This window comes from Cydia fagiglandana, chromosome Z (assembly GCF_963556715.1).
Source record: "Cydia fagiglandana chromosome Z, ilCydFagi1.1, whole genome shotgun sequence".
Taxonomy (NCBI): domain Eukaryota; kingdom Metazoa; phylum Arthropoda; class Insecta; order Lepidoptera; family Tortricidae; genus Cydia; species Cydia fagiglandana.
Window position 1 is genome coordinate 25,854,963 of NC_085959.1, and position 144,179 is coordinate 25,999,141.

At 36.5% G+C, this 144,179-nt stretch overlaps 4 protein-coding genes and 1 pseudogene across 4 annotated transcripts; 4 read left to right on the forward strand and 1 right to left on the reverse strand.

Moving 5' to 3' along the window:
• The first annotated feature begins 39,866 nt into the window (after nt 1-39,866).
• LOC134678809 (uncharacterized) lies at nt 39,867-42,031 on the forward strand. The gene is made up of 2 exons (XM_063537511.1): nt 39,867-40,345; nt 41,194-42,031. Exons 1-2 carry the CDS (start codon nt 39,941-39,943, stop codon nt 41,698-41,700), a joined length of 912 nt encoding a protein of 303 aa, XP_063393581.1. The 5' UTR covers nt 39,867-39,940; the 3' UTR covers nt 41,701-42,031.
• Nucleotides 40,342-44,777, reverse strand: LOC134678802 (uncharacterized). Its single transcript, XM_063537499.1, has 3 exons — nt 44,397-44,777; nt 43,918-44,230; nt 40,342-41,151 (listed from the first exon to the last, which is right to left on the reverse strand). Exons 1-3 carry the CDS (start codon nt 44,759-44,761, stop codon nt 40,366-40,368), a joined length of 1,464 nt encoding a protein of 487 aa, XP_063393569.1. The 5' UTR covers nt 44,762-44,777; the 3' UTR covers nt 40,342-40,365.
• A 9,836-nt stretch (nt 44,778-54,613) lies between these two features.
• LOC134678815 (uncharacterized) lies at nt 54,614-68,342 on the forward strand. The gene is made up of 8 exons (XM_063537519.1): nt 54,614-54,678; nt 54,775-54,850; nt 56,934-57,084; nt 57,859-58,004; nt 62,175-62,235; nt 62,312-62,414; nt 63,964-64,059; nt 68,201-68,342. Exons 2-8 carry the CDS (start codon nt 54,775-54,777, stop codon nt 68,330-68,332), a joined length of 765 nt encoding a protein of 254 aa, XP_063393589.1. The 5' UTR covers nt 54,614-54,678; the 3' UTR covers nt 68,333-68,342.
• Nucleotides 68,343-68,378: 36 nt separating this feature from the next.
• LOC134679122 (uncharacterized) lies at nt 68,379-93,835 on the forward strand. The gene is made up of 7 exons (XM_063537964.1): nt 68,379-68,419; nt 69,002-69,185; nt 69,396-69,482; nt 90,010-90,595; nt 92,618-92,953; nt 93,433-93,699; nt 93,789-93,835. The coding sequence occupies exons 1-7, from the start codon at nt 68,379-68,381 to the stop codon at nt 93,833-93,835; spliced, it is 1,548 nt and encodes a 515-aa protein (XP_063394034.1).
• Nucleotides 93,836-119,199: 25,364 nt separating this feature from the next.
• On the forward strand, nt 119,200-122,379 carry LOC134679138 (uncharacterized; annotated as a pseudogene).
• The last annotated feature ends 21,800 nt before the right edge of the window (nt 122,380-144,179 follow it).

Consider the following 144,179-nt stretch of genomic DNA (forward strand, 5'->3'; position numbering starts at 1 on the left):
GTGATACTACTGTAACTAATAAAGATTTATGTTTAGTTACCTACTATTTTCGCGTAAACTAGACAATTTTTATATCTTTAGTTATTAAGGCCCAAAATAATTATTTTCACTTATTATAAATAAATCCTCCTGTTATGAAGTATCAAATATTGTTATTTGTATATGTATAACTCTTAAGTTAAAAACAATAAAATCTGTTACTACCTACTGTCGAAATGATTATTTTTTGCGGGATTAAGTAATACACTGCTAGTGTTCAATAAGGCCCATAATAGGACTTTTAAGGTATATTTTCCAAGAGTATCGTAATATTTTTATAACTATTTTGGTATAATGAAGAAACTTAAATAAATGAGAAACCTATTTGAGTGAGTTTTTCATACTTCATATCCTGTTTATTAAAAAAAAACCATTTTAATTTAAGGTGGGCTCTATATAGCATATACGGCCCACACGGAATATACAATAAGGTAAGTGGCCTCACTTACCTTATTGTATATTCAGGATGTATACCGTGTAATATTGAGCAGTTGGTTTATAATATACATATTATGATATTGACCTTGAATAGGACAGGACATGACAATAGGAACCAGAAATAGGTATAGTTGGTCAAACCATTTGTCAGTAAATAAAAACAAAAAACTATATTCATCCTTTTCTTTTGGGTGCTAGTACTAGTGTAAGTCAAAGATAGTATGATGATTCTCTCTGTCTATGTTTGAAATGAGACATTCCTTTGACAAACTATGTATAGTAAAAAATAGTTGTGAATATCTTGTACATTTTTATTACAATATTAGTCAAGATAATGAAATATAGCTGGTCAAGCAAATCTTGTCACAAAAAAAAGGCGCGAAACACAAATTTTCTATGGGACGATATCCCTTCGCGCCTACATTTTTCAAATTTGCCGCCTCTTTCTACTGCCAAGATCTGATTGACCAGCTGTAGGTATTTTTACGTAATAAGATATTTTAATTTCACGTAATGTCCGCATCTAATTTATATATGTGCACGGTAAACAAACAAATGAATGATAAGAAAAGACAGACAGTGTTACTGAGCGGGAGGTGGGGCGAGGGGCGAAGTATAGGTAGGCTATGATAGGCTCTCGAGCGCCGCGCCGGCGACTGACGGACCAGCGCGGCGTATGTATGAATTTCGCGCCTTTTTAACTAGATTTTACTATTACAATGCAAGCTACACGCAGAAATTTCTTACTTTCCATAATATGGCTGCGTATATTATTTTATAGTAATAGACTTATTTTTACAGACTCTAATTCAATATTGGATCTTATAGGACATATTAATATACGCATATTAATTCTAGAGCATATATCTTATTCTTCTAGCTTTTTAGCGTGCCTATTAACTTAAAAAATGAGATATGTTGTTGTGGATTTATTAAACTTTAATTCAATATCGACAAAATAATAAGCTAATTTGTAGTTTGACAAAGAAGCACGTTAAAAAAATTTCTAATAATTTTACATTATAAAGCGTCATACATATTATAAACAATGGAACTTAAACATTGCACTTTAATTCAATATTAAAAAATCATTACTAAAAATATATAAATACCTAATTTATATCTAACGCTCGTTCTAACTTTTCATCATATATTGCAAATATGCTTAAAAATATGTCCCATATCAGATAAGTATCACTTTTTCAACTTTAGAATTATCAAAACTTATAGTGCAAAAATCCGGTCCCACTATTGAGCTAATATATGAGCCATAATATTGTGAAGTCGTAACTGCCCACGCACTTCAAATATTTTTTTTTTACAAAAAACTCGAGCAGGATTTTTTTTATTTTTTTCTGGGTATATGTGAATAAAAATGAATACAGTAAACTGAATTCCACCTTCGTATCTTTTGTTCATTTAAATGCACATTGGGTTTTTGATTGATGTTATAAGTATTATAATACATTTTTTTAAATCAACTTTAAGGCACGTAATCGCGATAACGTAGCCTATGACTATTATTATTCGTCTTAAATGGTTATATAATAAGCAACGTAAGTCAAGAATAATCAGAATTTTATTTAGGTTAGCCACTTTTTTATGTATGTTAACATTAATATTTGACACTGAAATGCTTTATAACACGGTCTGAAAAATTGTTAATAAACTTCCTTAACATAAAATTTAATATCCTTCTTATTTATATAAGTATAAGTTATTGTATGTTTGCTGTATTTCAGTATCACTTTCTTCGAAACTTTATTTTTCACTAAGACTGTAAATATTTGGTTCATCACCAGAAAGTTGGTATTCAGGATCACGAATTTTATTATCTGATGGCAAAATGTTTTCCAGCTCGTATTCAACAAGTAAATCATTATGCAGACCTAAAAATAAACTATCAAAAAAGAACCTTCAGTTGTAGGTTATATAATTGCGCAAGTACAACACTATCTATGAATATCTTTCAAACGTCAGCTGTCAAAATGGTCGCCACTGAACCGACCATTCACGACCTCTAGGTAAATTCCAATTTTGCACGAAAATTTAAAACTGACATCTGATTAACTTTTATGTACAGCGTATTGCACACTGGGCGTTTAGCTCTGAATTTAATTTCTAAAGTCTGGGCAGTTATGCTGAGTGTCACTTTGTACAATGTATTGCACATTGGGCGGCACGAGGATAATAGTATCTGAAATTAACTGTTTTGTTTCAGAAAGGTTGTCATAATTAGTAATGTGTTGGTCACAGGTGGAAATAACTAGGGTATCTATGTGTTTATCAGTATATGACGTTATGTTAGGTGATATATGGGGAGCTATATTGAATTTTCTTTGCCTAGAATCAAGTTGCTTTACAATAGGGATAATATGAGCGGTAATAATAGTCACAATATTTTTGTACGGAATTGGCAGTTGTATTGTACCAATAGAGTATACAACTGAGCCTTCAACTTTATGGTCGTAATTTATGGTAAAATTGTGGGATAACTGGGATAAAATAATTTTATGAAAATTATTTCCAAGAATAGTTAAAGCACTGCCACTGTCTAAGAGGCCGCATAAAAGTTAAATTATTTGTCTGGATGTTGACATAAGGTCGTTCATCGTATGGATCATCAGTGAAAAGTGCTGATGTAGTTTTAGATGATGACATAAATAATTTAATGGTATCTAACCATTGGTTCCATTCTGTAGCAGTAGTTTTATTTAACGATAAATTTATAGACGTAACATCTGTAGGAACTAATCTAGAACTGTAATATGGGCTCTTGTTTCTATGGATGATATCTATTTATTGTTTTTCTGAAAGGGGTTCATGTAATTTGGAAAAGAGGGCTTCCATGCCTGAAAATTACATTATTATTCGTTCATGTTGTTTTTGTTTACGGGAATGTATATTTTGTAGTAAGTTGTGGTCATGGTCATGTAATTCGAAATCTTTTAAGAAGTGGGTTTTAAATGTTTTCCAATCTGTAAGAAACTAAGAAAGCTGCCTGCGCGAGGGTCACCTGTGGCCTGCCTTAGGCGTTTGAGGTTCAGCCTTCAAAGAGGTTGCTAACGCGTAAATTGACGTAGTTGAGTTTGCTCAGAGCAAAAAAAGGTCAACCACGGCGTTGCATGAACAAGAGATTTCCTTTAGCAGGATTGGTCCTTAGGACCCAAGGATGGATTTAAGAAGTGGAGCCACCCAGATTTTTGATGCAGTTGGGGGGGGGGGGGGGGGGTTAAGCGTCTGCGACGTTTGAGGTTAATAATTCTTTAAGTTTAGGTTCTAAGTCAAGTTTAGTATCATTTTCAACTAAATCAAAGATGTACGTAGACATAGATTTCATCGAAATCGGTTCAGCGTTTATTGATTTCCCATACAATCCTACACCTTACCTTTCATTTTTAAGGTATTTTTTTTTGGAATAAAAACTATCTTATGTTCTTCCCTGGGACTCAAACGATCTCTATACCAAATTTTATTTAAATAGGTTCAGTGGTTATTGAATCCCCATACAAATTTCCTCCTCACTTTTCACACCCTTAAGGGATGATTATTGAGATTAAAAGTATGCTATGTTATCCTGGGACTCAAACTATCTCTGTACCAAATTTTAACTAAATTGGTTCAGCAGTTTAAGCGTGAAGAGGAATTTTTAAAAAAGTATTTTTTTCATATTTTATGTGTTTTTACTTCGGAATGGTGTCATTATGATATCAGAAATGAATTCGGCATCCCCGATTTATACGGAAACGATACCAAACTTAACCTAGTAGTTTAAATGATACAGATATCAAGATCAAGTTGAGAGCCCCCCCCCCTAAAAATTTACATCAAAAATCTCGGTGACTCCACTTCTTGAATCCATCCCTAGGTCCTAAGGACCAATCCTGCCAAAGGAAATCTCTTGTTCATGCAACGCCGTATATTAGCTCCAGCGCCACCTGCTAACGGTTGTGACATGTTAAATTTTTGTTTGACATTTTGACAATAATTCGCATATTTTTACATAGTTGTCAATAATTTCTGAAGATAATTCAGTGGTAATATAGAAAGACGTTCTGTTATGTAAATGAAATAAGAAAACTGCTATTCTATCCCGCTTCGCTTGGTTGGTGGTCGCAAGCTGCAGCTGAGAAGAAACTGTTGTTAGGCATCTGCTAATTTCGGTTATATCCTGTTCAAGATCATATGGGCTGGAGAGATTCGAACAAATCTGGTGTGAGGAGCTGTCTAAAATCATCAGCCTGCGCGGAGGCTGAGAACTGAACGTTCCTGAGTTTAGCTCATAGATAAGTTCTGGTTTATTTAATAGTGCTGGATTCATTGTTTATTAAAGTTGGCCCCTATCACAAAGAGAATAACTGATGTTGTTATCAATATAAATAAAATATGTAGTTATTAAACTTTGTTTTTTATTGAATTGGAAGGAAAAATAAGAAGATAGAAGTTTATTGTGATACCAGGCTTAAGTGTATACTATTTATTTAATTGGGTGAAGGATAAGCTATTGGATTTTCTTCAACAATACTGCCGTAAATCAGTATTGGCTCGCACTTCAGTGACTCCAAGGAGTTTTAAAAACACTTAGGATTGAAACCGATTTGTGAGATTTCAGTGGAAATCTTTGATTGTGTAATTGTATTATGAGATATATGTTTGTGTTATCACTATGTTAAGAGTTTTGTAACGTGGCACGACAAAAAGCATTGGACGCTAGCATAAAAGGGAATACAAAATAAGATATGGTAGATGGATGATAATGTACTCGGTTCTTTAAGAAATATTTAGAGGTTGGGTTTTTAGATAAACGGTCGAGGGCTTGATAAAAGGGTTGGTTAAATATATACAAAAAAAGTATATTAGGCCGAGATTGAACCGAAATATGGTGGAAATTAAACGCAGGATCCAGGACGACGGTGGGTATTAACAATATGTGCCTTGATGATGATGTAGATGTCTGGAGGCACTGCACAGCATTTATAAATTATCTTTGACTAAATATTATAATTAGAATTACTATATCAGTGACTTTTGGCCGTATTTACATAGGAACTTAGGAAGTACATACAATCTGTAAAAAATATGTTTATCGATCGAAGTATTGGATCTAACTGAAAATAAAAATCAGGGAATGGAATTTGAAGAAGGATTTGAATTTAAAAACAAATTTAGAATTTGGATGTGCCAGTAACAATAGCAAAGGTGGTAGTGTAACGTTTCGTTACGCGCGCCGTTACACTAATATCTTCTTATTCTTCATTGAACACAAACAAAATATCTATTCACTGTTAAGTTTTAAGTTTAACTTTCAGCAATTATACCGATTTCAGTTGACATTGTGTCACTTACAAACAGATTGAAATGAGATACATAACCGTTAATCGCCAAAATCGACGACACCGACCAAATACTACCAAATCTTTGAATGCAGTTTTGTTTTTTTTTTAAATAAAGGAATGTCTCCTTTAAGTAAAATGAGTCAGCTTAAGGATTTAAGGTAGTTTCACTCCAGGGCCCGACTTATCTTTCCACACTGTATACTGAGTTTAGTCCTTTACTTGTCTACACAGTTAGTTGCACTAACGCGTTGAGGTTGCACATAGACTAGGAATCCTCTAGACCGAGTTTAGAGCAATTATTTCATGCAACCGATGGTGCCAAAAATGCGGGGGTGCGCGGGACGAGGTGAGCCGAAGTCCCGTGCCGTGATCGTTCAAAGACATGGACGTCACACAAAGACACTTTCGACTCGAACATGGAGTAAAATTACCGTATGCGTGGCAGAGGGGGTAGCGCGACTATGCTCAGTCTGGAGAATGTTTTGTCTGTGAGTCTGCACTAGATAGAAAAACATGTTTTTTTTAAATAATTATACTAGCTTTTACCCGCGACTCCGTCTGCGTGAAATTAGTACTATACCATACAAACTTTTGCTTGTTATGATGGACGATGGGGGCTGGATGAGGGCATAGAGTTAATGTCAATGTGTCACGCGTAAATACTAGTAAACTGGTGGGTCATGGAATCCAAGTTATTTTTTACCAAGCGAAACTACGTCCGCAGTATTCTAGGTCCGTGGGTGTAAGTGATATAATTTTATAAAAATCGGTATTTATTTATTGGGTTCCTGGGATATTTTGGTCAAAATAAAAGTCAGTAAACGTCGCTATCTTCCGGACAGTTGGTGTTTGATACCCTTGACCAGTCAATTTACGAAATTACTCCTAAGATTACATCTTAACATAGTTGCACTCCGATTTATATTCCAACATCCTTTAGATCGAAATACTGCGAACAAATTTTCGATGGCATCTTGATTAATTTTGTTAGTTTTTTGTTATGTGTACATAATAGTCAATGTTAAAATAAAATATACTTCTTGAATTATTAACAAAAATAAAAGTATTAACAAAATAATTAAACTAAACATTAAAATTAAAACTAAACTCTAACAACTATATATAGAGCTAGCTCGGCGCCGGAAGGTAGGGTGCCCAGAAGGCTGGTGGCATTGCCACGCTGAATGGCAATGCCAATTCGCTGGGCAAGGAAGACCGGTGTGAAGTTAGCAGCCAAAGTTAGCAGCCGCCGATAACCCAACCAAATTAAGAAGTCAAAATTTTTAATGTAAAAAATGTCATAGAAAACCACTAAAAGAGCACCTGATACATGTAATTACAAAGTAAACAGACCGAACAAGACTACAAGTGATGAAAAACTAAAATATGTACATTTTCGTCACAGAACTCATGCTATCTGTAATATCGCCTAATAAAACGGCAAGCTAGCTCTAGAGGTTTTTAAAACCGGTTCCATGCAGCATGCAGCAAAAGCTGCTGGGATCTATAAGTGATACTCGACCATAAACTTGGAGAAAAGGGGAGACCAAGGCAAACTGAACCCAAAATATTCTAAATAGTTGCAGTATTCAAAGATTTTTACCATGAAGGACGGCAAGCAAGGGATTTTCGACCTATGTGACAGATAGCTACTGTCATAACCTACAAACGATTGTGCGTCGCAAGTTGATACTCGATCGATAAGACTAGTCAATTAACAGAAAATTATAAAATTAAGATTTTCTTACTTAAGTGGCTGCTGAGAGCTACAAGTGCTGAAACGGCAAGCAAGAGATTTTTGAAACCTGAACTATAAAGCTAGATAATCATGCTAAAGAACTGCTGAGAGCTTTAAGTGATACTCGACCGCAAACATTGTGAAAAGGGGATACCAAAGCGAAATGTACCCAAAATATTCTGAAAAGTTGCAGTTTTCAAAGATTTGTAGCATGAAGGACGGCAAGCAAGGGATTTTCGACCTATGTGACAGATAGCTACTGTCATAACCTACAAACGATTGAACGTCGCAAGTTGATACTCGATCGATAAGACTAGTCAATTAACAGAAAATTATAAAATTAAGATTTTCTTACTTAAGTGGCTGCTGAGAGCTACAAGTGCTGAAACGGCCAGCAAGAGATTTTTGAAACCTGAACTATACAGCTAGATAATCATGCTAAAGAACTGCTGAGAGCTTTAAGTGATACTCGACCGCAAACATTGTGAAAAGGGGATACCAAAGCGAAATGTACCCAAAATATTCTGAAAAGTGGTAGTTTTCAAAGATTTTTACCATGAAGGACGGCAAGCAAGGGATTTTCGACCTATGTGACAGATAGCTACTGTCATAACCTACAAACGATTGAACGTCGCAAGTTGATACTCGATCGATAAGACTAGTCAATTAACAGAAAATTATAAAATTAAGATTTTCTTACTTAAGTGGCTGCTGAGAGCTACAAGTGCTGAAACGGCCAGCAAGAGATTTTTGAAACCTGAACTATACAGCTAGATAATCATGCTAAAGAACTGCTGAGAGCTTTAAGTGATACTCGACCGCAAACACTGTGAAAAGGGGATACCAAAGCAAAATGTACCCAAAATATTCTGAAAAGTTTCAGTTTTCAAAGATTTTTACCATGAAGGACGGCAAGCAAGGGATTTTCGACCTATGTGACAGATAGCTACTGTCATAACCTTCAAATGATTGTGCATCGCAAATTGATACTCGATCGATAAGACTAGTAAATTTACAGAAATTTATAAAATTAAGATTTTCTTACTTAAGTGGCTGATGAGAGCTACAAGTGCTGAAACGGCCAGCAAGAGATTTTTGAAACCTGAACTATACAGCTAGATAATCATGCTAAAGAACTGCTGAGAGCTTTAAGTGATACTCGACCGCAAACATTGTGAAAAGGGGATACCAAAGCGAAATGTACCCAAAATATTCTGAAAATTGCAGTTTTCAAAGATTTTTACCATGAAGGACGGCAAGCAAGGGATTTTCGACCTATGTGACAGATAGCTACTGTCATAACCTACAAATGATTGTGCATCGCAAATTGATACTCGATCGATAAGACTAGAAAATTTACAGAAATTTACAAAATTAAGATTTTCTTACTTAAGTGGCTGATGAGAGCTACAAGTGCTGAAACGGCCAGCAAGAGATTTTTGAAACCTGAACTATACAGCTAGATAATCATGCTAAATAACTGCTGAGAGCTTTAAGTGATATTCGACCGCAAACATTGTGAAAAGGGGATACCAAAGCGAAATGTACCCAAAATATTCTGAAAATTGCAGTTTTCAAAGATTTTTACCATGAAGGACGGCAAGCAAGGGATTTTCGACCTATGTGACATATAGCTACTGTCATAACCTACAAACGATTGTACGTCGCAAGTTGATACTCGATCGATAAGACTAGTCAATTAACAGAAAATTATAAAATTAAGATTTTCTTACTTAAGTGGCTGCTGAGAGCTACAAGTGCTGAAACGGCCAGCAAGAGATTTTTGAAACCTGAACTATACAGCTAGATAATCATGCTAAATAACTGCTGAGAGCTTTAAGTGATACTCGACCGCAAACATTGTGAAAAGGGGATACCAAAGCGAAATGTACCCAAAATATTCTGAAAAGTTTCAGTTTTCAAAGATTTTTACCATGAAGGACGGCAAGCAAGGGATTTTCGACCTATGTGACAGATAGATACTGTCATAACCTTCAAATGATTGTGCATCGCAAATTGATACTCAATCGATAAGACTAGTAAATTTACAGAAAATTATAAAATTAAGATTTTCTTACTTAAGTGGCTGCTGAGAGCTACAAGTGCTGAAACGGCCAGCAAGAGATTTTTGAAACCTGAACTATACAGCTAGATAATCATGCTAAATAACTGCTGAGAGCTTTAAGTGATACTCGACCGCAAACATTGTGAAAAGGGGATACCAAAGCGAAATGTACCCAAAATATTCTGAAAAGTTTCAGTTTTCAAAGATTTTTACCATGAAGGACGGCAAGCAAGGGATTTTCGACCTATGTGACAGATAGCTACTGTCATAACCTACAAACGATTGTGCGTCGCAAGTTGATACTCGATCGATAAGACTAGTAAATTTACAGAAATTTATAAAATTAAGATTTTCTTACTTAAGTGGCTGATGAGAGCTACAAGTGCTGAAACGGCCAGCAAGAGATTTTTGAAACCTGAACTATACAGCTAGATAATCACGCTAAAGGACTGCTGAGAGCTTTAAGTGATACTCGACCGCAAACATTGTGAAAAGGGGATACCAAAGCGAAATGTACCCAAAATATTCTGAAAATTGCAGTTTTCAAAGATTTTTACCATGAAGGACGGCAAGCAAGGGATTTTCGACCTATGTGACAGATAGCTACTGTCATAACCTACAAATGATTGTGCATCGCAAATTGATACTCGATCGATAAGACTAGAAAATTTACAGAAATTTACAAAATTAAGATTTTCTTACTTAAGTGGCTGATGAGAGCTACAAGTGCTGAAACGGCAAGCAAGAGATTTTTGAAACCTGAACTATACAGCTAGATAATCACGCTAAAGAACTGCTGAGAGCTTTAAGTGATACTCGACCGCAAACATTGTGAAAAGGGGATACCAAAGCGAAATGTACCCAAAATATTCTGAAAAGTTGCAGTTTTCAAAGATTTTTACCATGAAGGACGGCAAGCAAGGGATTTTTGACCTATGTGACAGATAGCTACTGTCATAACCTACAAACGATTGTGCGTCGCAAGTTGATACTCGATCGATAAGACTAGTCAATTAACAGAAAATTATAAAATTAAGATTTTCTTGCTTAAGTGGCTGATGAGAGCTACAAGTGCTGAAACGGCAAGCAAGAGATTTTTGAAACCTGAACTATATAGCTAGATAATCATGCTAAAGAACTGCTGAGAGCTTTAAGTGATACTCGACCGCAAACATTGTGAAAAGGGGATACCAAAGCGATATGTACCCAAAATATTCTGAAAAGTTGCAGTTTTCAAAGATTTGTAGCATGAAGGACGGCAAGCAAGGGATTTTCGACCTATGTGACAGATATCTACTGTCATAACCTACAAACGATTGTACGTCGCAAGTTGATACTCGATCGATAAGACTAGTCAATTAACAGAAAATTATAAAATTAAGATTTTCTTACTTAAGTGGCTGCTGAGAGCTACAAGTGCTGAAACGGCCAGCAAGAGATTTTTGAAACCTGAACTATACAGCTAGATAATCATGCTAAATAACTGCTGAGAGCTTTAAGTGATACTCGACCGCAAACATTGTGAAAAGGGGATACCAAAGCGAAATGTACCCAAAATATTCTGAAAAGTTTCAGTTTTCAAAGATTTTTACCATGAAGGACGGCAAGCAAGGGATTTTCGACCTATGTGACAGATAGCTACTGTCATAACCTTCAAATGATTGTGCATCGCAAATTGATACTCGATCGATAAGACTAGTAAATTTACAGAAATTTATAAAATTAAGATTTTCTTACTTAAGTGGCTGATGAGAGCTACAAGTGCTGAAACGGCCAGCAAGAGATTTTTGAAACCTGAACTATACAGCTAGATAATCATGCTAAAGAACTGCTGAGAGCTTTAAGTGAAACTCGACCGCAAACATTGTGAAAAGGGGATACCAAAGCGAAATGTACCCAAAATATTCTGAAAATTGCAGTTTTCAAAGATTTTTACCATGAAGGACGACAAGCAAGGGATTTTCGACCTATGTGACAGATAGCTACTGTCATAACCTACAAATGATTGAACGTCGCAAGTTGATACTCGATCGATAAGACTAGTCAATTAACAGAAAATTATAAAATTAAGATTTTCTTACTTAAGTGGCTGCTGAGAGCTACAAGTGCTGAAACGGCCAGCAAGAGATTTTTGAAACCTGAACTATACAGCTAGATAATCATGCTAAAGAACTGCTGAGAGCTTTAAGTGATACTCGACCGCAAACACTGTGAAAAGGGGATACCAAAGCGAAATGTACCCAAAATATTCTGAAAAGTTTCAGTTTTCAAAGATTTTTACCATGAAGGACGGCAAGCAAGGGATTTTCGACCTATGTGACAGATAGCTACTGTCATAACCTTCAAATGATTGTGCATCGCAAATTGATACTCGATCGATAAGACTAGTAAATTTACAGAAATTTATAAAATTAAGATTTTCTTACTTAAGTGGCTGATGAGAGCTACAAGTGCTGAAACGGCCAGCAAGAGATTTTTGAAACCTGAACTATACAGCTAGATAATCATGCTAAAGAACTGCTGAGAGCTTTAAGTGATACTCGACCGCAAACATTGTGAAAAGGGGATACCAAAGCGAAATGTACCCAAAATATTCTGAAAATTGCAGTTTTCAAAGATTTTTACCATGAAGGACGGCAAGCAAGGGATTTTCGACCTATGTGACAGATAGCTACTGTCATAACCTACAAATGATTGTGCATCGCAAATTGATACTCGATCGATAAGACTAGAAAATTTACAGAAATTTACAAAATTAAGATTTTCTTACTTAAGTGGCTGATGAGAGCTACAAGTGCTGAAACGGCCAGCAAGAGATTTTTGAAACCTGAACTATACAGCTAGATAATCATGCTAAATAACTGCTGAGAGCTTTAAGTGATACTCGACCGCAAACATTGTGAAAAGGGGATACCAAAGCGAAATGTACCCAAAATATTCTGAAAATTGCAGTTTTCAAAGATTTTTACCATGAAGGACGGCAAGCAAGGGATTTTCGACCTATGTGACATATAGCTACTGTCATAACCTACAAACGATTGTACGTCGCAAGTTGATACTCGATCGATAAGACTAGTCAATTAACAGAAAATTATAAAATTAAGATTTTCTTACTTAAGTGGCTGCTGAGAGCTACAAGTGCTGAAACGGCCAGCAAGAGATTTTTGAAACCTGAACTATACAGCTAGATAATCATGCTAAATAACTGCTGAGAGCTTTAAGTGATACTCGACCGCAAACATTGTGAAAAGGGGATACCAAAGCGAAATGTACCCAAAATATTCTGAAAAGTTTCAGTTTTCAAAGATTTTTACCATGAAGGACGGCAAGCAAGGGATTTTCGACCTATGTGACAGATAGCTACTGTCATAACCTTCAAATGATTGTGCATCGCAAATTGATACTCAATCGATAAGACTAGTAAATTTACAGAAAATTATAAAATTAAGATTTTCTTACTTAAGTGGCTGCTGAGAGCTACAAGTGCTGAAACGGCCAGCAAGAGATTTTTGAAACCTGAACTATACAGCTAGATAATCATGCTAAATAACTGCTGAGAGCTTTAAGTGATACTCGACCGCAAACATTGTGAAAAGGGGATACCAAAGCGAAATGTACCCAAAATATTCTGAAAAGTTTCAGTTTTCAAAGATTTTTACCATGAAGGACGGCAAGCAAGGGATTTTCGACCTATGTGACAGATAGCTACTGTCATAACCTACAAACGATTGTGCGTCGCAAGTTGATACTCGATCGATAAGACTAGTAAATTTACAGAAATTTATAAAATTAAGATTTTCTTACTTAAGTGGCTGATGAGAGCTACAAGTGCTGAAACGGCCAGCAAGAGATTTTTGAAACCTGAACTATACAGCTAGATAATCACGCTAAAGGACTGCTGAGAGCTTTAAGTGATACTCGACCGCAAACATTGTGAAAAGGGGATACCAAAGCGAAATGTACCCAAAATATTCTGAAAATTGCAGTTTTCAAAGATTTTTACCATGAAGGACGGCAAGCAAGGGATTTTCGACCTATGTGACAGATAGCTACTGTCATAACCTACAAATGATTGTGCATCGCAAATTGATACTCGATCGATAAGACTAGAAAATTTACAGAAATTTACAAAATTAAGATTTTCTTACTTAAGTGGCTGATGAGAGCTACAAGTGCTGAAACGGCAAGCAAGAGATTTTTGAAACCTGAACTATACAGCTAGATAATCACGCTAAAGAACTGCTGAGAGCTTTAAGTGATACTCGACCGCAAACATTGTGAAAAGGGGATACCAAAGCGAAATGTACCCAAAATATTCTGAAAAGTTGCAGTTTTCAAAGATTTTTACCATGAAGGACGGCAAGCAAGGGATTTTTGACCTATGTGACAGATAGCTACTGTCATAACCTACAAACGATTGTGCGTCGCAAGTTGATACTCGATCGATAAGACTAGTCAATTAACAGAAAATTATAAAATTAAGATTTTCTTGCTTAAGTGGCTGATGAGAGCTACAAGTGCTGAAACGGCAAGCAAGAGATTTTTGAAACCTGAACTATATAGCTAGATAATCATGCTAAAGAACTGCTGAGAGCTTTAAGTGATACTCGACCGCAAACATTGTGAAAAGGGGATACCAAAGCGATATGTACCCAAAATATTCTGAAAAGTTGCAGTTTTCAAAGATTTGTAGCATGAAGGACGGCAAGCAAGGGATTTTCGACCTATGTGACAGATATCTACTGTCATAACCTACAAACGATTGTACGTCGCAAGTTGATACTCGATCGATAAGACTAGTCAATTAACAGAAAATTATAAAATTAAGATTTTCTTACTTAAGTGGCTGCTGAGAGCTACAAGTGCTGAAACGGCCAGCAAGAGATTTTTGAAACCTGAACTATACAGCTAGATAATCATGCTAAATAACTGCTGAGAGCTTTAAGTGATACTCGACCGCAAACATTGTGAAAAGGGGATACCAAAGCGAAATGTACCCAAAATATTCTGAAAAGTTTCAGTTTTCAAAGATTTTTACCATGAAGGACGGCAAGCAAGGGATTTTCGACCTATGTGACAGATAGCTACTGTCATAACCTTCAAATGATTGTGCATCGCAAATTGATACTCGATCGATAAGACTAGTAAATTTACAGAAATTTATAAAATTAAGATTTTCTTACTTAAGTGGCTGATGAGAGCTACAAGTGCTGAAACGGCCAGCAAGAGATTTTTGAAACCTGAACTATACAGCTAGATAATCATGCTAAATAACTGCTGAGAGCTTTAAGTGATACTCGACCGCAAACATTGTGAAAAGGGGATACCAAAGCGAAATGTACCCAAAATATTCTGAAAAGTTTCAGTTTTCAAAGATTTTTACCATGAAGGACGGCAAGCAAGGGATTTTCGACCTATGTGACAGATAGCTACTGTCATAACCTACAAATGATTGTGCATCGCAAATTGATACTCGATCGATAAGACTAGTAAATTTACAGAAATTTACAAAATTAAGATTTTCTTACTTAAGTGGCTGATGAGAGCTACAAGTGCTGAAACGGCCAGCAAGAGATTTTTGAAACCTGAACTATACAGCTAGATAATCATGCTAAATAACTGCTGAGAGCTTTAAGTGATACTCGACCGCAAACATTGTGAAAAGGGGATACCAAAGCGAAATGTACCCAAAATATTCTGAAAATTGCAGTTTTCAAAGATTTTTACCATGAAGGACGGCAAGCAAGGGATTTTCGACCTATGTGACAGGTAGCTACTGTCATAACCTACAAACGATTGTGCGTCGCAAGTTGATACTCGATCGATAAGACTAGTCAATTAACAGAAAATTATAAAATTAAGGTTTTCTTACTTAAGTGGCTGCTGAGAGCTACAAGTGCTGAAACGGCCAGCAAGAGATTTTTGAAACCTGAACTATACAGCTAGATAATCATGCTAAATAACTGTTGAGAGCTTTAAGTGATACTCGACCGCAAACATTGTGAAAAGGGGATACCAAAGCGAAATGTACCCAAAATATTCTGAAAATTGCAGTTTTCAAAGATTTTTACCATGAAGGACGGCAAGCAAGGGATTTTCGACCTATGTGACAGATAGCTACTATCATAACCTACAAATGATTGTGCATCGCAAATTGATACTCGATCGATAAGACTAGTAAATTTACAGAAATTTACAAAATTAAGATTTTCTTACTTAAGTGGCTGATGAGAGCTACAAGTGCTGAAACGGCCAGCAAGAGATTTTTGAAACCTGAACTATACAGCTAGATAATCACGCTAAAGAACTGCTGAGAGCTTTAAGTGAAACTCGACCGTAAACATTGTGAAAAGGGGATACCAAAGCGAAATGTACCCAAAATATTCTGAAAATTGCAGTTTTCAAAGATTTTTACCATGAAGGACGGCAAGCAAGGGATTTTCGACCTATGTGACAGATAGCTACTATCATAACCTACAAATGATTGTGCATCGCAAATTGATACTCGATCGATAAGACTAGTAAATTTACAGAAATTTACAAAATTAAGATTTTCTTACTTAAGTGGCTGATGAGAGCTACAAGTGCTGAAACGGCCAGCAAGAGATTTTTGAAACCTGAACTATACAGCTAGATAATCACGCTAAAGAACTGCTCAGAGCTTTAAGTGATACTCGACCGCAAACATTGTGAAAAGGGGATACCAAAGGGAAATGTACCCAAAATATTCTGAAAAGTTGCAGTTTTCAAAGATTTGTAGCATGAAGGACGGCAAGCAAGGGATTTTCGACCTATGTGACAGATAGCTACTGTCATAACCTACAAACGATTGTACGTCGCAAGTTGATACTCGATCGATAAGACTAGTCAATTAACTGAAAATTATAAAATTAAGATTTTCTTACTTAAGTGGCTGATGAGAGCTACAAGTGCTGAAACGGCCAGCAAGAGATTTTTGAAACCTGAACTATACAGCTAGATAATCATGCTAAATAACTGCTGAGAGCTTTATGTGATACTCTACCGCAAACAGTGTGAAAAGGGGATACCAAAGCGAAATGTACCCAAAATATTCTGAAAAGTTGCAGTTTTCAAAGATTTTTACCATGAAGGACGGCAAGCAAGGGATTTTCGACCTATGTGACAGATAGCTACTGTCATAACCTACAAACGATTGTGCGTCGCAAGTTGATACTCGATCGATAAGACTAGTCAATTAACAGAAAATTATAAAATTAAGATTTTCTTACTTAAGTGGCTGCTGAGAGCTACAAGTGCTGAAACGGCCAGCAAGAGATTTTTGAAACCTGAACTATACAGCTAGATAATCATGCTAAAGAACTGCTGAGAGCTTTAAGTGATACTCGACCGCAAACATTGTGAAAAGGGGATACCAAAGCGAAATGTACCCAAAATATTCTGATAAGTTGCAGTTTTCAAAGATTTTTACCATGAAGGACGGAAGGCAAGGGATTTTCGACCTATGTGACAGATAGCTACTGTCATAACCTACAAACGATTGTGCGTCGCAAGTTGATACTCGATCGATAAGACTAGTAAATTTACAGAAATTTATAAAATTAAGATTTTCTTACTTAAGTGGCTGATGAGAGCTACAAGTGCTGAAACGGCCAGCAAGAGATTTTTGAAACCTGAACTATACAGCTAGATAATCACGCTAAAGAACTGCTGAGAGCTTTAAGTGATACTCGACCGCAAACATTGTGAAAAGGGGATACCAAAGCGAAATGTACCCAAAATATTCTGAAAAGTTGCAGTTTTCAAAGATTTGTAGCATGAAGGACGGCAAGCAAGGGATTTTCGACCTATGTGACAGATAGCTACTGTCATAACCTACAAACGATTGTACGTCGCAAGTTGATACTCGATCGATAAGACTAGTCAATTAACAGAAAATTATAAAATTAAGATTCTCTTACTTAAGTGGCTGCTGAGAGCTACAAGTGCTGAAACGGCCAGCAAGAGATTTTTGAAACCTGAACTATACAGCTAGATAATCATGCTAAATAACTGCTGAGAGCTTTAAGTGATACTCGACCGCAAACATTGTGAAAAGGGGATACCAAAGCGAAATGTACCCAAAATATTCTGAAAAGTTTCAGTTTTCAAAGATTTTTACAATGAAGGACGGCAAGCAAGGGATTTTCGACCTATGTGACAGATAGCTACTGTCATAACCTTCAAATGATTGTGCATCGCAAATTGATACTCGATCGATAAGACTAGTAAATTTACAGAAATTTATAAAATTAAGATTTTCTTACTTAAGTGGCTGATGAGAGCTACAAGTGCTGAAACGGCCAGCAAGAGATTTTTGAAACCTGAACTATACAGCTAGATAATCATGCTAAATAACTGCTGAGAGCTTTAAGTGATACTCGACCGCAAACATTGTGAAAAGGGGATACCAAAGCGAAATGTACCCAAAATATTCTGAAAAGTTTCAGTTTTCAAAGATTTTTACCATGAAGGACGGCAAGCAAGGGATTTTCGACCTATGTGACAGATAGCTACTGTCATAACCTTCAAATGATTGTGCATCGCAAATTGATACTCGATCGATAAGACTAGTCAATTAACAGAAAATTATAAAATTAAGATTTTCTTACTTAAGTGGCTGCTGAGAGCTACAAGTGCTGAAACGGCCAGCAAGAGATTTTTGAAACCTGAACTATACAGCTAGATAATCATGCTAAAGAACTGCTGAGAGCTTTAAGTGATACTCGACCGCAAACATTGTGAAAAGGGGATACCAAAGCGAAATGTACCCAAAATATTCTGAAAATTGCAGTTTTCAAAGATTTTTACCATGAAGGACGGCAAGCAAGGGATTTTCGACCTATGTGACAGATAGCTACTGTCATAACCTACAAACGATTGAACGTCGCAAGTTGATACTCGATCGATAAGACTAGTCAATTAACAGAAAATTATAAAATTAAGATTTTCTTACTTAAGTGGCTGCTGAGAGCTACAAGTGCTGAAACGGCCAGCAAGAGATTTTTGAAACCTGAACTATACAGCTAGATAATCACGCTAAAGAACTGCTGAGAGCTTTAAGTGATACTCGACCGCAAACATTGTGAAAAGGGGATACCAAAGCGAAATGTACCCAAAATATTTTGAAAAGTTGCAGTTTTCAAAGATTTTTACCATGAAGGACGGCAAGCAAGGGATTTTCGACCTATGTGACAGATAGCTACTGTCATAACCTACAAACGATTGTGCGTCGCAAGTTGATACTCGATCGATAAGACTAGTCAATTAACAGAAAATTATAAAATTAAGATTTTCTTGCTTAAGTGGCTGATGAGAGCTACAAGTGCTGAAACGGCAAGCAAGAGATTTTTGAAACCTGAACTATATAGCTAGATAATCATGCTAAAGAACTGCTGAGAGCTTTAAGTGATACTCGACCGCAAACATTGTGAAAAGGGGATACCAAAGCGAAATGTACCCAAAATATTCTGAAAAGTTGCAGTTTTCAAAGATTTGTAGCATGAAGGACGGCAAGCAAGGGATTTTCGACCTATGTGACAGATAGCTACTGTCATAACCTACAAACGATTGTGCGTCGCAAGTTGATACTCGATCGATAAGACTAGTCAATTAACAGAAAATTAAGATTTTCTTACTTAAGTGGCTGATGAGAGCTACAAGTGCTGAAACGGCCAGCAAGAGATTTTTGAAACCTGAACTATACAGCTAGATAATCATGCTAAAGAGCTGCTCAGAGCTTTAAGTGATACTCGACCGCAAACATTGTGAAAAGGGGATACCAAAGGGAAATGTACCCAAAATATTCTGATAAGTTGCAGTTTTCAAAGATTTGTAGCATGAAGGACGGCAAGCAAGGGATTTTCGACCTATGTGACAGATAGCTACTGTCATAACCTACAAACGATTGTACGTCGCAAGTTGATACTCGATCGATAAGACTAGTCAATTAACTGAAAATTATAAAATTAAGATTTTCTTACTTAAGTGGCTGATGAGAGCTACAAGTGCTGAAACGGCCAGCAAGAGATTTTTGAAACCTGAACTATACAGCTAGATAATCATGCTTAAGAACTGCTGAGAGCTTTATGTGATACTCTACCGCAAACAGTGTGAAAAGGGGATACCAAAGCGAAATGTACCCAAAATATTCTGAAAAGTTGCAGTTTTCAAAGATTTTTACCATGAAGGACGGCAAGCAAGGGATTTTCGACCTATGTGACAGATAGCTACTGTCATAACCTACAAACGATTGTGCGTCGCAAGTTGATACTCGATCGATAAGACTAGTCAATTAACAGAAAATTATAAAATTAAGATTTTCTTACTTAAGTGGCTGCTGAGAGCTACAAGTGCTGAAACGGCCAGCAAGAGATTTTTGAAACCTGAACTATACAGCTAGATAATCATGCTAAATAACTGCTGAGAGATTTAAGTTATACTCGACCGCAAACATTGTGAAAAGGGGATACCAAAGCGAAATGTACCCAAAATATTCTGATAAGTTGCAGTTTTCAAAGATTTTTACCATGAAGGACGGCAAGCAAGGGATTTTCGACCTATGTGACAGATAGCTACTGTCATAACCTACAAACGATTGTGCGTCGCAAGTTGATACTCGATCGATAAGACTAGAAAATTTACAGAAATTTACAAAATTAAGATTTTCTTACTTAAGTGGCTGATGAGAGCTACAAGTGCTGAAACGGCCAGCAAGAGATTTTTGAAACCTGAACTATACAGCTAGATAATCACGCTAAAGAACTGCTGAGAGCTTTAAGTGATACTCGACCGCAAACATTGTGAAAAGGGGATACCAAAGCGAAATGTACCCAAAATATTCTGAAAAGTTGCAGTTTTCAAAGATTTGTAGCATGAAGGACGGCAAGCAAGGGATTTTCGACCTATGTGACAGATAGCTACTGTCATAACCTACAAACGATTGTACGTCGCAAGTTGATACTCGATCGATAAGACTAGTCAATTAACAGAAAATTATAAAATTAAGATTTTCTTACTTAAGTGGCTGCTGAGAGCTACAAGTGCTGAAACGGCCAGCAAGAGATTTTTGAAACCTGAACTATACAGCTAGATAATCATGCTAAATAACTGCTGAGAGCTTTAAGTGATACTCGACCGCAAACATTGTGAAAAGGGGATACCAAAGCGAAATGTACCCAAAATATTCTGAAAAGTTTCAGTTTTCAAAGATTTTTACCATGAAGGACGGCAAGCAAGGGATTTTCGACCTATGTGACAGATAGCTACTGTCATAACCTACAAACGATTGTACGTCGCAAGTTGATACTCGATCGATAAGACTAGTCAATTAACAGAAAATTATAAAATTAAGATTTTCTTACTTAAGTGGCTGCTGAGAGCTACAAGTGCTGAAACGGCCAGCAAGAGATTTTTGAAACCTGAACTATACAGCTAGATAATCATGCTAAAGAACTGCTGAGAGCTTTAAGTGATACTCGACCGCAAACATTGTGAAAAGGGGATACCAAAGCGAAATGTACCCAAAATATTCTGAAAATTGCAGTTTTCAAAGATTTTTACCATGACGGACGGCAAGCAAGGGATTTTCGACCTATGTGACAGATAGCTACTGTCATAACCTACAGACATAAACTATCAAATAACACTATTTCTAGAGTGATACCTACTCGACGGCATATTAACGGTGCATAGGGAATTAGTAAGAAAATCAGGTTTTATATGAACATTTACATTCAATGAAATTTTTCTGCATCTTAGACGGCAGGCGAGTAATCCACAGTGATGTGAAAAATACTTTATAAAAAGTATTTAAATACAAAATACAAATACTTCCTTGATAATACTATTTCAAATGCAAAATACAAAATAGTTTTTGAATTTGTATTTAAATACAAAATACGAAACAGGTATTTTCAAAATACTTTTTTAAAATACAAATACTTTGCGATAAAAGGTACTCTGAGTAGTGAATACCTAGTCTGAATTAAAAAGTATTACTCGGAATTTCCGAATTGAAAAGACTGTCTTTATTCTTTGAAATCAATCCTCTATCTAAAGTGCAAATTTTGAGTTGTTTGCTCATATGGGGCATTCATTCTACTTAAAGTTGTCCGCTGCACTTTTTTTCAAAATTGGGATTTTTTATGTTATTTCTACTCAGAATCATGAGTTCTTTTGATCCTAATAGGAGAAAAAAAGTGTCCCAAGATTTCCATACATTTTTCGATCTTTCCATTCCGAAACCGCCATACAAAGTCTATGAAAAAATGGTAACAGAATGGGAAAAAACCTTGGGACCCTTTTTTCCTCCTATAAGGATAGAAAGAGCTCGTGATTCTGAGTAGAAATAACATAAAAAATGTCAATTTTGAAAAAAAAAATGTAGGGGACAACTTTAAATAAAATGGCCCATATTAACCGGTAGGATGTAGGTATGGATGATGGTTTTTAACAGCCAACTTTTAAAGCATTAATTTGTAATGTTTTACAGCTAATTAGCCAGTTAAATGCCTTTCGTTAGTGTGATGAAAACGTCTCGTTTGTGTTTCACCAGGGCAGAAAAGTTTGTTCTCCTCTCGTGCCTTGAAACCCTCGCAACACTCAAGATTCCACTTTTTTAACCACTCGCTACGCTTGTGGTCATGTCCGACGTTACTAAACAGATTCAACAGTTCCATGTTAAAGGAATGAGAGAGTTGCCACAGTTACATTACCTACCTACTATAAAGTATTTTGTATTTTGAAAATAGAAAATAGGTCCCAAAAACTATTTCAAAAAAAATACAAAATAGTTTTCTTGAAAAGGTATTTAAATACAAAATACAAAATAGGTATTTTGCATTTTGTATTTGCATTTTAAATACAAGTATTTCAAATAAGTCACATCTCTGGTAATCCACACCCACTGCATCGTGGAGTGCATTACATAAGCTATCAAATAACACTATTTCTAGAGTGATTCTCGACGGCGTATTAACGGTGCATATTCAATTACTTTTTCTATGAATAATTGCGTTAATTCAAGATTTGCAGCATCTTACACGGCAGGCGAGTAAACCACGCCCACTGTTTTCGATATATAAACGCAATTTGATAGACAGTTGTACATTTCTACTTTTAGTATGGAAATCAGTCACATAATTTTATTACGAAAATTGTCAGTGCTGCAGCAGTAACTTTGCAACAGAGTAATGCTGCTGCAGTCGTCATAGCTTAGAAAGTTATTAATAACGCGAGCGAAGCGAGCACGAAAATTGTTCGATATAAAAACGCAATTTGATATACAGTTGTAGATTTTTTCTTTTAGTATGGAAATCAGTCACATAGTTTTATCACGAACATTGACAGTGCTGCAGCAGTAACGTTGCAACAGAGTAATGCTGCTGCAATCGTCATATCTTAGAAAGTGACTGAAAACGCGAGCGAAGCGAGCACGAAAATATTTCGATATATGTATAAACGCAATTTGATAGACAGTTCAGTTGTACATTTCTACTTTTAGTATGGAAATCAGTCACATCATTTTATCACGAAAATTGACAGTGCTGCAGCAGTAACGTTGCAACAGAGTAATGCTACTGCAGTCGCCATCCGAATGTCACCTATATCATATCTTATAATGTTATTGAAAACGAGAGCGAAGCGAGCGCGAAAATTTTTTGTTTTAAAAAATGCAATTTGACTTAAAAAGTTATTGAAAACGCGAGCGAAGCGAGCGCGAAAATTGTTCGATATAAAAACGCAACTTGATAGACAGTCGGAGTACATTTTTAATTTGGCAAAATCTTTCCTCGGTGGCTTATTCATGTCACAACATATTAAATTCAGCGCCATCTGTTAGTTTACCAGGGTACTCAATAGTGGTAGCACATATTTGAAAAAAGTTTGCCCCTCCTTCCTAAGTAGCGCTATAAGATCCAGGGGCAAACTTAAGTCAATCGAGTTTTGTGGCTACCCCCCCTTTTAGGGGTTCAATTTTTATATCCTATAACCTGGCCGGGAATTATCTCGACAGATTAGTTAAGTTTTCATCAAAATCCACGTTTTCACGTGATGCTCGTTCAAATAAACAGACAAACAGATAAACAGACAAAAATTCTAAAAAGTTTTGGAACGTGTTCTGTTATCGATTCTAAGTATCCCCAGCCAACTTTTTTTCAAATATCTTCCATGTACAGACTTTCGACCGTCTTCAGCTTTATTATATGTATAGATAGATAGATAGATTATTATATTTTTTTGACAGTCCTTTATGCTAACATAACATTTTTTTTTTCTATTTTTTATATCTGATTTTGCTTTTGTCATTGATTTTCTTTGATTTATTAAGTATGGTGCAGTGGTGCAACATTCTTTTTTTTTTTTTTTGTCTGTCCCTTCGCTAACATAACATTCTTTTGCGTTTTATTTTTTTAAATCAAATTTTGTTTTATTTCATTTTTTTTACGTTTCTTTATTATAACGACACATTAGTTTAGTAGTTTGTACATCATATCGTTCTCGCTATCCTAAACTCTAACATATTGTTTTTTACATATTTATTTTAATCTGATTTTGTTTTTTTTTCATTTATTTTCTTTGATTTACTTTACGTTTTTTATTGTAACGATACATTTGGTTTAGTTGTGATTTATTGTAATGACATGCGTCTCACAAGTTTTTCATTCCTTTTTTGTTTTGTACATCATACTTTTTTCGTTGTCCTAAACGCTAATTTTTTTTAATACTATATTTAGGTATTTATTTTTTATCTTTCATTTATTTCAATCTGTTTCTCTTGCTTGCCGTTTCAGTACTTGTAGCTCTCATCAGCCACTTAAGTAAGAAAATCTTAATTTTATAATTTTCTGTTAATTGACTAGTCTTATCGATCGAGTATCAACTTGCGACGCACAATCGTTTGTAGGTTATGACAGTAGCTATCTGTCACATAGGTCGAAAATCCCTTGCCTGCCGTCCTTCATGCTACAAATCTTTGAAAACTGCAACTTTTCAGAATATTTTGGGTACATTTCGCTTTGGTATCCCCTTTTCAAAATGTTTGCGGTCGAGTATCACTTAAAGCTCTCAGCAGTTATTTAGCATGATTATCTAGCTGTATAGTTCAGGTTTCAAAAATCTCTTGCTGGCCGTTTCAGCACTTGTAGCTCTCAGCAGCCACTTAAGTAAGAAAATCTTAATTTTATAATTTTCTGTTAATTGACTAGTCTTATCGATCGAGTATCAACTTGCGACGTTCAATCGTTTGTAGGTTATGACAGTAGCTATCTGTCACATAGGTCGAAAATCCCTTGCTTGCCGTCCTTCATGGTAAAAATCTTTGAAAACTGCAACTTTTCAGAATATTTTGGGTACATTTCGCTTTGGTATCCCCTTTTCACAATGTTTGCGGTCGAGTATCACTTAAAGCTCTCAGCAGTTATTTAGCATGATTATCTAGCTGTATAGTTCAGGTTTCAAAAACATCTTGCTGGCCGTTTCAGCACTTGTAGCTCTCAGCAGCCACTTAAGTAAGAAAATCTTAATTTTATAATTTTCTGTTAATTGACTAGTCTTATCGATCGAGTATCAACTTGCGACGCACAATCGTTTGTAGGTTATGACAGTAGCTATCTGTCACATAGGTCGAAAATCCCTTGCTTGCCGTCCTTCATGGTAAAAATATTTGAAAACTGCAACTTTTCAGAATATTTTGGGTACATTTCGCTTTGGTATCCCCTTTTCACACTGTTTGCGGTAGAGTATCACATAAAGCTCTCAGCAGTTCTTTAGCATGATTATCTAGCTGTATAGTTCAGGTTTCAAAAATCTCTTGCTGGCCGTTTCAGCACTTGTAGCTCTCATCAGCCACTCAAGTAAGAAAATCTTAATTTTATAATTTTCTGTTAATTGACTAGTCTTATCGATCGAGTATCAACTTGCGACGTTCAATCGTTTGTAGGTTATGACAGTAGCTATCTGTCACATAGGTCGAAAATCCCTTGCTTGCCGTCCTTCATGGTAAAAATCTTTGAAAACTGCAACTTTTCAGAATATTTTGGGTACATTTCGCTTTGGTATCCCCTTTTCACAATGTTTGCGGTCGAGTATCACTTAAAGCTCTCAGCAGTTATTTAGCATGATTATCTAGCTGTATAGTTCAGGTTTCAAAAATCTCTTGCTGGCCGTTTCAGCACTTGTAGCTCTCATCAGCCACTTAAGTAAGAAAATCTTAATTTTATAATTTTCTGTTAATTGACTAGTCTTATCGATCGAGTATCAACTTGCGACGCACAATCGTTTGTAGGTTATGACAGTAGCTATCTGTCACATAGGTCGAAAATCCCTTGCTTGCCGTCCTTCATGGTAAAAATCTTTGAAAACTACCACTTTTCAGAATATTTTGGGTACATTTCGCTTTGGTATCCCCTTTTCACAATGTTTGCGGTCGAGTATCACTTAAAGCTCTCAGCAGTTCTTTAGCATGATTATCTAGCTGTATAGTTCAGGTTTCAAAAATCTCCTGCTGGCCGTTTCAGCACTTGTAGCTCTCATCAGCCACTTAAGCAAGAAAATCTTAATTTTATAATTTTCTGTTAATTGACTAGTCTTATCGATCGAGTATCAACTTGCGACGCACAATCGTTTGTAGGTTATGACAGTAGCTATCTGTCACATAGGTCGAAAATCCCTTGCTTGCCGTCCTTCATGGTAAAAATCTTTGAAAACTGCAACTTTTCAGAATATTTTGGGTACATTTCGCTTTGGTATCCCCTTTTCACAATGTTTGCGGTCGAGTATCACTTAAAGCTCTCAGCAGTTCTTTAGCATGATTATCTAGCTGTATAGTTCAGGTTTCAAAAATCTCCTGCTGGCCGTTTCAGCACTTGTAGCTCTCATCAGCCACTTAAGTAAGAAAATCTTAATTTTATAATTTTCTGTTAATTGACTAGTCTTATCGATCGAGTATCAACTTGCGACGCACAATCGTTTGTAGGTTATGACAGTAGCTATCTGTCACATAGGTCGAAAATCCCTTGCTTGCCGTCCTTCATGGTAAAAATCTTTGAAAACTGAAACTTTTCAGAATATTTTGGGTACATTTCGCTTTGGTATCCCCTTTTCACACTGTTTGCGGTAGAGTATCACATAAAGCTCTCAGCAGTTCTTTAGCATGATTATCTAGCTGTATAGTTCAGGTTTCAAAAATCTCTTGCTGGCCGTTTCAGCACTTGTAGCTCTCATCAGCCACTTAAGTAAGAAAATCTTAATATTATAATTTTCTGTTAATTGACTAGTCTTATCGATCGAGTATCAACTTGCGACGTTCAATCCTTTGTAGGTTATGACAGTAGCTATCTGTCACATAGGTCGAAAATCCCTTGCTTGCCGTCCTTCATGGTAAAAATCTTTGAAAACTGCAACTTTTCAGAATATTTTGGGTACATTTCGCTTTGGTATCCCCTTTTCACAATGTTTGCGGTCGAGTATCACTTAAAGCTCTCAGCAGTTATTTAGCATGATTATCTAGCTGTATAGTTCAGGTTTCAAAAATCTCTTGCTGGCCGTTTCAGCACTTGTAGCTCTCAGCAGCCACTTAAGTAAGAAAATCTTAATTTTATAATTTTCTGTTAATTGACTAGTCTTATCGATCGAGTATCAACTTGCGACGCACAATCGTTTGTAGGTTATGACAGTAGCTATCTGTCACATAGGTCGAAAATCCCTTGCTTGCCGTCCTTCATGCTACAAATCTTTGAAAACTGCAACTTTTCAGAATATTTTGGGTACATTTCGCTTTGGTATCCCCTTTTCACAATGTTTGCGGTCGAGTATCACTTAAAGCTCTCAGCAGTTCCTTAGCGTGATTATCTAGCTATATAGTTCAGGTTTCAAAAATCTCTTGCTGGCCGTTTCAGCACTTGTAGCTCTCATCAGCCACTTAAGTAAGAAAATCTTAATTTTATAATTTTCTGTTAATTGACTAGTCTTATCGATCGAGTATCAACTTGCGACGCACAATCGTTTGTAGGTTATGACAGTAGCTATCTGTCACATAGGTCGAAAATCCCTTGCTTGCCGTCCTTCATGGTAAAAATCTATGAAAACTACCACTTTTCAGAATATTTTGGTTACATTTCGCTTTGGTATCCCCTTTTCACAATGTTTGCGGTCGAGTATCACTTAAAGCTCTCAGCAGTTCTTTAGCATGATTATCTAGCTGTATAGTTCAGGTTTCAAAAATCTCCTGCTGGCCGTTTCAGCACTTGTAGCTCTCATCAGCCACTTAAGTAAGAAAATCTTAATTTTATAATTTTCTGTTAATTGACTAGTCTTATCGATCGAGTATCAACTTGCGACGCACAATCGTTTGTAGGTTATGACAGTAGCTATCTGTCACATAGGTCGAAAATCCCTTGCTTGCCGTCCTTCATGGTAAAAATCTTTGAAAACTGCAACTTTTCAGAATATTTTGGGTACATTTCGCTTTGGTATCCCCTTTTCACACTGTTTGCGGTAGAGTATCACATAAAGCTCTCAGCAGTTCTTTAGCATGATTATCTAGCTGTATAGTTCAGGTTTCAAAAATCTCTTGCTGGCCGTTTCAGCACTTGTAGCTCTCATCAGCCACTCAAGTAAGAAAATCTTAATTTTATAATTTTCTGTTAATTGACTAGTCTTATCGATCGAGTATCAACTTGCGACGTTCAATCGTTTGTAGGTTATGACAGTAGCTATCTGTCACATAGGTCGAAAATCCCTTGCTTGCCGTCCTTCATGGTAAAAATCTTTGAAAACTGCAACTTTTCAGAATATTTTGGGTACATTTCGCTTTGGTATCCCCTTTTCACAATGTTTGCGGTCGAGTATCACTTAAAGCTCTCAGCAGTTATTTAGCATGATTATCTAGCTGTATAGTTCAGGTTTCAAAAATCTCTTGCTGGCCGTTTCAGCACTTGTAGCTCTCAGCAGCCACTTAAGTAAGAAAACCTTAATTTTATAATTTTCTGTTAATTGACTAGTCTTATCGATCGAGTATCAACTTGCGACGCACAATCGTTTGTAGGTTATGACAGTAGCTATCTGTCACATAGGTCGAAAATCCCTTGCTTGCCGTCCTTCATGGTAAAAATCTTTGAAAACTGCAACTTTTCAGAATATTTTGGGTACATTTCGCTTTGGTATCCCCTTTTCACAATGTTTGCGGTCGAGTATCACTTAAAGCTCTCAGCAGTTATTTAGCATGATTATCTAGCTGTATAGTTCAGGTTTCAAAAATCTCTTGCTGGCCGTTTCAGCACTTGTAGCTCTCAGCAGCCACTTAAGTAAGAAAACCTTAATTTTATAATTTTCTGTTAATTGACTAGTCTTATCGATCGAGTATCAACTTGCGACGCACAATCGTTTGTAGGTTATGACAGTAGCTATCTGTCACATAGGTCGAAAATCCCTTGCTTGCCGTCCTTCATGGTAAAAATCTTTGAAAACTGCAACTTTTCAGAATATTTTGGGTACATTTCGCTTTGGTATCCCCTTTTCACAATGTTTGCGGTCGAGTATCACTTAAAGCTCTCAGCAGTTATTTAGCATGATTATCTAGCTGTATAGTTCAGGTTTCAAAAATCTCTTGCTGGCCGTTTCAGCACTTGTAGCTCTCAGCAGCCACTTAAGTAAGAAAATCTTAATTTTATAATTTTCTGTTAATTGACTAGTCTTATCGATCGAGTATCAACTTGCGACGCACAATCGTTTGTAGGTTATGACAGTAGCTATCTGTCACATAGGTCGAAAATCCCTTGCTTGCCGTCCTTCATGCTACAAATCTTTGAAAACTGCAACTTTTCAGAATATTTTGGGTACATTTCGCTTTGGTATCCCCTTTTCACAATGTTTGCGGTCGAGTATCACTTAAAGCTCTCAGCAGTTCCTTAGCGTGATTATCTAGCTATATAGTTCAGGTTTCAAAAATCTCTTGCTGGCCGTTTCAGCACTTGTAGCTCTCATCAGCCACTTAAGTAAGAAAATCTTAATTTTATAATTTTCTGTTAATTGACTAGTCTTATCGATCGAGTATCAACTTGCGACGCACAATCGTTTGTAGGTTATGACAGTAGCTATCTGTCACATAGGTCGAAAATCCCTTGCTTGCCGTCCTTCATGGTAAAAATCTATGAAAACTACCACTTTTCAGAATATTTTGGTTACATTTCGCTTTGGTATCCCCTTTTCACAATGTTTGCGGTCGAGTATCACTTAAAGCTCTCAGCAGTTCTTTAGCATGATTATCTAGCTGTATAGTTCAGGTTTCAAAAATCTCCTGCTGGCCGTTTCAGCACTTGTAGCTCTCATCAGCCACTTAAGTAAGAAAATCTTAATTTTATAATTTTCTGTTAATTGACTAGTCTTATCGATCGAGTATCAACTTGCGACGCACAATCGTTTGTAGGTTATGACAGTAGCTATCTGTCACATAGGTCGAAAATCCCTTGCCTGCCGTCCTTCATGCTACAAATCTTTGAAAACTGGAACTTTTCAGAATATTTTGGGTACATTTCGCTTTGGTATCCCCTTTTCACAATGTTTGCGGTCGAGTATCACTTAAAGCTCTCAGCAGTTCTTTAGCATGATTATCTAGCTGTATAGTTCAGGTTTCAAAAATCTCTTGCTGGCCGTTTCAGCACTTGTAGCTCTCAGCAGCCACTTAAGTAAGAAAATCTTAATTTTATAATTTTCTGTTAATTGACTAGTCTTATCGATCGAGTATCAACTTGCGACGCACAATCGTTTGTAGGTTATGACAGTAGCTATCTGTCACATAGGTCGAAAATCCCTTGCTTGCCGTCCTTCATGGTAAAAATCTTTGAAAACTGCAACTTTTCAGAATATTTTGGGTACATTTCGCTTTGGTATCCCCTTTTCACAATGTTTGCGGTCGAGTATCACTTAAAGCTCTCAGCAGTTCTTTAGCATGATTATCTAGCTGTATAGTTCAGGTTTCAAAAATCTCTTGCTGGCCGTTTCAGCACTTGTAGCTCTCAGCAGCCACTTAAGTAAGAAAATCTTAATTTTATAATTTTCTGTTAATTGACTAGTCTTATCGATCGAGTATCAACTTGCGACGCACAATCGTTTGTAGGTTATGACAGTAGCTATCTGTCACATAGGTCGAAAATCCCTTGCTTGCCGTCCTTCATGGTAAAAATCTTTGAATACTGGAACTATTTAGAATATTTTGGGTTCAGTTTGCCTTGGTCTCCCCTTTTCTCCAAGTTTATGGTCGAGTATCACTTATAGATCCCAGCAGCTTTTGCTGCATGCTGCATGGAACCGGTTTTAAAAACCTCTAGAGCTAGCTTGCCGTTTTATTAGGCGATATTACAGATAGCATGAGTTCTGTGACGAAAATGTACATATTTTAGTTTTTCATCACTTGTGGTCTTGTTCGGTATGGTTACTTTGTAATTACATGTATCAGGTGCTCTTTTAGTGGTTTTCTATGACATTTTTTACATTAAAAATTTTGACTTCTTAATTTGGTTGGGTTATCGGCGGCTGCTAACTTTGGCTGCTAACTTCACACCGGTGCAAGGAAGCACCCAGCCCTTTGGTCACCCGTAGCATCATTAAGACGCTTCGCCAGCTCCCTAAATATATTGTGTGCCCCGGGTCGCCAAGGCCCGAGGGTTTCCACTCCACCCGGCTCAAACATGCAACCAGAATCAATGGCGCGCATATTTGCGCTGTTCGAGGTGCTCGGCCGTTGCGACTTGGTCGAGGTCCCCGGGAGGTGGGACTGCGCCAGTGTCGACGCACGTGGCGTCCCATACTAGGGGCTGGCCCAGCCTCCAGGAAACCAGAGTCATGCCGTCGGGCCGTTTGCCGTCGTCCCTGGTCAGGCCTGTGGGTTCTAGGACGGCTGGTGCTCCGGCACTGGTAAAGGCTTAGTTAGTTATTATATAAAAATAATTAAAGGTTCTTGGATCATTTCATCACTAAGCATTAAAACAGCACTTGACAGCACCGTTGCTTCAAACAAGGTCTATTTTAGTACTTGTCCGATTTTGATTCTTTTTTAAACGATATCTTTATGAATTTTGTTTTTCCCATCTCTAATTGCCTGCCGTGCTAAAGTCATTTCCTTTGTGGAGGCACTGTTAACATTTGGTTCAAATTTTAATCGGCTGTTTATAACTTTAGACCATCAAATATGTTATTAACCGTTTCTATAAACTACGGTTTCTCTTTAGTTCACCTGTTTCTTTAGCTGTCTTGATTGCTGCCGCCATCGTGTGACAAAAAATTTGTGTCGCAAGCGAAACATTCATCTACTGAAATGCATTTGGATTTAGATGTTAATCTGTGATTTCTAATATGAGTACTTAGGTTACTACTTTTGTTCGACTTTTTGTCTATTTCAAGTCTGTTCAATATCTTTGAAGGACATTGTTGTGTCACCGTCACGTCCGCCGTCCGTTCTTATTAAGCGTAAATTTTGATAGCATGTGGTAGGTATATTAAAATACCTTACATTTTTCTTCCACCATCAAAAAGAGAAGGTTTTTCAAGGGTAGTACTTAAACATTAGAATATTTTATATTTATAGTCACGTGATCACAAATAAGTAATGACCTTTTTTAATTTGAAATTAATAAATTAAAGGAATGCTCTAAAAGTAAAATGTATTATAAATAAAAAAACAATAAGTCTGACACAATTAGTAATAAAAAGATTATTGCCTAACAACCATCATTATGAGATAATAATGAGGTTTTATTACTTTCCCGCAACAATGTGAGTCAATTATTTTTCTCAATAGACAAGCCTTGGTCTTGGCAATGGTTTTGTAAACATGTCTGCCAGTTGGTCCGTTGTGGATATCCTTTCCACGGTTAATTGTCCATCGAGAACCTTTTCCCTTTCTAAGAAGTGTGTAATCTGTATGTTTGGTTCTTTTCTGGAACTCAGGATCATAGGCAAGGTGAACCCCAGCCTCGTTATCAACGAAGAGTGTCGGATTCTCCTTGATCTGTGTTAGTTTGCTGAATATTCTTTGAAGCCAAATTAATTCCTCACTGGCCGCAACGATCTCAGCTTCGGTTGTGGAGATTGAGACAGATGGTTGTCTTTGGCTCAGCCACGAAACAGCTTCTCCTACGTATAAACAGGTGACACTCGATCTTCCTGTTGTCTGATCTCCTTCGTGGTCAGCATCACTATTAAAGTGAATTTAACTCTTCTTCTTCTTTAGGTGATGGATGAGGCTAAATAATGATTCAGTTACACTTACTACATCCCCTTAAATGAATCATTACTAAATACCCCCTCAATTTTGAATACACTTTGTTTCTAGAATCCTTGATCCTCAAGTTTTCTTTCAATAAGCACATATTTCTATATTATAATATAAAGTTTACACATCCTACATACATATACTATAGAAGAAAAACCCCGACATTTATTCGAGCGTATACATCCTACATATATATACTGAACACCATTTACCAGTACACAATGAAACAAACTCATTATTTTTTCAAACTAATTAAAGAATATGTGCGAAAATTGTGACAGTAAAATATCATGGAAATTGATAATAACTTGTCTATCGTATAGCAAAATATAAGATACTTAACTTTAGAAACGGCTGAGATAGGGGCTGTCCATAAATTACGTCATCGTTTTTTGACCATTTTTGAATTTTTGACCCCCCCCCATCATCCAAAAATCATGCTTCGAATGACCCCGTTTCCTCCTACGTCATGCCACCATCATCCGATGTCCAGACCCCCTCCCCCCTAATTTGAAATGACGTAATTTATGAATAGCCCCTAACGGCCTAACCCACTTTTCAATCTCAAAGGAGGGAACCCAAATTTCATGCACCCATCATGGCACTAAAATGACAGTATGGAAGTTGTGACTTGACTACTCGAATATTAGAGAATACTTGCGAAGAACTATACAAAATGGAAAACATTCTTCCACAAATTACCGCCTTCATTGGTGAACTAGATAAGTTTATCCATCAGCGTTTTGACAAAGTCGAATAAAGCGGATTTTAGTTATGTACGTTTCTGGATCCCAGATTTAAAATGGCTACCTTCAAGGACCAGAGCGAGGCATTAAAAACCAAAAGAAGGGTACAGGATAAGGTTCAAGAAATTATAGCTAGGCAGCGTCAGGTAGAACCTGCCGACCCTCTCGCTCCCACCAGCACGAAGGCTCTGTCGGCCTGGAATGTCTTTGACAAATTTATGTGCGACAAAATAGCATCACAACAAGGCACACCTTTATCAAAAGCCATCAAAGAAGTCCAGATGTACACTGAAGATGACATTTTATTGCGTGTGGACAGCCAGGGCAACAAAAACTGCCCTAGAAAATGGTGGCAGGCGCATCGCCATACATACCCGAACATGGCGCAAATTTACAGAACTAACTGTAATATTGTGGCGACATCCGTTCCTTGCGAACGATTATTTAGCAAGACCGGCCTCATAATTTCTGACAGGCGGTCCAGTATAAAGTTCACCAGCTGATGTTCCTAAATGTTAATTTAGATGAGAATAGATTTAATATATAAAAGTCCAAATATGTTTAAAATTGTAAATACGAAGAACTGTAAATATGTACATATGATAAATTGATTATGTATACAGGGTGTTACTGACCATGGGGCTTTAAATTCAGGGCTCGATTCTACTCGCTAAACTGAGCTACTTTTATTATGGCACCAACCCCGAAATCCCGAAAATATTTTTTTCTTTTTCATACTTTTTGGCTGATTAGATGTCGACGTTTTCTATGGAAAAGGCAAAAAATTTTCCCCGATTTTAGGGTTGGTCCCATAGTAAAAGTAATTCAGTTTAGCGTGTAAAATCAAGTCCTGGAATTAAAGCCCCATGGTCAAACACATACTGTATACAATCAACTTTTAAGTACGCCTGTAATGTAGAAAGCATGCAGTCAGTCCTGAGCCTGAACAAAGTACGAAGGGAAGTTGATTGTATAATTTTGTTTTAAAAATTAGTACGTACGTTTTTTACTTCAATGCGATTTCGTTTCGTTTCGTTCGACACACACTGGGAATCCAGTTATTTTAGAAGCTGTTTTTGATAACAGTTACGTGATTAAAAAAAAACGGTTACGTAAAAATGTACAGTTCGCGCGAACACGTTAGTTTTCTCTCCTGTGGGCAATAGTTAACAGCTTGTGGGCATGTAAGTAATGATTTTATCATAGATCTCTAAATAAAAGGAGGACCTTTTCACGTGGATAAGGGTTAAATAAGAAAATTTACCTTTATAGCCCTTAACTCTTATGTATGTCTACAGGAAAGACGCGAACACAGAATGTTTTTGACCCCCCTAGCGATTACTTTCTATTCAGTAATTTGAAGAAACATTTAAGGGGAAAGCGATTCGGAAGTGATACATTCCTACAATGCTTTTTTCTGGTTTGGACTTGATATGGTACCAGTGTATGTTGGAAAAATGCATATAGCAGCAGCCCCGATGTGATGAAGGCGGAACTGTTGCTGGAATTTTGTTTTTGTACCTCCAAGGTGTAACGTGTGTCCTACGCATTTAAAAGAGGGAAATTGGAAGGAGCTGTCTACAGATTCGCATAATATGAGTCAGTTTAACGAAGAGTATGCTACGGACATTGTTCACATTTTTAAGGCAGTAATACTCTCGATAAACTGTTCGGTACAGAATGTTGTATTTTAACTTAACAAATGTTAAGTACTGGTAAATACATTTATTACATCGTTCGTACTTTTCTTACTTCAACCTATAAATGAATTTATCCTATTTATGTAATATGTTTGTTACAGGTCACGCAAATAATTCTAGGAAAAGAGCACTCTTCTCAACCTAAAAGGTGGAAATAAGAGTTATTGCCAGAATGGTCAATGAACTGCCACTGTCTAGCAAGCCAGAGAAGGGAATGTCATCAATAGTGAATGTCAACAATGGTCTGTCATTAAATTGTTCTTCTTCGTAGAGAATTGAAGAATTTTTACAGACAGTAAAGAAGTTACTGTAGAGCGCCACAGGAGGTCTTTGGGGATTTTATTATAATCACTGGAAGGCACTTTAGATTGTTAACATCTTGTTTATTTCGCACTACATTGTCTACACTCAATAGCTCACATTATCACTAAAACACTAATCTTCGTTGACATTTTTCAAATTTTATCCATTATCCACTCTCATCTCAACTTCGAGTTTTTCTTTTGTTATCTCATAGATCAGATCTCTTACGAACAGTAGTTACTTACAAAATTCTGCTGCTGCTATAAATTCTGCTTCTGTACTGCTTAATGCAACTACTGATTGTTTTCTTGCCACTGGTCCACCATTCAGCCAAATCACAAAACCAGAAGTGCTGCGTCTAGTGTCTGGATCTCCCGCAAAATCCAATTTTTTTTTTAAAAATAGCCTTGACCATATTTCTTTAGGCAACCCTTTTTATTTATGTTCTGGAACATATTTTCTTTCATATTTTCATAGTTTCATCCGTCAGACAGATTGGTGAAGGTCGATCATAGAATCGGGATCGTGGGATCTTAGACCATTATTTCGATTACGATTACTTTCAACTCGATTTTCAACTAGTTCAGTATCCACAGGTTCTTCATTCCCATCATAGTATTCTTCATTACTTTCTTCTTCTTCTACTTCTTGGTTTGTTTCACTTTCATTTCTTTCAACTTCATTTGTTTCATTGTCATTTGTTTCGATTTCATTTCTTTCAACTTCGTTTGTTTCATCTTCGTTTGTTTCACCTTCATTTGTTTCATCTTCATTTGTTTCGCCTTCATTTGTTTCGTCTTCACTTGTTTCACTACTCAATCTTCTCAAATGAATATCGCCTTCTCGAACACTCTCCATATTTCTACTTCTCATTTTATTTCTTAACATTTCACCTTCTCGATCTTCATTATTGTTGATCTTGATTTTCTTCCTGTCTATTCACTTCTTTATTTTGTGTTGTGCCTTCCCTAACAGTCTCTTGAACCTCTTCATCTATCTTCCAAAGACCTCTAATGCTTTCTTCATTTTCTTCATTTTGATATATACCTTGCTCGTCTTCATTTATTCTTACATCTCTTGCTCTTACAATTGTTTTCGTTTCATCCACCCATATTTTGTAACCATTTCTGATATAGCCAATCAGAATTCCTTTATTACATCTAATGTCTAACTTTCGTACACCAGAGTTTAATTTATAAAAGGCTGTTGAACCAAATCTTCGTATATGCGATACGTTTGGTTTGACGCCGAACCACATCTCAGCTGGAGTTTTGTCTTTACCTTCGGTGGGAATTCTATTTATTAGGAAGCTGGCAGTTATGAGTGCTTCGCCCCATAGGTAGTTTGGAACACGGCCATCGAATATTATTGCTCTAGTTCTTTCCAACAGGGTTCTATTCAGTCTCTCCGCTTTCCCATTCAGTTGCGGCGTGTAGGGTATTGTTAAATCTAGAATTATTCCTTTAGAGTTGCACCAAGACATTAGATTATTGTTCGAGTATTCGCGTCCATTATCGCATCTTATTTTTCTAACTTTTGTATTGAAATGATTTTCCGCTAAAGTCACAAACTGTTTTATTTTATCAAATGCTTCACTTAAAAGTAATTAAAATAAACGACACAAAAATGTGTAAAGTCATCTAGGAAAGTGATAAAATATTTTTTAATACAGTTGCTCAAAAAGTGCTACTTTACGTAGCTGTTTAGCGTGCGGAAAGTTGGTTATCTCGAACTAGTGCTTTTTACTTTTCCATTTTTTTTTAAATTTATACTTGTTCCAATTCACGACTACTTATTGATGAGTGTTAATATTAGTTCCCTTTAAACGTCGTAATCAGCATAAAAACCTACCGTTAATGTAAGAATACGAAAAATATTACATATTTCATATTTAATTACTTACCTCTTCATCATTATAACACGTTTATTTTTTAACATTCAATATTGAAAATTCCGTTCTTAATAAGTTGACTGAATGGAACGGAATAGCTGCCAAACGCCCATAGATATAATATACTTAAAGACGACGTCTAACCGAGCTGTCACTGTTACCACTTTTGTTTAGTGTACGATTAACCATGTTTTTCTTATTTTTTCGCAACTGTATTAAAAAACGTCGTTCGATACACGTGCGGAAATGTCATTCTTCACTCGTCCCGAGTCTTGCCATATCTCGGTACTCGTGAGGTAATGACATACCTTCCGCACTAGCATCGAAATGTACTATTTTGTTATCCCAAGTGGGAGTTTCTATTGGACCGCAAACATCCGTATGAATAATTTCCAAAGGGAATTTAGCTTTAATTCTGTTATTTTTAAAAGGTTTTCTAGTCATTTTCGCTTTAACACATATTTCGCAAAAAACCGGGCAAGTGCGAGTCGGACTCGCGCACGAAGGGTTCCGTACAATAATGCAAAAAAAAAAAGCAAAAAACAAACGGTCACCCATCCAAGTACTGTCCACTCCCGACGTTGCTAAACTTTGGTCAAAAATAACGTATGTTGTATGGGAGCCCCATTTAAATCTTTATTTTATTCTGTTTTTATTAGTATTTGTTGTTATAGCGGCAACAGAAATACATCATCTGTGAAAATTTCACCTGTCTAGACAGTCAGTCACGGTTCGTGAGATACAGCCTGGTGACAGACGGAGGGACGGACAGCGAAGTCTTAGTAATAGGGTCCCGTTTTACCCTTTGGGTACGGAACCCTAAAAATGTTCTTGATTTGCCCCCCCAATTTTAATACCGTTTACCAATTTAGCTAGACGCGGCACATCCGATACGTGACCGAGCCGGCGATGCCAGATATCGACATTCTCGGAGAACAATACCTCACGAACGTTATTAGCAGAAAATTCTGTTTCATAGAGACCGTTTCTAGTTTTATAACCAGTAAGAATAATATTATTATGTTTCTTTACAGATACCTTATTTCCAGCGAAGAGTACAGATGCTCCGTGATCAGTGATTGAACTTACAGATATCAGGTTTCTACAAATTGCAGGAACATATAGTACATCTTCCAGTTCAAAGCCATTTGTCTTAACTGTACCCATGGCTTGAGCGACGAGGTTCTCTGCATTGGCACATCTTATATCTACATTTATAATTTCTGTAAAATTTATAATGTTATTATTGTAAAACATGTGTGAGGACGCACCTGAATCAATTATAGCTTTAGTGCTAGTTGTGTGTTTTATTTGTTCACTCACCAGGCTTAAAGTGCGACAAAATCTTTCAATGTGTCCCTTCCTATTACATTTCCTACATATTTTTGTAGAAAAACATTCACTGGAAGTGTGTCCACTTTTGTTGCAAATGGTGCACTTTTTATTAACGCAGCATCTCGCAATATGACCTGGTTGGTTACAGTTGAAGCACTTCTTTTCATTACTTTTCATGGCTTCTCCTATTTGTGGGTGTATTTCAGAAGCACTAGTTTCATATAGCTTAAGTTCTTTTTGAGCACGTTCAATAAGAGTGTGTATGGTTTGGTCAGATTTTGGAGTTACCTCCCATACAGTTCTAAAGTAATTTAAATTGGCTGGTAAAATTGTTAAAATCTTTTGTATAAGCATGTCATCATTTATTTTATTTGTGGTAGACTGTAGTTCAAAACACATATTTTTAAGTTTGCTAATATCCTGAAGTATATCTCCGCTGAATTTATAGTTATAGAATTCAATTACCTTAAGGTGGCTGTCTCTTTCCACTTTGTAATTGAAGACAACATCTAACTTATCAAAAATATCCTTTGTAGTTGAGCAATTAATAACATAATGTAAGATATTCTCATCAATTGATTTTAAAATAAAATATTTTGCCTTTGCTGCTTTACCTGTATCTGCACTATCTTCTCCAACTCCTTTGGCATCCAGAAATAATTTTGCCAGTTTTCGCCAGGTCGAATATGTTGAGGTTGATTTCAATTTATTTAAACTGTCCAGGTTCTTCATGATTTAAAATTACTGAACGGCGAGATCGTCATCCATCGGTGTTTGACATCACTACGATAACCGACAATGTCACATCACTAGAGGTGGTCGTCCATCTTAAGCGCCCTCCAGACTATGCGCGTGAATCGCGGGCGAAGCCGCGAACGCAAGTGTGGCGCCGATTTCGCAGATTGTTCACGCCTTCGCGGATTGTTCTCCGTTTTTTGTCGGTATTTCGGCCCGCGTCAAAGGAGACGCGAAGCGCGAACTTGCAAGACTCCACATTACACACTATTTTATTGGCTATCTGTTGACATTGACAAGATAAATTGTCATAACCTTCTATATATGGCGGCTAATTGGTTTGATAGTATCCTGTGCGTTTTAATAAAAATGGAAAAAGATGTTCAAATTCAAAATATTCAATGGAACAACCAGATAGAGCTGTTGTTTATACAGCTCTACCAGGCTGAGCCCATTTTATGGGATGTGTCATTAAGAGACTATAAAAATAAATTACGCACATACGACGCGTGGTCGCGAATAAGCGATATATTGGAAATACCTGTAGATAAACTTCAACAAAAGCGTAATTCCCTATTATCGAGCTACAGGGCCTACAAACTTAAAGTGAAAAAGTCGATTAAGTCCGGGGCCGGTGCGGACGAAATATACAAGCCATCTTGGTTCGCGTACGAAGTTCTGGACAGCTTTTTAAGGGATAAGGATACCCCAAAGAAAACAATAACGACGGTAAGATAATCATGTTTATTTTAACGAATACAATAAGTAGTAAACTCGTCTCTGATTTGTGTGGCGTTAAGAGGAGATCGGCGTGGTATTTGCCGCATATTGCGAACGGCACACGTCGTATCGGTTTCGTTTCTCCATGAGCCTGGTTGGATGAGAACGTCGTTCCGGTCATATTGATCAATTGAACCTGGAGGCGTGTAGATATGCGACGATGTCCTGCTACGCCTCAAGTAATTGTGTAACAATATGCAAGTTAATGTAACAATGCTAGCTTTCTCTGGTTGCAATTGTATAGGTTTTTTGAAAACCCGAAATTTGGTAACCAGTATACCAAAAGCGTTCTCTACTGTAACACGAGCACTTGACAATCGTTGGTTGAATATGCGTCGTGGATTTCCCCGCTCAAGGTTTCCGGGATACGGTTTCATTACATTCTCCGAAAGAGCAAATGCTGCATCAGCCAAGAACACATAAGGCACATGTTTATTTAATCCGGGCAATGGATGTGGTGGTGGCAGATTCAGTTGGTTGTCGCAAATCTTTTCCCACAACATGCAGTTTCTAAATACGCCACCATCACTGATTCGACCTTGGCAGCCGATGTCAGCAAAAGTAAAATTGCACTGACTGTCTACTAGTGCCAGGAGGACAATACTGAACGTTCTCTTGTAATTAAAATATTCAGATGCCGAGTTAATTGGGCATTGCAAAGCAACATGCTTGCCATCTAGAGCCCCGATGGCCCGAGGAAATTTCAATGAATAGCCTTTTGAAATTTCTAGCCATTCCTCGGGGCATGAAGGAAGCTGCAAAAAAATAACATTAATAATATTAATTTATTTTTCTAGGAGGACAAAGAAAATGTGAATAAAGAAAATGAAGAAGAAAATCTTGAAAAATCACCACCAGCTCAATCTCAAACTATCAGAAGAAAACAAAATCCGCCGGAGCTTCTGCATGCAGGCCGTATGGTAGAAGAAGCCCTGAGTACCTTTAACACAACTATGAAGCATTGTGTTAAAGATACTCAGGATCCAGACGACTGTGATTTATATGGTCAACTTTTGGCCAAAAAGTTGAGAGCACTTAGTATTGAGGACAGGTTGAGAATGATGCATACAATAGATGGTATGTTCTTGACCTGTCCTCAAATAAGACAAGTTAACCCATGGTCATCATCATCACAAGCTACAGCTACTTCCACAATGCCCCCCTCATATTCTAATCCTTTCACTATAATTTCCAACAACACACTCCCTTCCAGGCCTCAAAAGGATGTATCAATAGATAAACCTTTCAAGCCTATAATAATTAAATCTAGTAAAATCATTCGTCCTCATACAAACCCATTCTAAATATTAAAGTCCCCCAGTATTAATCTAATATCAATATTGAACTTACAGTACCGGCCAATTATATATATATCACCTCCATGTTTTTTCAGTGGAACCTTTTTTAAATTTGTAAGTGATTTCCACCTCACTACTGTAAGTAGGTAGTCTAGTAGCATAGAGTAATATAAGTAAAGAAAGAGTGGTAACTCCATACATCAGTTTTCTTATCAAAACGCGAATTATTTCGTAGTCGACATCTAGTGTCAAGTAGCAGAATTTATCAGTACTGCTAGTTGACAATAGATGCCGCGGCGAACGAAAACTAATAGTACATTTTTCGTCAGTAGCGACACTTGTCATCTGGTATCAAGTAGCGGTACTGATAGTTCCGTTACTTGACGTTAGATGTCGATTACGAAATAACTCGCGTTTAGGCAAAAAAACTGATGTATGGAGTTACCACTCTTTCTTTACTTTAATATATATTACTCTATGCAAGTAGTAGTCCTTTGTGCGAGCGATGAGAAAAATTGGTCTCATGTTATGGTTTTTCATCGTTTTTTTTTATAGAGTAGGTAACTTATTTTTTTTGTTAGAGGATATTTAATAATATGTTGTCTCCTATTGTAATTCACAGTGTTTCCAAAGAGAATAGAGTGTATAGAGAGTTAAAATATTGTCATAGTAAATTTTGTAGTCACAGTCAATTTACTGCCATCTTTACACAGATGATTAAAACTTTTAGAACGCCATTTGACTTTAATCCTCATTCTTGAAAGAATGAGGATCACAGTCAAGTAGCATCCTACAAGTTTTAATCATCTGTGTAAAGATAACTTGACTGTGGCTACAAAATTTACTATGACAATATGCCTCTATTTTAATTTTTTTGGTATTTAATTGCCACTGCAATCATCATATATTTATATAGCATTTACTCTATACATCTTGGCCGGTACTGTATAATGTTTGTTGTTATTTTAGTGGTTATTAATGAAAATATAATTACCAGTAGTTACCACCAACTCATTTTGGTGGTAACTAGTAGCTTAGAAGATCATAATCATTTATTTGTTGCAAATCATGGTATTAAGTAGATCTTAATACAACAGGGAAGGTTCATCTTTATAGTTTATCCTATGAATAGCTGCCCAGAGGCCTATAAAAATGTCTCCCATTCTATTCTAAATTGAATGTTTACCATGACAGTTAAAAATTACATTTGTCATGGCAAGTATTTCACTCTGGGCCGCTACAGGTGTATTTAGATGTTTCTGAAATGGTTACTGTTTTTTTATTTCTGCTTCATTTCTTGAAATATATTTTGTATGTTGTTGAAAGTTATTCCCTTTCTCGCCTGTTATTTGCAGAGACCGGAATTTTCGTGGCACTTGAACTGTCATTCCAATATAGGTACATATATAAATACAATACAGAACACAATATATATTAAAAGATTAAAAGTAGAGGTAAACAATAAGCAGTCTAATCGCTAAAGCGCAATCTCTTCCAGGTAACTTATTAGTTTAGTTCAATTTCCAGTGTTTATTTGATTTCATGTTTAAATTCTGTTTAAGCACTAACAACTGTCCTATTAGTTTCTCTAAAAAATAAAATACATGGTCACATTAATCCAAATTTATTTTTTATTGTATATTTCTATTTTACATTACTCAAAAGTTATTTGGAAGAAATTGCTCTTCTGCCTGCCTCTTCTTCTGCTTCTTATTGCCTGGTATGTAGTTATTTACATCTGCATTTAATCTTCTTTAATAGGTATGTTGTGTTCTATATTGTATTATATGTATAATGGATGTCTATAAATGAGAAGTCACTGTAACAATTAAAAAATACCACAAATATTCTGGTCTTTGGTCATTTGTTAAATTATTAGGCCAAAAATATGTGCAGTATTCTAACCCTTGTAAGGCTCTTATGTACATATTCATTGCAATACTTTTGTGAACTACTATTATTAAGTACCATTTCCTTTGTTTCATTGCTTTTTAAAACAAATTAATTTAATTCCAAATTACCTACTTATAGTTTGTGCGGAAAGAGAAGAGTTGTGGAATGTATGGGAACCAATACAAACTACGAGTCTTCTCTTTCCGCACAGACTATAGAATAAGGTCCACATAAAAAATTTAAAAAATGTATGGTGGGCCTTACAAGGCTTAAGTTTATAGGTAATATTAATAAATATTCATAATTAAACATTTATAATTTTTATTTCACCTTAATTTCATCCTTTAAAGCTTCATTCAAAGCCATGCAAACTTCTGGTATAATTTCTGATATCAACTGAGGTGATATTTTGAATAAGAAATGTAGACTCTGGTAGTCATCGCCGGTGGCCAAATAACGAAGTGTTACTGCGAGACGTATGCGGGCTGGAATGGATTTTCTCAGGTGGGTGTCTTGTTTCGATATTTGGCTCGAAATTTTGTTAAGTAAATATTCGAAATCCATTACAGACATGCGGGTAAACTTTTTGAACTCTCCGGACGGTTCGGCTACCAGTTCACCCAATTGCTTTTCCATACATGCACTGGAACAAAACACAGAAATATGAATGCAACAAAGCTCCAGTTTTAACAGAGTTAATCAGCGAACCCTGGGCTCTAAACCAAGAGCTGACGATGCAACGAGAGAAACAGAAAAACTATTGAAATGCATCTTCTATCTTGTTTAAAATCGGTCGAAAATGTACTTACTTTGATCTATTTCGATGGATACTTGTCATCCACCATCTTCTTCTTCTGCTTTTCCTTTTTCTCTTTTTTGTACATTTTATAAATTGATAATTATAATATGATACAGCGCATAACAACAGCGATGCTGCCGTAGCTACAAATTCGTCCATCTTCAAGCCGGGTGCGAATTTGATCAACCAAATCACTTGACAGTTCCAAGTTTGAATCAGCCTTCTTGCTTTGCCGCAAACCAGATCAGCTGACGCTTCGGCGCCATCTTGCCGCGAACTAGACTGCGAAATCGCCGTGAAGTGTGCGAGTGTGGAGACATACGTCAACGTCGCGGTATGTTCGCTCCGCGACGTCGCGCCGCGATTCGCGCACATAGTCTGGAGGGGGCTTTAGATTGTTTTTACGCGAGAGCGTCCTCGCATATTATTTTCAGATCTATACTCTCATATATGTGATTCCCTAATAAATATTGTTAAAAGTGGTGTCTGGTGTTTTTACTCTTACAGCTTCAGAAGTGCGATGTGAACTTTTCGCCTACTGCGATATAATTTGTCGGAAATTGGCAATACAAAATTAACCGGGCGTAGTCCTTTCTTGTTTCATTGTTATTGAACGTTATCGTTATATAAAATAATGAAACTGATTGTAATGAGTAAACGCATCAACACCACTCATCAGTTAGGGATTAAAATATACAAGGTCTTACCGTCCAAGACCTACAAGGATAACCTAACTAACCTACTAAACCACTGTCGGCTGCCGACGTACTGTACCTTTGCCTTTTGTTGTGTTTACTTTCAGATATCTATTTCAGTTTACTGTCCATCATAAATGAACATGTCTGGCTAAAAAAAAAATACATATGGACAGTGTAATAAAGCTGATTCCATGATGATGATGAATATGTATTACAATATTCACAGCAGAAGATTACAAGACATAGGCTGACAGTATGGTATGAATAAAAGAAATCCTTGGGATTACAAAGTAAGAATTAAAGTTAACTCAGGTAAGAAGTCGTTGATCCAACAGATAAGAATGTTCCCTGGAACGTTCCCCGGAATGGCCCCGGCCTTAGTGGTAAATATTCACTGCTTCTCTTATATGTTGTGTTATTTTTGTGATTCATGTGCTTTCAGATACATAACATAATGTGATTATATACACATGACATATTAACACAATGCTATGATCATTTTCTAATGGTTGTGTGCGGTGAGAAACCCATTCAAGTAAAAGTCATACAAAACAAGTTTGGTAATATAAATTTAGCCTTGATTGATACTATGTGTATGGTGATATTATGCTTTCACAGTTAACAATGAGTGCTACTTAATACTTTCCCTTTACAGTCAAATTAAAATAGATTCCAAGTTTTCAAAGACACAAACCGGTAAGGAAAGTGAATTGTTGTTTCACATATGTGTGTGTGTAAAACATGCTTATTGCAACTGAAATAATGCTTTGTTAGTATGTTTTTGAGTTGTGTAATTTCCAGAAATTTGACAGCAATGATTCTTGAAGTGAATTACCATACCGTTGAAGGCATTAGAGCGCCTATCAGCTCAGATCTCTATAATGAACCCAAATCGACATGGATAATATTTCAAAGTTAGTTGGTTATGGATGCCAGTTATATTATGTTCAAGTAATTCATTATATGCAGAAAATGTTGATAAGTGACTAATCTCTGATGTCATGGAAAATGAGGTATTTATTTAGAAATAAAATGATTGTTCATGTTTTACATGGATACTAATGGTTAGTATGTGTTACATGGACAGGGTTGGTAAAATGCGCTTTGTGAATAAGCAAAAGGAATTATTGGCATCTATTTGTAGCTGGTTAGTATTGTCTGTGACAGGTTTAGTCACTCCATGTTTCCGGAGCCTCCTCGGGCTGAATATTTTAAAAAAGATGTTCCATATCTCATATAACCTCATACATCCTTGCAATTCATATTAAGTTGGAGACATACTGCTATAGTAAAAGGCAGTATCTCAGTAAAAATGGCAAGGAAAGTAACAAGGATAATTTCTGTCTGTCTGTACATATTATTTTATTAATTATGAATAAAATGTTTATCCAACCGTTGTGATTGTTTTGTTCATAGGGATGTTGGTTTATGTTTGCATTGCAAATATTTTTCACAAAATGTCATGTTATAAAATGTACCAAAGACATATATTTAAACAGACTTACCAAACTAATGAAAATTTTATTGGCATTACATTGTCAAGCGTTTGAGTTATTGACAAAGATAATCATTTGTGTTCTAGCAGTATTTTTCAGATGCATTTCCTTATAACAAAACTTGATTGCTGATGACAATTATGTCATAGTATTAACTATCCTTAAGAGGCTAGTTGTTTTTGGTTTCTGCAGTGTAGGCCTTAAGAGGCGGTCCATTGCTGATGACAATTATGTCATAGTATTAACTATCCTTAAGAGGCTAGTTGTTTTTGGTTTCTGCAGTGTAGGCCTTAAGAGGCGGTCCATTGCTGATGACAATACTATCCTTAAGAGGCTAGTTGTTTTTGGTTTCTGCAGTGTAGGCCTTAAGAGTGCTATTACATTTCGGGGTTGAGCGAGTTTAGGTATTTTACGCGCTGCGGCAGGCCGTGCGAGCTCAGTATTCCGATCCCTTCTACCACACTCGCACTACAATGATGGATTAAACATTCTTGATCCTTCGCGAAGCATAATGAAATCAACCATGACAACACTAACTGTACTTAACTTATAAAGTCCTAAAACTGTTATTTGGTAAGTACGAAAATACTAAATGCAGTGCAAATGTACATAGGGGCTGTTCATAAATTACGTCATATATTTTTGACCCCCCCATCCCTCAAATCATCCAAAAATCATGCTTCGGATGACTCTGTTTCCTCCTACGTCATGCTACCATCATCCGATGTCCAGACCCCCTCCCCCCCTCCTCCCATTTGAAACGACGTACTTTATGAATAGCCCCATACTCGTACTTATGAACGTATATTACTCGAAAGAAATTATAGGTACTCGCTTATTTACAAGAAACAAGTTACAAGAAACTGAAGATACACAGGGTCTGATGATGGAGCTGGAAGGTGGCCACGGGTACCAGTCTATCATGTAACTAAACCACTTCGTGTTTGGGCTCGTTTGATTCGTCTCAACAAGATCTTTGACACTGAAGACACACAGGGTCTGATGATGGAGCTGGAAGGTGGCCACGGGTACCAGTCTCTCATGTAACTAAACCATTTCGTGTTTGGGCTCGTTTGATTCGTTTCAACAAGATCTTTGACACAAGACAGTACTCAGGGTCTGATGATGGAGCTGGAAGGTGGTCACCATTACCAATCAACCATACAACTAAACCACATCGTGTTTAGGCTCGTTTTATTCATCTCAACAAGATCTTTGACACTATATAGGTGATACTCAGAGTCTGATGATGGAGCCGGAAGGTGGTCACCGGTACCAATCAACCATGCAACTAAACCACTTCGTGTTTGGGCTCGTTCGATTCGTCTCAACAAGATCTTTGACACAAGATAGTACTCAGGGTCTGATGATGGAGCCGGAAGGTGGTCACCGGTACCAATCAACCATGCAACTAAACCACTTCGTGTTTAGGCTCGTTTGATTAGTCTCAACAAGATCTTTGACACTAGGTGATACTCAGAGTCTGATGATGGAGCTGGAAGGTGGCGACGGGTACCAGTCTATCACATAACTGAACCACTTCGTGTTTGGTTTATCACCTAGTGTCAAAGATCTTGTTGAGACGAATCAAACGAGCCTAAACACGAAGTGGTTTAGTTGCATGGTTGATTGGTACCGGGACCACCTTCCAGCTCCATCATCAGACCCTGAGTAGTATCTTGTGTCAAAGATCTTGTTGCGACGAATCAAACGAGCCCAAACACGAAGTGGTTCAGTTACATGGTAGACTGGTACCCGTGGCCACAGTCCAGCTCCATCATCAGACCCTGAGTACTAACTTGTGTCCAAGGTCTTGTTGAGACGAATCAAACGAGCCCAAACATGAAGTGGTTCAGTTACATGATAGCAGTGTTGGCAAAAAATCAATTCGAATTGACGATTGACGATTGAGAATTGACCGATCAATTCGAATTGACGATTGACGAAACTAATTCTAAATCTACTGATTGAAGATTGACGATTACTAATCGTTAATTCGAATTGATCGGTCAATCCTCAATCGTCAATTCGGATTGACGATTACTTTGTATGTACCTACCTAATGTCCTTTTTATTTAGGCCATTTTTGTGAAACTGACCAAATGCGTTCAAAAGCGGTGTCTGAGTTTACCAAAGGTTCCGAAACATGTTTCCGACGGGTATATGAAGGATGTCCTTTTTGGAACATTTTCGGGACTTTCCTTGAAATTAACTGATAGCGTTCAAAATCGACATCTGAGGTGCCAAAAGGTTTCGAAACTTGTTTCCGAGGGAAATATTGAGAGATGTCCTTTTTTGGGACATTTCTAGAAATTACCCGATTGCGTTTAAAATCGATATCTGAGGTAAACAGAGGTTTCTAAACATTTTTTCAACTGCAATATTGAAAGGTGTCCTGTTTTGGGACATTTTAGTGACATTCATTTTTTGACGACCGGTCTGGCCTAGTGGGTAGTGACCCTGCCTGCGAAGCCGATGGTCCTGGGTTCGAATCCCAGTAAGGGCATTTATTTGTATGATGATACAGATATTTGTTCCTGAGTCATGGGTGTTTTCTATGTATTTAAGTATTTGTATATTATATATATCGTTGTCTGAGTACCCACAATACAAGCCTTCTTGAGCTTACTGTGGGACTTAGTCAATCTGTGTAAGAATGTCCTATAATATTTATTTATTTATTTATTTATTCTTTGAAAGTGACTGATTGCATTCAAAATCGATATCTGAGGTGCAAAATATGATTTCAACGGCAATATTTAGACTCTACACTTTAGCCGCGTACTTACTTTACTACCTGCATTACGCCACCCTGCTGAAAAAAGGTCATTTTTCGGTATTGCCGTCAGAAACATGTTTCGAAACCTTTGGGCACCTCAGATATCGATTTTGAACGCAATCGGTTAATTGGAAGAAATGTCCCATAAATGTCCAGAAAAAAAAGGAAACTCCGTCTGTATTGCCGTCGGAAACATGTTACGGAAGCTTTGGAAATCTCAGATATCATTTTAAAGTGCCAACGATCAATTTAAAAAAATGTCCCGAAATGGAAGGGACATCCTTCAATACTGACGTCAGAAACATTTTTCGGGACCTATGGTCGACATCGATTACGAATATGAACGTAATTGGCCAATTTCGAAAAATGTCCCTAAAAGGGACATCAGTCAATACTGACATCAGGAACACGTTTTCGAACCTCTGGGAACCTCAGATATCGACTTTAAGTCCAGTAAGTAAGGCCCTAAAAAGGACACCTTTGAAAACTAATCTTAGGGAAGGGAAAGGGACCCTTTCTTATCTTAGGGAAGGGGAAGGGGTTAATCTAGTTTGAGAATTGATTTAATCCGAATTGAGGATTGATGCGTTAATTCCAATTGATTCAATCGGATTGACGCGTCAATCAGAATTAAATAAATTCGAATTGATCAATTCGGATTGACGCGTCAATTCGATTGATCAATCCGGATTGATTTAGTTCAGATTGATGCCAACACTGCATGATAGACAGGTACCCGTCGCCACCTTCGAGCTCCATCATCAGATCCTGAGTACTATCTTGTGTCAAAGATCTTGTTGAGATGAATAAAATGTGCCTAAACACGAAGTGGTTCAGTTACATAATAGACTGGTACCCGTGGCCACCTTTCAGCTCCATAATCAAACCTTGTGTATCTTCAGTGTCAAAGATCTTGTTGAGACTAATCATGGACTAGTTGCATGGTTGATTAGTACCGGTGACCACATTCCGGCTCCATCATCAGACCCTGAGTACTATCTTGTGTCAAAGATCTTGTTGAGACGAATAAAACGAGCCTAAACACGAAGTGGTTTAGTTGCATGGTTGATTGGTACTGGTGACCACCTTCCGGCTCCATCATCAGACCCTGAGTACTATCTTAAGTCAAAGATCTTGTTGAGCCCAATCAAACGAGCCCAAACACGAAGTGGTTTAGTTGCATGGTTGATTGGTACCGATGACCACCTTTCGGGTCCATCATCAGACCCTGAGTACTATTTTGTGTCAAAGATCTTGTTAAGACGAATAAAACGAGCCTAAACACGAAGTGGTTTAGTTGCATGGTTGATTGGTACCGGTGACCACCTTCCGGCTCCATCATCAGACCCTGAGTACTATCTTGTGTCAAAGATCTTGTTGAGACGAATCGAACGAGCCCAAACACGAAGTGGTTTAGTTGCATGGTTGATTGGTACCGGTGACCACCTTCCGGCTCCATCATCAGACCCTGAGTACTATCTTGTGTCAAAGATCTTGTTGAGACGAATAAAACGAGCCTAAACACGAAGTGGTTTAGTTGCATGGTTGATTGGTACCGGTGACCACCTTCCGGCTCCATCATCAGACCCTGAGTACTATTTTGAGTCAAATAAATACATATAGAATGTCAGGTCGTTTCAAATATTTTTAATCCTGTCCGGTAGTTTATTAAACTGTACCATTATAAATTATAATACTATAAAAACAGTGCTAGGATCAAAGTCTCTCGTTGCGGTTTACACGCACACATTATAGCGTTTTACACGGCGCCCGCCGCACACAATGATAAAAAACCTCGTTGTCGCCGTTGAAAATGTGCGGAGCCGACCGACACACGTCCTGCCTGTACAAGCTCTGCCGCGGCACTGAGCTGGCGAGCGCGCGTCATCGGTAATATAGAGTAGTTTTCAAAAAATTGCCAAAAAATTATAGTAGAATTTCATAAACACTAATGTATACCAACAGTATAAGCAAACGTTGCAGATTGCTTGAGTATGAAAATCACTTCGATATTAAGTAGATTTTCGTAGAAATTGACACTTGTTTCGGAGAGAAAATTGAGTTCGTTTTACTTTGATTTTCTCTTTCTCAAAGGTATGTAGGAAAAATATCGTTTGATATGCCTAAAGTACAGGGTATTAGTAATACAAAATAGCCAGGTTTAGCAGAGTAAACTTCTCAACATTTCCAAATAAGAGCTTGCCGTTCAGTGCTTCACGCGGTTTTTCGGAAACGACCATCAGAAAAAAATTCATTACTAATTTAATAAGTCCTTTTTCTAATATTTACAACGATATTTAAAAAGATAAGAAGACGTTTTTACTGGAACAAGTACTCATTGTTTCTAATAATGAGCACAAAGTCCTGAATTTCGTCGACTAGTATCATCAATTTTGCATTATTTCGACTTTTCTTGTAAGAGCGCTCTTAAGAGGCGGTCCATTGCTTATAACATAGTACTATTCTTAAGATGCTAGTTTGTTCCTGGTATCTGCAGTGTAGGCCTTAAGAGGCGGTCCATTGTATGTGATATGATGTGAGATTATCCTTAAGAGGACCATTATTTCTACTACCGATAACTGTTTTATCTATATCGTACTATTTGTTGTTGACCTTGAGAGGTTGGCTTGAGACTTTGTTTACAAAAGGATATTTTTATGACCTTAAGACTGATGATCTCAAGGTTACCTTGAAAGGCTTGCTTGCACTAATACCTTCTAGAGATCGCTGGCGCAGTTCCGGATCCAGTAGAAGTTGAGGTAGTGCCTGTTCAAAATGTCCAGTAGAACGAGTGCGTGCAATGGGCTCCGTGACAGCCTTATCGTGAAGGGCTGACTTCTACGGTCGTTGCCCCTACAAGGGCAGTGGTATTCTAGCCTGCATGTGGTATTTTAACACGGTAATGCTTTCTTTTGTCTAATAATCAAATTTGTAGATAACTGCCATTAGTCACGATGCTAGAAAGCGGTGACATGAAGTACATACCTACTTGATTACGTCGCCATTAAGGGTGATTATGTAATTTATCAACAAAATTGCTAAAGAGCGCTCATGAGTTCTGTCCAATCAGAACTGCATCTTTCTCATGTATTTACAGAAGTAGACCTTTTGACTGTGATGGTTATTACGGTATAATTTTATGGCTATCAAGCCGGACCTGTGATCAAAGGGTCTAACTGTGCCATTTGCGCATTAATATATCGTCGAAATCTTATCATGATTATTTGAACAACATTGTGGTATGCTAATGTCAAAGCCTGGCGATGGCGCTAGGGTGAATTATAACGCCTTGGCTATATTAAGTAACTGAGGCTTTTCACATGTATGTTACAGAGTTTCGTGAATAAGAGTTTGTACTGTTTACATGTGCTGTATCGGGGGGCACCTATGCACATGCATGAGACGTGTCCCACGTTAGCCTCCCACCAGTTGAGGAGCCAACTCAACGGAGGAGCCAACCAGTAATGAACTGGTGGAGGCTACCGCCACCTGGTGAAGGCCCAGCTTGCTGCGACTGCGTTGGCTGCGGCAGTCTTCAGTGGCGGCCTTGATAACAGTGACCTGACGGGACGTAGGTCGGGTCAGAAGATGGCCGAGCTGAACGGCGAGATCGTCATCCATCGGTGTTTGACATCACTACGATAACCGACAATGTCACATCACTAGAGGTGGTCGTCCATCTTAGATTGTTTTTACGCGAGAGCGTCCTCGCATATTATTTTCAGATCTATACTCTCATATATGTGATTCCCTAATAAATATTGTTAAAAGTGGTGTCTGGTGTTTTTACTCTTACATTACGTACGGTTTAGTTGAACGTCAGTCTGGTTGCTGGCCTTATTTTGTAAACAACTCCGTTGCTATGCTTAACTCGTCAAATATTTTTGTACGAAAGCTGAATCGTTTTCCTGAAACACTAAAACACAATTTATATCCTATTTCCTGGGACCATGACCTGTAGAGCGCCACAGGAGGTCTTTGGGGATTTTATTATAATCACTGGAAGGCACTTTAGATTGTTAACATCTTGTTTATTTATTTAATTGTATTCACAACATACTTATGACTTATCATTACGGATGATGGAAGTAGAGTGATTGACAGTTCTCAAGTTTGAATTTGAACATACTTCAAACTTGAGCTTTCTATATTCAAAGAGAATGTCTCAAGCCAGTGTCGATTGCTATATACAGCCTCTACAAACCAACAGTTACGAATATAGTACAGCCAGATTTTCCAATCAGTTGAATTAAAGTAATTGGCTTTATCTAAGTCGTGCTAAGTTCGTTTTTTGGAGAAGAATTGTTTGTAGGATTGCATTTAGGGCAATCAGGGGTTGTGTTGTTTACAAGTGCTACTTAAGGGAATGTCCATTGCTACGGCATCGGACTGATCGGACACAGAAAAGATTAGAAGCAAATTTATTATTAATGCTATTTACTTTTTGTGGAAAGTTATACCTTAGATTCAACTTAGATTAAAGACCTAGCTCTTTAATCTAAGTTGAATGCAGGTTTGGAATTAAAATTAGAGCAAAATTTAGAGCTTGATGGAGTAGGAATGTAGTTGAACTCCGAAGGCAGTATGTTTCTAGGGAGAAGTGTTGAGCAAACGTTGTGCATATGGCGTCGGCAAATTGTAAGAATCCGCCGTTTACAAGCGGCGTCGGCATATTACCAACGTTTCGCCGTGCAACGTTTAACAAGCTGCATGAAAAGAACTTTCCAAAAACACACAAGTCAAATTTTATTAAGAGGGGCTACAGTCTGTAGGTACAGTTGTTTGAAGGGTCCTGGAGTCGCCGGTTTTGGAAATTCATTTTCAGTTTTGTCATAAATAATAAAGTACAGTTGTACATTATTTTTAAAGTTTATATTCAGTATTTAGTATATTTATTGCATCATCATGTTGTTTTTACAAAGTGTTCAGGTATTTCATTTCTGGATCCTACATGAACCCTGTTAGGGCATAGCAATCTTATAACTATATCTTATAATACATTGATTGAAAATATACACCTACATACCTAGTCTTTTAGTCCTATTGACTTCGAGTTTTAGCCGTGGGACCAAAGATAATATAATCACTACAGCAAAAAATGCCTATTTGAAAATTTACCCTAAAGATAAAACACGAATGAAAAGAATATTGAAATATATAATACAAAACAAAGCGTACAATGCTTTGTTATCGCATTGGATTAATCTTCCCACAAGAGTTCTCGATTACTAATCGAGCACTCGGATTTATCAAATACATGTCCACTACCTTTGCGGCGACACCTGTGATTGATTGATCATTATAATTTGTAATTTAAAGGTGAAATTAATATTATTAATGCTACAAAACTGTGACGGTTTGTTTATATCACTTTTTTATTTCCTACAATGTGCTTTATATTTTGGACTTTTTTAGATGAAATATATGAGTTTAATTTTGTTGACGACATTAATAGGCGTTTCAACTACATCCTTGGTGGAAGATTTTGCGGGTAAGTAATCTTGATTCTAAGTAAGTATGGACACATATTTACGCGGCCGCAATTTGGTTTGGTTAATTGAACCGTTTTGAAGTAATGGTCATGTACCTACATAAAATTTTGGAAGTATAATAATTACAATTATAAAACCTATTTCGAACAAAAAAAGTACCTACAACAAAAATTTAAATTAAATATTTTTTTAATATTAAATGAGCAATTCTCGTAGGTACATATGTTTATAGAAATATATATTTATTTATTTATATATATTAAGAAAAATAGTAATATCCGCGTTTTTTTAAAGTCCTATCTTCTAGGACGTTTTAAAAACCCTTTTTAAACAAGTAACAAATTATAACCCAATTTAAAATAAATGAAATGCCATAGAAACAAAGCACATTTCTGGCACTGCATGCGCTACTAAACCCCCATCATGCACATCGCACGTAGCGAATAAGTACTTACATAACTTGTATTTCTATTGACGCAACAATAATAAATACAGGGTGTACCTAATCGTCAAGTGTAGCCAGGCATTCCGTAATAAAAGCAGAAATATACCAAACGTTTACTTCAAACCCTCCCATATATTCAGTACGATGACTCACCTCTCAAAGAAAGTCGGTGTGGTAAGAAATAAAAGTGCTTCGGATTCATTATTTGCGATAATAAACTGTAATAAAATAATAAAATTACCGTTTATGAAATAATAAATCTAACATTTATTTTCACGTGCGAGTAGTTCGAAAAATGGAATCTTGAGCGTCGCGAGGGTGTCAAAACACGAGGGTTAAAAAAAGTTGCCCCGAGAGAAATACAAAAATTTTCACGAAACCAACCCGAAGCAAATATTAAATGTAAAATATCAAACAAAAACAAGCCAAATCAAATCCAAATGAATGTTATTAAATATTTATCATCCAAAATCATCATTTAAAAGTCAATTCTACCAGCAAACAAGAAAACAACTCTAAATTTGCATTTGATTACTTTGCCTCACATGTGAATAAAATGCAACATTGCTATCAGTTTTTGAAGTGCAAAGTAAGCCTTTCCGTGCCGATGTGGTAAAAAAAAATTCTCCACACTTGAAACAAAATCAAATATTTTTAAATACACGGAAAACATCCATGACTCAGGGTTCGTGCTCATCACACAAATAAATGCCCTTACCAGGATATGAACCCGGGACCATCGGCAGTGTCACTATGTGAATAAAATGCAACTTTGTTATTATTTTTTTAAGTGCAAATTGAAACCGAACTGGTGTGGTGATAAAATTGTTTTCACCACACCAACTGAGAAAGCTTTACTTTGCACTTTAAAAACTGATAGCAAAGTTGCGTTTTATTCACATGTGAGGCAAAGTAATCAAATGCAAATTTTGAGTTGTTTTCTTATGTTTGCTGGTAGAATTGACTTTTAAATGATGATTTTGGATGATAAATATTTGATAACATTCATTTGGGTTTGATTTGGTTTGATTTTGTTTGATATTTTACATTTAATATTTGTTTCGGGTTGGTGTGGTGAAAAAATTTGTGTTTCACTCGGGGGCAAATTTTGTTTAACCCTCGTGCTTTGAAACCCTCGCAACGCTCAAAATTACATTTTTCGAAACACTCGCTACGCTCGTGGTCCAATTTTGGAATCTTTCGCTTGCTCAAGTATCAATATTAGCACGAGCGGCTAAACAACAACTTTGCCCCCTTGTAAAACAAATAACTGTTTATGGTAGTAAGCTCGTAAGTTTCCTTTTCCATGCTTAGAATCACCCAATTATATGTATACTTACCGATATGACGAATTCTTAGTTTACTTTAGATATCTATAGATTTACCGATAGTACTGTTTGCCTATAATTATTATCTAATGATACGGTATATGATTATTTTTGTTTCAATTTTAATTAAAAAATGCGAGCATTAGATTACGTATTGTTATTAAAATGCTAAATGCTGATGTTTGTATGGTCATAAACGAATCTATAAGATGTGGTCGCCTGGATTACAATTTTCGAATTTTAATGTTCACAGAAGCCACTAGCCTCCCCACATGTACCTCTTGTATACTCATATGCGTGTCTTTACAGGTATAAGGAACAGCTTGCTCGAGCAGCAGGTTCTAGAATTACTGGAAACATTTAGGGAGACAATGTTAACCGGCTCTAGTGACATTCCGATATTAGACCCACTGCAAGTAGAAAATTTACACATAGATGAAAATTTAATTGACTTGCCAGGGTAAGTATACCTACTTGTATAATAAACATAGTCACCAACAAACTGCAAGCCTATTATGGATAGCTTTATCCACATTTATCCACGTGATAAAACAACTGTCACTTTTTAACTCTGCGGGATTGAAAGAGACGGACACCGTTTTATCACGCTGTCACGTAGACAAATACGACCATCATATCCGTACTGGTCTTCAAAGTGTTAATGTGTACCTGTACGATGACGTAGGTTCTCCTGTTTTAGGGTTCCGTAGGTAAGTACCCAAAGGGTAAAATACGGGACTCTATTTCTAAGACTTTGCTGTACGTCTGTCTGTCCGTTTGTCCATCTGTCCGTCTGTCTGTCACCTTGCTGTACCTCATGCAACGTGATAGCTAGGCAGTTGAAATTTTCACAGATAATGTATTTCTGTTGCCACTATAACAACAAATTTTAAAAACAGAATAAAATAAATATTTAAGTGGGGCTCTGATACAACAAACGTGTTTATTTGCCGTTTTTGCGTAATGGTACGGAACCTTTCGTTCGCGAGTATGACTTGCACTTGACTGGTTTTATTAAATTCGGGATATGAATCAGATTTCTTTCATTTCTGGCGTTTCTAAACTTTCTAATGCCATCCATCAATCCTGTTTCCAAAATCCGTGAATTATCGTAATTTGTTTAGAAGTTACGGAAGGCCTCCTAAGATCAGTATCGTATAGGTAACTGCCCTCACTAATCCATTAAAATATATTGTATTGCATTATACATTCTAAACTCTACATTTCTTTTCAGGGCACACTTAACGGTTAAGGATTTTGTACTGCATTACCTTAGTACTTTTGTCGTGGATCATTTAAGAATTTCAATAAGCGGTCTAATTCCATTGCGATATTCAGTGCAGTTTGAAGGACACATTCCGATTATAATCGCCGACATTGGTAATTCACTATTTTCACTAATCGTGTAATTTATGTTGTGGGACGAAAACGAGGGCATTACTCCTGGGGCCTATTTCATAGCAAATATTTGGTGTTAACTGTAAACAGCCTTGTATAAAAAATAGTTAATCGGTTGAATAATACGTTGGAGACTAATATTTAGGGTACAGTCAGCATCAAAGTAGTAATATATATATATATCGTTAGTTATTCTACAATAAATATGGTGCTACTTTACCGCACTAGTGCGATAATTAGCACACTATGTAACTATGTCGAAAATTTAAAGGGCCATATGGCCTGCAAAATATTGTTGTTGTAAAGATGTAAAGTGTTATTTTAAACGTCATTATTCTATGACATTATGACTTTTTGACGTATAAAAAATAACACTTGCTCTGCGTGTGCTATCAAAATCGTTGCAAACATCTCTTGGTGAAGTTTAATTTACCTATCGTTAAATATTTGCACCTTAAAAAACTTATAACAATCGTTATTATTTTAAGTCGGTTATAAAGGTGGTTATGTCTTAATGATGTCTTGTGAAGAAATAATTACATAGCTATTAATATACCGAGTTATCGATACAGTCATATGAACATTTTGGCAAGCCTAGCTAGCGTAAAGTAGGGTAGGTAACAGTTTGTTTTTACACTAAATATTCTTAATTATTTTTTTTAAATAAAAATCATTATTGAAAAATATGATAAAATATTAGCACACAACGGATTAAAATTTATAATTTACTGTTTATAAACCGGCTTCTTACATTTTTTATGCAGTTTTTTTTTCAAATATATCGTTAAGAAAATTTCACTCGGGATGTTACCGACGCGCGAGTATTGTGTTACCACAATACTTGCTTTTAGCGTATTCTATTTATTTATAATATATTTTTATCATTCTCAATAACAAGACACTATTTTTTGACATGTTTATTTACTATCGCTACCATGACAACGTCAAATATATTCTAACATATAAGTAAGGTGTGTAAAAAGGTATGTAGCAGGTCTTGAAAAGTATAGTCCGCAACACGGAATATCATAATCACTCTACAAAACACTATCTTCACTGCGTTACTTCATTAATAATATTCTTCCCGATTTTTCAATTTAAAAGTTACGATGATACGGTTTTTGCTATCCGCGGCCGTTGTGAAACTCAAAAATGGTCACGTTTTCTCATTTGTAATCTGCTTCTTTAGCACTCATGGGATGTTCATAATACGTGATGGCTTCCCTTTCGCACGCTTCAGCTGTATTTAAGCGTTAGCGAAAATGACAGATCTGTGGTATTAGAACGAATTATAGAGGGTATGTGTAGATAAAAATATAGATTTTTATAAATAGATTTTGCAAAAAAAGATGTAATATCCAATTTGCCCCACCATACTAGAGGAGTTGTATGAAAACTTGTAGGTGAGGGTCAAAATAATTCCCACAAAGACGGGGTTTGATTTTTTTAGTTCTTTATGTGTATCTTTATGACATACTAAAAATATATCAAAATATATGCATGCAAAACGCATTTATTGACATTTGAAATTTGAAAAATCATAAAAAATATTAAAAATCGTGTGTGGTATCAAATGACAGGAAATTACACGCTAAAAAAGATTGTGAGGTTGATATTACAAAATGAAAAAAAAAAACAAAGTGGTGGCTTAAAAACTGATTTTTTTTTTCAATGTTAAACTTATTTCTACACTGAAAAATAAACTAAACTATTATAGTTTTACAGATCAAAATACATTGTGTAAAAGAAAAGAATATTTAATTCATGAATACTTATTTTAAATTATATTTGAAAAATATAGGCTCTATGTTAATTTTAAAAGTTTTATCAATAAACTGAACTTCAAAGGAGGTGCTTGGCAGAATATTAAAAACAAAAAACGATTGTAGACTGGTCATATTTTTGTAAAAATCGATTTCGACTGGCAAATCATATTACTTTTTGGAAACCGGGTTTTTTTACCCTAATTAGACCCCGCTGAATCCGAATTTGCTCGATCGAATTCTTGGCCGGAAGTGAGATATTTGATATTAAAGGTCCCTTTTTCTAGTATGTCGTAAATAACTCTTAAACGGTAGCGAATAGCAAAAATGTTCTTATACATGAGTAATCTGCATAAAATTGCCCAGAAGAAAGATTCAGTACAATTTTTCGCTAGGATCAATATTCAAAGAGATATTAACGCGGGAAAGTTAATTATAATCACTTCTAAGGTCCCTTTTTTAGTTTTTCGTGAATAACTCGTAAACGGTGGCCAATATAAAAAAAATGTTGTTAAATGTTAATAATCTACACAAAATCCTCTATAAAAAGATTCAGTACTCTTTTTGCAGGGATAATTACTTAAAAAGAGAATAAAGAGGGAAAGTTAATTATAATAAATTCTAAGGTTCCTTGTTTTTATTTTTTCGTTAATAATTTGAAAAGTATGACTCATAGCAAAAAAAAAACTTATACATAAATAAAAACGTAAAATTTCCTACAAGAAACATGTAGAACACTTTTCGCTAGGATCAATATTTGAAACGATATTAAAGGAAGAAAGTTCATAACAATCAATTCACAGGTCACTTTATTTTAGTTTTTCGTAAATAATTTGTAAAGTATGACCTATTTTTTTGCTATGGGCCACAGTTTACAAGTTATTTACGAAAAACTAAAAATGGACTTTAAAATTTATTATAATTAACTTACCCGCTGCTTTATTTTTTTAAATATTGATCCTAGCGAAAAGTGTTCTGAATGTTTCTTGTAGGAAATTTTATATTTAATATTCATGTAGAAGCTTTTTTTTGCTATGAGTCATACTTTTCAAATTATTGACGAAAAAGTATAAATAAGGAACCTTTGAATTTATTATAATTAACTTTCCCTCTTTATTATCTTTTTAAGTAATTATCCCTGCGAAAAGTGTACTGAATCTTTTTTATAGAGGATTTTGTGTAGATTATTAACATTTAACTACATTTTTTTTATATTCGCCACCGTTTACGAGTTATTTACGAAAAACTAAAAGAGGGATCTTAGAAGTGATTATAATTAACTTTCCCGCGTTAATATCTCTTTGAATATTGATCCTAGCGAAAAATTGTACTGAATCTTTCTTCTGGGCAATTTTATGCAGATTACTCATGTATAAGAAGATTTTTGCTATGCGCCACCGTTTAAGAGTTATTTACGACATACTAATATCAAATATCTCACTTCCGGCCAAGAATTCGATCGAGCAAATTCGGATTCAGCGGGGTCTAATTAGGGTAAAAAACCCGGTTTCCAAAAAGTAATATGATTTGCCAGTCGAAATCGATTTTTACAAAAATATGACCAGTCTACAATCGTTTTTTGTTTTTTATATTCTGCCAAGCACCTCCTTTGAAGTGCGTTCAGTTTATTGATAAAACTTTTAAAATTAATATAGAGCCTATATTTTTCATATTAGGTATATTAATATAATTTAAAATAAGTATTCATGGATTAAATATTCTTTTCCTTTACACAATGTATTTTGATGTGTAAAACTATAATAGTTTAGTTTAGTTTTCAGTGTAGAAAATAATTTTCAACATTGAAAAAAAATTCAGTTTTTAAGCCACCACTTTGTTTTTTATTTTTAATTTGTAAAATCAACCTCACAATCTTTTTTAGCGTGTAATTTCCTGTCATTTGATACCACACACGATTTTTAATATTTTTTTTGATTTTTCAAATTTCAAATGTCAATAAATGCGTTTTGCATGCATACATTTTGATATATTTTTAGTATGTCATAAAGATACACACAAAGAACTAAAAACATCAAACCCCGTCTTTGTGGGAATTATTTTGACCCCAAAGGCTATATCCTCTCTACTACCAATGCATTGTGCATTGATAAGACGCCCTAAAATTGTAGCACTGTTAAAGTCGGACGAAGAAAAGTCTGCAGCGGATTTGATAGGCCACGCAGTTTAAGCGTTATTTATACGTCATAATTTCATAGAAGTTTGACGTTTAAAATAACACGTGCACTGCTTGGCCTATCAAATCCGCTGCAGACTTTTCTTGGACTGACTCCTATTATGTTTTGCACAGTTTTTATCATTTTTATACGCGTATTATTTTTCGGTTACCTTATTATTGTAAGCATAATCAATTGCAAATGGTAATTTTCAGATGAGTACGATCTTTATATTACAGCGATGGATTATGAAATATTTGGTAAAGGAGACGGCAAGTAAGTTGTCTGATGTAAGATGTACGTAATTAAACATTAACTATAACGATTCCTTTCATTATATTTTAACTTTCAGAGTCGAGGTGATTGAACCGAAAGTTTCGGGTTCCTTTACGATTGCAGTTTTGAGCACGACGATAACAGATATGGTCGTTGACTTTGGCTTAAGCAAGTTTGAGGTAACGGCTCTAACGATTTCAATGAAATTTGCTATATTGTGGGGGTTTTGGGGGCGATAAATCGATCTAGCTAGGTGTTATCTCGGAAAAACGCACATTTTTGAGTTGTTGTAAGTATGTTTTCCGACCAAAGCTCGGTCTCCCAGATATTATACGTAAAAACAAAAACGCTCGATTTTCAAATTTAAGTGACAACCGATTTAAAGATACATCACCTCGACCGGTTGTCGCAGTAGTTTCAGAGCAAATTACATATGGCAGATGCACTGCACAGACAGACAAATATCCTACACACTACTTTTTTCGTTAGGGAAATACGGAACTGTAAAAATAATAAAATTGTTTGCTAAACTGTGAAATAGGTGTCCGTCCATAAAATGTGACGATTATATTGATAAAGTTATAAACTTTGATAGACAATGTTCGTAAAGCGTAAAATTAGTGGATGTTTGCGGCACACAATATTTACCTAATCGTATAACATTTATTTCATGCAGTATAGGTTCATTTTCTTTTTACTAGGTACTTATGTGGTACGGAACCATAAAAACGATATTTTATTAAAAAAAACCGTAACGTAACTCAAAATACTTAAAATTCTTAACACAACCTAAATGAATCAAACAAGATGTAACTCCTTTATCGTAATAATTTACGAGGGCTAGTCCGAAAGTTGTTAGCTGCTCCGGCTCTATTCGTGCGATTTGAATAATATTTATATTTACCATTGTGAGGGATCTTTCAGTACTTTTTGAGGCGGTGTAAAATCAAATTTAATAAAACGCTTTTTTTATATTTGAATGTGACGTGTGTGCTATCAAATTCATTTTATAGATAGTATTTGTTTAAAAAAGGTAATTTTTTTTAGATGTTGCTTATTGCGAATTTGGATCGTCATTCTACGTCTAAAATGTTTTGATTGAATAAAAAAGACTTAATAGGTGTCGTCAATAAGTCATTACATTAAAAGTTGAAATTTCGGAGAGATTAAAACAAAATAGGAGCCCCGCTTGCGGGGGTCCGTCTAGTTAAGTTGTGAAGGAAATGTTTTTATGGAAAGAAACAGTGCGGTGTTTTTCATAATTTTGATGTGCAGCACCACGCGTGGTAAATTAAAGAACTAATTCGACCAAAATGCCGCGATTGCAGCGGCAAATAACAAACTGCGCTGTTAATGTCGTAATCGTACTTTACATAATGCCGGACTGTTAATCGACATTTTTCAAACGGCGTTGTCATTTTACAAACGTGAAGCCGTTTGTAAAAGGCGGATTCTTACAATTCGCCTGCGACATATACATATATATATATGTCGCAGGCAAATTGTAAGAATCCGACGCCGTTATGTATACAGGCATATCGATTGTATATGGAATATAGCAGAAGGGACCGAATAATGAATCCAGGGTAAATTTTTAGTCCGATAGGTAGGTACCTAAATATTTACGTCGCACATGAGTTGAGTCTTCAGCAGCTAACAACTTTTGGACCTGCCCTCGTAAATGATTACTATTACTTAATTGAAATAAATGGTATCAATTGGTTTCAGCCTCAACTGACTGGACTATTCCACCACGAAGGCGCTAACAACTTCGCTAACGCTTTTCTCGCCAACTTGGTTCCGGAAATTATTGTCTTCTACAAAGTAAGTAAACGAGGCATTCATTATTAAACTACAAATAGGGACACAAAACTGAGAGGGTTAGAAGAAACAAAAGCTTCGGACTTATTTCCATTCGCATTTTTTTGTGCGTGGAGCATCTGTAGGTACACCAAGATTTATGTTTTCTGCCGGATGGCTCCATATTTTGAGTTAACAACCCGATTCAAATATTAAAACTAGTTTCAACGGGTTACGCAAGTATTACAAAGTCGAAAAAACGCTAGACTGTGGACTTGTCGAATACACATGTCATGCGCTCGACCAATAAAGGCGCATCAGTCGGTGCTCCGTGAAGAAGATCCTCGAAAATTAGATCGAAACTCGTCAAGAGTTTTTTGACTTAATACCTAATACATGAGTAACCGTTGAAAATTATTTAATGTGTTCGAGTCTCACGGGAGTTTTAAGGTGGTTCGCCTAGGTTACTCAAAACTTAACTCTCGCTAGATGGCACCACTTTTGCAAAATTTCAGATTTTATTTTTTTGTGAAATGGTCTTGGTATTTGTATACTTAAAAGTATGTTTCGCGCACTCTTTAAGTAAATATTGAACTATTAAAATAAACATTGAATACTTCATTGTGCAAAAACCACCTTTTTAATTCGACGGAGTGTTGCTGTCACGCTTTTTCCTACTATTACTCACACATGCAAACAGTGTTTCCGTGATCCTTGTAGTAGACAATTTCACACAACGTAAGTATGTTGCAATAGCGTAACGGTATGTTCGTGGAAATACGTGCAAGAGGATTGGGGTTCAAGACTGGTGCGAGTAGGTAATTTCTTTTTGTTTCTCCTTTGTGTTATCTTACCTTTAAACGAGCAATTATTAGATATATAATTATTTATATATTTGGATGGTATCAGAAACGGCTCTAACGATTTCGATGAAATTTGCTATAAGGGGTTTGATCTCTTAGCTAGGTCTATGAGAAAACGCGCATTTTTGAGTTTTTATGTTTTGTAAGCTTTGGTCGGTCTCCCAGATATTCAATCTCCGCTTGGCAACTAATCCCAGAATTGGCATGCGCACTAGTTTTTACGAAAGCGACTGCCCTGACCTTCCAACCCAGAGAGTAAACTTATTTGGATTAGTCCGGTTTCCTCACATTGTTTTCTTTCACCGAAAAATAGGCATCGGTGTATAAATAGGTATCAAATGCTATTTCGTACAAAAGTTCGAAAAATCATTGGTACGAGCCGGGGTTAGAACCCGCGACCTCCGAATTGCTTTCCGCTAGGCCAGCAGCGCTTCCCCCACATACTCAGTGTTATCAGGTTTTTTAAAAATCAAAAACGATTACTTATGAAAGCAGAAGAATATAAATGATCGTATTAGATTTATAATTGTTACATATTTGCCGTAACTTATTTTTAAAATGTGTTTTTCAATTAAAAGACACGTCGATTAGATTGTTTACCTTATTTCTAATGCTAAAAAAAACAAACTATAGTAATACAGTGCCAACCACTTAAATAGCCTCACCTATATATTGTGAGTATTATAATTATACGTGATAATTTTTATCAATATATCTTAAATTTGAATTGTACGCCCTGACGTTTATCGAGCGACACATTCACAAGTCCGAACTTGTCTGCGCGCGAAACGTCGTGGACGCAAGAGCTAATACGGGTCGTCCACATGAATAGCCTCAGTGTAACATAATTGTCCAAACCGTGCATTTATGTTTCGCTTTCAAATTTATTTTATTATGATTAGATAATACAGAAGGCATTCTATTAAGTACCTGCAGTAACGCGATAAACACAATGTTTTTGTGACTATAGGACGTGGCAAAAACTTACAAGTTTAGAAATTGAAAAGGTTAATTTTTATTTAACTTATAAATTATCCCATCGTGAGATAGCTAAAAAAATAGGTCGCAGCCCTAAAGTAATTAATAATTATGTTAAAAATAAGGAAAATTACGGCCACCAGTATAAAGGACGCATAAAATTTGCCACTATGGATCGTGAACGTCGACTTATTTTACGCTCTGCTTCAAATTCCACCAAGACCGCCAGGCAGATAGCTAGTGAAATAAATACTAGAATATCTCTCTCTACAGTTCCACGAATTATTAGAACATCATCCCACCTCAAACGAAAAAAATCATGAGTAAACCTCCTTTGCGCGAACAACATGTGGCGGATCGACTGTCTTTTGCCAAAAAATACATATGCTGGAAAACCGAGTGGCGAAATGTGATTTTTAGTGATGAGAAAAAGTTTAATCTAGATGGTCCAGATGGATTTAAATATTATTTTCATGACCTAAGGAAAGATCCGAAAGTACTATCACGTCATCACTCAACTCTCGGATCGGTGATGGTTTGGGGAGCAATTTCTTACTATGGTACTGTTGATTTAATTATGGTAGATGGAAGACTAAATGCTGAAAAGTATTTAAATTTATTAAAAGAAACAAAAAGTAAGATCAGAAAAGTAATAAGTAGAAAAAAAAATTTTTTTCAGCATGATAATGCTCCCATACACACGTCAGCCATAGTTACAAAGTCGTTTGAAGAAAACCAGATTGAAGTTCTAGATTGGCCATCCTTGTCTCCTGATCTGAACATCATGGAGAATGCCTGGGGTTGGCTGTCTCGGCAAGTTTATTACAACGGAAGACAGTTTAGTAATAAAGAAGAACTGATTCAAGATATTTACACTTTTTGGGATTCTGTGGACGTTAATTACATACATTCTTTATATGAATCACTACCTAATCACATTTTCGAATTAATAAGGTCTAATGGAAGGTATACAAAATAATAAACGAAAGAGTTTTAATAACTAAAAAGTATCCTTTAGCATGTGAGGCTATTCAAGTGGAAGGGCCAATTATTTGTTTGACGTTATTTCTTAAAACTTTGATTAGATAACAATAAATATTTTATTTACTATTACAAGGCTTCTTGTTTTATTTCATATTTAATGTTTAATGTATATCTCCTTTTTATATTACTATGAGAAATATTAATTTTGGTGAGTGAGGCTATTCAAGTGGCTGGCACTGTAATTGTGTTTTTCATTCATAGACAAAATCCATTATTTTTAACCACAGGAAATTTTATACACTTCTTTTTAGGGTTCCGTACCCAAAGGGTAAAACGGGACCCTATTACTAAGACTTCGCTGTCCGTCCGTCCGTCCGTCCGTCTGTGACCAGGCTGTATCTCACGAACCGTAATAGCTAGACATTTGAAATTTTCACAGATGATGTATTTCTGTTGCCGCTATAACAACAAATACTAAAAACAGAATAAAATAAAGATTTGAATGGGGCTCCCATACAACAAACGTGATTTTTGACCAAAGTTAAGCAACGTCGGGAGTGGTCAGTACTTGGATGGGTGACCGTTTTTTATTGCTTTTCTTTGTTTTTTTTTTGCATTATGGCACGGAACCCTTCGTGCGCGAGTCCGACTCGCACTTGCCCGGTTTTTATTGCAGTGAGGATGTCCTGATTGTAAAAATCAGAGAGATTAGGTAGAGTATAATTTCTAATTATCTTTGTAAAAATAAAAGAATACGTGTAGCCCATACTTAATAATCGATTTATGATAATAAGAAAAATTAAATAAAAATAAAAAACAATACGAAATTTAGGTGTAACAAAAATACAAAAAGCATACAATGACTGGGGATCGAACCGGGAATCTTCCGTTTGCAAGCAAAAAAGCGACTGTTTGCATAACAAGCCATGATAGTTCTTAGCTAAGCTGACGAACTTCTCGCTTAGGTCAATTAACTACCTGTCAAATATCAGTGTCAACAAAATTGCACTAAACATGACGGCACTCCAAATTCGAGCCGCGGTCAGCCCGGCAACGTCGGAAATGGTATGGCAACGTCGCAAATGTATCTGTACACGACATTTGTGACACACACATACGTAAAATTGATGAAAAGTTAACTATGATTTTTGCATGATTTCTGTATGAAACATTGTTTTCCTGTTAATTTCGCGCAAACGAATATTCGAAAGAAGATAAATGCGCAAATATTTGTGTACTAATAGTGTGTAGTTACTTAATGAGCTTTGATTGAATTTTGTATGAAAAGCGAACCACCTTAAGGTTAAGGATTCTAATATTGACTAATTTGTTTATTACAGGATGAAATTAGAGACTTCATAAGTCCTCTAATACAAGACATTGCAAATCAAATGCTGGAAAACGTAAGCATAGGAGATCTATTTCCGCAATTCCAAAACATTAAGAAGGAGAATGCAGACAGAAGATTGTAAAACTCTTCTTGGTGATCAAGTACGCCTTAGTAAATGTATGGCAAACATGATCTTAGAAATCGGACAGGCCTTAAGTGTTGATACACCGTAAGAAAATACTACATTAAAAATGTTGAGAATAATCTTTGTTTTATTAAGTTACCTAATTTTGTTCGAGTAGGTAGCTCACCAAACGAAAACCAAAAATTTCAAATCGGGGAAAATAGTTCGTGTATAAGCGTATTATGGCATAGTTGTAGGGAATGGGTATTAAATAACATACTAAAAGTTCCGGAGGGTAGGAGTGAAGCTAACGGGTAGAGGAGGTTTAAGGGTCCCTTTATATTAGTTATTCGTAATTATATAATTCTTAAACGTTAGCCCATAGCAAAAAATGTTCTCTTACATACATAAACGACATAATATTGTCTACAAAATAGATATAGGTACATGGTGTTCCTAAAATAGCACGACTAACTGACACTGAAGGTAGACACCCTAAGAGGATCATTCAATCCGAATGATGATGATGAAAAATTATGATCTAAGTAAATAAAGACATCACATAACATTTGTAGGTCAGGCAACGAGTGCTCCCTCCGCCACCGCCCAAGTATAAAAGGCAGGTGAAACTTGCATCTTGAGGTGGTATGGGGCTACAGCTAAAGAAGTCTCTCTCAATGTCTACAGGTACAAGTCATTCTTGAAATCGGCGGTTACCATCAAGGCTGATATCTGCCTTCCTTCCACCAAGGGAGCAGTAAAACAGAATTCCCTCCGAAAATTCCACAAGATCAGCTGTGGCTGGGAAATGACCTGCCCTCTCAGATGTATGGGTGGAAGATTGAGAACAACTGCCTGGTTCCAGTGCATAGTGAGTTAACAGATGAACCGGAGGAAATTCTGAAAATGAATTTCTGCCGATGCAAGAAATGGCACAGGTCAGCACGAAGTGTGTGCAAAAAATGTTCTTAAATGTTTTCCAGAATGCCATAATTGCCAGGGGAACTGCCTGAATGGGGTCCCTCAAGTTGACTAAAAAGATGAAGAAGTACAGGAGGATCCTCTGACCGTTTCCTTACAGGGGATCGATGGAGAAGAGATAGAAAACGAGGACGGGGATGAAGGTCCTTCTCTTCTCACCCCAAGTGAGCAACAACTTAACTCAATGGTACACACCATACTTATGTTTAATTATCCTGCCATCACGGCCTAAATATTACAGACATTCAAGAGCCATCTCGAAAACTATACAAGATAAAACTTGGTTAGTAAATTAATTCAGCTTTAATATTGTAGAAAACATCATGTCGCTAGGACGCATAGTTTCCGAAAATACGCATAGTAAAAAACCGAAAAATGGGACCTTCAAAGTCCTCCTTCCCCCCCGGAACAAGGGCTGGGCGGGGACTTTTGATATGTTCGCCTCCTAACTAGTCCAAACAAAGTTACGGAGTCAAAAATTGTGTTCCTAGCATTTCTCTCTATAACTTCTTATTGCTACTGCTGTCAGGTGTAGTTTTTCTTTTTTTAAATTTTGTCGAATTTTTGTATTTTTTATTTGAAAGTTATATGAGTGAGGTAGATACTACTCGGGTTAAAGGTTAAAAAATCCCATAGAAAATATAGATACTTCGCTAGCCTATATTTTTATAAGCACTATAATATCCCAAGATGTCCTCCTTAATAGTGGATATTACTGCAATGTTCTGCTGCCAGAGTGCAGCACTAGCGCCTGTAGTAAACATACTAGTAAACATGCCTTAAATTGTTTTTTGACAAGTTTTCACCGACAATGAAATATGACATTGATGCATCCAGGCGCGGTTTGTTAACAAGGCCATACCGGGAAACTCAAAATAGAAATTCAGTTATCCGCCTATTTATCGCTTGAATATGTATATGTAAGAGTGATAGAGAGGTTAGATAACAAAATTCGACTTTCCCCTTCGCGGTAGACCCCCAGATTGTGATGGATTGTGGTTGTGGCGCCCCCTACGCAGAGTTTCGGGCAATGTTCCCTATTCAATGCGAATAAATTTGCTTAGCAAGTAACAAACCTACAATTATTAATAATGTAATTTAAAGCTTTTTGGGAAATTAAAATTCTGGTATTTCGCTTTTGATGGTGGCAAATTTCACACAGAAGGTAATGGAGTCACCCAATTATTTTTCTGATTAAACGAAAAACGATTAATTTTGCATAATAATTGCTATAAATTATCTTGCGAGCATACATAGGTAATATGTTTTTTTTATCAAATATCACTATCACTACTAAAAATTACTAGACTAAAAAGTAATACCTGCCATATGATATATTCTTTTCCTTGGCCATTGAATTACAATTGAGGACTGGAATTATGTGTTAGAGGTCATCCAAACATGTAAACCTACCACCATAACTTTTATGAACACCTTTGTAACTGGTAATGTTTAATACAAATAAATGATCTTTATCTTTAAATTCACCGGTTAAGTGCGTCAATGTTATAAATGAATTCAATGGACGATGAAGTCGATGTTTCAAATATTGTTGGTATAAAGGGTCTAGCCGCAATCCCATAGTGAAACTGCCCCTGGCTGAAATGTATACCTTTCTTAGGCGCGTTTATTTGTCTTATTATAAAATATCGTTTTACCAAATTTCAAGCCTAGAGTCCCCTTGGTTTGGCAAAAAAAAAATATTATAAAAAATCGGTTTTATTTTTTTTGTAGCTAAACTAGTGGTTCTATTGTTTTGAAATTTGTATGTTACATGCACCTAATGGTAGTTCATTTTCAAAAAAAAATCAAGATTGTAACTTGTTTATAAAGGCTTAAAAATATATTTTTAATATTTAAAACTTCTTTTTTAATACTTGTGCAATAGTGACAACCTCAATTTTTTGTTATTTAATGCAGAATATACTATTGCATAAAATATATTATTGTTATTTATATTACACAATAAATCATTATATTTCTAACTTATTAAGTACCTATGTACTTTTTTTTTTCACTAACTAATGTAAAAACTATTACATTCGTTACAATCGAACGTTGATAGACTTTATATATCGTTACGTAATTTAAAAAATCCTGTGTGTCATATGCGTCACTATGACGAAACCGGCATGATATTTACGCACCCTGATGATGTATTTATAATGACATTTTTTTTTTAATTTTTTGAAGAGCATTTTCAGTGAGAAATATGAGTCGGAAAATCTCAAGTCTTATCCATGTTCTGTACAATGTTTAAGGCCATTCACTCGAACTGGCACTACCTATTGCGATCTCTGATTATTACCCATAACCCATTTACGATATAACAACATTTGGGTGTTCCTGCAATCGTTTTATAAAAATAAGTTTTAAGTACTTTATTCCAATTTACGAGTACCATACTAAGTACCTACTTTAGGTAAATGAATAATTTATTTATTCGATCTTAAAAAATAATTTTAAAAACTGCTTCATTACCCTCTGTGTGAAATTTGCCACCACTACTCCGCTTAATTTTAATGAACATATGATTATCAGTTATTATTGTAGACTACGACGACAACTGTTGTCCATGTTGTTTATGACCTATATTGAAACAGTTGTTATATACGATTTGCGTGGGATGGCGATCAGATGCCAAGCAGTATTCGTGGCGGCGGTTGTAAGCTTGTGGTTGCTATTAATTAAGCTAATAATGTCCCTCTGTTCATATTGCAATCCTATGTATGGTTTAAAGGAATGTCCAAATTGTAGTAACTGAGAAATATAATGCCTAAAAACCTTAGTCTATTAGGGGTTCATTTGTCGAATATCGTTAGTAGATAAAATTGATTGGTTTTTGTTTTTTTTTTAATATAATAAAATAGGCACGAGTATAATATAATAATAGTAATAGAAGTATAATTAACTTCTATTTGACTATTTCAAGTAGAGGTGCAACAGATATTCGATTACTATCCGGTATCCGACCAGATAAAGGTTGAACACCCCAAAACGTGGGCATATAAAGTAGTCAATAAAACATAATCAAGTACAATATTGAAAAAACTTTTTATTAGATTAGCTTACATGACTATCATACATCTATGATCATACAAATGTGTATTTAATTATGGCTTGAATACGCCATTGCCCTCACATTGCGTCGAATGCTGCTCATCAATGCTTGCACGGCATTGTTAGGGTACTTTTTACCAGCCCAACTCCATGTTTTTTGCAAATCAGCCACAGAATTGATTTGCCCGCCCTTCTTTTTTAATATCCCTTTTATTATGGACCAATATTGCTCGACAGGCCTAAGTTCAGGGCAATTAGGAGGATTGCTGTTTTTAGGTACCACAGCAACACCATTCTGTTTGTACCAGTCTAACACAGCTTTGGCATAGTGGCAGCTTGCTAAATCGGGCCAAAACAATGGAACTTGCGAAGTATGATTTTTCAGAAAGGGTAATAGTCGCTTCTCCAAACATTCTTTCTTGTAAATTTCGCTGTTTACAGTGCCCGTAGTGATAAATGATCGACTTTTTTTACCGCAGCTGCAAATAGCTTGCCAGAGCAAGTACTTCTTTGGAAACTTGGACCTCTTTTTTAACTTACAGTCCTCAGGAGCGTCTTTGCGACTCGTACTAGTATAAAACTCCTGGCCTGGTATCTGTTTGAAGTCAGCTTTTATATACGTTTCGTCGTCCAACACGATGCATTTAAATTTTGTTAAGAAATTGTCGTATAGCTTTCTTGCCCTTCGTTTGGCCGTCAAATTTTGCTGAGCATTGCGGTCTGGTGCAGCTTGAGCTTTGTAAGACCTTAATCCAGCTCTCTTCTTTACTTTTTGCACAAAAGATTGTGACATTTGGACTTTTTTGGCGACATCGCGTGATGAGATCTTCGGATTTGTCTTAAAAAGCTGTAAAACCTTGGCTTCTTTTTTTTTATGTCTTACGCCTTGTTTTCCGCCAGAACCTGACTTCCGATCTATAGTCAATCGTTCTCGGAACTTTTTTAAAACAGAACAAACAGTGGATTGCGGGTATTTCAATAACTTTGCTAGTCCTCTGTAGCTTAGAAGGGGATTTTCTGCGTGTTTGAGCAAAATCGTTTCACGCTGCTGAAGTTCAAGGCTCGCCATCGTGAAAACGAATGATCGAAGTGACATGCTGTCATAATATTTTTTATTCATCATACTATGGAGTTTATAAATATATTACTAAAAAGTTTATATAATATGGAAAAATTAAATTATACGTATAAATAAATGCCCAAGTTTTGGAGTGTTCAACCTTTAGTAGGTCATTATTCGGTATCCGGCCGGATATTAAAATAATGGCCGCATAGGTCGATAGGCTGGATACCTCATAGTCACTTTGCTTGATTTCGGAGTAAACAAATTGGGTTTAAGAAACAATCGATTAGTCATGATGCCTAGAAAAATGTATTCGAAGCGTGTATTAGCACAAAAAATATCAAAAGTTATAAACAAAAAAGGGGGTAGAGTAGATACTCGTATTTTTTATTTCCCCAATATCTCTAAATGTATTAATACTTAAGAAACCAAAACGAATATTATAAAACAGGAGGATATTTCCAATAAAACATTCCATATGTACTTGCAGAACTGTATCACCATTATTTATACTTTTCATTCAACGCCGAACACAGCCCTTCGCACGCATGCTAACAAATGTATTCCTACATATTACAGGACCAGACAGAGCTAAAGTACTGCCATTTTTCCTTGCCTTGACAGGATGTGACACGGTGTCTTCTTTTAATGGTAGAGGTAAAAAGAGTGCATTTGATGCCTGGAATGCCTACCCTGAAGCAACTTAAATAAAAAAGGTTTATTATTTTTTGCTTTTAATTTTTTTCCGCGGTATAACTTTTTTGTTTAAATGCTTTTATTTATAATTTATTGTGCCTATATTCACTCCATTAAATCACCCCTATTTTTACACCCTTAGGGTAAAGATTTATTTATTCAATTTTATATTTGACCAATAAAAAATAATTAGAATCATAATGGGTCGACTCTGTAAAAAGTTATGCGTGGTCATGCATTAAAAATATAGTTATGCGTCGTCGACTCGCCTTACAACCTCCTCCGTTTTTTCGTCGGTTAAAATGTCAATTAGTAAGATTTATAGACCCTCTTAATGACAGTTCTCAAACAATTGATTGACAATTGATAATTCTCAGGCTGTTGAAGAAATTGAAGTAGAGGGTAACTGGATTCCTTTGGATGATAATTTGGGTTACTTACACACGAAAAAGAATTCATTCACGTGTAATACGATTTCGGCGGTACAGGCACCTTGACAATTTTTACAAGGGCTTGAATTTCAAACCTCTTAAAACGGTCATAGTTGCTAATGTGATGTTATGTTACATTCTGACAAAAATTTGAACTCATGAAATATGCGTTCTGTGTCAATATTTTTTACGGAATTTCAGTAATAGTGGTTGGGGATGTAAAAAGTTACCACCTGTTGGCGATAACTGGATATTTCAAGCAAATTTTTGCAATGTTGCACACGTAGCAGGTACACCGCTCTGGGATTTATTTGTACTAACGGAACTTCACGAGGCAATGCGCCAAAGGGACGATGCTGCCTTTGAGACAGCATTAAATAATATGGCTAGTGGAATCGATGACACCTGAAGATGTCAATTAAATTGAAAGTCAATGCTGCACGAATTCGTCGCTTCCAAACACATGTCAAGGTGCAGTCCATTCGTATAGCAGCAACCGTGAAATAGATGATCATAATAATAGAGTTCTGTCAAAGGTGACTACAGAAGGAGCGGTATCCGGGGCCTTAGATAGAGTAAGCGGTGAAACGAATTCCGCTATGAAAGAGAAAGCTTTAGACACAGTGGCCAAGTTACCCACTGCACAAACCTACGGCCTACCTAATAGTATAACCTTAAACATTAATGCAAAATACATGACGACTGTAAACATTGACATGTCAGATGGGCTAGTAAATGGAACCACAGGGATATTGACAGCGATTGATTTTGCAGTCTATGCAACTACCGGCGATAGAAGAGTATTATTTGGCGTTTGGTTATGTTTTGGCGACATAAACATAGGTAAATTAACAAGAATTAAGAGCTTAACATCACTCCTTCGTTACAACACACGGTTTAACAATAATTGGACTCCGATGGATCCAGTCACGTACACTGTAAAAAGGTACAAATCTTCAAACTTGCAAGTTCGTCGTAGTTAATTCCCATTGGTTCTAACTGAAGCTATTAAAATACATAAAAGCCAGAGTTCCACTTTAGAAAAAAATGTTGTACCTATGTACATATAAAACCTGGTCTTTGATAATAATGATAATATTTGGCGATTTCAATGAAGATTATCTGAGCAACAGCAACACAGCAGTATTTAAATTACTAAATGACGCTGGTTATCACTCTTTGTTACCCCCACTAGAGGGGTCTACGCGCGGTGGGTCTCAAAATATTAGGTTTCAAGCTTCCCTTGTGAAGTAAGATTTTATAATTCCTTCTTTAGTCATCAATGTGGGCTCGTTTTTAGACCACAAACTCAATAATACAAAATAGGATCTACCAAAATCCACAATACACTCAATAATAGGATCTACCAAAATCATTTGTTTTTAAGTTCATTGGGCAACTACGGTACCCTACATTGAACATGGCCCGACATGCTCATGGCTAATTTTTTTTAGAAGGATTTACTTTCAAAAATAATCAAATCAATTTCGTTGTTTCATACACCAAGTATATGTAGGTAGGTGTATCTGACATACGTATTTGTACCATACACGGAAAATGTTAATAATAATAATGCCGAATATAATGACGAGTCTCGTGAATGCAAGTAGAGGAATTGCAACGATGATTGCATTGTGGAGACATTTGTGCGACTGCGAACAATTTGCGTGATTATATTTGCAATTTATATTATTCCGCCTCAACACGATATTTTAAATTAACAAATTTGACTACCATAAGATTCGGCGTGAACATTTCACTAAAAGGCCCTATCGTCTTCAGGGAGCCGACTTGAATACTTGAATGAACATTAAGAGAACAAGCTAAAGAAGACTGAGTTTTTATAAGAAAGACTTTTGTACAAAATTCCAGGTAATAAATTTGGTCACTAAGCCACAAATGAATAATACGGTAATTAAGTGGGAGTTCCTGTTAGGAATGCATGGAGACATGTTACCGAAAAGGATTTGATGATGATGTTTTGTTAAAAATAAAAAAGTTACAGGAATTCCAGACGTTTTTTTAAAAAGTAATATTCAAGTAAGTATATAGTCCACGATACCTATGTATCTCATGATATACGTAGGTACCTATTCACAGGATGGTCGCATAGGAAGATTAGCGCCGGAAGTCGCCAGAATCACGCTGAGATATGACCATTTCGTGCCACTCGGTCCTATGTTTTTTCTATTTTTTGTATAAATTTATTTTCTGTGTTTGTGATTACGAATAAATATTTTGTATTTCTATTTCTGCTAATGCTGTGATTTGCGAATGAATCCATTTCGTTTGATTATATTACTAGACAAGAATTCAACCAGCCCGTTCGTTGACACTGGAAAGACCAATGCCAGTCATGATAGTTCCAGAAACTGCCGATGAATTTATGTCAATTTTGTCACTTTCATCCGCTGTTTTAATAGGAAAAATTGAACCACACAACACATTTTGCATGAAAAGTTGGTGAGAAACCAAGTTATTTTTCTGTCGATATTTTTATGTCAGTCAATCTGCAGCCAAATTTTGTATTATGCGCATCAATAGCGTATAACTGCTCCATGAAGAACCGGAAATCGATTATCCTCCTCCCTTGAATTTCAGGATTTATCTGTAACAAAACTAATTATTAATCTTTAAGTCTCTCTCCAAGCTAAACGTGCCTAACAGCAAAATAACAATTTCATTTTATACTTAAGATATATTTTTGTATTTTGTTTTGAAAAAACTAAACCTATTACAACATGAAAGAGGAATAAAATATATGTAGCCTACCTACATATCAATTTCAAAATACTAAGAATCCCTCAATTTAAATCAAATCACGAAAAACATACGAATTAAGAATTTACCTTATTTTCTTCACAGGAAGAAGAAGAACCTTCTATTAGTATTGTATAATCTGACATAAGCGCAGAAGATTACGACCAAGGAAAAGCGTTGGTTCTCAAGAAACTCCGTGACCAAGCTACCAACAGACATGATATAGAACGTGCCACATTATTACAGACTGAACGTGCTTTGTGGCCGGAGCTCCGTCGATGTATATTCTTACGGCATCTACATTTGCAAAGGTTTGCAAAAGAAGGGCTGGTCTGAATTCTGAGCAGCTCCACTGGTTAAGTTAACCAGGTTAACGCTATTCTTTATAGTAATAACTTAAGCAACGTTGCCTCCATTAAACACGGGAAAGACAATGAATCCACAGCACTAGAACAAGTGAGTGCGCAGGAAAACATTGCCATAGAAAAATGTGGTTCAAATACAGTGCTTCTGCAAACACTATAATAACATATAAAAACATGTACTGTTAACTGTTATTCAAAAGGTACTTAAATACACAATACAGTACGTAGCGGCCCCCTTTTTTCAATATCTTTCGTTAAATTTAAATAATCAAGATTATTTAGCTGTGGCGCTAGTGTGCACGTTGAAGGGCTCTTAAATTCTACGAATAAAATTGAAATCGAGTGGTCAATACCAATAGATTCCAAATTTCGATCGCTCCTATTTCAAAAATTAGTATTTCGCCATTTTCTACCGATTTTCGAGTGATGAAATCGAGCGATCGAAATTCAAAAATCGGCCCCTGCTGTCCTGTTATTACAGTGACTTGATGGCGAGTCGATGACATGTCGCTGTTTTGCTGCCAACTCGCGACAGGAATTAAGTCGCGCCTATTTGTCACTTATTATGCTAGTATAAGTTACTCTTGGGCCTACCTACATAAGTGGGTTTGACAGAAATACGAGTATATTAACTTGGCTTTGCGACCAGCGTTCGCAGGCCGTAGTTAAGTCAACCAAAAAGGTTCGCGACAAAGCCCACCAACCGACTAAACTAGTAAAGCAGACTGAATAAGTCGTCCGAATACGTGAGCGTGAGACATCCTAGCAGGGATGCCAAGTTAGTGGTTTTACCACTAAATTTAGGGGGAAATAAACCAGCTAGGGGTTTTTTTAGGGGCTAAATATTTTTAGTAGTTTTTTAGGGTCTTTTTTAGAGTAGAAAACTACGGCAAATTTGAAAAAAGTAGGCGCGAAGGGATATCGTCTCATAGAAAATTTGAATTTAGCGCCTTTTTCCACTGACAAGATTTTCTTGACCATCTATGTATAACGTTCATATGTATGATCATTAAAATGTGGAACCGGTTGAAAATCATAATAATGTTCTAAATTTATTAGTTATATGTATAGTATGTATTAGTTTTGAGGCATCCAATGTGATATAATTCAGAAAGACATCGCTAGTAGTCTTGCTACCTACTGCTGCTGCTGGTAGGACTAGGTACATTTTTCCAATTTAATTTTCGAGTGAAAACGCAGTACGAGTCTACCTACTATAAATGGTAATCTTTATTACCTACGGAAGACTCATTTCTGAAATGGAATTCTGTGGCAAAGCTAAATTTAAGGAGAAATGAAAAAAAAATGAATAAATCGGGACACGATGAGAGTAGATTGGTACGGTACTGAATAAATATTCACTGACGTCTAGAGATTTGAAAAGTCATGATTTAGAATTAGCAGTTATCTATGTTAAAGTATACATAAATTTATTTCAATGGGATAATCGAAGTGAGGTAGATTGAAACCGGTGGGTTCTTTGTTATATTAAAGCCGCTACGGTAAGAACGTTATCTCTTTGAAGTAGGTAGGAAATAATTTTACTTACTCGGGTCGTGGCCATCTATCGCGGTCCTTAATTAAGTCGTATTTTTAAGGACCTTTTTGTAATAAGGAATAAAATCCGCTCAGTAGGTAATTTAAGGTAGGTAAGGTACTCATTAAAATTTAGTAAACGGAGTCTATTATATTGTTATTTATGCGCCTACCTTGTTATCTAATGGCATAACATTAAAATATGGAATAGTAAGAAATATTTTAGGTAAATTACCTTGTTATTTAATCGCATAACATTAAAATATGGAATAGTAAGAGAGGTAAATGTTCTGTTTGGCCCTATAGGTCACTGGTAGAGAATGCCATTTGGCATTATGTCCACCATTTGTACATTGTTGTATATATTTTGTGCAATAAATTTTAAATAAATAAGTTATAAGTAAAAATCTACAATCAGGCTACGCAGCCTACCTAGACGTCCTGACGTCCTCTGGTTTCCGGACCTACCTCTAAGTACCTACCTACTAATAGCACTCCGCACAGTCCGCACTTTAAATACGGACAGCAAACGATCTGATTAATTTTTGCAATTAGCTTTATGCACTTAAAGAACCTATAAGGTGATAATTTTTGTCAGTCTTGATAATATTTTTTATGTAAAATATAGAACGTTGTGTAGCCGATACAAAAACGTGGACCGTACCAGAACATAGGTAAGTAATTAAACTACTTATAGCCAACATGATTGGTCCAGTCGTTTTTGAATTATTGCAAAAAATCTTATTTTCTTAGTAAAAAGTCGTACAAAGCGCTGCATGGCGCTGCAAACCTTATGCTTGTACTTTTATGTACCTACATGAAACTTACTAATAACCCCCGTTTGGCCTATTTTGACAGAATGGTAACTACGAAACCCTACACAACATGGCCCGTCATGTCATTTTGGCCAATTATTTTCGGATCATTTACGAAACTTTATTCATCTATGTTTCAAATTCTGTGGGGTTTATTTTCCAAACCCAATTTGCGTATTCTTGTATAGCCGAAGTTAAAATTTTGTTCAATCATAAAAGTATCCGCTGCCCTTTTCCTAAAAACCTCCACTGGTTGTGGTTTTTTAATAGACAAATTATGTCTGGTACGAAAACCTTTAAAGCACTCATGGCATGGCCTGCTTTACCTTCCCTGAACCAGTTGGTTCTCTTCAAAGTAACATTGAACCATTTCAATTATCTCCGCTCGGCTTAGGCCAAATCCGTTCTTGTCCATTACGCGCAAGCAATTGGTTAGCGTTTGCTCGTACTCTGCACTAATAGCTTTTGGTCTACCCATATTATCTGATTTTGATCACGTATAGTTACCATTAACATGACTCATTATCGTTGCAAGTGCGGGGTACTTTATGGTGAGCACAAGCTTCCAGTTTTGCAGAGGAAACTGAGTTAGAAATAGTGTTTCCAGTGGGCTTTTTAAAACCGCCGAGTTGTATGTACTTATAGGTGGGTAATTATTGTAATTAATTACATTATTTGACTGTGTCTGTGCATAACACAAAGAATACAGACAGCTTTGACCATGATTAAAATACATTGTGAAAGATTTACACACTACCAATTATAAGGTTCCAACTATTGAAGTTGATTTACCTGTAGGTAGTTAATTGTGCAAAAAGAGAGTTAAGTAATTTCGTTTTTGCTTCGAGTGCTCTAATTTTGAGTCCCGAGCAATAGCGCATAGCTTTTATACATTTGACAACAGAAATGAATTTGTTGAAAAATGTATTTTTGGACAAATATACTAGAGGCAAAGTTGACTAGTTTGATCCGACGGTAATTCTAGTCCTAGAGTCACAGTAAACGTTGAAATGACATTATGATTTAAAAGCCCACGTCAAGATCATATTGTCTCACCGTTGCAACAAAATTTCATTTAGCTCACTATTTTTATATTAAGCAGTAAAGTACCTACTCCCTGTTCAGCTGCTGAGGTGAAAAATATATCCCTAAAATGAAAGTATATGTTTATAATCATAATATATATTTATAATCATAAGACATATTTGGCGAATACATGAGTAGTATTCCAAATATCCAATGCGTTCGCAAGGCTGTATCTATAGCTCACAGAACCACAGTTACACACCAGTTTTACGGCGCGGCGTAAGATCAATACCTATATTATTCTGCTCCTAAACATACACTCTCATCTATAGAAATATTCATATCAAACCCTAATTAATCTATGCAATAGTGGGTGGTGGAGTGGAGTAGTGGTGGTATGCATCCTCGAGAGGGACGAGGAATGTTGTAACTAAGTGTTAGTTTAAGGGTTTGTACTAGTTCGTGAGGTAGGTATATTACACTAATCATTTTATAGCTTTTGCTAACTATTTGACACAACGAACTAGAATAACTATAGAAGACTGACCTGGGGGCCGATTTTTGAATTTCGACCACTCGATTTAATATCTCCACTATCGAAATATAATATCTCCACTACTAGGCATTTAAATTCGACTAATAGAGTTGAAATCGAGTGGTCAATACCAATAGAATCCGAATTTCGATCGCCCGTATTTCAAAAATTCGCATTTCGCCGTTTTCCACCGATTTTCGAGTGACGAAATCGAGTGATCGAAATTCAAAAATCGGCCCCTTGAGTTCAAAAATGACCCCACGGCTACTGTGTCGAAAACGAATCGACTGTGCCGGGCGGAATTTGACAGCTTTAATACGAGAGCGGCGTTCTGAGGCATGACATGTTATCCCGTATAAAATAATTAATTCCGAAAGCCAAATAAAATGCCTTCTTGTGCGGTGAAATGGTGCCGCAACAATTCAGTTAAGCATAAGAAAAGGATGGAATTAATTCTTTTTGTAAGTGTAATTCCTGAACATGATACATAATTATTTAAATTAACAGACTGTTGTAGAATAATACGCTAAACCAAATGTCGTAACTCTTGTTTCATAATGACTTAAGCCTTTTTAATACGGGGTGGCAGAATAGCGTTATGCAACATATGTATTATCAAACCGCGTTGAGAAAGGGACTCGAGTGTACCGTTAGCACAAGTGTACTTAATAAATGATTAAATATAATCATAAACCAATCTTTGATATCTTCATAAGTGCAGACCCTTATAGATAATAGAATTAATAGCTAAATATGATTTGCATATTTAATTAAACTCTATTCTCGGTAAATATTGTCATTTGTTTAATAAATAATTTGGCCAAGTCCGAGATAGCTCGAGGCATTTAGTGTTCCGTACGGCTACCATCAGTTTGGCATTGACATAAACGATATCGTGAACGTAATTTACTTCCTATAGGTATATACATCTCTTTCGCACTAATATGTCAGTACGAGCGAGATGCATAGAAAGTAAATTACGTTCACGCCCACGGTAGCGTTTATGTCAATGCCAAACTGATGGTAGCCGTACCGCTCGCATCGTTACATTTTACAGGGGTTGTTTGTCTGTTTTTAGGATACCGTATTCAACTACACACACAGAACAATAGTACAAAGTGTCTAAGTGCGAAGGCCGAAGGCCGAGCTTTAGCAAAATGTCATCGCTTTAGCACAGAGCAATAGTACAAGTGTCTAAATATGAAGGCCAAAGGCCGACCTCCGCGTAGCCCGAAGGCCCGAAGCGTCCAGGATGTCAGTGCTTTAACACAGAACAATAGTACAAGTGTCTAAATGCGGAAGCCGAAGGCCGAGCTCCGCGTAGGGCCGAAGGCCCGAAGCGTCCAGGATGTTAGTACTTAAACACAGAACAATAGTATAAGTATCTAAATGCGAAGGCCGAAGGCCGAGCTCCGCGTAGGCGCGCTCCGAAGTTTAACCACTGACATCTTGCAGGCTTCGGGCCTTCGGCCCTACGCGGAGCTCGGCCTCCGGCCTTCGCATTTAGACACTTGTATTAATTACCTGTGTTTAGAACTGACCTCCTGGATGCTTCGGGCTTTCGGCCCAATGCGACTTCAGCCTTTGGATCTTGCGACTTAGACACTTGTACTTAAAAATACTTGGAAAAGTTACGGGAGGCGCGCGTCTGTCGGACGCTTTGGATCTTCGAATCGCTCCTTCGGCCTTTGCATTTAGTTAGATTCTTGTACTATTGCTTTGTGTTTGAATACCGAAGTCGAGCATCTCGCGAATGCTTGATGTATTACAATAATTTAGAGTAAGGTCAAGCGCGCACCACCATTTTTTGTCCTGCGATAATTTTGTCGCAGAAATGCAACGTATGTGTTTATATGTTAGTGCGCGCATATGCGACAAAAAAATCGCAGCGATTTTAAAATTGTGATTTGTCACATTTCTCCGCGATTGTTCGCGACGCGATTGTCGCAAAGTGATTGCAACATGCGGAGTTGTATGGCCCCGCGCGCACTATGATAATAAAATCGCACCTCGGCCGGACCTCAGTCGGCATTTCGCTCTCCAAACCTCAACATCTCGGCACCTGCATCTCCAATGGAGTCTCAAAATGAGACGCTAGATGTTGACCATTTAATTATGGAAATAGACGGGGATCACCTTTGTGTTATAAATTCTCAAAGTCATACAGCAATCGCATATTAAAGACACGTTTCATGACAAGCGACTGATACGAAATCCATGTTGAGAATGAACAAATCGTCGACTTTTTCATCGCAGTGCGCGCAGTGAATTTTCTGCGATATACTTAAACTAATAACGCATAGACAGATAGTCCCCATACGGCTAACCTGCCAAAAGTGAAGCCGAAACACGATCGATGTGTGCGTGGAACGCTCGTGTTTTACGCTCAGCAAACACACACATATATACAAAATATGTTGCCATCATACATACATCATCATGTTGCCAAATATTCATTTACTTCTCTCAAAGTAGAGGAATTTTAACAACATCCACACTTGGTTATTAATAATTTGGAAATGTGTAGATTCGATTTTGTAGCAAAAGCTTTTTGTTTATTTCGGGATTTGTTGCATTTCTGTACTTTGTGAAATAAGGATTAAATAAATAGCTGATAAGTTTTTACTATTTTTATTTATTTAACAAATGTGCATAAAATAATAAGAATAAATTTAAATAGGACAGAGCATATTCGACTGTGTTTAGTCCATTTCCAATGTTTCCATATTGCGTCATTCCTATCAGTCAGAAAACTGAAACGAACATGACACAAAATAAAAATAAGAAAAAAGTAAATACTTACCTAAATAATTAACTTAATTATAATTTTCTATAATTATACAATGAAATTTAATTGAGCGTATTTATTTTAGAATGTAGACGCCATGTCCCATTTGGAGGAAAAAATATTCACTACACTGGCAACATTTAGAAGAAATGGCGGCTGACGAAAATTTGGATTTTTGTATTTACGATTATGTAAAAATATCACATTAATCTCGATACTTACGCGTCAAATGCAATATCAGGCGGTTTGTTTTTATTATATGATGTGTTGTGACACCCATTCACTGTACAAACAACCATCTTTCCTGTAGTTTTTGAATTTTAAACGGGAGGTGTACACTCATACCGATTTGACTTTGAGTACTGCGAGGGCCGTTCGAATACGATGATACGAGTGTGACGTGACACGTGACGTCGCACTTGAAATGGCTTCACTGGGGGTGTACGAACTAGGAATCTACGCCTTATAAATCTATGGCGATATATTACAGCGCGATTCTAAAATCGTGTCGCAAAAATTAATATCGTGGTGCGCGCTTGGCCTATAATACCTTAAATATATACTCCTTCAATTTTAATTTAGTTTCTAGTTCTATGCCATATATATATAGACTTTAATATTATTTAGAACTGCTAAAAAACAAGATCGGCTTACTTTAAATATTTCGTCAATTTTACCTTTGTTTCTAAAAACTGTGATATTTAACTGTCATATACTATTAATGCCTTCCAAAATTATTTTCTCGTAACAGGACTGAGGGGCTACCGCGAAAACCGAAATTCGCAATTTGCGGGGATCTTTCTCTTTTACTCCAATGAAGGCGTAATTAGAGTGACAGAGAAAAATGCTCGCAATTTGCGAACTTCTATTTTCGCGGTTATAGCCCTGAATCTTGTTGCTCACCGATCCGTTCAAAAATATACATAAGTACTGAATATAATTAATAGTTATTATAATTATACAATTAATACAGAAATGTAATGGTACTTAATGAAAAGAAATATTGTGTATATTGTTTCGACGAATCAGATACTCTCAATAAAATCTATACATGAGGCCAAAGCTGTTCATAAATATTAAATGACTTTATTATCTCTATACGCCTTACTAACTCTATGTGTCCTATTGTGGAAAAAAAAACACAACGACAGTCAAGAACGGAATTCTTAATTTGAATTTTTCAGATTTTTGAGCTGCCTAGTCCATTGGTTGGAAAGCCCGTTCGAAATTGAAACTTATTTGCAATATAATAAGGTCGTATTTTGTAGATCTCTCTCATACTTATAGTAGGCTATTGAGTTAAAATTAAATATCCCACAAAAATAAGCAAGCAGAATTAAACTTTGTGTCAAAGACATAAGTCATAAATTTCAATGTCAAAGTTTTAACTAAGGATGTTTCTCGCCTAATATGAATTGACCAGTGTAAGCATCAGTTAGCTAGCCCTAAGCAACCAAAGGTCAAGCTGCAGTTGAAAAACTAATAAAGATAAAGTTAAGCTGATAATTTTCCCGCCGTCTCCATGCTTCTTTAAGTTGGGTATTGACTGGTCAGCTGCCTGTTAGCTATAGTTTTCGCGAAAATCGCCAGGACAGAGGTGAAAATTTTTGTATGAAAACTTGCAACTTTAAATGCATTTTTTGACGAAACTATTGCAGTCTAAAATGAAGTCAAAATCAGTCCATCGACTCAATTTTTTGCAAGCTTTCTAATGGTACCCGACACGATTCTTACAAATGAAAAAAGTTTCAGCCTACCCCTCTCAACCCCCTAAATTTCCCCCTTTAATAAGAAATAAGCAGTTTTGACTTATTTACAATATGAGTGGTGGTAATTGCTATAACTGTTCCAAATTTTAGGTATCTATGTCAAACGGTCTCTGAGAAAAACGTATTTAACTGATTTGCAAGACCGAAGTGATCCCATAAGTGTTCCGTAAACAAAGTTTTGTACGGAACACTAAAAATAGTATTATCATATTTGACAAATCTGTCACCAGTCACATTATTTCGCTTTATCAAATTGCCGTAGCTTTTCAAATAGTAGATTGTTAACCAAGGGTTGAAATGGTGCCTTTCACCCGAGTTAAACACTCTACTTTTCATATCGAATGCGAGAAAACCAAACAAGACAAGGCAATTCCGCAAAATCGGTAATGGAAGTACCTAATAGACCTACGGCCATGATTTATTTTCCTTAGGACTTACTTGTAATCGGAGACTTTACATGTGTGAAGATTAATAACCCCTAGCGAAAATCATTTAGATTGCAATATTTACGAAAACACACATTTTTTAACAAACTGAAGTAATTTAAACATGATTTGTTCATTATAGTATGAAAATCAGCGGGTTGCCTCTTACTTTTTAATTTTATACTTTTTCGTTCTAAAAGCCGCCACAGACTGCCGGACCGCACCGCGACCTTGGTGCGCCGCACCACGTAATAACATAATAAAAGTATTTTAAATATAAAATAACAATTTAATTACTAATATAAGTAATTTTTATCTTTTATTTTATTTTATTTTCATGAATATAGTGCTAAATAACATTAAAAATCAATGTAATATCATACAAACGTTTAACTGTGGCTGTATAAGATTCTGCCTTTGCTCATTTACGCAAGTGTGAGGTTTAAAAAATATTTTTGGTGTATTCCATTTGGTTCCCGTCTTATGAAATCGAGTAAATAGAATTCAACGAAAGAAATCAAGAATAATTTCTTTTTAACAATTCACATACATAATTTTTTATAAAAAAAAGGATCAACGTGGGATTAGTAAAATTAAACAAATACCAATTGTTCCAGGCGAGGAAATAAAGACACTATTTTTCCATTTTGTTTCCACCCTGTTTTTTGGGACGGGGACGCAGAGGAGTACACCACTTTTCTGCACTAGAGCATAAACGTATCACTTTCTGCGCACCTTTTAGAACAACAACGACTCACTTTCAGAGCATGAGATATGAAAAATACGTTTGTATAGAATATGAATCGCGGTAAAGTATTAAACGGTCGATGCCGAGAAATTGTCTACAATGTACTAACATATTGTACCTTAACCCAATATTAGCTAATCTACTTTAATAAAACTCATCCAGAATTAATTATAAATAAATAAAAATAAATAAATTTGGCCATGTGATCGTCTAGTGAAATTAATACGTTGTGAACCTTAGTACCCTTCGTCTTTTATGTGCAGACTGATTAGATTTGGATTTAAAATACTACCCCTAAAATACCCTATGTAATTGTAAATATTTCTACTGTATTTCTATATTATAACACTATCATATGAAAAAAATTAAATAATAAATTATATTTTTTAGAATTTATCTTCTACCGAGCCCTACCGTGACCAGTTACCATGAACAGTAGTGTAAGCCCTTGTTGTTTGTAATTATATTTTCCTTTTATATCCATTCGCTAATCTAGCTAGCTAAAGGAAAATATGTATATGTAAATGTTGCAAAAATTAATACGTACAAACATACTTTATCTACTGTCACGCCTCGGATGAAGTCGGGTCTCTAAACTAAATAATACCTATTTTATTTTGTTTTGTTTTTAATAGGTATTCCTAAACACTATGTAATATTTACTTTTATCTGCGTTTCGGAACCTATTTTCAGACAAGAAGAAACGCCAAGAAACTTATCTGAATATACTATAAATGTATGGAATACTGAAGCGATCGTCTAATAAACATGACTTTTTAACCCTTAGATACCCAATATAGAAAAGCTCAAATTGTCACTAGTGAACTGCTTCGCCTGTCACTAGCTCCCTATAACAAAATTATTTAGTATGTCCTCAAATAACTTTGTTCCCCTATCTCACCAAATATAAAAATGTATTACCTTTAAATCATATTTAATATACGAGCCTCAGTAACCCATCCATATGCTACTAAAACTAGACTTTAATTTATTCTGTATTTTAAAACAATTAACTCTCTAATGATTTTAACACTGTATGTAACCAAAATACATGTGAAAGAATAAATAATAATAAAGAAAGAAATAATAATTAACCCTAACACCCAAATAATGACTCTACCCTAACTCTACCCCAATTTCACCTATTCTAATGTGTAAGACTAGAAGCGAACCTCTAGTATTACAGGGGGGGGGGGGGGAAGTGAGTGAGAGGGACCCTAATTTAAGCTGTAAACGTTCGGCCGACAAAACCGAAATATTGCAAACCCTAGTGTCTGTGTAATTTGCCTCCCTCCGCAGTATAGGCCGTAGCCAAGGGTACTGACGAATAAGGCGCCCTATTCCAAATATAAAATGTGAATATATAAATATATATAACAAGACCACGCTTCTTCAATTACCAACAGATTTCAGTGAGTAAAGATTACTCTTAATGATCCACACGTGAGATCCTCACATCCCTCTGTCAGACCTTGAAGATAACGTAAGAGGTATAATCGTCACCTGTGTAGGTAAAAAGGTTGACGCCAGGCCCCTCTCGCGACCTGGACCTAACACTCTACTGGATTCCCGGAAAAGCCCGCTTATCACCGCTAGGTTAGGCGTTTCCGGTTGATTGACCGTGCAATCAGACACTAATCTGGCTCTAAAATACAAAAACACCAAAACACACGTAAGTATTTACACTGAACTAGCAATTGAACAGTCTGACAAAAAGCAGCATAGTAGCTACGTAATGTCAAACATTCAACCGTAAAAATAACACCTTTGTTTTAACGTCTACGGGCGAGCCAGAGATCGTGACAATCCGACGGACAAAAATAGAATAAACCGTTCCCAGCTTGGCGTGGGGGTATTTATAACCATAAAAGACATTAACGAAACGCGTTTGACGCATTTGACGCGTTAGGCGCACTTCAAAATAAAAACTTTGTTATTTATTTCCTTTAAACTCGAGTTCCAATCTTGAGTAGTTTTAGCAAAGAGATGTGAATCCCATAAGACAAGCAAAGTCAAAAGAAACCCCTTGCCTCGGAAATCAAGACAAAGCCACTCTCTAACAGATGGCGCCACTCTCTTGATATTCAACAATTCTAATGCACATCAATGTAAAAAACATGGATCAAAACACATGGCGTTCCAAAATTAATAAAAATCATTTATGTCTATATGTAAATATATATGTTTTATTGATATTTTTATACATTTTCATCTTTAGTTTCAATACTGCGTCAACAGATGGCAGCATAATCTTCGTGACTACAAAATTCACCGACAGTAATTCTCTATACACATTCCATTCTCTTTGGATTCAGCGAATCAGTTTTTCTGATTAATGGCCCACTACAAACTTGACTCAGTTAAGTTTTTGTTTGTTGTTTCGAATTTCTCGTGAGAATGTTTTGCTGTTATTTAAAATTAATTTACTGAATGCATATATTATAGTTACTTACATGTATTTATTTTAATTAACATTTGTATATAATAATTGAGGTTTTAAAGTTTATGAAAATAATATAGATCGATTGATCAGCTGTGTCAATCATTATTTATGTTAACTAGATCAGCTAGTGCGTCTAGTTACAATATTTTAATAAAGAAAACGATAAGACGAAGGTTCTTTTGAAAACTTTGATGGCCATCTTAAGCGTAAATGCAATCGTCTCTGAGGTAAGTATTCCAAGAGATACATTGCAGGAAATAATTGGATTACTGAACAATAATACCAAAGTTTTGAATCGTGTGGTGGCCGCGACGGGCGTTGGAAAAAACACAGTAACATTAATAAAAAAAGAAGGCAATGTCGCCAGAGCAAATTCTTGTAAATTGAGCACACCTAAAAAAGGAAAACGAGGGCCAAAATTTATTTTGGACAATTTCGACAAATGTGCCTTGCGAAATATTATAACAAATATGTATCGACAAAAGATTGTTCCAACTGTGCAAAAAATTTTAACTCAAGCTCAATTAGATATAAACTTTCTTGGTCAAAGAACCACATTATTAAATATAATGAAAAACCATTTAGGGTTCCGCTTTAAGAGGTGCACACAGAAACGGTTAGAATTGGTCGAACAACCTCAGATTAAAGCTTGGAGAGCCAGGTATCTAACAAGAATCCGCGAAAATGATGCATTGGGTCCTAATAAAAAACTTGTAGTTTATTTAGATGAGACCTGGATACATTGTCACTACACCGTGAACAAATGTTGGCAATCAATGTCCGAACAGGGCATTCGAAAATATGACAGTGCTGGAAATCGGTGGATTATAATCCACGCAGGTAGCGATGGGCGAGTCGAGTTATCTGATTCGAATAATCCGAATCAACCTACAGATGAGTTGATTCGAATCAAGACTATTGGCAATCCGAATCAACTCGGCCACTAAACTGACTGGTAACTTGTCTTGGTATCCGATCCGCTGACTCGGCGAATGAATCGCCAATTCACCAACTCGCCGAGCCGAGTCAACGCTACGCTCTACGATCCCTGCAATTACCGACCAATCGCCATTACCTCCATGCTCTGTAAAGTCATGGAAAGGGTACTTAACGGCAAACTGCTGGCATACCTCGAAGCAAATGATCTGCTCAGTGACCGTCAATATGGCTTTCGCCGAGGTCGGTCTACTGGGGATCTTTTAGCGTATGTCACGCACTGCTGCGGCGAGGCCATCGAGAGGAACGGTGAAGCGCTTGCTGTTTCACTGGACATCTCGAAGGCCTTTGGCAGGGTTTGGCACGCAAGTCTCCTTAGCAAGCTTCCTGCTTACGGCATCCCTGCTGATTTTTGTAGCTGGCTATCTGATTTCTTGAGTGAACGGTCGATCAGAGTAGTTATTGATGGCTGCTCTTCGGACCTCATGGCCATTGACGCCGGTGTTCCTCAGGGGTCTGTTCTCTCCGCAACCCTTTTCCTGCTCCACATTAACGACATGCTGCAACCCAGCATTGTAGGTTATGCAGATGACAGTACGGTTGTTGAGAGATATTTGGCTAGTGCAAGGGACAGCAGGGAGGATATACGTTCACAGAGAGAGGCCATGGTTGAGCGAATGAACTTGACCCTTAGTCTCGTTTCCCAGTGGGGTGATGACAATCTGGTCACGTTCAATGCCTCCAAAACGCAGGCGTGTCTATTTTCCGCTAAACGGAGTCCATTCGACCTGACTCCTTCTTTCCGGGGTGCATCTGTACCTATTACCGACAGCCTGGAACTCCTCGGCATGGAGCTGAGTTCAGTCCTCGGCTTCGGCAGCTTCATTGAGTCTAAAGCACAAACTGCGGCCAGAAAGCTGGGCGTCCTAAATAAGGTGAGGCGATACTTCACACCTGGACAACTTCTAACACTTTACAAAGCTCAAGTCCGGTCGTGTATGGAGTATTGCAGCCACCTGTGGGATGGCTCAGCTAAATACCAACTCGCCGCTTTGGACTCAGTGGAGCGCAGAGCCAGGAGGATGATTGGCGACAAGAAGCTAACGGCTAAGCTTCAGACTTTGGCCCATCGGCGGAAAGTCGCCAGCCTGTCGGTATTCTACAGGTTGCACTTCGGGGAGTGTGCCCAAGAGCTACACGAGCTCATTCCACCGTCCCCATTCTACCATCGGACTTTTAGACGCACGGCCGGTTTCCATCCTGACTTGGTAGATATTCCGCCAATTCGCACTAAGCGCTTTGCTTCTACTTTCCTTATGCGCACTGCCAAGGAATGGAATTCCTTGCCGGCGTCTATATTTTCGTGCTCTTATAACCCGGCAACCTTCAAATCAAGAGTGAACAGGCACCTTCTGGGCGAGCTCGCTCCATCGTAGGCCACGTCTACGCCTCGGCTAGTCTGTGGCCATGAGTAAACCCATGCATAATAAAAAAAAAAAAAAAAAATACGCTAAGGCCATTCAAAAATAAACCTTAATTCGATAGCCCGAAGGTTCTTTTTACAACAACTGCCGCTTGATTTCACCGTTTCAATCCGAGTTGACTGATAATATGACCATTCAAAAATAAACCTTAATTCTGTAGCCCGAAGGTTCTTTTTACAACAACTGCCGCTTGATTCGCCATCCCGAGTCGAGTTCACTGGTAGTATGGCCATTGAAAAATAAACCTTAATTCGGTGTCCTGAAGGTTCTGTTTACAACAACTGCCGCTTGACTCGTTTGCGGCTCCGCGGCCCGTGACCTTGTCGCGAACCACGCAAACCGTCGAGTCGAGTCAGTTCGAATTTCAACTCGGATCAGTGGCCGAATCGATTCGAATGATTCGAATCGAAAAAAAGTGGACTCGTCACATCGCTACACGCAGGTTCTGAAAACGGTTTTGTGAACGGAGCATTAGCTATTTGGAAGGCTAATTCCAAGAAAGGGGATTATCATGGTCAAGTAAATACCGAAAAATTTATTAAATGGATTACTAATAACTTATTACCGAATATACCACCCAATTCGATTATTGTAATGGACAATGCTTCCTATCACAGTACACAGGTAAATAAACCCCCTATTTCTCGAGATCGGAAAGACGTAATGAAGGAATGGCTTAAAGCACATAATATCGAGTTTTCTATGAAGGACACGGTTTCCATTTTATACGAAATTATAAATAAAAATCGCCCGCCTAAAGAACATTTAATAGATAACCGCCACGAAGTGTTGGAATAACCTGCCACCACCTATAAGAAATTGTACTTCGACAGCAACTTTTAAAAGTAAGATTAAAAACTATTTAACTGATCTTCAAAATTCCAACACATGAGCTGACGTACGATGCCAGATGTTATTATTATAATTTTTTCATGTTTAATTGCTTCAAGTTTACAAACAAATATGTTCACCTGCTCTCTAATTGTTTAAGCACAGATACTGTTTTTGTCTATTAATAGTTTAAACTCACTTTCTCCCACATGTTAGATTGGTTTTATCCTGTTTTATTGTTTTAATTTTTATTGTGTGTTTCCTGGTTGCCCTGAAAACCAGCGCCATGACTAAGTATCTTAGTCATCGGCATATGCTGAGTGGCATCCATTTTGGTGTTAGAATATATTAGAATAAGATGTATTATAGGTTAAGTTTTATGTTTTACACCAAATAAAGAATTTCTATTCTATTCTATTCTAAAAGCACACGGTCATGAGGTACTTCGCTTGCCACCTTATCACTGCGACCTAAATCCGATCGAGTATATATGGCATTTAGTTAAGCAGAGAGTATCTCAAAAAAATGTACTACAGCGTGAAAATGAGATTGAGGCCATAACACTAGAGTCATTAGCCTCAATCACCGAGAACGATTGGAAAAAAGAGGTGACTCACGTGAAACATATTGAAAATGACTACTGGCTGAGAGAAAACATGGAAATTCCTCGAAATGAAGTAATTGTTAACACTGGTAGGTTAACCTATTAGCATAATATCAAATTTACATTATAGAATCTACTCGTATCAAACACTAACTTATCCATTTTTTTGTTCATACAGGTGATGATACTGAGAGCTCTGATGACGATAGCGTTATGACTGAATAATTTTTATGGTTCTTAAAGTAATTATTTACAACATTTGTATTTTATTTAAGTAATACACCGTGTTTTTTTATTTACGATTAATTCGACACGTCGCTTAGTACATTAACAGCAATCAACTTGTATATGGGTTTCTTTTAAATTCAAAATTAGACTTGTTTTTACTTTTTCATACAAACTAAATCAGAATCGTGTTGATCACAAGTGTGACCTCTCACTTTCACCTCCTTTAGCGTAAATGTAAAATTGCAATTGTGACAGTTTTGACTTTACATCAATGACAACACTTACCAATTGTACATAAATTATAAAATCATACTTAAAATACTTTAAAAACGGTGTTTAAGAAAGTAACTCTATTTGATCTGAAGAACTATCTCTTAATGCTATCGGAAATCAATAAAAACACGCTGTATAATTTGATATTTTTTCCATGCTTTAGAACTTCATTGTACCAAAATAACAATTTAATTTATCTGCATACTCTACCACTGACAATGTCATATCATGCATTAGTTCAAAAATGACATATGAGCTCAATCCCTTTCTAAACGCGGTTTGATAATATGAGTAAGTTGGCTATTCATTTTATTTTAAAGTAACAAGCAACGCCGATTGTTTGCTTTTATGTAAAATATTAATTACGGTGCAAACTTACCGGTAAACTTCCTGTTTAATTTATTCTAGTTTCCCAAAGGATACGGAACAAAAAATACTTTGGATACATGCTGTCACTTTAGAAAAGCAGGAACCAGATTGGTTTCCTAGCCCAACCACGCGAATTTGTAGCGTAGGTACATAAAAAAAAAATTAAGTACTACGAAACAGAAAATGGTTTAATGCGACTTAAAGCTAACGTACCAATTTGTACGGTACGGTTACTTACATTTTAGCTTATTTATACTATAATTTTAAATATAAAGTAATACTTACATTCAGTTAAAATACTTCAAATGCAACTAATAGAATCCCAACAAAACCGTATGGAAAATACTTTATTGGATTAAAATTGGCGAAAAAAGCTACTCTATATTTCTGACATACGATCTGTGAACTTCAGGTTTCCTGTCTATGTTGTGGGTGTGAATTCGTTGTCGGTATCGAAAGAACGCTACAATCACCATTATCATTAATGGAAAATGACTACTCTACCCCGGCGCCTATCATTCCGACCTGGAATCGATCTTAGATAGCACAAGAAAGCTTATATAAACTTAAAAAAAAATACTAAAAATAAACTAATTGGCGGAAACCAGACTATCGACATATAAAAGTTTAAGACGGAAAAATTATAGAATCATAAAAGAGAACATATCGTTAAAAGAGGTTATTAAAAATCTGATAAAAGACAAAATTGCATGATCACAAAAAACTTACTATCTTTCCAAGTGTGTCAAGAGATATTTATTCGAATATTTTGAAGAAACAAAATAGTAAAGGAAAAGGTAAAAGAACCATTATAAAGTTTACACCGGATATAAAAAAGTTTGCCTTAACTTTTAATTACTACTCTCCTGCTCTGCTGCTGCATATAAATATGTGCGAAAAGAATTGGATTCATGTTTGCCTCATCCGTCGACATTATCAAAATGGTATCAGGTTATTTATGCAAGCCCGGGGTTTTCTCAGGAAGCTTTTAGAGCATTGAAAAAAAATTAAGTAAGCGACAAAAATCTAGCCTGCCTTGTAGTTGACGAGATGGCGATAAGACAGCAGTAGCTTTTTAATGGTCACACAGTAGAAGGTACAAACATTTGGAACTCCAGATGAAGTAGCCACTTAGGCATATGTTGTTGTGTGTGTGCCACTGTTGGTTTCGTCGTTACGGTTCTTTTTAAAATAAATGGCCTCAATGCTGACCAGCGTTGCAACATTATAAATGCTTGTTTATAAAAATGTGACCTGACCTCTCACCTTCGACGGCTGTGCTTCTAATCTTGCCATGGCTGCAACTTTAAAGATCCAGCAAATTTAAAAATATGTTTTAACCAATGGGGTGGAAAACCAGTTAGCGTCATATTAGACCCGTGCCACATGATAAAACTGGCGAGGAACACATTCGAGTCGAAACAAAAATTAATCTGCTGAAAAGGTGATCAAATAGAATGGCGGTACTTGCAAGAGCTGAAATCTTTACAAGACAATTTAGGCCTGCATTTCGGTAATAAACTAACAGACAAACATTAAAAACTTTCGAAATATGTGAATATCAAAGTGACACAATTGTTGGGAAACAGTGTTGCCAACGCATTGGATTTATGTACAGATGAACTAAAGATGCCTGAATTCGATGGTGCAGGTCTTACTTCAAATTTCTTAAAAACAATAAACGACTTATTTGACATCCTCAATTCCAGGTCTCTGAAAAATAAGGGTTATAAACATCATGAAAATATAATGAACTTTTTTTGATGACACCTAAATAGTCTTACATACTTGGGCTTAATATTAAAGTTCATCGAAATAAAATAAAATAAACCGACGAACTATCAACGGACGAAAAATTATACTACATACACAAACCAAATCGAAAACAGGGTTTTTGGCAGGGGGGCGAAACTTAAAAGAGGGGTACCTTATATATGGAAACTAGCGCAGTCGGCGTCATATGTACAGCACCATTTCCTCACCTGATGCTTCCAAATAAATCAAACAGATGGTGCCACAGCGTAAAAATATTTTTACACCTTATCTGTGTATTTTTATTAATTTTTAACATGTACATTCCATTTCACACAAACCGTTTTAAAATTTTCTGTGATTTAAGTAAAAAAATAATTATCTTAATATACTTACTTTTATATAGAGTATAGAGTAGTTTTAGGTTTTAGGAAATTAACATTAGTCTTATTATACCTAATGTATTATTATTCTCTTTGACAAAAACGAAACGTTAAAAAAATGGCATCGGTCAGATTTGAAACTTTTCAAAGATACTCGCAATTCGCAAAGAGATACTCGTATATCGGCATATCGGTTGTTAAAAATGAGTGAGCCAGGAAGAAGAAGACGATTTTGCCTTTTCGGCTGCCCGGATTTAGGTAAGTAGTATAGCATTTCTTTTATTTCACATATTTATAAACTTATGATTGTTGCGTGTCATGATTTTTTTGCGTTAGACCGCGGGTCAGATGAAAAATTTCGTCGGTCATCACATCCCGGGCTATAACTCGTAAAGTTGTTAAAGACGATGTGCATTGAGCCCTCGTGCCGTTCAGGTGGTTAGTTGGGGAACGGCAACCACCCAAACACGTAATAAAATAGTCATCGTATCCTGATTTAAAATATGTCAGAAGGATGATATAATATGCTATATGGAATAATAGTACCTACATTACGATACTAGTACGAAAAATAGGAAATTCGCAACGAATACCTAGCGATAAATTAAAACACGACCGTCATGGAAATCTTTTTCTGGCCCGCCGTCGAAGTACTTATATGAGTAATGTTATATCAATGTTACTTTATATTGCAGGTGCACCCATGCACAGCTTTCCTCATCCAGAAAGAAAACCAGAATTATTTAGGACTTGGTTGTCAATTGTTGGTGACAGATTAAAGGAGACAGACCCACTGAAAATTTATAAAAATAAGAAGATTTGTGACCATCACTTTACACCAGATCAAAAAGTGGCCTGTCATCGTTTAATAAATAAGGCTGTACCTTCTGTGAATTTTGAAGGTGGGTATCATAAACAAACAATATTGAAAAAGAATAAGTTGCTTTCTGTCCCAACTGTAAAACTCCGTACCATTAGGCGGGTCGTATGCTTGTAGTAGTAGTAGTAGTAGTAGTAGTAGTAAAATACTTTATTGTACAAAAAGAAACATAAAACATGAAAGAACACACATCATTAGTACAAAGGCGAACTTATCCCTTTCAGGGATCTCTTCCAGTTAACCCTTGAGCAGTTGAGGGAAAATTGGAGAACGGTAGACATAAAAGCTGTACTAAATTTGCCATTGGAGTAGTATAAAAAAAATAAATGTTGCTATTGAGTGACATACTAAATTTTTCACCGCACCAATGCGAGGAAAATACTAATAGTAAAACATTACAAGTGAAATCCAATTAAAGCTATTAAATATTTATCATTCAAAATCATCACTTTATATTTATAACACATTATTATTATTATTATTTATTACTATTATTAATACAAGAAATAACCTTATGATCTAATTCAGTTCCCTGCAAAACTGTTTACACAGTTTGTCTGCAGGTGCGAGTCTCTGATATAATTACTTACATATGTAATCAATGTAAAATATTATAAAAACTAACATCATACACTTAACTAATATAATCAGATATACCTTACTTTACTTGGGTGACATTTGCAGGCACAGGCATGCAATTGTCACCCAAGCATTTTCAATAGGTGCTGCTTTACTGCTGTTTTAAATCTACATGATCACCACAACTTATTATTTTGATTTTCAGGTGTAACTATGTCTTCTTGTAGCCTGGAAATAGAGCACAATTACCCGCTGCCAAATATTGGAAATAGAAACACAGCAAATTTGTTTCAAGAAAATCGGCCAAATGACGAAGGTAATAAAATTAAGTTTCTCAAGCCATTTCCGTCACTAGAAAAAAGCGGTATTTTATTAATCCGCTTATACAGGGTGGCCAAATAAGAGGTATACACTTTATTTTTGAAATTTTATTCTATAAAACATAAAAAATATTAAGTATTCCTTGTTAAATATAATATGTAGGGTCAGCAATTACACATGGAAAATAATGTCAGACAAATGTTCACCTCTAGCAGCATGGCAGATGCGAACCCTTTTCATCGCGTTTTTCATCACTTTTTCACACATTTCTGGCGTTATTTCAGCGACAGTGTTTCGAATATTTTGTTTTAATTGCTGAAGGTTCGTTGGCCTATTAGCATAGACACGTCCCTTTAGATAGCCCCACAGAAAAAAGTCAGGAGCTGTTAAATCAGGCGAACTTGGGGGCCAGTCAATGTCACCGTTTCACGAAATTAATCGACCGGGAAACGTTATTTTTAATGTTTCTATTGTGGCTCGTGGCGCGTGACACGTGTCCCCGTCTTGTAAACGCTCCATAACAAATTTGCCGTATCTACACAAAGTAATTTTCATGCAACAACTGTCATATTTGCCGCCAAAACAAAATGGTGGCAAAAGAAAGTTGTATACCTCCAAGTTGGCCACCCTGTACTAACATTTTCGTTTGTACGGTCAGCGATATTCGAATATTAAACGATAATCGAATATTTTTTCACATCATTTTGATTTATTTGTAAATTTCTCTTAGTCTGTTGTATGTATGAATACTTAAATATAGTATATTTCATTGGCTTTCATTTAATACCATACACGCGTATGTGCAATGCATAGTCTGGGTGCAATATGTAATTTTCGCAACAAGTCAGGTGTCATTTTGATGACGTCATTCCGCTGAAGTAGATGGCCGGCGCCGCTGTCTCCCGGCAGTTTTGGAGACCCAATACCTTGCCCAACAACATACTAAAAGTTGGTAGCGGTTTCCGGATCTGAACTATCTCTTCGACAGTTTCCCATAAGGCATAGTACTATAGTAGGCCCTTGTTAACAAACCGCCTTGATGCATCAATGCCATATTTTATTGTCTGTGAAAACTTGTCAAAAAACAGTTTATGTGTAAGTTATGGCCCAGCAGGTATAAGTTACTCTGTGGTTTACTAGCTAGATTAGTGCTGCACTCTGGCGGCAGAACATTGCATTAATACCCCCTATATACAATGTATTATTTTTATTTCAGAATTAAAGGAGCGTCTTCATCCAACTCAACATCCTTCTACATCTCAAACCAGTTTTGACAAGGGTACTTATTTATTTTTATTCTCCGTTTAAATCTCTCGGGATTTTCGAGCGAGCAACACGTAGAAGTCATTTGAAGAGCTTTGTCATGTCATTCAAGCATGAATCTAGTATACAACTGGATCTCGCATGAGGGGTGCGGGCAGGGGCGTAGCTAGAGGATATGGCGCCCGGGGCAGACACCAAATTTGCGCCCCCGCCCCCCCCCCCCCCCCCAAACGAAATGAACTTAAGGTGGCCACTGACAAGCCTTCCAACAGTCCAAATAGCGTGGCTGCAATCCAAAATCGGTCCGTGAATGTCAAAAACGTACAACGTTTAATATTAGGATGCCGTCCATTTGGATGAATCCATTGTAACGGCATCCATTTGGAAGGCTCGTCAGTGGCCTGCTTAACGAAACGAAAGGGTTATTTTTTGCTTTAATAAGTTTACTTTTAATGTAGACAAATACAGTGTAGGTACCTATGTTTTTTTAGTACATCGGTGGCCAACAAGCTTACGACCCACCTGATGGTAAGCGGTCACCGCATCCTATGGACGTCTACACTCCACTACACTACACTACACATGCGCGTTGCCGACCGTTTTAAAACGTATAAACTTCTTTTTTGGAGATCTCTATTCATAGGTACGCGGTTTTGGACTGATTTGAAGGACCCAAGGTGGCATCCAGGTGCTCCTGTCCAAAGGTGACAGCAGTACTCAATATATGGGATCAGTCTACCCCAGAGTAAAGTATGGCGGTGGCCTCCCTTTATTGAGCACACCGAGTTTTTTTTGATACGAGCGCAGCCTACCCAGCAAGGTGGCTACGAAATTATTGGACGTCACTGATGGAGATGTCAACACCGATCGAGGCTCCCAATTAGGGTTTGCACGACGGATCTGAAATGTATGAGAAGATCCGTGGATCCGGATCCAGATCCGGATAATTTCATACATTTCGGATCCGGATTGCAAACCTTACTCCCAATACTCCCTGACATGGGAAGGGTTGTGCCTTGAAAAATGAGGTTTTCTTAGCGGTAAACGCGCAAATTTGAGTCATGGTAGGATTGAATCGGATTAAATTGTCCTGATCCCACACCGAAACTCTGGATAGAATGCCTCGATACCTGACACAGTTATTTCTACTATTATTTTATGGGGTCACTTCCCCATCGCTATTTCAGTTCAGTCCAGTTCAGTTATCAGTGCAAATACCACGAACAATTATTAGAAGGCAGAAAAGCAAAGCAAAGCTTCACTCCAGAATTTCTTAACAAAAGTTATGTCTCGAAAACTACGAAAAATCGGCTAACATCTGGTACATGGGGTATATTCTGATAACCCACGACGAGGATTCTAAAAAAAAATTATGGGCGTCAAGGTTTGGACCAGCCTGTAGGTATACAGGGTGGCTAAAAAATAACTGCATTTTCGTTGCCAGGCAGGTTTTTGGATTATACTGAGCAACTTTTACTATTAGTCCAACCCCTAAGTCGCGAAAAAAATTTGGCTGTTTCCTACATTTTGGCTGGTCCATTTTCTATGGGAGGGTAAACTTTTTTTTCGCGATTTCGGGGTTAGTCCCGTAGTAAAAGTTGCTCAGTCCCAAAACCCAAAACCTCCCTGGCAACGGGAATTTAGTTATTTTTTAGCCATCCTTGTATAGTACTGTCGTCCGCATATCGATGAATGTCGTCGATAGACAACATGTCACAGATATGCAGCAACTATTGAAGCAGCCGGCCTAGCCAAGGTTACAATCGCTATCGCTTCGACAACGAAAAGCATTATGTCTCTCTATCACTCTTCCTTATTAGTGTGACAGTGACAGTTGCGTTTCGATCGCTACAGAGCGTAAGCGATTGACATCTTGGCTACGCGGCCAGGTTCCGTCTACTACGGCTCATATGCGCCTGCCGGACAAAGGGCTAGCGATCCATTTGCATAGGTAGTCTCTTGGAGAGTCCATAAGATGGTAACTTCGACAGGAGACCCCTAACGGAAAAGACGCGCTAACACGGGACACAACTCTGAAGCACTCGGCCCGCTCGCCTTATAAAACGAAAGCATAGCAACTCCCGCCTTGATGGAAGTTTCTTGCATAGAGTATTCGCACTGCGGGATGGTGGGCGGTAGGGCGCTACCGTCGTCTGTCAAGGTCGAGTTCGAGGCAAAAAGAGTAAGAGTAAAAGATCGGCTTTCTCTTTTGCGCTGTGGGCCAGAATACCATCCGCATTTCACACTTCACAGTGGTGGTAAATATGACTGACAAAAGTTTCCCTGCTGCCTTTTAGCAAGGCGGAGAGGTACAGGTCTTTTGCTCATTTTGGCGCCCCCCCTTGGACGGCGCCCGGGGCACGTGCCCCCTCCAACCCCCCCCTAGTTACGCCTCTGGGTGCGGGGAAATGACCCAACGGGATAGTCTTATGTACTCGTATCTTTCAGTAGGAGTAGCAGCGAAAGCGCTAATTGTTTGTCCTTGTCATAGTCAACTTTAGTATGTACTTATTATGGTGGGCAACAAATGTATTCGACCAATCATAGTGTCGCCACTTCTATAGGATCCTACCTTCTATGCCTTCAAGTGGCATCAACAAAAACGCTAAAAGTAGACAAGTGACGCCGCGGATTTTCGCAAATAACAGTCAAGTGGCAGGACCTCGATGAATGGTCAGCACGGATGTAGAGGGTTTTAGAAAATCGACGATTTAAGCTCATCTTTCTATGAAAGGATATATTAAATCATATATCGTGGCAATTAACGTTTAACAGGCTATTTTCATGTAATAATTAAATTATTTCAATGTTTATGAATTTAGCCATTTAATTTGCAAAGTAACAGCGCTTCAAAGATTAAACCATTAAAAATGAACCTACCTACTATACAGAACTATACAGAACCTATCTACGAGTACTAGGCGAACTCAAACTAGGCGGTCACTCCCGAATGACCGAAATAAACCCTAAAAGGAGTACCTACTATTAAACATTTATTACATACTTTTATTACATACTTTTTTGATTTCACGGTTATTCATGATTACAGGTCAAAAATCACCCGAGGCTGTCTACAAAGAATACAGAGCTGCTCAAAAAGAAAATAGAATATTAAAATCTAAATTAGTTAAGTCAATAAAAGATAGTAAACACTATAAGGCAAGACTCGCCACCGTTTGTAAGTTGTTGGAAGGACAAGACAATATTAATAGAGTTACTAAAAATATGACCCGGGCAGGAAGAATCTTTACAACTATGCAGTATCGCCAAGCAAAAAAGAAACCTAAGGGGAGACGCTACAACAACGAAGAGAAAGTTTTGGCCTTATCAATTTATAAAAAAAGTCCAAAATGTTATAACTTGTTATATAAATACTTTAGGCTGCCATCGACAAAATCGTTAAAAAACTTATTATCTGATATAAAAATAATGCCTGGTATTAATAATTGTATTTTCAATAAATTAAAAGAAACAGTAGGAAACCTTATTGAAGAAGACCGATTGTGCACATTGATTTTTGACGAAATGTCATTGACACCTCATGTACAGTATAACGCAGGAACCGACGAACTTAAAGGCTTTGTAAGCCATGATAGTTCATTCAAGATTGCCAACCATGCAATGGTTTTCATGGTTAAGGGAATTAAAAAGAATTTCAAGCAACCTGTGGCATACTATTTCACTCAAAGTTTAAAAACAATTGAATTGAAAAACATTATAAAAGATGTTCTTAAAGCGATCCATACTACCGGACTTAAAGTAATATGTACAGTATGCGACCAAGGGGCGACTAACGTCAGCGCCATCAACAGCCTGGTGAAAGACACGAAAGAGAAATACATCCGAGCAGGTAAACAATGGCGACAGGAATGTTTTGAAGTAGACGGGCAGCAAATTATACCGCTATACGATGTGCCACATCTTATTAAGGGTTTACGAAATAACCTTTTAAACAAAGACTTGCTATATAAAGATTCCGATCAAATCGAAAAAATATTAAAATGGGAATACTTTCAAAAGCTCTATGAAGCGGACAAAACACGAGGAGAGCTTCGGTAAGCCAGCATGAATAATTACATTATATTATATGTAGGTATATTTCTATTGTTCGGGCATTCATTTCTTGATTTGACTGTCAAATATAAAAACCGGCTAAGTGCGAGTCGGACTCGCGCACTAAGGGTTCCGTACCATTACGCAAAAAACTAAAAACAAAAACAAGGTTGTTGTATGAGAGCCCCACTTAAATATTGATTTTATTCTGTTTATAGTATTTGTTGTTATAGCGGCAACTGAAATACATCATCTGTGATAATTTCAACTGTCTAGCTATCACGGTTCATAAGATACAGCCTGGTGACAGACAGACAAAAAAACGGACAGAGGAGTCTTAGTAATAGCAGGTCCCGTTTCAACCCTTCGGGTACGGAACCCCAATAAAGAATGTATTATTCTAGCCTAAAAAAACCGGGCAAGTGCGAGTCGGACTCGCGCACGAAGGGTTCCGTACCATAATGCAAAAAAAAACAAAAAAAGAGCAAAAAAAAAAAACGGTCACCCATCCAAGTACTGACCACTCCCGACGTTGCTTAACTTTGGTCAAAAATGACGTTTGTTGTATGGGAGCCCCATTTAAATCTTTATTTTATTCTGTTTTTAGTATTTGTTGTTATAGCGGCAACAGAAATACATCATCTGTGAAAATTTCAACTGTCTAGCTATCACGGTTCGTGAGATACATACACCTGGTGACAGACGGACGGACGGACGGACGGACAGCGAAGTCTTAGTAATAGGGTCCCGTTTTACCCTTTGGGTACGGAACCCTAAAAACGGTCATTAACAATGATTTTATTGATTTTCAGGAGCCTTCACAAACTGACAGAGGAACATGTAAATCCGATGAAGATAAAAAAAATGAGAGTCAAAATGGCAGCACAAATATTCAGCCATAGCGTGGCAACTACCGCAGATCATTTGATTGCCAGAGAACTCTTGGCCGAGGAGTGTCGGCAACTGATTACTCCAGTGCTTTTATTTGACCAACTATTTGATAGTTTAAACGCTGGCACTTTCCATGAGCCCAATGGAAAAAAATTCCGAGGAGCAGTAAAAAAAAACACGGATCATCATAAATTATGGAGAAAAGCAATATTGAAGTATTTGAACAAATTAAATTATTTCCAGGAAATATTTTAATTTGTTTTTATCAAGTAGAAACACTACTATATAAATTATAAACTGAAATAAATGTCATATACTAAGAAAAAGTGACCAAGGCCTCCAGTGCCCCAGGCTGGAATCGAACCAGCGTCCTCTGCTATCGCGGCAGGTGCCTGAACCACTCGGCCACCGGGGTCACAGAAACGTTAGTCAAATTTTCCAAGTATATGCACTTTTTTACTGAAGGCTTGTGGCGCCCCCTAGCCATCTTTTAATCAGGCACCTGCCGCGATAGCAGAGGACGCTGGTTCGATTCCAGCCTGGGGCACTGGAGGCCTTGGTCACTTTTTCTTAGTATATGACATTTATTTCAGTTTAAAAGCAATATTATTCTTCAAAACTCAAAATTTATAGCAAAAAAGAAACACGGCAACAAAATCCGATTAGTAGAGACGACAATACCAACAACTAAAAATATTATAAAAACTATAGAGGGAATGCAGGCGATTTGGAAATTATTAAATCAAAAATATTCTTTGGACTGCATGTTAACACGAAATTTTAATCAGGACCCGGTTGAAAATTTTTTTGGAAATATCAGGAGTTTGGGGGCAAGAAACAACTCACCAACCTGTACTTCATTTGAAGGTGCATTTAAATCGCTACTTTTAAATAATTTTAGTTCGCATCAGTCTATTAATGCAAATTGTGAGGAAGACTTCAATTCTTATTTACAAAGTTTAGATTTTTTTTTAAATGAGAAAAAGGTAACAGATAAGTCGCCAAAAAATACACAACTTGAAATAGGCGAAAACCTAGTTGAAACATTAGTTAGTACAACAACAAATAACGCCTATTCCTCTACGCAGGCGCGATATGTTTGTGGCTGGGTCCTGACTAAATGTTTAAAAAAAATTGTAAAAACATGTGAAGTATGCAGAGACACTTTGCTCGCAAAAGATGACAAGGGAGAGGATACACTGATGCAGGCTAGGGAGTATTCTAAAAAGCGATGGCTTTGCTATCCTTCCGATGCACTCTATAATAGTTTTCGAGAAATTCAAGACGCAACAGTTACTTATTTAAAAACAAATTCATTTCATTTATTTCCTTTCCCTCTAACTGTGAGGAGCACAGAGAATCTTTAAAACAATTCTTCACGTCTACGACGATTAATGTCTTAATATTTAGTTGGTACCGCTCTATTAATAGGATCTTGTCGGGAAAAGTAACGTACAGAGAGGACGATGATCCATTAAAGAAAAACGCTCAAATCTATTATAATACGCATAAAACTAAGAAATAGTATATTAAAATAATACAATTGGACGTAGTTTAGCGTAAAAGATCCATCCTCTAAAATTTGTCATTTAAATGAATGACTTTTCCCTTTGACAGAAAGTTCAAATTTTACTAACAGATTTTTGTGGATTGGATCTTTTACCCTAAACTACGTCCAATTGTAACTAATTAAGTATATCGCTTCACTTCATACAACAGCAATAACCCTCTTGCAGAGCATGGGAAATGAAGTAGATTATTTCCAAATCACGTGCATTTCCTCAACAGTCTGTCTTTACAAAATGTTTAGTTGTTAGTAAATATTGTGGTTTCTACTTGTCGTCTCGGATTTTATTGCCTCTAGATCCCATTTGTAGGTCATTCCAGTGCCTCCAGAGTGTACCAGCAGATTTCCAGGAATGAGCTGAAGCAGACTGTTAGAACTGTCACGGACTCGCATGAGTGAGGCAGTGCGTCTATCGCAATGAACGCGTCCACTCCTCCGCAAACATCCCCGAGGCGCTACAGTAACGTGGCAGTCCCATCAGCATGCGGAAACCATTATTGTATTGGACACGCAGGGCATTGAGGGTCTGCACGCGTAAAAGGACTGGCAAAAAGCCTTAAAAAGGGTCTTTTGGACATCCCTGTCACACCGTGCAAACCTACACGACAGCATGTTGCACCTTACTAACAATGCCCTGCGCTCCCTTTCTATGTCAGCATCATCCTGGAGGTCTTCGGTAACCTAGTGCCTAGGTACTTGAACTGTGAAACTCTATTTAGAGGAACACCACATAAATAAACAGCAGGAACTGACGTATACTCCTTTTTGCCTACCTTGAAAACGAGTAGTTCGCTCTTCTTGGTGTTGTACATCAATCCATGGGCCACGGCATATTCCTCACAGATCTTTGACAAAATAAGTTATGTTTTTGCTTTGTAATTTAGACGGTGCGAGAATTCGCATGTGTATTTCGTATATTGACTAGGCCGTTGACTGATTACTTTGGAGCTTTATGACAACAGCTACCTGTATATGTAACTGAAATACTGTGCCCTTTTATAAGCTCCATATGTGACGTCCCATGGTCAAAGGTACCTTATGGCGGTTATGGAGTTATGTATACCCCAGTAATCTACAATAAATAAGCTATCGATAACATAAAAGATCAACCTCCTAAGTTGTATAGTTACAGAGATATGATTTTCTGAAAATAATGTTGTGAAATGAGCAACTTTATGATAGAGAAGTTTTAAGTTTAGCCGCCTAAAAACTATGTTCCTGAAGTAAGTTACATAGTTGACTACAAATAATAATACCATATACATCTGAGATTAAAAAAATGTTGCGACTTGTTCTGTAATAGAATCCTTTGATATCGCCTGATTTATGTGTATACTAACCAATCTCTTGAAAATAATGTTTTCTTTCATTTTCACGATTGATTGGAATGAGCTCTCAAGATTTAAATTTATCTATTAAAAAACGACACTGAGAGACAGTTTAAGCAAAAAAAATTTTATGTAATGTTATGTGTACCTAATATGAGTAAAATAAACGTCTTTGAGTTTACGTTTGACTTTGAATTATATATTGCACTTTTTTCCTTGGCTGTACAGTGAACTATATAAGTGGTATTAATTTTTTCACCTGATTTTCTTGCAATTAGCTGAAAAAATGGATTAATCTCATTGTAGTTCACTTTACAGAAGCTTCAAAACTATACCATAGGATTTACCGCGAAAAACGAAAATTGAAATGTCGTTATTTGCCTCTTAATCGCTATTTCGCGCGCACATAATATGCACTTACATGAAATAGCGATTGAGAGGCAAATAACGACATTTCAATTTTCGTTTTTCGCGGTAAATCCTATGTTTTTATTTGTATGCATGTGTGCACTGTGCACGCACACGTACGTAAAGGTTAGTTGAACAAAAATCCGCTTGTGGCGTTGGTGTAGACGTTTTTTGACATTTACTCGCGAGTTGGCTCTCTTTTCCTATACATACTTATTATACTCTTTGGTTTTTGGGACTCTTGGTCTGCATCAAACGCTTTAAGCATCTGTTTCGTGATCTGGTTTTGGAAACAAGTATGTTACAGTTTATCCTGTGCTATAAGTTTAGCCAGGACCATATTGAACTATTTTTTGGTGTTATTAGGATTAGGAATCACGGTCGGTGCAACCCTTTTGTCCGGGTCTGCCTAAAACGCACTCTGACTAATTCGCGTTATGCCTAGACCAATTGAGAAATAGTCGAAATAAGACTTAGGCGTAATGAGTTTTTGTCCTAAAGCGAACTTAGCACATTGAGAATCGGACGTATTGAGATTTAGTGCAAAAGCGAATTTGTCAGTGTGAGAATAAGACTTATTACGTATTGGTCTAAAAGCGAATTTGACACGAGAGCATTTTTTAAGTCATGATTGAAAGAAGTTTTTATACCAATTATTTTAAAAGTAAAATGGATATGGGTACCTACTGTCTATGGTCATAATTTTTTGGTGTGTGATGAGGGAGTAAATAACGATAAAATTTTGGTGTTTTCTTCTCCGGCGAGTATAAAAATTATGAACAAAATAATTTGGCCAAGCCCGAGATAGCTCGAGGCATTTAGTGTTCCGTACGGCTACCATCAGTTTGGCATTGACATAAACGATATCGTGAACGTAATTTACTTCCTATAGGTATATCTCTTTCGCACTAATATGTCAGTACGAGCGAGATGCACAGAAAGTAAATTACGTTCACGCCCACGGTAGCGTTTATGTCAATGCCAAACTGATGGTAGCCGTACCGCTCGCATCGTTACATTTTACAGAGGTTGTTTGCCTGTTTTTAATAGGATACCATATTCAACTACACACACAGAACAATAGTACAAAGTGTCTAAGTGCGAAGGCCGAATGCCGAGCTTTAGCAAAATGTCATCGCTTTAGCACAAAGCAATAGTACAAGTGTCTAAATGTGAAGGCCAAAGGCCGACCTCCGCGTAGCCCGAAGGCCCGAAGCGTCCAGGATGTCAGTGCTTTAACACAGAACAATAGTACAAGTGTCTAAATGCGAAAGCCGAAGGCCGAGCTCCGCGTAGGGCCGAAGGCCCGAAGCGTCCAGGATGTTAGTACTTAAACACAGAACAATAGTATAAGTACCTAAATGCGAAGGCCGAAGGCCGAGCTCCGCGTAGGGCCGAAGGCCCGAAGCGTCCAGGCTGTCAGTTCTGTGTTTAACCACTGACATCTTGCAGGCTTCGGGCCTTCGGCCCTACGCGGAGCTCGGCCGCGGCCGTCGCATTTAGATACTTGTATTAATTACCTGTGTTTAGAACTGACCTCCTGGATGCGTCGGGCTTTCGGCCCAATGCGACTTCAGCCTTTGGATCTTGCGACTTAGACACTAAACTTGTACTTAAAAATACTTGGAAAAGTTACGGGAGGCGCGCGTCTGTCGGACGCTTCGGATCTTCGAATCGCTCCTTCGGCCTTTGCATTTAGTTAGATTCTTGTACTATTGCTTTGTGTTTGAATACCGAAGTCGAGCATCTCGCGAATGCTTGATGTATTATAATAATTTAGAGTAAGGCCAAGCGCGCACCACGATTTTTTGTCCTGCGATTATTTTGTCGCAGAAATGCAACGTATGTGTTTATATGTTAGTGCGCGCATATATATGTGACAAAAAAATCGCAGCGATTTTAAAATTGTGATTTGTCACATTTTTCCGCGATTGTTTGCGACGCGATTGTCGCAAAGTGAATTGCAGCATGCGGAGTTGTATGGCCCCGCGCGCACTATGATAATAAAATCGCACCCCGGCCGGACCTCAGTCGGCATTTCGCTCAGCAAACCAAATGTTGACCATTTAATTATGGAAATAGACGGGGATCACCTTTGTGTTATAAATGCTCAAAGTCATACAGCAATCGCATATTAAAGACACGTTTCATGACAAGCGACTGGTAGGAAATCCATGTTGAGAATGAACAAATCGTCGACTTTTTCATCGCAGTGCGCGCAGTGAATTTTCTGCGATATATTACAGCGCGATTCTAAAATCGTGTCGCAAAAATTAAAATCGTGGTGCGCGCTTGGCCTATAATACCTTAAATGTGTATACTCCTTCAATTTGAATTTAGAACTCTTTTTTTTTTTTGTTTCTAGTTTTATGCCATATATATAGACTTTAATATTATTTAGAACTGCTAAAAAACAAGATCGGCTTACTTTAAATATTTCGTCAATTTTACCTTTGTTTCTAAAAATTGTGATATTTAACTGTCATATACTATTAATGTCTTCCAAAATTATTTTCTCGTAACAGGACTGAGGGGCTACCGCGAAAACCGAAATTCGCAATTTGCGGGGATCTTTCTCTTTTACTCCAATGAAGGCGTAATTAGAGTGACAGAGAAAAATGCTCGCAATTTGCGAACTTCTATTTTCGCGGTTATAGCCCTGAATCTTGTTGCTCACCGATCCGTTCAAAAATATACATAAGTACTGAATATAATTAATAGATATTATAATTATACAATTAATACAGAAATGTAATGGTACTTAATGAAAAGGAATATTGTGTATATTGTTTCGACGAATCAGATACTCTCAATAAAATTTATACATGAGGCCAAAGCTGTTCATAAATATTAAATGACTTTATTATCTCTATACGCCTTACTAACTCTATGTATCCTATTGTGGAAAAAAAAAACACAACGACAGTCAAGAACGGAATTCTTAATTTGAATTTTTCGAGATTGAGATGCCTAGTCCATTGTTTGGAAAGCTCGTTCGAAATTTAAACTTATTTGCAATATAATAAGGTCGTATTTTGTAGATCCCTCTCGTACTTATAGTAGGCTATTGAGATAAAATTAAATATCCCACAAAAATAAGCAAGCAGAATTAAACTTTGTGTCAAAGACATAAGTCATAAATTTCAATGCCAAAGTTTTAACTAAGGATGTTTCTCGCTAAAATTACTGCCTAATATGAATTGACCAGTGTAAGCATCAGTTTGCTAGCCCTAAGCAACCAAAGGTCAAGCTGCAGTTGAAAAACTAATAAAGATAAAGTTAAGCTGATAATTTTCCCGCCGTCTCCATGCTTCTTTAAGTTGGGTATTGACTGGTCAGCTGCCTGTTAGCTATAGTTTTCGCGAAAATCGCCAGGACAGAGGTGAAAATTTTTGTATGAAAACTTGCAACTTTAAATGCATTTTTTGACGAAACTATTGCAGTCTAAAATGAAGTCAAAATCAGTCCATCGACTCAATTTTTTGCAAGCTTTCTAATGGTACCCCACACGATTCTTACAAATGAAAAAAGTTTCAGCCTACCCCTCTCAACCCCCTAAATTTCCCCCTTTAATAAGAAATAAGCAGTTTTGACTTATTTACAATATGAGTGGTGGTAATTGCTATAACTGTTCCAAATTTTAGGTATCTATGTCAAACGGTCTCTGAGAAAAACGTATTTAACTGATTTGCAAGACCGAAGTGATCCCATAAGTGTTCCGTAAACAAAGTTTTGTACGGAACACTAAAAAGAGGGCAGCAATTTTTCGGTGACGGCACCTTTAAAAGGGTACCAAAACCTTTCAAGCAGCTATTTTCTCTGCACATGGATGTTGGAAGCAATGATGAGACAACAAATATTGTGCCGGTTGTGTATGCTCTCCTTCCAAATAAAACGAAAAAAACGTATAAGAGGCTATTCAATATCATAAAATCGGAGCTGCTTATTGATATTAAATTTTATAAAAGCGACTACGAAGTTGCGCAGTACACAGCCTTTAAAAGTGTGTATCCGGAAGCAGATATAACAGGGTGTTATTTTCACTTTTCGAAAGCAATCTGGACCAAGGCGGAAGATATGAAATTTACATCTACGGCTGAACAACGCAAAGTCGTCCGGCTTACAGCCAACCTGCCTTTACTGCCTACACCTTACCTTGGCGATGCGTGGATAAATATTTTACAGACATTTACAGATTCAACTCAGATGAGGGAATTCCATAAATATGTCCATCAGCAATGGATGAATCTACCAATGGTAAGTTGTGCAGAAGAAACCCACCGTACTACAAACAGTACGGAAGCGTGGCACCGTCGATTAAACACTCGCGTGCCACCAAGGCCTACCTTTATTTTGTTTCTGGAGAAATTAAGGCTGGAATCAAAGGTGCAAGACATTAAAATTACAAACAATTTCTTAAATACAAAAAACAGAAAAAAGAAAGACATTGCATTCAGCAAAGATTATCAAAACGAACTTAATAAACTTCAAGAAGGCAGAATAAATTCTTTTGAATGTTTGGAAAACCTCACAGAAATTAAAAGAAACTTAAAATACGCATAAATTTAAAGTGTGAAGGCAAAATAAAAGCAAGTATAATTATTTTTCCCTACATTTACTATGGAGGATTTCATATTTAGTCTATGGCAAACAGTGCCTATAGCTTAAGTAAAATTACTAAAAATAAGATTTTTATGTTAGAGTCAAGAGTTTTATGTTTGTTTGTGTTTTTTAAGGAATTTCTTGTGTTTAATAAATATTTACTTATAATTTTACGAATGTGATTTTAATTGGACACATGAAGCATGAGACTCATGAGAGTGATCATAATGAGGGACATCTAGCGACGTAGAAAGATACTAAGAGACATAGCTGGGTACCGTTAATTAAATGATTAACTTATAACGTTAATCGTTAATCCGTTACTTAAAATCTTAACTTCGTTAAACGTTAAAGGGTGAATCTCAATTTTCGATAGAAATTTACTAATTTCTGTGGACCAAACTTTTTTTCATATTTTCAGTTAAGTATACACGTTAAGTTTCCATTGTCTATGCTAATTTTTTGACAGGTCTTAGAATGGAGTTCTATTCTCAACATCCGAAAAAGGAAGTGTTATCGTCTCGTCTTCTCTATCTTACATAGTATACTAGAGTGAAATGAAAGGGACACTAATAGCGAAAAGCCGATTTTCGATTATTGTGGCAGTCAAGTGATAGACTCCTAGTTAGCTGTCATATCAATTCAAACGTCAAGGTCATAATATTTTTTAATAACGCCATTATTCGCGATAGGCAAAGGCCATCACACGATACACCACACCAAACGACTAAAATGTCACAATGAATATTCAAAAAAATATTTTGAAAAAACGGCATGTTATAAAAATAATACAATTACATGTAATAAGGTTTACTATCGGTAAAAAATATAATATTGACACCTTCAAAAAACTCAAGGTAGCCAATTCTACTCATCTATGAAATATTGTCAATTCCCACGTCCTTAATACTTGCGAAGTAGACCACTTGCTACTTAGACGAGTTGCGACTCAAGAAAAATTGTAGACCAGTTGCGTTTTAGACAAACCGCTATTTAGACGAAATGCGATTCAGGCCACCTGCGACTTAGACGATCAGCTCTTTAGACGAGTTGCGTTTTAGACAAACTGCTATTTAGACGAGATGCGAAGTAGACCTTCTGCGACTTAGACGAGCTGCTCCTTAGGCGAGTTGCGTTTTAGACCCCATGCTACTAACCCGTTTATAGGATAATGTATTTAGTAAGAGAAGGGAATAAGACCATTGACTTGGCTCAGGACCGCTTCGGCCTCAGTTTCATTTCGTCATCTCCATAAATCGTCCACAGTGCCATGTCGTCAGCCTACAATTCCTAAATCGTCACCTTCCTAACTTGCCTACTTTCTGATATCGTCAATACCCCATTTTGTCTAAATTCCTATTTTGACCATAGTGCCAACTCGTCCAATATCTGATATCGTCAATATACCATTTTTGTCTACGTTCCTATTTCGACCAAAGTGCCAACTCGTCCGCGTTCTTTTATTTGAATTGAGAATGTAGAATTAATACTGATTGTCACTTAAACTGTCAGAAGCAGCACACATTTTATTCAAATAAAATATTTTTTCTAGCTCAATAGGTATCTAAGAAAGACAGATAAATAGGTAGTTACAAGTGTTTTTTTTTTCAGAGATGGACAACGAATATAGCCAATCAATACTACTTGGATTTGTAGAGGAAGCTTATCAAGCTGAAACACAAGAGTTTTTCAGGTTGAGATCAACCGATTCTACACCTGACCTGTACGTACATCGTGGCACACAAACACCTCAGCCACAGTTAGAAGAAAGCTTCTCACAAACCCCGAATTCATCTGCCCAAGATGTCTTTACTCAGACGGACGAATCTGCTGAGCATATTTCCACGCAGACGGATGACAGTTTTGGTCTCAGAAAACGGCATGAGTTTATGGCGGACATGTTGGCCGAAGAATATTTTGAACATAATCAAACGTTGAAAGAAATATTTAAAAGGGCTTTTCTGGCCGTTACCGTTCGCATAGCGAATGACGTTTCAAAAAGGTATGGTGACGCTCGACCTTGAGGAACATGACGTTGTACTCGCTGAATGAGCAGTAGTCATTCAAGCAAGTCTTGTTTTCAGTTACTTTATTTCAAATACATTTTTAAAACAATATCGGTTTTTATTTGTAGTTATCGACATGAGAATCAGAATGGCGGGTGCACCATCACGAATATATAAAACAACTATACCAACCCCTCTGGCCACGTGGTCCTACCGGTTTTGTCCTACCGGTCGGACCACATGAACTTTTTTTCCGATTGATCCGATTGATCGGACTACCGAAAATCATAATTCCGCTTTGTCCTACCGATCAGACCAGATGAACTCGTTTTGTTATCGCTGCCGTACATAGTAGGGTACAGTCAGCCAAAAAAGTGGTCTACCACTTTTCGACTCTATTTCGACATTCTTACACAGATTGACTAAGTCTCGCAGTAAGCTCAAGAAGGCTTGTGTTGCGGGTACTTAGACAAATCGTTGTAATTATATATAAATATATCGATATATAATATACATACGTAAATAAATAGAAAATACCCGTGTTCGTCACACAAATAAATGCCCTTACCGGGATTCGAACTATAAGAACTCTGTGGTAATGTGATTTGACTGGAGATCCTGGCCATATAAAAGAACTATTTTTTTTACTAACATTTTATAATACCTATGGTAAATGTCAACAGTGTCAGCGTACATTTGTATCAACTAACGTAAATCAAATAAAGATAATATTTAACATGAGTGGAGAGAGGGCTTTTGTAGGCTATCCCAAACAAGAAAATACAGAACAAAATACTTCCCACCACCTAGATCTGGTGCGAGTCTATACTGACAGAAATAGCTGCATCTTTATAGGATGCTCAATTACTCACCTCTCAAAGGTTAATAATTTTATAAGACTGAATTTGTTATGTAACCACAACATATATTTACCTTCGGAGAGCCTAGTATGTCAAGAACATTTACAAGAAAACCATTGGATCACATTGAGAGAAGGCCCAGTCTACCATGATTTTGACGAAACACATACTTTGGATATAGTAAATATATTCAAGCAAGCTTTGAATTTCATACATTTTACAATATCGAGTGTAAATAACCCCATGTTTTAAAGAACACAGGAGCAGTATGCAAATGTATTATGTTTAAGTTGGTATTAGAGTATAGTGCGTTCAGTTTTTTTGTCATTACAAATATAAATGTTGTCTAATTTGATGAATGGTTTTTATTTGTAGTAGTCGCTAGAAGCAAATATCGTGACCAAGTGCACGTTAAAGTTATATTTCTGTAGTAGATAGAACATTCCAGAAGGCCGTATGGTGCTCCCACACATAGTTATAAATGTTATATAACATTAACTCTCCCTGTTCATCTTAACAATGTTACATTTATAACGCTATCCTTGTTACACTGTGTTATATAACATTTATAACAGCCAGTGTGGGAGCACCATAAAATAATTAACTACGATCAGAGTATAAAATAATTAGTGTATTTTTTTAATAATACTTATGCAACAAAACAATTCAGACTTAAATGAAAAACAGAAATACATTCTAACGGTACTGAGTGTACTCCAAAGTTACGTTTTAAAAAGCGAGCCTTTCCATGCTAATCTTTCCAGAAAGAATCCGACATCTATATCGAAAATCGCTCTATATAGAAAAAAACACGACAACACTGTACACTTGTTTATATTTTACAATTACAACGCAGGTTTTGAAAAAGTGTAATTTACTAGAGTAAATTACATAATTTAAAAAAATTACGCTTTAAACTTAAAAAAAGAACTTTTCTTAGCTAAATTTCTTATGAAAATAAATAATCCTTCAATATTTAAATAATAATACGTACAAACCTACTTCATACACAGAAGCCTTTCGGCGAAGGAGGTCAGTTTCTACTTGTGTCAGTTTCGCACCACGTCTTCTTACTTTACCGGATTCTTAGTTGGTTGGATTCTTCTTTGGTCGGTTTCTAAGCATGTCATTTTATTAGATTATCAAATTCTTATTTGATTATCAGAATCTTAATAGGTCTGTTATTTGACAACCTAACAAAATGACCTGATTAGAAACCGACCAAAGAAGAATCCAGCCAAGAATCCGGTAAAGTAAGAAACAGACGTGCTGTGAAACAGACACAAGTAGAATCTGAACTCCTTCCCCGAAAGGCACAAAAGGGTCAACACCATCAGTTAACACGCCATCTTAATGTATACCATTTTTTTTGGAAATCTATAGCAGATATCTCTGTCACCGTGAGTTTCCTCCGCAACGACATTATTTTTTTATCGAAGTAAATGTCTTTACTGCTCCTATTTTTTGGAAACGGCCCAAATGCACTCCTCATAATTTTGCAGTCAAAATGACTGGCCTCTTGCATTATCAGCTTGCAGATAAAAAAAAATTTGGTTTTTCACTGCCATGCAACTTTGAATTTAGTCTCCGATGGTAGCCTTCTGCTGAATTGGTCGTCCGGTGGATATCGTTAGAGCAACTCAAGAAATTGTGACTTTTTTTATACCATTGGTCAAGAAAATATTTTTTGAAAATATTACATTCTGTGGTATTTGGTGCTTCGCGTATTATAGCATCCCAAGCTTCTGGCATGAAGTTTGGTGGAAGTAAAACAAAATTCGCACACCATCGTGTTACCTTTCTTCCTTCAGGTGTTGACGTGACCTTTTTTTTATCAGCCCACTTCCACACAGCTCTATTGAAGTGGTAGTAGCACCCTGTGATCACGGCGTCCGGAAATACTGCTCGAGCTGCATTAAACTGTGCAATTTCATAGTCACATTTAAAACTACCAATGGAAATGCCAAGTTCATTTTTAATTAAATGAAACAAGCGTATGTACGTATCTTGCCTTTTGTTGGGCAACATTGCGAATATTATTGGAAATATATACACGCGTTTCTCGTCCGAACAATAGTCTAAATGAATGATGTACAGTTGAGAAAAGGGCTTTGGGGCAGATTTGAACGTACCGTCCCCGAAATAGGAACCATTTACTTTCGTTTCTATAATGGTTTTTGAAAGAAATGAACAAAAGATGATAATTTTGTCATCATCACCATCCTCTATCACGTGAAACTTGCTATCCATTCCTTTTGGCACTTTTACCTCGCTTAAATGTCTAAAGATAAGTTTATCAGTTTCCAGATATTTTTTACGCATTCTATATAAACTGCTTTTTACGGACATATATGGTGGAACATGCTGCGGAGAAATGTCGTGTTTCGTTTTTTCCACTATCTCTTCGTAGACTGCTTGTACAGACTTTAAATTCTGGCAAACTTCTTCTCTGGCAGTTGCAATCATTTGTCGCACCTTTAATTTTGTTTTATCTGGACGACACATATGTAGGCTTTCACGCATAATTCTTTTTTGATCTCGATCTAAAGTTAATGACGCTGAACATTCCCATCTATTTGTGCATCTCCACCTTGAAGAATTTACATTCTCTGAACTTTTAGTGTACGTGTATTTATTGCCTACAACAAGCAAATCACGGCCTCTCTGAGATTTAGTAATATATAAATTCGACATTTTACTGTTGGAAGTTTTTGATTCAGCGACTGACTGAATTGACTTATGTGTGTCATTGAATCATAGATAAAATTAATGTCAATGTGCACTTCATATCTTCTTAAGTGCTATTTTCCAGCTAGTATGCGGCAGTTACAATTAGTAATTGCTGTTGTCACACTTGTCCTTAACCATAAAGATAACTTTGATGATAATGATGATGTACTATTAGGGCTGCTATGTAGTTGACGAGTTGGCACTGTGGTCTAAATAGGAATGTTGACGAGTAAGCACTATGGACGAATTAGGAGTGTTGACGAATCGGCACTGTAGTCTAATTAGGAATATAACCAAGTTACTACAGTGGCCCACGTAAGAAAGCGGGCGAGATAAGAAAGTGACGATATAGGAATGCTGGCGAATCGGAACAGTAGACCAAATGCGAATGAGAACTACTTAAGAAGTTGCCGAAATGAAACTGAGGCCGAAGCGGTCCTTTCCATAGTTTATAAGATTTGTTAGCCGTTCGTCTGGCTCGCATTTGGTCCAGGTCGCTGTTTGTCCATAAGCGTTTAGTCCAATACGCAATTTGCCCTAAAATCCGGACCAACAGCGAATTGGCTTAGTAGCAGTTGGTCCCAATCGGAGTTCGCCATATAAGCATTTTGACATAATCGCTGCTCGCCTTAAAAGCAGTTTGTCCTATACGCAGTTAACCCTTTTTTCGTAATATTATCCACATCGTCAAACAGTCAACAATGTATTTTAGGTACTTAAATAAGTATGAGAGTGTTATGGACAGACAATAATATTGTGTCATTTTAATTTATCATATTATACCGGAGAAGCACTTAGCGCCACTTGAACCATCCCAGCTACCCCGGATTAACCGGTTAAACCGTTAACCCGGTGTCAAAGTGTACTGGAAACCATGGTAACTCAAGGTTTAACCGGTTAACCCCGAGTTGGTGGGATGGTGCAAGTAGCCCTTAAGGAGGTTATTAATACATAGGTTAAATTAGATTTCGATATTATCCTGGCCGCTAATAAAAAAACATGACGTAATGTCAAATTTACAATGAGATATTCATTCGATTTTATTGTGAATATTTAACAATTTTAATTTTGTTGAAAATCTTTATGTTAAGACGAGATGGATATAACTTTTATAGCGAGCAAAAGGGGTCATCCCGTGTTACTGAGACAAGGTCACCGGTACCACCTAAATACGAAAAATGATACCGGCAGCTCTCTTTGGCGTTGTCATAATAGAAGTGAGTGCAGTGCCTCTGTAACCCTAAATATTGACCGCGATTGTGTGATAAGAGAAACCGAACATACGTGTGAGCCTGACCACGCGAAAAATATAATCGATATTACATTTGAAGAGTGTAAGAAGAAAGTAACTGCCGATCTTGGATCTGTCCAAGGAATATTTGAGGATTCATTTATACAGCTGGCAGAGAGCGGTTTGGTGGAACCAGAAGAAATTCCTTTATATCATTCCAAAAGAGATACTCTCTATAGACATAAAAAGAAAATGTTAGATATAAAGAGCTTATCATTCCGCTGTTTAAGTGATGTCACAATTCCAAAAGCATTGGCCGAAAACTTTTTAGTTATTGAAGAAAGAGACGACAATAAAATTTTGGTATTTTGTACCAACTTAGCCAAGCAATTGATCCGAGAAAACGCATGTACGATTTTTGCTGATGGTACTCGCAAAAGAGCGTCTAAACCTTTTCGTCAAATATACACATTGCACGCAGAAATAGGTTCCACCACTTCTCGCCCAAATATTGTGCCAATAGTGTATATTGTCTTTTACCAGATCAGACACAAGCTACCTATGAAAGGTTGTTTACCTGTTTAAAACAGGAGCTGGGCTTAGACATTAGTCATTTCAAGTCCGACTTCGAAATTGCACAAATAAATGCTATAAGAGCGGTTTATCCTGGCGCAAAAATCAGTGGCTGCTATTTCCACTATCAAAAGGCGATTAGAAAAAAAATCAGGGAGTTAAATTTAAACAAGACGTCTGATGGTAGAAAGGTTAAAAGATACTGTTCGTATTTAAACCTGTTACCAACACGCTTTTTAGCGGAAACTTGGTTGGAGATAATAGGGACAGCTGGATCCATTCAGAACACTGATGAATTTATTGCTTTTCAGCAATACTTTTTAAAGCAATGGATACCTTTGTTTCCTATTTTAAGTGTTGCTCATGAAAAACAAAGGACGACAAATCTTGTCGAAGGGTGGCATAATAGAATTAACAAGAAGATACCAGTTAAGCCAAATTTACTGCTGTTAGTTCAGCAATTAAAAAAGGAAGGGCGGCATTTTGACATGGTAATAAGAAGAAATTCTTCAATTAGCAGGAAAAGAAGGTTGCGTGACATAAAGTTTAACCGCATGCTAAAAAAAGCTTATAGAAAGCTAGAAGGAAATGAGATCCAACCAAGCCATTTCCTAAAAAAAATTATATTTTTTAAAATGGTTCATTAACAAGTCTGTTACTAGTTGGGTTTAATTTCCTTCTAGAATAAAATAACGCTTATAAGTAGTGGTTTTAAAAGTTAACCCTTATCTTGGCGTTGTAACACCCGTGATACATGGAACATTAACCCTTAAATGCATGATTTTTTCTTTTTGTCCGAAATTTATACATTATCACATAATTGTTTGCCGATTCTAGGAAAAATAGTAGAAAAAAATATAACTTCGATTTTCACTCCGAAATCAGTGTTAGAAGTTGAATTGGCTAAATCATATTTATGTAAATATGTAATTTTCAGTAATATATAAATGAAATTTTTACTACCATTAGAAAGGTACACTATTTGTGATATACCTATGATAAAGTTTTTAAATATAACATAACATTATTACATACCCCGAAAGAACCGTCCAAAATCACATACTAAAAATTATCAACTTGTGGATTTTTCCAAGTTTGCCGACTTTTCGTCTTAAAACGAATGTAATTTTTATAAATTAAAAATATTGCGTAAATTTAACCCTTAAATCATCACCCTATTACTTGACGTTTGGTATAAAGGTGCGTTCAAGAACGTAAGCCTTTTTATTTTAAAACTGTGAGCTGTCTAATGGTTTGTAGACATTTGGCAACACTATGCATTTAAGGGTTAAAAAATCTAGCAGGTTCACTTTATTACTTATTAAAATATTTCTGCTATAAATATGTCGAACTTCTCTCATTTATTATAGCAAAAATAATACATATTAGGATTTACATAGTGATCGTATTTAAAAACATTTAACACACAGAATATTTACATGAAACTGTTATGTATCATATTTGATACATTGCCAAGAACTCAGAAAAGTACATGTGTATTACATTTAATACATTGCCAAGTTGTAGACAAAATAGGTGTACCTACATGATACATTTTAATTTTTATTGTTTTATACTTTTGGGGAGTTGCAATTCCTACAACTATGTACATGTTTTAAATATGTTATATTAGTTATCATACTATATTTAGTTAGTGAACTTACATTTTTAAAGTAATAGATATATAAACTGTATATTCGTAGACCGTAGCGCGGCAAATTTTGTTTATGGCAAAAAATGTCCCCTAAGTTATAAAAAAAAGTATTTTTTACTATTTTAATTATTTGTATACTCTCCCTATTTCACATATTTTTTGTTAACGTGTTTCTTTTTATTTCTACGGAATTCATATTCTAAAAAGTTGGCAACTAGTTTGTCGAGGGATTGGCATTGTATTAAATATGATACTTTATGATTTTTCGAAACTGGAAAACACGGATTTTTTTTTCATTATTTTTCAATAGTCTAATATGGTCAATAGATGACAAAAAACTAAAAAAAAAAATTAAAATATTTTGAGCCTTGCCAAGACAAGGGTGGAAGTGTACAACATATCACGGGTTAACACCCGTAACCAAAGCCAAGAGAAGGACCTAAGTGTAGGATTGTTTTTTTTTTGTTGATGTTAAGATACATGTTAAGTTATGTTTTGTTAAAATAAGTAAACAGTTTTGCCAAAATGAGAGTTTTCTTACAACAACGCTGCTTTACGATTGTATATTAATTAGCTCTAACCTCTTATAAAAACGGCTACAAATATAATGACCACCAAAAACCATTTGCTATCGCTCTTAAACCGTTATTAATTTCGTTCGTACAAATACCGGTTTATTACGGTAACGTTTTTGTAAAAGAACAAATTAATTTCGGTAACCGATATTCCCGAAGAACGGAATTATAACGTTCTTCCCTAAGAACGGAATTATTTTGTTCTCCAAACCATTATTATTCTGTTCTGAGCCGCGCGCCTAATGGCTCCTCTACACGATGGACCAACGTCGGCCACTCCAAGGGACGCATTTATGCGTTAGAGGGAGCAAGTGATATTGCTATCTCATTCTGCCGCATGGCTGCGTCCCTTGGAGTGGCCGACGTTAGCCCATCGTATAGAGGGCCATTTTCACTTAATTGAACACCTTTAACGGCCGGTTAGCAATCGTTACAAAACTGATGGTCAATGTCAAATCCCATACATTTCGTCAGGAATGTAACGGTTAGACGTTACTGAAACACGACTTAAGTCGCGCTTAACTTTTACAAGTAAAATGAATATGCCCAGAGGAGTCATAAAGGAGCAAAGCATGTGCCGCCGTTTTCCTTTGTAGAAGCCGACACAGAACTGCTCTCTCTTTCCCACACGAAGATAATTCGTATTTTTGTTTCGTTCGGTTAGCCATTTGACATTGCCACGTACCACGTGGTCTAGGTGCCAGCCGGCACGGCACTGAGGATTGCTTTGATTACTTGAGTTGTAACTTTCGGGAGTGTAAAACTGTAAGTGTTAAGATTCGTCTCAACAAGATCTTTGACACTAGGTGATACTCAGGGTCTGATGATGAAGCCGGAAGGTTGCCACGGCTACTTACCAATCAACGATGTACTGAACTACTTACCATGATGACTGGTCTGGCCTAGTGGGTAGTGACCCTGCCCGTGTAGCCAATGGCCCTGCGTTCAAATACCGATAAGGGCATTTATTTGTGTGATGAGCGCAGATAATTGTTCCTGAGTCATGGATGTTTTCTATACATTTAAGTACATATTTGTATATAACATATATCGTTGTCTGGGTACCTACAACACAAGCCTTCTTCAGCTTACCGTACTGGAGTCAGTTATGTAACGCTGCCATACATGACCCAAAATTTTTTTATTAAGCTATGAGCTTCATCACATCTGATATTTGAGTAATTCTAAGCATTTCTAGCCTGAAGTGGGGGGGAGGGTGGGGTACAAAGACGGCCGCTACCCGTCATCTTTAAAAAAAATCTACTCTGATCCTGGTGGGTACTAGGGCAAGTTTGGTATCATTTTCGTATAAACCAAAGACGTAGAATTCATCGCTGATATTTGTTTTTTTCAATTTCATAGTAATTTTACAAGAAAAACGTAAAAAAGTGAAAAATTTGGTTGGAGATTTTTGCTACGCGGAGCCGAAACTACAAAAGATAGAAAGTTAAAATTTGCACACTAGATTACATTTATAAAGTGTACAAGAGATAAGAAGCGATTTTGAGAAATTCAACCCCTACGGGGGTTAAAAAGGGGATGAAAGTTTGTATGGGGTTCAAGTTTTATTTTAAGCTAGGAATTTGAAACTTCGTAAAACGATATATTATTAAAATACAAGAAAACTAATTTCAGCGTTTTTGAAAATTCATCCCCTAAGGTGGTGAGAAAGGAGTTGAAAGTTTGTATGGATATCAAAAAAAATTTCGAACGCGGGACTTGAATCTTTGTATTTGGGGATATTATTAAAAGACAGGAAAAGTAATTTCAGCGTTTTGTAAAATTCATCCTCTAACAGGGTTAAAAAGGGGTTGAAAGTTTGAATCCATTACAAATCCGAGTAGACACACATTTCTTATTGCCTCCCAGGCTTGAAATGCTTAGAATTACTCAAGGAACAAATGTGATGAAGCTCATAGCTTAATAAAAAATTTTTGGGTCAACTTTATAACTGCTTCCGCTACCGTGGGATTTAGTCAATTTGTGTATATATTTATTTAATATTTATATTTACTTAGTGTTTACGAAAAAAGGGTTAACTGCGTATAGGACAAACTGCTTTTAAGGCGAGCAGCGATTATGTCAAAATGCTTATATGGCGAACTCCGATTGGGACCAACTGCTACTAAGCCAATTCGCTGTTGGTCCGGATTTTAGGGCAAATTGCGTATTGGACTAAACGCTTATGGACAAACAGCGACCTGGACCAAATGCGAGCCAGACGAACGGCTAACAAATCGTTTATAATTTTAATAAAAAATAACTTTGAAACATAAATAATATTATGCAGCTTCTTGGTTATAAATTAACTAAGTTATCTGTTATCTGTTCTACAAATTGTGGAAAGTAGATACTTATTTTTTTATAATTAATCTCTTTATTTATTTTTCTTCTTAAGTTAGGTTAATTATAATATGAATATAAAAGTAAAATATAAAAACACTTACAAAACAATAAAAAAAATATATAAACACATTAATTAATTATTATTATAATGGCCCAATAATTCCTTTTTAATGTCGCACATCTTCTGTAAGAAATAAAAGGCTGAAATTTCCCCATCATGCTTTGTTATACCTTGAGTTAAATACTATATCCAACTATTTTTCAGCTATGATACTTGGTATCATTATGTCATTGAAAGTAACTTTGGTATGTTTTACTTTCAAAAAATTATGTCTAGCCCTGTACAAAGAATCCTTTTTGGCTTTAAAAATAGCTGCCTCGTTTATACCTTCTCTTGCAAGCAGTTCGGGTTGCTTCAAAATTGCCTTTTCTACAATTTTCGGCACGGGTCCAAAGGATTTACACACATCCTTTTTACAAGCATCGATTAATACAGAAATTGCATTTTTCGCGTGATTCGGTGTGCATGTGTGTGGTCAACAACTCGCAACACCACATTGTTGGAATTAATTTTTATGGAAGCACTGCATTGATTTCGGTTACCGCACCGCCAGAGCGAGGACCCGTCAACGTTAGAACAGTTTTTTGTATATTGGAATCCACTGTACAGTAAATTATAGCCGCCTTTTTTATTTTTTACAAATACAACACTTTCGTTTGTATCCATTGGTAGTAAAATAAATTATCTCGTTATTAGGTACCTACAACGCGGACTGCACACAAAGATTGGCACTAAACGTCATGTTATAACTCATTACTGTAATTTTGAATGATTAACAATACTTCAGTTTCAAGTGGCTAGTGAAGAGGTAAAATGTGATAGGAGTTCGTATGGAGAAATATATTAAATACGTTATTTATGATATTAGTGTAACGAGTTTTAGGCTAACTGATAAGTAGATTAACGCGAAATGGACAAACAGCGACTTAGGCGTATTACGTTTGGGTCAGATTGCGAAATAGGTAATATAAGAATTAGACAATAGCCTAACAGCGAATTTCAAATGACGTTTAGGCATAACGCGAATTAGTCAAGAGTGCGTTTTAGGCAGACCCGGACAAAAGGGGTGCAACAATAACCTAAAGGAATATACCGAAAAACCATGGCTAATTTGGAACTTAGTTCTAAATTCACGGGCAACTGCATTCCACTAGTTGATTTTCCAATGCTTAATTGCACACCATCTACGAAATTAATTAATGAGACTATGCCAGGCTTCCGATCTGATAAATTTGAAACTTTCAGGCAACCAAAATGGCCTTCGGTTGAAAAAACACAATTGCGACATCCTCTAATCAATGTGGGACATACAAATCTTATACCTATTATTAACCTGCCGCAAATAATAGAGCAAATCATTGGATATATTTCTAGTTTTGTAGCTAAACAAATTGACGTATTCCCTGCAGTCTTACCGTGTAGTCTTACCAGTTGGACTACTGGGAATTTCCTTCCCAATAGACTCACTAGTAAGACCATTGGGAATTTTGTGCCCTGTAGACTTACCAGTAAAACAAAACTCCCAATAGTCCTACTCTTACATAAGAGTCTACATAGACTTAGGTTATTGATAGACAACCTACACAGTGAACTTGAATCTATGACCCAAGATAAAACATTTGCTTACTAGACATCTTGTCACATAATTATCAAACTACAAACGAGTACCTAGGTAATAGAAGAATACGTGTAAATTATTTTAAATTTAGTGAAATGTGTGACATAAATGTAATAAAAAGGGGACGAGGTGAGGTACTATTGCTGGATGGATACCAGTACTATAAATTAAAGACTTATAAAGATGCAGGAATTATATGGCGATGTGCTCTATACCGTAAAAGTAATTGTGTCGGGTCTGTTACTATTGTTAACAATGTTGTGGTAAAAAGTAAACCACATCTTGTAACGTGCTGTCCTGATCATGCTCAAAACGAAATAGACATAAAGATGAATGATTGTAAAAAACAAGTTGAATCAGACACGGCATCAATACCCAGGGTCTACAGAAAAGCCGTGGGTTCACTCGAAAATTCTGGAATTAATATTATAAGCAAGTTACCAGAATTCACCAGTGTAAAATCGACACTTTACCGACATCGAAATAAAACTCTGGAAGTAGAAAAATTATACCACAAAAGTTTTTCTGATATTAAGGTTCCGCCTAAATTTGATTCTTTTCTGTTAGCGGACTACTATCGTGATGACGGTGCACGAATTTTAGTGTTTGCATCCAGTGACGCAAAGAAAGCTATGACGGAAAATAAGGACTTTTTCAGTGATGGCACATTTGAAGTAAGTCCAGTACCCTTTTGTCAGCTCTATACTATACATTGCGATTTGGGTAGTTCTCAGGAGACTACAAATATAATACCCTATCTATGCCTTCCTCCCGGATAAAAAAACGCAAACATACATTACACTATTGCAATTAATAAAAAGCCAAATACCGGACTGGAACCCTATGCAATTTAAAACAGACTATGAGGAGGGCATGGTAAAGGCTATAAGGTACGTTTTCCCGCAAGTATTGCCAAATGGATGCTATTATCACTATCGTGAGAGCCTGGAGAGAAGAAGTAAATCTCTGAAATTAAAGGCATACAGAATAGTGTCACTTTGCAAGTGTTTGCCACTATTACCTAAAAAAAATATTCTGGACGGTTGGAGTTATATAATGGATGAGATGGAAAACACCTGTGCCAGATAATATGAAAGCATTTAAAACATATATGATCACATATTGGATAAAAAAAAACAAAATTGAGAGAATGTGTGTATTTGGCCAACGGCATCGCACAACCAATTATTTGGAATCGTGGCATTCTGTATTGAATGGTGATGTGGGTAAGAAAAAAAGTAACTTACACCAATTGTTAAATATTTTAATTTCTGACGCATCGTATCAAAAGGTGCGTAGTATCCAAGTCAAAAACAATTTAAATTTGAATAAAAGACACAAAGTTTACATTGAACGCGACCGGTGTATTCAGAATGCACAAATGCAATTAATTAGTGGAGAGATAAGCGTTGGTCATTTTTTAGAAAAGTTACGTTGATGAAATAGGTCACAGGTGCCCATTTGTATACTGACTAATGAGCAAAACTTCATGAATTATTTCATCTGCTTGATGGTATTATTTTTAGTTTTCTAAGGTTAGAAAGTTTTGTTGTGATGCATGTGTTTAACCCTTTAACCGCTTACAATTTTTCATCGGGCATGCTCGTGTCGCCGTCCATACGAAGATACACCACGCAAAGTAGGGCTTGAATAATCCACGTTCGATAATATAATGTTTTTTTTTTAAATAAACTATTATCTCCCGTAAATGTTTTATTTTACCACCCTAACACAATAATGACACTATATATTATAATTCAGGACGTTACCTTAATAATTTATCCAAGAATTAAATGAATTATCTGTATTTACATATAGTTACGGACATTCATTTTTATCATGGTCGCATTACTATAATTTGAAGTTTATATCTCTGACGTCAGAGGCGGTCTACTAAATAAGACATTGGCGTAGAAAACATTATTCATTCAGTTTATTAGTTGACGATGTTGACATTACTAGGGAAGTGATTAAATATATTTGGAAAATATCGAATTTAAATAATTTTACTGTTGATACTATAAGTAGTCTCGCGTTTTACTATATTTAAACGTTATATTTATATAGAATCAAAATGTGTACCGTAAGGGTACTTATGTATTTCAACTATAGCATATGTAATTATATATAGAGAGTAAGTAGTGAACTGTCGTATTATCGACATTGTCGCATCACTACGGGTATGACTTTTATATCTGTGACGTAACATGCGGTCTGATAAATAAGAGTGACATTCCATTTCCAACTGCAGCTGCAATACTGTTCATTTTACTATGGAAATTGACAATGACAGCGACGCGTTTCCATAGTAAAATGAACAGTATTGCAGCTGCAGTTGGAAATGGAATGTCACTCTAAGACGGTGGCGTACAATCTATGGTCTGTTATTGAGGTAAGATATCATAGTATAGAGTCGGGCTCCAAGTTTCGTCGATAAAATCGAATTCGATCAACAAGGACTTCAAGACGTCGATAACAACAAATAAATAATCGAGTATTTCAAAAATTTTTTTCAAACAAAGTAGGTAAGAATCTCTTATTTAACTTAAACAACTTAAATCGTGACCGTCAAGATGGCGTAAACCGTAAAGATATCCAGAATCTGATGCTACTAATAAATATTATCTAAATAGTAGGTACCGACTAAACACCGAGGTGTAAAAAATTGTACCCTTTTGCTTTTTGAAATATAATGCCTGTTCGCGGTGTAAGCTACCGGGCGTCAAGCTGGCGTACACCGCTTGTATCTCTGGAACGGCTTTGTTTTCGGAAACGATTTAGGTATTTCTCAAAAAATAGTACCCAAATAGTACCCTATAGGGCCCTAAAATTGCATTTCTCTAACTATAGTAGAAGCCGAGATATAGAGTACAGCATGAGTTCGGAACTCAAAGTCTTTCCATGTGAAATTCCCGGCTACGCCAGCTTGACGGTGCGAAATTTTGTACACCTAAGTAATGGAATATCTCTGCTTCTACGATAGCTAGAGAAATTAAATTTTAGGGCCCTAGAGTACTATTTAGGTACTACATTTTGGGATATAAAATGTTGTCGAAAACTAAGCCGTTCTAGAAATACAAGCGGTGTAGGCCAGCTTGACGCCCGGTAGCGTCACACTGTGAACAGACCTTATACTTCAAAAAGTTGATGTGTACTATTTTTTTCATCCAGGTATTACGTCGGTACTATTTGGGAACTATTTATTGGCAGCATCAGATTCTGGATATCTTTACGGTCACCTTAAATCATGTCTTCGTAATACTTATTCCTTAAGGTGTTTCATTACCATAGCGTTTTGAGACGTCATTCGCTATGCGAATGGTAACGGCCAGAAAAGCCCTTTTAAATATTTCTTTTAACGTTTGATTACGTTCAAAATACTCTTCGGCCAAGATGTCCGCCATAAACTCGTGCCGTTTTGTGAGACCAAAACTGTCATCCGTCTGCGTGGAAATATGCTTAGCACATTCGTCCGTCTGAGTAAAAACATCCTGGGCAGATGAATTCGGAGTTTGCGAAAAGCTTTCTTCATAATGTGGCTGCGGTGTTTGTGTGCCACGATGTATGTACAGGTCAGGTGTAGAATCAGTTGATCTCGACTTGAGTTTCAGCTTCGTAAGCTTCCCCCACAAACCCAAGTAGGATTGATTGGCTGTAATCGTTTTCCATTTCTGAAAAATAATGTGTACTTGGTAACTATCTCTGCTATCTATCTTTCTTAGATATTCACCTAGAAATTTTATTTTACTTGAATAAAAGAAGTAGCAACTTCTGACAGTTCAAGTGACAGTGAGTATTTTCTTCATTATCATTTTTAGTAATTGGATAAATACCTACCAGTGTGTGACTAAGTACTATTTAAACAACCTTTATTATTGCTATCGAAGACAAGACATATAGTGTAGTAAACGAAGCAAGTTGTTGTATGGAGACCCATGCATTAATTTCTCAGTCGATGAAATTTTGCTTGGTTATTGTATAGTATGAGCCGAAACTAACATATAAATATCCAAAAAAAAACCACTCCTAAGTTAGGTATTTATACGTAAAAATACAAATCTGTTTATATATTGAACCGAGTAATTCCTCCGTCCAAAATTATTTTACCAAATAAGTTATTTGTATCAGTATGTGATACTAGAAAAAAATCTAAAACTTTTGTCAAACATGAGAATAATTTTTTTACGATAATTCCTTTTTTGGCGCTCATTTTCATCGGAAAATTGCTCTGCCATTTTTTCCTTCTTATATGATCTTAGAATATAATTTGGCGTAGTGGGTAAGAAAATCCAAAAAAAAATGCATACCCAAGTTTATGTATTTTAGAACTATAAAAAACTGAGAGTGGAAAAATTTCTCAGCCTGATTTCTTTTTAAATATATACTAAGTAGTCACGTATATACTTAAATCCAAAATATCCAAAAGAACTGTCATCCCTTGTACACCCCGCTCCCTATACACTGCTTTTGCGATTTGGTATTATTGCAGGAAAGTGTTTAGTCACGTCAGAAGGGAGTATGCTGCATATATTTGATTGTAAACTCCTTGCCGTCGACGATGTAGATATAATTTTGTACTTGGTAATAAGTTGTCTGATAACATTCAGCTGAAATTCCGCTAACTGCAGCCGCGAACCATTTTGTAAGGATTTAAACAAAAAAAATGCATTCAGTAGTTCCATATCGAATATACGGAATGCTAACTTTTTGAACCATTTTTTGGTTTTTCGGATGCATGTCAATGAAGTCATCATCATGTCAGCTGTATCAACAGAGCCCATATTTTTTGAATATTCATCTACACATCTTGGTTTCATTTTAGGGAGCCCAGTATTTCTGTCCTCCTTTAACGTTGGTACCATTTCTGCATCATGCATTGTCGTCAATATATGTACACTTTTTTTGTCCTGCCATTTCAGTGCCATCAGAGGGGCGGCATAGAATGCTTGTATTTCACCTTTTTTAAGTTTTTTAAATTTTGGCATCCCTTTTCTATTTGTGCGAACAGTACCGCAAGCAGATATGGCCCTCTGTTTTAAGTGTAAGAACAGCCGTGGCGATGTATACCAATTGTCAATGTATAGCTGTCTATTACAATCAAAGTAATCGTCAACAAGAGAGGTAACTACTGAACCAGTGATGCCTAAGTTAGGCAAAAGCGTAATGTTAGTCTCTTTACCGCAGTAGATTACAATATCAAGTATATAACCGGTTTCAACATCACATAGTACAAATAGTTTAATTCCGAATCTATGTCTTTTGTTTGGCAAATATTGCTTAAGCGTTAGTCGTCCTTTAAAAGGAACAATACTTACTCTCATCAATGCACAGTTTTGCATGAGGAACAAAAGTCTCTTTAAACACTTTACGACAACGATCTATTAAAAATTGCACTTTATACAATCTTGACGTTAAATTTTGCGTAAAGCAATCCGTAAAATGTATCATAGCCATAATAGAGCAGTAACGATTTCTAGTCATCAATTTACCAAAAATTGGTGAATTTAAAAGTTCATCTTTTGACCAATGCTCCTCTATTGACAATCTTTGATTCCTTGTAAATAGCATCGTGATAGCCAAAGGCCAAAAACAAATATATTTCAGATTTTGTTACGTCAGTCCAGCATTGAATTCGCGAATATATCCGAATGTCTACATGCCGTATAAAGTATTGATGATATAGATTCGTACAACGCACAATTTCCTCAACTTGACTATCATTGAAGAAATAATTGAAAAAATCAAGTTCTGTACAGTTTCTGGACAGGTTTACATCTGGTCGGATACCTGCATTAAAATCTTCGAAATTTTCTGGTACCGAAGAACTAGCTTCTGATGTCCATTTAATGTCTGATGCATGAAGCACTTTTACCTAAAATAATTATGGTCATAAAAATATTGAACAAACACTGAGACGGAATAAGGAAGTTGAAAAATTTTAGGACCCGGCATGGTATGTGTAATGAATTACCTGTTCGTTGGTTAAAATTTCATCATCTGACTCATATTCTTCGCCAGTATCATGGGCCCCTTCTAAAATTTGGATTAGTTCTTCCGCAGTCGACATTGTTAATAATTTAAATGATTGACAGTTAATATGATTTCTGTTTGTCATAAAAATTGCTTTCTTTCAAATTCAAATTATTTATTTGTCAAACAGAAGTATATACCTACAGTTAGAAAAAATATTTTACAATATACGTCCAGCTGTGTTTTGCCGTTAGGCGTACAAATATAAATGTTAACTTAATATATCTTTAGACGCGTAAGATAGTATTGAGATAAAGTAGGCCATTACTTCATTAGGTTAATATTATTAATACTGTAATATAATCGATAGTAATACCAATAATCGATAAGTACCTACTCGTAAAGAAATCAATCATACGAATGCTTTCATCACATTACTAGCGTCTTATAAATGAGACATTGGCTGACTGTTTCATATGAATTGTTGTAGAAAAAGTAATGGAATAAGGAAACACATATTTCGTTTACAACTGAAAATTAATGGAAAGAACCAGTTTTCCTATTATTTACTTAATAGTTTAATATTTTATGCATAAATTAGTCTCAATAAATTTTGCGAGAGTGGTAAATATCCTGTAAAAACCAAACGAGAACTCGGTCTTATTTATCAGACTGCGGCGAAATGAGCCGGGTATGTTGTGTCTTATAAATCAGACTACGGCGGTTAAAAGGTTAAAATAAATTTAAACTTCAATAATTTTTAAACAAGCTTTTATTTAACTGTGAATGTTATGTTTTACAGGAAATTATATGTATCTATCGTTCCAAAACGTTGGACAACATTTCAGACACCACGCCATGAACCACGTTTAGTGAAACTCTCATAAGGTCAACTATTGCCTCAACATGGGTGGTGCCGAAATTCTTGCAGTTGTTGGGCGACTCGAACACTGCAGTCCACTCATGCTCTCTTGCTGTGCAATGATAATTGCATACACGTGTCCCCGGTGATATTAAAAAAAATTACTTGCATAGGAAGTTTATTTTGATGATATTGGGTACTTCCCTGAAGTCGTTTCGGAGACACCCGGGAAATACGCACATGCCTTCGACTTCAGGCGTCCTCATTATCCCGAAATAGTTGTTTCCAACGCAGACATCAGACATTTTGCTGGTGTTTTTGTATTATCTTGGTCTGTATTAATTAATCGAGAAGTTCCAAATTAATTTGACTTGTTATCATAATGACAGTTTGAAAGTCATTGTACTTTTTAAATAATTGAGACAATGTAAGTAACAAAAAGTTTCTTAGTTTGTGTTGTAGGAGAAGTAAGTGGACAAAACCAGGTCATGTAGGAAGAATACTTACTTCTTTATATATAACTGAGGTTACATATCAGAATACCGAAAATTGATTTACCTAATGTTGAATCACCTATGCTTGATTCACCTATTTTTAAATTACCTATCGATCATTTTACCTAAACATTGACTGACCTAAGTTTATAATACCTAAGCTCAAATAACCTAATGGACGAAACACCTAATGCACGATATACCTAATGCACGTTTTACCTACTGCACGTTTCACCTAAAGCTATTATACCTATTGCACGAATCACCTATAGCTGATATACCTAATTAATGGACGATACACCTAAAGCTGATATACCTAATGAACGATGTACCTAAACTTGATTTACCTATTGGACGAAATACCTAAAACTGTTAAACCTATCGCACGAAATACCTAAAGTTGATATAATTCCTGAACGAATTACCTAATGTCGATATACCTAATGCACGGCATACCTAAAGTTTATATACCTAGTACAAAATACATATCATTTTGCCGAATGATCAAGTGGCAACTCCACCCAATAAATCGTATGATTTCCCAACCTTACAGTAGAAATTGTTTGTTTGGAGAGCAACTTAAAAATACACTTTTTGAAACGCTACTTTTTAGATAGTAGAATGATTTTGTAAGTCTAATACAAAATTAGTTATCTTATCAAAAACTTAATTTTTGTAAGTTAACATCATGACGATGAAATAAAAGTCGGTTTTGGCACTGTTTGGAGTATTTGGTCGCAGTTAACCTAACACGCTCCTCCTCGCTTTGCTCGTCGTCGCACCTATCTCGACTCTGGCAAATGACAAGACCTTATATTATAATAAAAAATAGTAAGCCAATTGAATGATTTGGCTAAAAAATGTATACCAAATGTTGTATGTCCTAATAATATTGTACTAAATAATAATTAGGTATATTTTTTATTTTAGGTACATATTTCGTTCATTAAGTGCATCGACTTCAGCTATTTCGTGCATTAGGTGTATCGAATTTAGGTATTTCGTTCATTAGGTATGTTAACTTTAGGTAATTCGATCATTAGGTATACCAACTTTAGGTAATTCGTGCAGTAGGCATGTTAACTTTAGGCAATTCGATCATTAGGTATACCGACTTTAGGTATTTTGTGCGTTAGGTATATCAACATTAGGTGTTTCGTGTATTAGGTATATTAGCTTTAGGTATTTCGAGTATTAGGTGTTTCAATTTTAGGTAAATCGAGCATAGGTATTCTGAGCTTAGGTAAACCAATTGTAGGTGAAACGTGCAATAGGTAATTCGTTCATTAGGTGTTATGAGCTTAGGTTAATTGATCATTAGGTATTTAAAAAAATAGGTGAAACGAGCATAGGTGATTCAACATTAGGTAAACCGATTTTCGGTATTCTGATATGTAACCATAACTGACAATGTGCAAGGAACCGAGGCTTCTTGGTACATAACCTGCATTGGTTTTATACAAAGAATACGTTTTCTTTATACATAGCTAGTAATGTAACTCAGTTATGTACGAAGAACAAGGATTTCTTGGTACATAACCCGGTTTTGTACAAAGAATACGTTTTCTTTATACATAGCTAGTAATGTAACTCAGTTATGTACGAAGAACAAGGATTTCTTGGTACATAACCCGGTTTTGTAGAAAGAATATTTTTTCTTTATACATAGCTAGTAATGTAACTCAGTTATGTACGAAGAACAAGGGGAAAATTCATTTAATAAAAATAGATTTACATTTAAATAGTTTATGAACTCGACTGTACTTGTCTTTGAGTTTGTTATTGTTTGTCATTAGAAAAAAATGCATTTAATTTATTTTTCTTCTTAGATTTAATAAAGCTACTGTCTATCAAATATGAGGTCTATGATTTATACATTTTAAAAGAGTAAAACTAATGGGATGAAAATGACATCTGCGAAGTCTTACGACCAGTAAGTCTATTGGGAAGGAGATTCCCAGTAGTCCAACTGGTAAGACTACGCGGTAAGACTGCAGGGAATACGTCAACAAATTAACACTAAAATTTCTTGTGAAGAATGCACTGTTTCTTTATTTGCGATGGAAAAATTATACTTCCACAAACTACTGTCTTTAAAAGATTTTGGTGGATTAACATATGTATTATTATATCCTTCAGTGTTGCTATTTAAAATATGCTATCGTGCGGAATGCGTCTTACGAAACCCCTCTGGTACAGTAGTACTACCAGTGGCCTATTTTATAAAGCTACAAGTTACAATTTACAAGCGGAAGTCTCGTTCTAACACATAGGGTTAGAAAGAGACTTCCGCTTGTAAATTGTAACTTGTAGCTTTATAAAATAGGCCACAGGTAGTTCTACTGGTAGTACAAATGATACACCCTAAGGTCACTAGTACTACCAGTAGTACTAGTGACCATAACGGCAGACTGGTAGTACAACTGTCCTGTAGTTTGTTGCGTTCATAGCGATACTCTTTTCTGTAGATCCTGTACTGGCCACTTAAATAAGACTGAAGTACTTCTGATAGTTGGTAGTATGATAGTTTAATCAAATTAATAAATGTCATGAGTGCCTTTGCCTTCTTTGTGCATCTATTACGCCGGATCATATTGGATCTGTTGATTTATCAAATAAATAATATGGACGATTCAGCTTCAGCTGAAGTAAAAATCGTACAACGCGGACGTGGCAAAGTGCTACTAAATAACGGTCACCAATACTATTTACTTAAACAATATAAAGACTCAAATTCCATTTGGAGGTGCAAGAATTACAAATCAACAAAGTGTACCGGAACTGTGACCGTTACTGCGGTAGGTTCATTTGTTTGAAACTATTTATTAAATTAGGTAGATAAGCACACTAACTAGCCTACAACACTGATGGTTCTCATAAACGTACATTGTGATGCTTTTACTTTTTTGTAACTTTTTAAAAATGTTTTGCTCTAGGTTATATATATTTTTTTTACAGGACTTATTACAAATTCTGAAAAGAGCAATTCATTCTCCAGCTTGCTTGCCTAATGAAAATGAAAACACTGTTTGTTCAATAATATGCTCAAGTATCGAAACTGCGGCTTCAACTCCAGAAGAAAGTGTCTCTGCAATATATAAAGAAACAGTGGCATCCATGAAGGATAAGGGTCTTAATTTAATTGAAAAGTTACCGACTTACGACAGTTATCGACACATTGCTAAAAGAAGACGAAAAAAATTTTCAAAGATTGATTATTTAGTCTATAGGGATTTGGAAAAAGTTAAAATACCGCCAGCATTCGATGATTTTCTTTTCGCAGATTACAACGATAACAAAAAGAGAAATAGCCGAATATTAATTTTTGCTTCAGAAAAAGCACGAGAACATCTCAAATATGGGAAAACATTTTTTGGCGATGGGACGTTTGAGAATTGCCCAAGACCCTTTAAGCAACTATATGTAGTATTTTGTGATTTAGGCAGCAGTGAAGGCACAAATAATGTAGTACCGGTGATTTATGCACTCCTGCCAAACAAATTTGGAAAATCGTATTCCATTATGTTTGAGATAATTAAGTCGCAAATCCCTGAGTGGGCACCGAATAAATTCATTATGGACTTTGAACCGGCACCTATAACTGCCATCAGAAATGTTTTTCCCGAGATTAAACTGCACGGTTGTTTTTTCCATTTTCAGGACAGATTAAAAAAGAAAGCGAAAAAACTAACGATTATAAAACGAAACACTAAAACAAACAAAATCGTCAGTTTGTGTATGGTTTTGCCCCTTCTCCCAGAAGCCAATATTGATGAAGGGTTACATTATATACTAAAAGAAAATAAAGTTATGGGAAGTAACAATAAGCTGGAACTATTCTTATCTTATGTTCAAGATCATTGGATGCCGAAGAAAGCTTTGTGGTGCACTTTCGGTGAGCGGCACCGGACAAATAACGTCTGTGAGGGTTGGAACGGTCAGTTCAACAAAAGTTTTAAAAAAAGACCAACCATTTTGCATCTTTTAAAAATCCTTAAGAAGGATGCCATGTTTCACGCTGTTAACGCAGTGACATCAGAACCTGCAAAAAAACGGTCTAAGCCTGTTGTAGATAGGAACACTTATATTCAGCATGTTCAAATGCAGCTAATTACAGGGGAAATCGATGTTCCATTATTTATGGAAAAATTACGTTAATTTGTTCTCGAGTTAATCTCAAAATTAACTATAAATAAAAATAAAATTACATTCAGTTATTTATTTTATTATAATAGGTACGAGTAAGAGTACATAAGCTTTAACATTTTACTTCAATGCCGATGTAACTGTTAGTTGTATGCATTGCAATATGCTCTTAAATATTTCCACAATGTCTTCCGTATGCTCCTTTTCAAAGCTGTCTGCGGTTGTAATTGCTTCATCAATAATATTAGTCCACTCTTCCGTGTCCATGTGCTGCGAACACAGTAGTGTATCTGGTTGTAAATATAAAGAATATTTACTGAGTAACATTGCCTTGTGAAAATCGGAGGGCCGGTGAAGTCTCAATTCGTTGCACCCATTAATAAGACATTTGTCTTCGTCTGCTGCAACTGCACGTCTTAACATATTTTTTCCGGAATTTAAATGTTTTATTTTTCAAAATTCACACAGTTGATATGTCATGAATGTCGTGTAATCTGTCACAGAAATATATTTTCACGAAAAGAATAAAAATTCACAGATATTAATAAGTGGCCAGTCTAATTATGTAAGTAAAGAGCAAAGAGGCGAGAGTACCTTTTCTTTGACATAGATTTACTTTCGCGATTATCATAGTGTTCTGAGCGAGCATTCGTTCGTTCTTGGGCGGATGAAAACAGGATTTCACATAGTAAAATGTTCGTTCGTCAGCACACGAACAAGTAAATGCTCGCTCAGAACACTACGTGAAAACGCGGCTTAGCAATACAATCTAAAAAAAATGTGTTTTTTATACATTTTGACCGATCGATAACGACATTTTTTTTAAACTTTATTGCACAGTATAAAATACAGTTACAAAGGGCGGACTCAATGCCATAGGCATTCTCTACCAGTCAACCTACAGGCCAAACAGAGAATAAAAAACTTTGGTGCAGAATACGAAGAGAACACGAACACTTCATAAATAGTAGACATTTTGTATGAAAAAGCAAAAATTTTTTTTGGTTGGCTGCATAGTAAAAGTCAAAGTTTTTTCCGTTCAAGGTTTTCAGTGAGCTAGAAAACATGTATGTATATTTTGTTTACATCTGGAATGTGTATCATATGTACTACGAGTTGAACTTTTAATACAGTGGTCTATGACAAAACCCGAGGGATATTCTTGTATTTTTAGAAGTAGTACTAGTGTCCCTAAGGTGTATCATCTGTACTACCAGTAGAACTACCTGGTAGTACTACTGTACCAGAGGGTACGAAACACGATGAAAGTGGGGACTGGAAAGTGTTTATCTAGTACCTAAGCACAATTTGGCAGTAATAACTAACATAAATGCTTCCAATAAGTTTTTGAAAGACCATTTCGGACGCCGTATACCATGTATGATGTACCATACACGTATTATTAATCAAATCGATCCAAAATTCGTTTAAATTATATAGCGGCCTCCTTTTTTCAATGTATCGTTAAATTTAAATAATTACGAATATAACGATTACTTAGCTGTGGCGCTAGTGAGCACGTTGACGGGCTCATAAGGTGTCGCGTTACGTGCTCTGCCAAGCAGAGCACGCAACTGAGCAGCTGGAAGGATGAAGGGTGAAGAAGGTATGAAGTAATGAAAAGTAAGGACTCAGGGGTGGGTAACGTTTATTTTCCAGGTATAAATGGGTGGGTCAATATGGCACTTCTGAGATTTAAAATAGTCCAATAACACCGGGTAGCAGTGGTAGCGTAGTAGGTAGCACGGTGCTCCGGGGTGCGGCGCCTGGGGAAACGCGTTCACACGCACAGGCGCGCGGCGTCAAGGAGGGCGCGCACAGGCGCGCGGCGTCAAGGAGGGCGCGCACAGGCGCGCGGCGTCAAGGAGGGCGCGCACAGGCGCGCGGCGTCAAGGAGGGCGCGCACAGGCGCGCGGCGTCAAAGAGGGCGCGCACAGGCGCGCGCAGTTAAGGAGGGCGCGCACAGGCGCGCGGAATCAAGGACGCGCACAGGCGCGCAGCCACGAGGAGGGCGCGCACAGGCGCGCGGCGTGAAGGAGGGCGCACACAGGCGCGCGCGGCGTGAAGGAGGGCGCGCACAGGCGCGCGCGGCGTCTAGGTGGGTGCGCACAGGCGCTCAGCGAGGGTCACCAAATCAGAGGCTTGTAGACTTGTGTTTGTAATTTATAGTAGAAGTATTTATATAGCAAGTTACGCCAGGAAGAGGAGGGTTTCTTGAAGGTGCGGGGCCTCACTTGGCCCCGCACGGACCCTTAATTTAGAATATGCTCAGATGAGAGCTGGCAATAAACTCCAATCAGGATGACGGTTGTACCGCTTTTATACCTGATTCTTTGGAACATCTAAAGAATCAGATTTACAAGATTTCAAATTTAAAAATAGTCGAGTACCAGTTATGATTTTACCAAAATTTTGAATAACCTTTGCCGAAAGTATACATACTAGTCTTTTTTAGTGGTGAAATCCGAACAGTTGAAGGCCGATTGACGGCTACGTCCATCATCTTACAAAATGTAAACAATGAAAGAATCCCGGAAAATACAGCGATAATATTAACAAAATTCCCCTAGATTTATATAAAATAGTTGGAAAAACCTAAAGGTATGTATTTAGGTGGCTTAGGGCCGCATTGCATATGGAAAGTTATAAAAATAATAGCCCAAAGTAAGCACGTCTGTGAATTTCAGATATAGTTCAAGGAGTATTTTGATCAGAGCCATAATAAGCAAATCAGAATGATCGGACTTGGAAAGCTAAATGCTGGAATTGGAAGAAAGGAAACAGAAAAAGGAAGGAGGTAATTCCAAGGTAAATGCTACAAAGGTCTAGGTAAAGTGTAATAGTAATCATTCAATTGAACATCTGCTTACGTCAATTATCAGGCGATTTATCAATTATCTCATAGAAGTGACGGGGTAGAAAACCCGATTTAACCCTTTTAAGGAATGTCTTCCGGGATTACAACATATGCCATTCCCCGTAACTCACACTATCTCTATACCAAAATTCAACTAAATCGGATATAGCTGTACCTTAATCAATGCTGTTCAATGTAATAACCGGCTGCATCCAACTCACTGAGCTATATTCTCACCTAATTGTTTTGCTTCTGCGTTGAATAATAGAAAGTTCTAATTGATATTCACGAGCACGCGCGCACTCTGTGTTTTAATACGTACCTTAATTGTTTTAAACAAGTGTTTTTGTAGGAATGGTTGCACTGAAACGGTAAAATTAGTAAAAGAAAAACAACTAGGCCTATCAAATTATAACTATCCAAAAAAAGCGTTTTGAGGAAATAATTGCCATCAAGCCGGAAACTGTTTTAATATTGGTCCTAAATGTGTGTTTAATTCACGCCCTTCCAATAATTTTACATTTAGTGTCTATTTAAATAGATTTTTCAATGAATACCGACCTGTTAAGCGCAATAGAGGTGCTTCATTAAAGCAATAATCGAATTCCGCCGCTTCAGTTGGAGTTTTCGCATCTCGGTTTGTGGCGGCTTTGTTCGAAGTAAGTTTCTGTGGATATTGACGACAGCAATTAGTGTTGTAAACTCCTTCCAGCCATAAATTCTGCAACTATTTTAATTTTATAATACAGAAATTAAATCGATGCCATGCGAATCTTGTGTTGGAAAGTTTCTTCGTAAACTAAAAGAATCTTGTTTTATAGGTTACTGCATAAACGCACGTGGAACAAGTTTATATGTTTGAATAAATACACATGCTGCTTTTGTTCGCGCGTGCGTGATGCCGTCACATTCGTTTCGACCTGTCTGCTGAACAGCCTAAATTTGTAATCAGTGTTTATTTACTCGACAATATATGTATATTGTAGGAAACTGTAAGACACATTTTGTTGGTCATTATTCGCTAAGCACGAAATGGTGACATTAGGTACCAGCATGTATGTAAGTTTTTGAACTGCTGTTTTTGTAAAAAAAATACCCATATATATATGTACAAAAAAGCTAAAGAGGTACAAGCAGAAGCACAAGAAACCAAAACGGAAATGTAATTGATTTGGTTCGGAGTGGTTCCCTTTTTATGAAAATCAGTTAGGTACCTATTATATGTGTTTACCTACGATTATTTAATGCTCTTCCTTATTGTTCACTGTGGATTGGGGACTTCACATTCACATACACCTTTAAATTTCTACGCAGATGTATGCAGGTTTCCTCACGATGTGTTTCTTCACCGAAAAACTACTAATATTGAATGATATTTATTTCGTACACAAGTTCCAAAAAACTCATTTGTACGAGCCAGGATTTTAACCCGCGACCTAATAGCGTGTGATGTAATAGTATTAAGTACTGAACGGCGAGATCGTCATCCATCGGTGTTTAACATCACTACGATAATAGGGTTTCTGCTCGAGAATTCTCGAGGCGGGAAATCTCGAGAAATTTGTCCTAAGTCGAGACGGGAAAAAAATTCTCTATGCCTCGAGAACTCGAGTAATAAATCTCTTGTGATAAGTAAAAAGAAAACGCGTATAACACGTGGTGTGTATATACTATATATACACTATATACTATATAGTGTATTTCTTTACGTAGTTAAATTAATGTAAACAATGTTTTTTTTTTACATTTTCAGGTACTTAATAGTATTTTATGCAACAGTTTTATAAGAGGGGCAAAAAATGTGAGTGGCGTGGGTAACAATGTGAGCCGAAGGCGAACATTGTTAATAAATACGCCATGAGCATTTTTTGACTACTTATACAACGTTGCATACAATGCTTTTTCTATGAGTAGGCAATATTAAATAAAATACAAAAAATTATAAACAAAATTTTATTTATAAAAATGTCAATGTAAATTTTGGATAGTAGGTATTACTATATGTATGTAGCTCTTGTCTGCGACAAGCACCCATAATACCAAATATTACTGCAACCTGTAACAAGAAAAAGGAGAATTAAATAATATTCAGTTTCAATGCAAAAATATAAAATGTACATAAATATAGCTCGTTGTACTGTGTACCCTAAAAATGTGTATCAAATTTTTTTATAACATATACCAACCTTGCTTAAAAGATAGATCTGATCCGGTGCTTCCAATTAGTCTTTGAAAATACACCAAAGACATTTTCAGAGAATGACGAAGTTTTGTGCTCCAATCTCCACGCCATGCACTTCTCATAAGATTTGTCGTATAGGTGCTGAGATTTAGTACTTAGGCAACAAATTTTCGGTCGCTGCTTGTGCTGCAGCGGATATTTCTTCAGGTGTAGAAACAATGTAGTCCTTTTTGTCCATTTTCAACACTTTTTATGAACGCAAAACAAATAGTAACGCAAAGTACTCAAAGAAAAAGAAATTACCGGGAAAGGCGGGAAACGAGAAACAACGAGTAATGTCTATGGTTATGTTTTTTTTAAAGCCGTTACACACTACCGCACCGCACCAGAGTCGTGGTGCTGTAGGGTATAAAAGTATTTTTATTATGTTGGTAGCAATGAACTCAGTACAAATTTGTTTCTTTTTTAATAAAAACCGCATGCATTCAATAGTTTGTCACGTTGGTAGCAATGTACCGGTATGTGGCACCTGCTACCCAGCACTAGCTTACCGTATCGTAATGTCTCTAAAACGACACAAGTGCTTTTTTGGGCAATAGACTATAGACTTTTACGGAGTATTAATAATGTATGCCCTTATATGTTCGTTCGTGACTATGTAAATGACAGATAAAAGTACCCGAGTAGAAAAACAATTTATTAGGTAGTTAACCAACCAAATAAAAAACTGCCTTGATCCGTCCCCTAGCGTTCTGGCTTCAATCGATTTTCATGTTTTGAAACTTTTGAACTATCGTGACATTCATGACGTGTGTTTTTACTGAAAAATGTTATTATTATTTTTTTACTATTACTTATGAAAGCAAAATAATATAAAATATCGTATATGATTTGTTAATTGTTACATATTTGCCGTGATTTATTTTTCAAAATTGTTTCTCAATACATAACTTTTTATTACGACGTCAAGATCTCGTATCTTCTTTCTAATGCAAAAGTGAATTGCCTGCAGGACCTAGGATGTAACTATTAACAAAATCCTCAAAACTAAATTACTATTGATAAATTAAATCATCTCGATATATTCCTCTTAGCAAAATATCTCAATTGTAGCAGCTTCATTGTTACGTTCAGTAAGTATTAAGAGCCCTTCAAGGTGCACACTAGCGCCACAGCTAAATAATCGTGATTATTTAAATTTAACGAAATATATTGAAAAAAGGGGGCCGCTACGTACTGTATTGTGAATTTAAGTACCTTTTGAATACATTAAACTAGTTTTTATGTTGCTGGTTTCGTCGATCTGGGACCTCAAAACAAAAACGGCCGTTTTAACTTTGGACGCATAGATTGACGACAACCAGCAGTCGACAGTCCAGCAACATAAAAACTAGTCTGATGTATTCAAAAGGTACTTAAATACACAATACAGTAAGTAGCGGCCCCCTTTTTTCAATATCTTTCGTTAAATTGAAATAATCACGATTATTTAGCTGTGGCGCTAGTA

What these genes read in the sequence shown, in the direction of transcription:
- LOC134678802 (XM_063537499.1), bottom strand. Translation starts at nt 44,761, where the DNA reads ATGTGCGCGAATCGCGGCGCGACGTCGCGGAGCGAACATACCGCGACG. An exon ending in ATCCATCGAAATAGATCAAA is followed by an intron (nt 44,231 to 44,396) that starts GTAAGTACATTT and finishes GTTTTGTTCCAG; the next exon opens with TGCATGTATGGAAAAGCAAT. An exon ending in CTTTAAAGGATGAAATTAAG is followed by an intron (nt 41,152 to 43,917) that starts GTGAAATAAAAA and finishes ATTTTTTTGCAG; the next exon opens with CTTCCTTCATGCCCCGAGGA.
- LOC134679122 (XM_063537964.1), top strand. Translation starts at nt 68,379, where the DNA reads ATGATCTTAGAAATCGGACAGGCCTTAAGTGTTGATACACC. An exon ending in CTGCCTGGTTCCAGTGCATA is followed by an intron (nt 69,186 to 69,395) that starts GTGAGTTAACAG and finishes GTTTCCTTACAG; the next exon opens with GGGATCGATGGAGAAGAGAT. An exon ending in TGAAGTAATTGTTAACACTG is followed by an intron (nt 93,700 to 93,788) that starts GTAGGTTAACCT and finishes TTGTTCATACAG; the next exon opens with GTGATGATACTGAGAGCTCT.
- LOC134678809 (XM_063537511.1), top strand. Translation starts at nt 39,941, where the DNA reads ATGGCGGCTAATTGGTTTGATAGTATCCTGTGCGTTTTAATAAAAATG. An exon ending in CAAAGAAAACAATAACGACG is followed by an intron (nt 40,346 to 41,193) that starts GTAAGATAATCA and finishes TTATTTTTCTAG; the next exon opens with GAGGACAAAGAAAATGTGAA.
- LOC134678815 (XM_063537519.1), top strand. Translation starts at nt 54,775, where the DNA reads ATGAAATATATGAGTTTAATTTTGTTGACGACATTAATAGGCGTTTCA. An exon ending in TTTGGTAAAGGAGACGGCAA is followed by an intron (nt 62,236 to 62,311) that starts GTAAGTTGTCTG and finishes TTTAACTTTCAG; the next exon opens with AGTCGAGGTGATTGAACCGA. An exon ending in AAATTATTGTCTTCTACAAA is followed by an intron (nt 64,060 to 68,200) that starts GTAAGTAAACGA and finishes TGTTTATTACAG; the next exon opens with GATGAAATTAGAGACTTCAT.